The 139,673-nt window shown below is 38.7% G+C and overlaps 14 protein-coding genes across 25 annotated transcripts in view; 6 read left to right on the forward strand and 8 right to left on the reverse strand.

The window, feature by feature from the left end:
• The first annotated feature begins 1,662 nt into the window (after positions 1-1,662).
• On the forward strand, positions 1,663-12,291 carry LOC116262934 (APO protein 3, mitochondrial). 6 transcript variants are annotated; one of them, XM_031642493.2, is made up of 6 exons: positions 2,034-2,094; positions 2,182-2,257; positions 6,226-6,352; positions 6,736-6,976; positions 8,098-8,462; positions 11,296-12,291. In XM_031642493.2, exons 5-6 carry the CDS (start codon positions 8,098-8,100, stop codon positions 12,116-12,118), a joined length of 1,188 nt encoding a protein of 395 aa, XP_031498353.1. In that variant the 5' UTR covers positions 2,034-2,094; positions 2,182-2,257; positions 6,226-6,352; positions 6,736-6,976; the 3' UTR covers positions 12,119-12,291. The 6 variants fall into 6 exon arrangements, with proteins under 6 accessions (XP_031498375.1, XP_031498353.1, XP_049933306.1 ...); XM_031642515.2 differs by lacking the exons at positions 6,226-6,352; positions 6,736-6,976 and adding an exon at positions 1,663-1,889 and having other exon boundaries at positions 1,994-2,094; positions 8,092-8,462; XM_050077349.1 differs by lacking the exon at positions 6,736-6,976 and having other exon boundaries at positions 8,092-8,462.
• A 1,463-nt stretch (positions 12,292-13,754) lies between these two features.
• LOC116245986 (uncharacterized) lies at positions 13,755-20,099 on the forward strand. Of its 2 annotated transcripts, XM_031617649.2 has the most exons (8): positions 13,757-14,457; positions 16,649-16,773; positions 17,107-17,144; positions 17,257-17,367; positions 17,466-17,545; positions 19,267-19,303; positions 19,701-19,742; positions 19,838-20,099. In XM_031617649.2, the coding sequence occupies exons 1-8, from the start codon at positions 14,125-14,127 to the stop codon at positions 19,915-19,917; spliced, it is 846 nt and encodes a 281-aa protein (XP_031473509.1). In that variant the 5' UTR covers positions 13,757-14,124; the 3' UTR covers positions 19,918-20,099. The 2 variants fall into 2 exon arrangements, with proteins under 2 accessions (XP_031473510.1, XP_031473509.1); XM_031617650.2 differs by lacking the exon at positions 19,267-19,303 and having other exon boundaries at positions 13,755-14,457.
• A 5,821-nt stretch (positions 20,100-25,920) lies between these two features.
• Positions 25,921-32,793, forward strand: LOC116262290 (putative phospholipid-transporting ATPase 9). The gene is made up of 11 exons (XM_031641518.2): positions 25,921-27,488; positions 28,071-29,422; positions 29,533-29,643; positions 29,770-30,046; positions 30,132-30,220; positions 30,309-30,417; positions 30,713-30,922; positions 31,004-31,133; positions 31,324-31,418; positions 31,502-31,693; positions 31,860-32,793. Exons 1-11 carry the CDS (start codon positions 27,093-27,095, stop codon positions 32,487-32,489), a joined length of 3,591 nt encoding a protein of 1,196 aa, XP_031497378.1. The 5' UTR covers positions 25,921-27,092; the 3' UTR covers positions 32,490-32,793.
• Positions 32,794-45,055: 12,262 nt separating this feature from the next.
• LOC116246125 (serine/threonine-protein kinase STY13-like) lies at positions 45,056-50,678 on the forward strand. Its single transcript, XM_031617832.2, has 6 exons — positions 45,056-45,656; positions 46,876-46,997; positions 48,154-48,350; positions 49,259-49,433; positions 50,022-50,156; positions 50,250-50,678. The coding sequence occupies exons 1-6, from the start codon at positions 45,425-45,427 to the stop codon at positions 50,454-50,456; spliced, it is 1,068 nt and encodes a 355-aa protein (XP_031473692.1). The 5' UTR covers positions 45,056-45,424; the 3' UTR covers positions 50,457-50,678.
• A 3,217-nt stretch (positions 50,679-53,895) lies between these two features.
• Positions 53,896-58,521, reverse strand: LOC116253836 (bidirectional sugar transporter SWEET5-like). Its single transcript, XM_031628793.2, has 6 exons — positions 58,321-58,521; positions 57,889-57,925; positions 57,061-57,277; positions 55,692-55,853; positions 55,488-55,607; positions 53,896-54,408 (listed from the first exon to the last, which is right to left on the reverse strand). The coding sequence occupies exons 1-6, from the start codon at positions 58,361-58,363 to the stop codon at positions 54,271-54,273; spliced, it is 717 nt and encodes a 238-aa protein (XP_031484653.1). The 5' UTR covers positions 58,364-58,521; the 3' UTR covers positions 53,896-54,270.
• A 523-nt stretch (positions 58,522-59,044) lies between these two features.
• Positions 59,045-62,615, reverse strand: LOC116253826 (bidirectional sugar transporter SWEET6b-like). The gene is made up of 6 exons (XM_031628782.2): positions 62,330-62,615; positions 61,765-61,801; positions 60,658-60,874; positions 60,304-60,465; positions 59,815-59,934; positions 59,045-59,596 (listed from the first exon to the last, which is right to left on the reverse strand). The coding sequence occupies exons 1-6, from the start codon at positions 62,370-62,372 to the stop codon at positions 59,375-59,377; spliced, it is 801 nt and encodes a 266-aa protein (XP_031484642.1). The 5' UTR covers positions 62,373-62,615; the 3' UTR covers positions 59,045-59,374.
• Positions 62,616-64,475: 1,860 nt separating this feature from the next.
• LOC116253818 (protein NLP3-like) lies at positions 64,476-70,588 on the reverse strand. Its single transcript, XM_031628770.2, has 4 exons — positions 69,609-70,588; positions 67,969-68,016; positions 66,918-67,881; positions 64,476-65,734 (listed from the first exon to the last, which is right to left on the reverse strand). Exons 1-4 carry the CDS (start codon positions 70,332-70,334, stop codon positions 64,815-64,817), a joined length of 2,658 nt encoding a protein of 885 aa, XP_031484630.1. The 5' UTR covers positions 70,335-70,588; the 3' UTR covers positions 64,476-64,814.
• A 1,179-nt stretch (positions 70,589-71,767) lies between these two features.
• LOC116258840 (importin subunit beta-1-like) lies at positions 71,768-76,577 on the reverse strand. 2 transcript variants are annotated; one of them, XM_031636255.2, is made up of 3 exons: positions 76,375-76,577; positions 72,805-75,219; positions 71,768-72,692 (listed from the first exon to the last, which is right to left on the reverse strand). In XM_031636255.2, the coding sequence occupies exons 2-3, from the start codon at positions 75,204-75,206 to the stop codon at positions 72,494-72,496; spliced, it is 2,601 nt and encodes an 866-aa protein (XP_031492115.1). In that variant the 5' UTR covers positions 75,207-75,219; positions 76,375-76,577; the 3' UTR covers positions 71,768-72,493. The 2 variants fall into 2 exon arrangements, with proteins under 2 accessions (XP_031492115.1, XP_031492122.1); XM_031636262.2 differs by lacking the exon at positions 76,375-76,577 and adding an exon at positions 75,896-76,355.
• A 2,603-nt stretch (positions 76,578-79,180) lies between these two features.
• Positions 79,181-83,618, reverse strand: LOC116263321 (protein KINESIN LIGHT CHAIN-RELATED 1-like). The gene is made up of 2 exons (XM_031643013.2): positions 81,866-83,618; positions 79,181-79,628 (listed from the first exon to the last, which is right to left on the reverse strand). The coding sequence occupies exons 1-2, from the start codon at positions 83,476-83,478 to the stop codon at positions 79,394-79,396; spliced, it is 1,848 nt and encodes a 615-aa protein (XP_031498873.1). The 5' UTR covers positions 83,479-83,618; the 3' UTR covers positions 79,181-79,393.
• A 5,045-nt stretch (positions 83,619-88,663) lies between these two features.
• On the reverse strand, positions 88,664-96,327 carry LOC116263877 (uncharacterized). 3 transcript variants are annotated; one of them, XM_031643692.2, is made up of 10 exons: positions 96,111-96,327; positions 95,956-96,027; positions 95,757-95,872; positions 94,390-94,663; positions 93,907-94,057; positions 92,898-93,120; positions 90,870-90,961; positions 90,597-90,732; positions 89,403-89,734; positions 88,664-89,274 (listed from the first exon to the last, which is right to left on the reverse strand). In XM_031643692.2, the coding sequence occupies exons 1-10, from the start codon at positions 96,162-96,164 to the stop codon at positions 89,024-89,026; spliced, it is 1,701 nt and encodes a 566-aa protein (XP_031499552.1). In that variant the 5' UTR covers positions 96,165-96,327; the 3' UTR covers positions 88,664-89,023. The 3 variants fall into 3 exon arrangements, with proteins under 3 accessions (XP_031499552.1, XP_031499563.1, XP_031499556.1); XM_031643703.2 differs by having other exon boundaries at positions 95,956-95,992; positions 96,111-96,323; XM_031643696.2 differs by lacking the exon at positions 95,956-96,027.
• A 7,017-nt stretch (positions 96,328-103,344) lies between these two features.
• On the forward strand, positions 103,345-105,621 carry LOC116251857 (bidirectional sugar transporter SWEET4-like). Its single transcript, XM_031626083.2, has 5 exons — positions 103,345-103,491; positions 103,656-103,692; positions 103,822-104,200; positions 104,332-104,451; positions 105,231-105,621. Exons 1-5 carry the CDS (start codon positions 103,449-103,451, stop codon positions 105,432-105,434), a joined length of 783 nt encoding a protein of 260 aa, XP_031481943.1. The 5' UTR covers positions 103,345-103,448; the 3' UTR covers positions 105,435-105,621.
• A 9,217-nt stretch (positions 105,622-114,838) lies between these two features.
• On the reverse strand, positions 114,839-116,060 carry LOC116246101 (homeobox-leucine zipper protein ATHB-12-like). Its single transcript, XM_031617806.2, has one exon. It carries the CDS (start codon positions 115,762-115,764, stop codon positions 115,150-115,152), a length of 615 nt encoding a protein of 204 aa, XP_031473666.1. The 5' UTR covers positions 115,765-116,060; the 3' UTR covers positions 114,839-115,149.
• A 5,934-nt stretch (positions 116,061-121,994) lies between these two features.
• LOC116246100 (SNF2 domain-containing protein ENL1) lies at positions 121,995-135,460 on the forward strand. 3 transcript variants are annotated; one of them, XR_007575179.1, is made up of 22 exons: positions 121,995-122,235; positions 122,378-122,985; positions 123,211-123,341; positions 123,425-123,479; positions 125,058-125,180; positions 125,652-125,759; positions 125,851-125,906; positions 125,985-126,075; positions 126,535-126,669; positions 126,925-127,002; positions 127,597-127,803; positions 127,885-127,956; positions 128,734-128,814; positions 128,907-129,025; positions 130,613-130,724; positions 132,222-132,290; positions 132,432-132,526; positions 133,714-133,842; positions 134,290-134,352; positions 134,448-134,580; positions 134,660-135,012; positions 135,162-135,460. XR_007575179.1 is itself a non-coding variant. In XM_031617802.2 (21 exons), the coding sequence occupies exons 1-21, from the start codon at positions 122,100-122,102 to the stop codon at positions 134,852-134,854; spliced, it is 2,796 nt and encodes a 931-aa protein (XP_031473662.1). In that variant the 5' UTR covers positions 121,995-122,099; the 3' UTR covers positions 134,855-135,460. The 3 variants fall into 3 exon arrangements, 2 of the variants coding, with proteins under 2 accessions (XP_031473662.1, XP_031473665.1); XM_031617802.2 differs by having other exon boundaries at positions 134,660-135,460; XM_031617805.2 differs by lacking the exon at positions 135,162-135,460 and having other exon boundaries at positions 134,682-134,852.
• Positions 135,461-136,638: 1,178 nt separating this feature from the next.
• The window catches only part of LOC116246315 (triose phosphate/phosphate translocator TPT, chloroplastic), a 3,665-nt gene continuing 630 nt past the window's right edge, over positions 136,639-139,673 (reverse strand). The window contains exons 3-12 of the mRNA XM_031618141.2: positions 139,062-139,127; positions 138,895-138,973; positions 138,607-138,727; positions 138,404-138,499; positions 137,952-138,064; positions 137,775-137,852; positions 137,566-137,682; positions 137,165-137,264; positions 136,964-137,064; positions 136,639-136,868 (exon numbers count right to left, since the gene is read on the reverse strand). Of these exons, the coding sequence (XP_031474001.1) occupies positions 136,851-136,868; positions 136,964-137,064; positions 137,165-137,264; positions 137,566-137,682; positions 137,775-137,852; positions 137,952-138,064; positions 138,404-138,499; positions 138,607-138,727; positions 138,895-138,973; positions 139,062-139,127 (889 nt within the window). The 3' untranslated portion in view covers positions 136,639-136,850. The remainder of the gene's footprint in view (positions 136,869-136,963; positions 137,065-137,164; positions 137,265-137,565; positions 137,683-137,774; positions 137,853-137,951; positions 138,065-138,403; positions 138,500-138,606; positions 138,728-138,894; positions 138,974-139,061; positions 139,128-139,673) is intronic.

Genomic DNA, 139,673 nt, shown 5'->3' on the forward strand with positions numbered 1-139,673 from the left:
GAATAAGCCCCACCAGTAAGCCTTGTAAGGACAATGTCCCGAAAAAACTTAAGCAGCTGAATGGCAAGGCTGATGCTTCATAAGGGCTGAAGCTAGTGAGTGAGTTGAAAAAGAATATTTTGAAGAATAAAAAACTACTCTCTCTCTCTCTTTACACACACACACACACGTGTAACATGGAACTACTGTGAATCCCGATAAAGTTTCATCTTTGTGTCACCAAACTCCAGGATATGAGGCTGTGTATGCCTTCTTCTGAGTGTTTGTAGTATCATTCTGTCTCTGCTCGTATCTGTTGATGCACATTGGACCATTATCATGTAATTGAAACAATAAGAGACTATTTTTTAACTGGAACACTGTATCTGTGTTTCATGAATATGTTCGAAAGGTTATGGCAGATTCACATAACACTAGAATCCAATGTTTCATATACAGATTCATATAACACTAACATAACATGTCTATTATCAAATGCCCCTAAAGAAACCAAACCCCACTCGGAACATGCTAATATAAGGCCGGTATCATTGGCCTATATTCGTGCTACAGTCCCATATCGGCTGATACATTAATAATACAACAAAATAACAATGACAGTAATAATAATAGTATAATAACCAAGTTTTAGTTTGTACTTGATCTGCTAAGGCTGATACTAACGACCCAACTTGGCATTTTCTGATGAGCCTGTCGACATGTGTTCCTTTCACAGTTTGACAAGTGCAACGCCACAATCATTGGGTCTAGGGATGCAAATGAATCGAATCTGTCATTTTTCAGCCGATATTAGGTTTGCTTCTGACCTGACCTGACCTCTAATGCAGCTAAGTAAGCTGTTTTCGAGTCCAACACTCCGTATTCTTACTACTTATAAAACACACGACAAATGAAGAATTTGGTTCTCAACTAGATCCATATCATTTTCTATACGTGATTCACGTGTATAACCCCTTAATAAGATGATACAAAATATGTCATTTCAAAACAGTGGTAGAGGCTTCTTTGGTTTGGTATGACCAATTGCGGCATTGCCCACATCAATCCACATAAGAGAAACCTTATTTTATATATTGATATCTCATTAATGGGTGGAGTTCAAGTTCAACATTGAACAAATGCTAATTTCCGGCTTATAAAGTTTTTATGGCAAATTTCAATCTTCCTTCCTTCCATACAATTGCTTTTTGACATAAGAACTTAAGTCACGACAATCTTTTGTGGTTGAAACAAACGGGAACTTACGGCTTTAGGAATTTCATCTTAAAGTTTTAGATTAGTTGGATCCTGCGTGCGGCTGCTAATGCACCATTCGGTCATCCTTAACGTGGTATTTGTTTTTAATAGAAAAAAACCACATAATTCACATAGATTAAGTATATTTATCATACTTTTACAAGATTACACGAAGAAACTTGGATAAATAGTTCTTGTTAATATTAGCGGCTAATAGGGCTGCACAACGAGGCGAGCCAACTCGAGCTCAACTCGAGCTCGAGCTTGACTTATTTATAAACGAGTCGAGTTGGAGCTGAAAGTTAAACTAGAATCAATAAACGAGTCCAGTTCGAGTTGCAAGAACTGAACTCGACTCGGTATATTAAATAAATTGAATTGAATGAACCGGTTCGAGAAACCGGTTCAAAATTCTTTTCATTCCGCCATTCGTTCTCCACTCACCGTCTGCTCTCTCTCTTCCGCTGGACTGCTGCTCTCAGCCTCTCACCCCTTCCGCTGGACCGCCGTTGCTGCCCTCTCTCGCCGTTTGCTTTCTCTCTTCCGCTGGACTGCTGCTCTCGCCGCTTCTGCTGGACCGCCGTTGCTGCCCTCTCTCGCTACTGCTGCCTCAGACGCTGCGACGCACCTGCTCCCTTCACGCCAGGAACCAAGTAAGATGTTTTTATTGTAGTGTCGATCTTTTGAGATTTTTTTTGGTGGATTTGTAGATTTTCTTACGGCTGTCTGTTCTTCCTTTGGACATTATATTGTTTAGAATCGTGCTTCTTGCTACCTTTCCCCTTCTCTCGCTGCTGCTGCCTCACAGCCTCAGAGGCGTCCCTCTCGCTCTTGCTGGACTCCTGCTCCCGCCTTCACGTACCCCTTCAGCCTTTCTTTCATCTTCTCCTTGGTTGTTCTTCTTCTTCCTCCTCCTCCCAACTGATTTTGCCCAAATGCTGCCAGAAATCACTGCTGCTGCCTGCTGCCTTCTCTTGCCGCTGTTGCCTCAGACGCCATCAACGCTTGCATTTCATATCCAGTACGTTTTGATTCCTTCCTTTATATCATATATGTGGAGGCTTAAGAGGTTTACTCTTTCATATCCAGTACGTTTTTCAGATGATTACTCTTTTAAGAGGTTTACTATATATGCATATTAAGTGTTTGTTTAATTTCTTATGAAATTCATGTGGAGGTGAAGTCTACCTCACATTTTCTTCCCGTCAACAGAACTTTTCCCTTCTATATGCAAGCATAGTAAAAGTCATCTAACCTGCCTGTCTTATAGCCACTTTCATTTGTTGGTATGACTATTGTGAGTATGTGAATGCACATATGATGTTATTCTTTATTGCGCCATCACGTGAGTAAAACATCATCATAGCATGTCCAAGTTGAGGCTTCTTTATTGTGAATATGTAAAAACAAAATAATAGTTCAGAACAGTAATGTCCGACCATCTCTGCCCTATCTACAAGAGGCAGCAACGTTTTCTCTGCTTGATCAAGTGAATGCTAAACCAACGATAGGAAGGGGGAGAGAGAGAGAGAGAGAAGGCATATGGGTTTCAGCTGGCGTGTGCCACCAGTGGCTTGGCTGGTAGACAGATGTGGCATGAGAAGGGGACTGCATCTTTGTCAACCCAAAACCTTAAACCTCTAAAGACAAGATAACAGGTTGCGTTTGATGGGTGGCTGGACCATTTCTCAGAAACTAGGAACGAGAATTCCAGAATTTTGATTATTTTGTGTTGCGCAATGACATTGAAATTGGTTTTGAAAAGTACGAAGGTGGTTTAGGAAATCCGACTCATGATGCACAAATGCTAAGGCTGTTCAGCAATCTGAGGCCATTATCTCTTTGTAGTTTTCTTTATAAGATCATTTTTAAGGTGTTAATTATCGATTTAAAATTGTGTTGAGCATAATTATAATCATAGAACAGAGTGCTTTTCTCCTTGGAAGAAGTTGATTTGATAATGTTATTAGAGCTTATGAAACTGTCTAATCTCTTAGCATGGATAAAACTGGGGGAATTCGCTTGAAGCTGGACATTAATAAGGCATATGATAAAGTAAACTAGGACAATGGGCTAGGGCTTTTGGAATTTTCAAAGAAATGGTCAGATGAAGTGATGGCTTATGTCTTTTCAGCCTCAATGTCTATTACGGTGAATAGTTAAGTGGGTTCATGTTTTGACAATAGCATTAATATTAATGGAACATTTAATAAATGGGGAAGTTGGTTGGCTGCCACTATAGCTTCTCTTATCAAGGGAATCAGATAACGATGTGCAGACTTGGTTTCTTTGTGGCTAACAGCAGCATGATGATGTATGTGCAGACTTGGTTTTTGATTTGGCTACTCTCAACCTTCACTTTATAATCTTTGATCTGGCATCTCAACAATGTTTATAAAAGGAAGCCTTGTTATTACTAAAGTATCAATCCCTATCAAACCATTGAATGTGTTTTGTTTCATATCTCTCTGTGCAGATACTGTGTGTTCCTATTCTTTGAGATAAGGCATGCTTTTACCTGTTTTTGTTAGTTCCAATACCATTAATGAACAATATTTTGCATCATGCACTATTGAACTATATATATATATATATATATATATATATATATATATATATATATGTATATATATATATAGATGATCTGCTATGTAATGTATTTGCTTATTTTTTGTTTGTGCGTTGTTGTTGGTTGCATGTCTTTAATTCTTTCTTATTTTAATTTGTTTTTACGAAAGAAGCATTGTGAATTTAAGAAATGCACTATATAACTTTAGGTAATTATTGTATTACAAATTAGTCCTTTTATCTACAGAAGAAGAATGTTTTCACCGAGAGAAAATACTATTAGTAAAGACAAACAAGTATTATGCAGTTCAGGAGCAGGTTCAACAGAACCACATAATGTAGGAAGCTCTACACAACAGTCTATAACTCATGACAGTTTAAATTCTACTAATACAAGGTCTGTTGAAAATGAGGATGTAACTGTGGGTGGTATGAAAAGACAAAGAGCAAGAACTTGTTCAATTTGGGATAAAAACCTTTCTGATCAAGCTTTTGCAACTCAAGATAAGATTATAATAATATCAGAACAAGTCTATGCTTAAGCCAACGAATGAAACTTGTATACCATATATATATATGACCTCACTAAGACCAAAACTGAAAAGATATGTCCCGAAATTAGTTTGACGGATGTATCATATGCATGTTCATTTGTATTACGTGTGGCGAAATAGCAAAGGATACTGTACGAACTGGTTATATTCTATGAGACAGACTTGGTGGAAAAAGGGGTCTGGACTCCAAACACACTTTTTCTATTTTGAGCTTTAAAAGCCCCAAACGACTGACTACAACACACTCTTCAGAGCAGAATGTGAGGGAGCTCTTGTATGTTTGAGGAGAAAAACATTGATTAGGGGCCAATTTCATGTACGGAAGACTGATGTCATATTGAAACTTGAAAGTACAGGACTTTCACAAGTTTCATCATCAATGGTATAAAATTGTTAACCATTAGTGTAGATTTTGTTTTAGAAAATCTTAGTTAAATGACTGTCATATATATTTTCTTGGCAATATTATGACACACTCAACAATGGCTGAACTTTTTGGAAGATCTGATGATCTTGCACATCAATGTTCTTAGACAGGCATGACCAAAAGAATTGCAATATACATACATATATAAATGTATATAGAGTGAGTGAACGATGACTTTGGTTATCTAAAGTCACGCAACCATCTTACCAGTGCCGCCATCTAAAGCAGATGAATGGTAGAGAGAAAAATAAAGAGAAAAAGGTATAAACTAATATTAGATGATGAAAATGCCCCTCACCTCTTTATCGGTGTTTTTCTCTTAATTGTCCATCATGTTGAATTAGATGACCCATATTAGATAGCTAGGTGACTCTGAAAGCCAGAGTCATCATTCAATTTACCGATGTATTTATGGTATAAACTCTCATAGTTCATACTTTTAAGTTGCATCTGATTGGCCAACTAGATGGCAACCCATCCTGTGTGCCACCATGCATTTACATGAAAAATATTACACCAAAACTTTACGAACTATTGCAGAGGAGTTCATGCAGACGTAGCCAAGGCTTGCAATTGACAATCTAAAGCTACTTTTGCCAAATATTATAATTCCAAAAATCAAGAAGATACATTAAAAATCTGATAGTCTTTGGTTCTAAAATGGGGCTGTTGCAGCAGAAGCATCAACATCGGAAGTTATATGACTATATTAAGGAGGTTGGTTCTTGCCTTGTAGACTTGATGAGCAATGGGTACAAATTCAGGGATGAGCAACCCATTGTCAGGTGGTTCAAGGGTCCTACAGGGGTTCAACTTCCTTGCTTCTTTCTCCAATTTTGCCCTCTGTATAAGCACTTTCACGGGGGTTGGATATGACTTCCTTTTAGATTTGTCCCTAGCTGGCCTAGGAAGGTCAACATAGGCCAGATCCTTGTGGGTATCTGATGAAAAGAAAGATCGAAAATACAGGAAAAGCCTTCCTCTCGTGCTTGCAATCTTTTGAGAGGACCACATATAGTAGTATCTCATCTGTGACTTGCAAAATCAATTTCTTATCATCAGATATCCTCTTAGAACTCAAAAGCATAAACTGGAAGGTTAAACTTCTCAATTTCATTTATCATTTAATGAAATGGAAATGCCACTGCTGAGAAACACAAAAAGAATAGATTCCAAGACTCCGTTTAAGTCGTGCATGCAAAAAATCACATAAGGAACACAAAAGTATAATATGCAAGCACATACGACAGAACCAACAGAATAGTATTTAAGACACAAGAAAATTATTCTAATCTTATTTCCCCGACAGCCCGACATAGGCTCTAGAAAACGATCAATGGGCTTATAGGCTTCCAGCACAACACAAGAATATATTCATGCTTTTGCTTCTTTGAACTACTACACAAATTGCGGAAACACTCACAGGTTTTAAGCATGCAGATGCAGACGCAAGTTTGTGGTTCTCATGGACAAGCACAGAAGTAGATGCCGATGTAGCAGGAGGAGAATAAACAACAGATGGATGATCAAGTCTCTGCTATGAAATGAAAAGGAAAGGCTTAGTGAGGTAGACGAGGTTTTAGTGGATTGTCTCCCGTTTCCCTCTCTCTTCGTGATCGGCAATTCCTAGCCCCCGCAATCTCGTTCAACTGTCCTTGTTGGTTTGGAGATCTTCTATATTAATTTTGTATTGTATCTTGAGATTCTGATTCTATGCTTCTGAGTCCACCTGCGTGGTCTTCGCTCTAGTGCAGACTGTGATTTTCTTGCCGGAACTTCATCTAAGTTCATTGTTTCATGCTTTGTAGGTTGGAAATTAGTTCTAAGAAAGAGCTAAAATTCATTGCTAGGGTGGTTTAGTTTTAATTTTCTGTCACAATGCTGATGTAGAAATTACGATAATTAGCCACATGCTCTTCAGTTACTCTGAAAATTTTGTGCCATCTGCAGTGGAATTTGGCCGAACGTTGGTAGACATGCTCGCACGACAATGGCTTTTTGTTACCTCGATGAAGATTGGTGAACGATAGTTACGAGTTCTAAAGATTGATGAACGAGAAGGCTTTAGCGTTACTTTCTTCTAGTTGTAGACTAGAGGGAATCAGCCCAGCTCCATTAGATTCGCTAAGTTTACTCAATTCTTGTCCATGAGAACCACAAACTTGCGTATGCATCTGCATGCTTAAAACCTGTGAGTGTTTCCGCAATTTGTGTAGTAGTTCAAAGAAGCAAAAGCATGAATATATTCTTGTGTTGTGCTGGAGGCCTGTAAGCCCATTGATCGTTTTCTGGAGCCTATGTCGGGCTGCCGGGGAAATAAGATTCGAATAATTTTCTTGTGTCTTAAATATTATTCTTCTGATTTATAGGATTTTAGGCACTGAACGTGATCTAGTTATATGGCAATGAAGGGAAGCCTCATTTGTACGATTTGAAAAAATATGCAACGTACAAAGTTCTTGATTGAGTGGTAAATTAGTAACATATAGTTATGCCTATCAAAAGTTTGTCGAAACGCGCAACGAATCTCTGGCTTCAAGGACCAAGTGTGGTAGGCTACTAGCTTAATGCTTCTTTGCTAGGATGAATTGTGCATTTTTTTTGTAACTCTTATATATGGTTTCCAGAAACTGTACTCACATAGCAATTCAATGTTGTAAAAAGCGTATTGTAAGCCGTATCGGTCTGGCATTAAGATACGCTGTATCGTAAAATATCGTAACGTATCGTAACCGTATCGTTTTTTTTAATAAATCAGAAAAAATAGGAAAAAAATTGAAAAAAAATCAGTAAAAAACAAGAATAATATGTTCTTCATGAAAAACACATAGATTTATAAGCCATAAGGTCCATAAGTCTATGAGATACCACATCAAAAAACAAGTTTTAGATGTTATGTATTACATCAGATACCCACAAGGATCTGGCCTATGTTGACCTTCCTAGGCCAGCTATGGACAAATCTAAAAGGAAGCCATATCCAACCCCCGTGAAAGTGCTTATACAGAGGTCAAAATTGGAGAAAGAAGCAAGGAAGCTGAACCCCTGTAGGACCCTTGAACCACCTGACAATGGGTTGCTCATCCCTGTTTTGTCGTATGTGCTTGCATATTATACTTTTGTGTTCCTTTTGTGATTTTTTGCATGCACGACTTAAACGGAGTCTTGGAATCTATTCTTTTTGTGTTTCTCAGCAGTGTCGTTTCCATTTCATTAAATGATAAATGAAATTGAGAAGTTTTATCTTTCAGTTTATGCTTTTGAGTTTTAAGAGGATATCTGATGATAAGAAATTGATTTTGCAAGTCACAGATGAGATACTACTATATGTGGTCCTCTCAAAAGATTGCAAGCACGAGAGGAAGGCTTTTCCTGTATTCTCGATCTTTCTTTTCATCAGATACCCACAAGGATCTGTCCTACGTTGACCTTCCTAGGCCAGCTAGGGACAAATCTAAAAGGAAGCCATATCCAACCCCCATGAAAGTGCTTATACAGAGGGCAAAATTGGAGAAAGAAGCAAGGAAGCTGAACCCCTGTAGGACCCTTGAACCACCTGACAATGGGTTGCTCATCCCTGAATTTGTACCCATTGCTCATCAAGTCTACAAGGCAAGAACCAACCTCCTTGATGGTTTGTCAAAGCTATTGAACGTTGTTGATGTAAAAAGGTGCAGGTAATTTTTTTTTTTTTTGCATTTAAACAATTTGATGAAATTGCTTTCAAATTATTCTCAATTTTTCTTTTTCTTTTTCTGAATTTTATTTGTTAATGAATTACAAAGTGGAATGATTGCTACATTAGGTTGGACCTACTACACAAAGTACATATAGGGCTTCAAATATTTTCTTTGAAGCTTTTAAGTGAAATGTGGACTATCTTCAATTATAGTATTCTTTTTTCATTCTATTTTTTTAATATCTGTTGTTATTTTTCAAAATGCTGTCAAATCAAGATATTTCAAACAGTTTTTAAGGGAAACATTCTAAAGTTCATAACTTAGTCCCCTAACATGTATTGGTTGAATCGGAAGTTAGATACATGATGTAAGATAACATAATAGAAAAAGTTGCCACTTTTTACTACAAAATTTCATGGAAAATTTAGAAAAGATTAGGAAAAGGTAAAAAAAAAAAAAAATCCCCATGAAAGAAAATGAATTGCATAACCATAAGTCACATAAGAAATAACAATGGCAAACATGGAACACATTTCAATAGAAATATAGTAATCAAGATGCATCCATTAACTAAACTTGAAATTATAGTCCCTAACACAAAAGTCTGAGAGTAAAACCTGAAGTAGCATAATTTCAAAGTTCAAATGCCTAATAACAAGGTCCTTAGACTAGTCAAATTAAGAACATATATCTGTGATAAAAATTTGATATCTTCGTTAAGTTCTTTGCTCCATTAGGTTCTCCTCCCCACAAGTTCTCTTAATATAGTCATATAACTTCCGATGTTGATGCTTCTGCTGCAACAGCCCCATTTTAGAACCAAAGACTATCAGATTTTTAATGTATCTTCTTGATTTTTGGAATTATAATATTTGGCAAAGGTAGCTTTAAATTGTCAATTGCAAGCCTTGGCTACGTCTGCATGAACTCCTCTGCAATAGTTCGTAAAGTTTTGGTGTAATATTTTTCATGTAAATGCATGGTGGCACACAGGATGGGCTGCCATCTAGTTGGCCAATCAGATGCAACTTAAAAGTATGAACTATGAGAGTTCATACCATAAATACATCGGTAAATTGAATGATGACTCTGACTTTCAGAGTCACCTAGCTATCTAATATGGGTCATCTAATTCAACATGATGGACAATTAAGAGAAAAACACCGAGAAAGAGGTGAGGGGCATTTTCATCATCTAATATTAGTTTATACCTTTTTCTCTTTATTTTTCTCTCTACCATTCATCTGCTTTAGATGGCGGCACTGGTAAGATGGCTGCGTGACTTTAGATAACCAAAGTCGTCGTTCACTCACTCTATATACATTTATATATGTATGTATATTGCAATTCTTTTGGTCATGCCTGTCTAAGAACATTGATGTGCAAGATCATAAGATCTTCCAAAAAGTTCAGCCATTGTTGAGTGTGTCATAATATTGCCAAGAAAATATATATGACAGTCATTTAACTAAGATTTTCTAAAACAAAATCTACACTAATGGTTAACAATTTTATACCATTGATGATGAAACTTGTGAAAGACCTGTACTTTCAAGTTTCAATATGACATCAGTCTTCCGTACATGAAATTGGCTCCTAATCAATGTTTTTCTCCTCAAACACACAAGAGCTCCCTCACATTCTACTCTGAAGAGTGTGCTGTAGCCAGTCGTTTGGGGCTTTTAAAGCTCAAAATAGAAAAAGTGTGTTTTGGAGTCCAGACCCTTTTTCCACCAAGTTTGTCTCATAGAATATAACCAGTTCGTACAATATCCTTTGCTATGTCGCCACACGTAATACAAATGAACATGCATATGATACATCCGTCAAACTAATTTCGGGACATATCTTTTCAGTTTTGGTCTTAGTGAGGTCATATGTATATATGGTATACAAGTTTCATTCGTTGGCTTAAGCATAGACTTTTTCTGATATTATTATAATCTTATCTTGAGTTTGCAAAAGCTTGATCAGAAAGGTTTTTGTGGATTCATGAAACATTTAAGTGGTATCAATTTTATTACAATATAAATGTCATTTTTTTATTGTTTGGATTAAATGTCTTCTTTGAATTAATGTTTTCTACTTCTAAGTTATGCTTAGTTCTTAATTGAGATTTCATGCTAAAAAGCAATGTACATTTCCAATTAACCAGCAAGAAAATCATAAGCAGATTCATGGTGCAGCTACCACTTTCATCAAATTTTCCAGCCCAATATTGGGTCAATTGGATGGCAAGGGCCTTTCTGTTGATTTTTAAGATGGTAGAATGGGTAAATGGGTTCATGTGCTTTAATTGTGCAGAAAAGAATTCTGCCATTTTCATTTGTTATATGCCTTCAAACTTTGAAGGAAGGATCTTGAAGAAGTTTGCCATGATTTTGCTTTTCGTTACAGTAAAAGTTGATGTAGTGCTCCTGTTCTTTATGTACCATTGCATGTTAAACCTTTATGGAAAATATATGCAAGAGTCACAGGACCACCACATGTTTCTCTCCAAGGAGGGTTTCTGTGTGTCTGTTGAGTATATGTGGCTGTTCATTGTGTTTATGCATCCTTGCAGGAAATTCATATCTCTGGCTGCCTTAGCTTTACATAAGCTAATGCAAATCTTCTTGTTTCATTGTCTAGTGGCTACGTGGCATCTCATAAAGGATTTATTCTTAAGTGAACTTTTTATACCCATTAGGAGTGCCTTTCTTTCCCAAGTGTAAACTGGTTTTTGGTGTACAAGAAAATGTGTTTAGCGGTGTCTGTTTTTAAGTTGCACAATGGCATAATTCAGACTAATGCTCTACAGTGTCTTATTCCTGTCATCCTTCATGTTCAGATTTTGCTCAGAAGTTCATGTTGGCCACGTGGGTCATGAAATAAGAACATGTACAGGCCCAAGAAGTGGTCTAAGAAATGCCATGCATGTCTGGACCAATGGGAAAGTTGTTGATGTTGTTGGATTTCCCTTGTGCTTCCATCTAGATGATAGAGCTAAGAAACCAAGAGTTGTACATGATGAGAGATCTACAGTCAAAAGGCTGCCTGCCATTGTAGAGCTCTGCATTCAAGCTGGATTAGACCTTCCAAAGTATCCAACTATGAGAAGAACTAGGCCTGTCCACTCCATTGAGGGAAGAATCGTTGAATTTGATGATGATTCAGCCTCAAACAATGACATAAGGGATGAGGTCAGCATGGATCTCCCTGGTAGTGAATGTCTTGATTCTGAAGAACTTACAGGTGACATTACTGAATTGAGCATCAAGATTTTAGAGTCTTGGTTCATAATGAAGAATGGAGCAGAGGAACTTATGAAAAAGTTTTCTGTCCAGACTTGCGGGTATTGCCCTGAGGTCCAAGTTGGTCCTAAAGGGCACAAGGTGAGGATGTGTAAAGCTGCTAAACACCAGTTTCGTGATGGCCTGCATGCATGGCAGGAGGCAACCATTGAAGACATTATAGGAATGAACTACGTGTGGCATGTGCGAGATCGTGATGGTCCTGCTCTGAGGAATGAGCTCAAGAGGTACTATGGTAAAGCTCCAGCTGTTGTTGAATTATGTGTACAGGCCGGTGCTCCCATTCCTGATGAATTCAGGAGCATGATGAGGTTGGATGTAGTTTCTCCTGACCGGGATGAAGTGGATCTTGTTGCTTGATGGAGCCCATTTTGTTTTCCTGCACCAGCCTTTTATGAGTTGGATGCAGAGGCCTGTGTTGACAAGGATTGTTACCACCAACTCTCACCCATGTAAAATATGCTCTGAATTTAATTCGAAGGAATACATTATATCTAAAATTGTAAAGTATTTGAGCAGATTTTACGATTTCACTAAGTTGTGTGATTTTATTAAGGTCAAAATTATGAATCACATGCGTTGATGGATAATTGATGAAATGAAGAGCATGATGCAAGTTGGCTAAATATTTCATCAATTACGTGGGTCTGTCGTTTGATAGTTAGACCGGTTTTGCATGTAACATACTGTAAGTTAGGTTACGGAATTAACCATGAAGAAAACAGTATGATAAAAGGTTCTGTGTAACTTATGAACGCATATCATATATTATGTTAATTGTAACATAACGTATAATTGCACCTTAACATAAAGACGCATAAGAAAATTGAACCTAAAACTATAAATTTCTTAAAGCTGAATGTCTTCTTCATCATGGAGAATGTTTACTTCATCATGGAAATATTGTTATAAATTTTAATCCAGAAAAAGATTTAGACTGATTTCATGCAATAAAGTTAGATTTTTCATCCTTTTTTTTTCCTGGAAAAGCTTATGTCAGTTCTCCAAAATGAAAATTTTCAAGTTTTATGATTTTACCACCATTGAGTCGCTTGAAGACTAAAAAATCGTGTCATTCACAATGAAACCTTCTCCATTCTAATGCTCATTTAAGTATTAATAGCAATTTTAAGTGATTAATTTTGATTATTTCTAATTAAGGTGTGCATGTTGGATCTTGGAAGCAACATATAATTTTTTTTTTTGTATTTTATGCAACTCATGTTTTCACATTGGAACTTTTCTTACTTCCCATTTTTTCTTATATTTTGTATTCGTTTTCATTTTTAAATGTCTTGGTATCATTAATATTAAAAAAAAAAAATCCGTAACCTTTTGCCTGTCCAACTTTAAACCAGACAGACACGGTTTTATTGTAGTTTTACAAAGTTGGCTTGGGCATTAACTTAGACAGAAACTCACGTTCCCATTATGTCTTCTGCAGATTTCTGGCACAACAGAATTTTGAGAATCTTTTATGGAGACCAATGAGAAAGAATACATCTTACTGGTAAAGACAGCCTAAATTAAGTGAAGAACCTTACTCTATGGAGGTGAAAATATCAATAGAATCAAAAGACGTAGAGATATTGAATGGTGGGTTCTACGTGAAGAAATAACCTTGATGGTTAAAATGGATGAACCCTTGTAAGATAACAGCTGTTGTTAATTATTTCTGTCTGCAATCAGCAGTCACTTCCCAGCAAAAATTTTTCAAGATTAATTTTTTATGGTCAGCGAATCAGGTATGTTGTGAAATTCATTAGTCTTCTGACCGATTTTTTGTTATTTTGTTAAAAAGAATGTGGATAATGGCTCATAGTCTTCAGTAGCTGAAAATGACAATCTTATCCTGACGTTAAGAAATTTTTTACAGCATTTTGAATATATGACAGAGGATTCAAATTTGCCGGATAATTACTGGACAGTTAGAAATTAAAAATCTGTCACTAAAAACACCTTAAAAACATAGCCGTGGATGCGCAACGAGATTCGGAAATTCGGAGTTGCCAGTTGCCACCATCTGGTGGCTGGAGCTTGTTCCACAGGCCTCGACTTGATGTCACCTACCGAATCAGACTCCCCAAAGAAGAACCGTATGGTGGCACGACTCCGAGGACTGCATTTCAGCCCCATGTGTGATTCTCATTTTATTTTTAAGACAGCGTTTCCCATTCTTGCGCAAGAAACTACGGACTCCCCACCTCTCTCCGTTCTTAACGACATTTGAGAGAAAGCGTGGCATCATCTTCGGAGGAAGCCATTCTCAGAGGCTCTTAAGAAAACCCATCAACTCAGAGAGGTCGATCTCCCAAGGCAAGAACCTAAAGAAGCAAGATCTCCCTAGGCAAGAACCTAAAGAAGCAATGGGTCTGAATTCCGCACTCTCCTCTTCTTCTCTTTTCTACCAACCATTCCCATCTTCATCGCCATCGTCATCTTCTTCTCATTCGTTCCCTGCCCATCATTCCTTTTTGGTTACACCCAATTCGTTGAAGCTCCTCATGCACAAGGGGAGTTTGTCACCTGCACCCATATTGATCAATCTCACCAAGAAGTCTTTCTCACGGTTCTTTGCTGCTGCCAGTGGGGATTCGACATCTCACCGTGAATTCCCAACTACTGCATGCGGCAACGGAGCTCCGCTGTCATCGTCATCCTCCGCCATAGATTTCCTTACCTTGTGCCACCGGCTCAAGGTTGCGTCCCCGATAATATGATCTCTGTTCTTTCATTTGTTTCCTCTTCTTTTGGCGGTCTTTGATGCAGAAAACTTGTTATGCATGGGAAAATTGATCGTTTCATTTGTTTGCGTAACTTGTCGTTTTACTTTCTTTGATTTCCCTTTCTATCATGCTTTGGTCCAAACAATTAGCGTGAAATTCATGCGGATCAACACAAGCTTGTGGGAAGTGTTTGAGTTTCTGATGGTACGCTTAGATCAGGTTGTATGTCCAATATCTGTATCTCGCGCATGAAGGTCGTGATCGAGGGCAATCATTTACCATTGCAACTACGAAACAATCAAGTGCAACCACATTTTATTGCAGCTAGGAAATAATCTAGACAAATGATAGCAGAGGATCCAGCATCTAGCAAAAACAAAAAAAATTCGAATTCACGACTTAAGAGATGTTTTAGTCTAATCTGTTTCGTAACTTTTGCACTAGAACACCCCACTAAAGTATAATTAGTGATCGGCATTGTGATGATTGTGATTTCTTTTATTTATTGATGCAACCTACCAGCTAGTGCGGTTTTGTCTGGAGTCTTGGTTCATGGGGGTTTGTGAAATGCTGAACGAGATGTTATCTGACGTTGAACCAAATTGTATAAATATGCTATAGCACTTACGATTGTCATATGGCTGATCAAATTATCCTCTATCCTTTTGGTATCATTATCATCTCAGTTAGTTTTCCTCCATATATGCAGAAATTACCAAGACCTTTAAATTCTGTAACACTTCCTTTGATGTTATGTGATCCTTTTCTCACTCGTATTGATTTATGTTTGTGAGTGGTGATGAATTGAAAGGTTTCTAAGTATTGATGATAGTAGGAGATATCTTCATCTTCTGTTAAAACTTGAAGCGAAGGATTTTTGCAATATGAGGTGGAAAATTGAATGTTTTCAGAAATGACCAGTGAAGACAGGGCTAAAAGATGAATGAAGTTGGCTGCTGTTTTGGAAAAAAAATGGAAACAACATATGCTGCATAAAGTATCATCTTCATTAAGAAGGACTAATACTGGTCTACAGGTAATACACAACTTGGATGTGGCATAGTTTTCGAACTTCCAAGTTTTAATGCAGGGGTGCTTAAAAGGAGTCAAGTACATCTCAGATTTTTGAGCAATAAAAGTCTTTCATGATTCTTTGAGTTCACCAATGTCCACCTCTCTAGAATTCATATCTAAACTTGTTTTTTTTTCGTTCTTGACACATACTCTAAATGCGCAACTCATTTTCCTTGTGGGTCCTTGTAAGGGAAAGAAAAAATTTGGAATGTTACAATAGAGGACAGATGATTTATGTTTTAACCTTTTCAGTCAGGAAGAAATTAAACATAATATCAGTTGGACAGAAATGATACTCATGTCCAATGGGAGGTTCAATCCCATTCGGAAAAGGAGTAAGGGAAGACAATGACTGTAACCATCTGGTCATCATGACATCTTTTGGAAAAGTATACTCTATCTAATGGAGAAATTCGAGATTATCAGATATGCTGCTACATGATCATATCCCCGATCAGTCTATGATCTTATTGTAAATCAAAGTTTTATATGTTGCTGTGCAAAGGTAGCTTCCCATCCTTACAGAAACCATCACCTGAAAACTGATCTATTCACCCTCTTTGGATAAGGTGTTTGTTCATTTGAAGTTATACTGTTGAACCACTTATAGATTGGCAACCCTGAACTCCAATCAACTCTCTGATGTATTATTGTCAATCTCTAGCAGCCATGGTCTTGATCAGTCCGGAGCTTGACCATGGCCTGGTTTGCTGCATAAGATTTGTTGAAGTTTGACTAGAGAAGTTATGCAAGTTATTCCACCATCGTTTCACTTGAGCAAGCTGTAGGATTGCAACTTGCTGGAGTCTGTTCTCTCTTCGCAGCCACAACTCCGTACAAATGGCTGAACCTCCTAACCAGGGACCCGATGATGGAACACCCGCAGAAAAGCAAATGGGTTGACAAGCTACTAGAAGATAAATGTGTGAAACTATTTTATTGAAGTATAGGTTACATGTTGTCTTCTGTTTTTCTCTCTGCAGTATCCGTATTCTAACTTTAGCTTAAAGTTTCTCTTATGCTGGTATTCAGTGCTTGTGTGGCAGTTTCCTTTGGCTTCTGATACATATACTTTTCAATTCTTTGTCAGACTACCAAAAGGAAGGGATGGATTAACCATGGAATAAAGAATCCTGAATCAATTGCTGATCATATGTATCTCATGGCAGTTATGGCATTAATTGCAAATGACATTCCTGGTGTGGATAGAGAAAGGTGGTAGACCCCACTCTGAAACTGGAACTTCAATTTTATGGCCTATTAATGTGTATGTGTAAATGCACGTGAACACTTACTTCTATGATCCCCAAACTGGCATAGCATGATTATCAAATAATTTTAAAATTGGAGTTTCTTCCTTTCTTGTTGCATTTACACCTGCTGATTTGAAGATTAAGATTTATTGTCCAAAGCCTCACCCTTCTATCATGTCCTATTTTTTCTCTTTCCATGTTGTTGTTTGATGCAAAGTAATGTCTTATTTAATGATGCTCTACACATCCATCTTACTAAGCAGTTTTGTCTGTTTCATCCTTTTTCTTCAAGCAGATGCATAAAGATTGCAATTGTGCATGACATTGCTGAAGGTACTCTAAGGCTTTGATTTATTTTTTATTGGACTAGCCATGCAATTCGATGGATATTTTTCATCATATGAAGCACTTAAACCGTTTGTTATTACTGGCCTCCACTTAATAGCTATTGTTGGTGATATCACACCATCTGATGGGGTCCCCAAGGCAGAGAAGAGCAGGCGAGAACTCGAGGCTTTGACTTACATGTGTGAACTTCTTGGGGAACAAGCTAGGGGTAATTGATGTATCTGGGATTTGTAATATTTATGTACTTTCAGTTATCATTTCCTGCCATCTTTTGCATGATTTAATGGTGGCTGCTGTTTTCTGCAGCTGATGAGGTAAAAGAACTTTGGGGAGAATATGAGAACAATTCTTCTTTGGAAGCTAAACTTGTAAAAGATTTTGACAAGGTGAGTCACGTTAAAACCTGAAGTGGGCAGACCATATTTAGAAAGTTCATCTTTTGGTTTGAAGAACTTCATTGGTTTAAGCATGGAATGAAACTCTATGCATGTGAAGTTTTGTACATGTGTTCATCAGTACAATTATATGTTGCTGGGACTCACATATGTGCAATGTTCTGATTTAACTATAGTTTAATTTGAGAAGCACCACATATTTTTCACTTCTTTTTTCTTCCCCTCTGAAGACTTCATGATATGGCTTATTCATAAGGAATCTTCTTAAAATGTATTAAATACACGTTCAGTTTTCATGATTGCTGTGTTAGACTTTTACTTCTGAGAACTGCCATTTCTGTAACCCTATTATTCATGATATCATTTCCCTTTTTTTATAAAGAGTAGTCAAGCAGTAAATAGATTTTCTGCTGGGCATTTCAATTGACATCACACAAGCTCGTGCATGCTCTGTGGGAATGTTATAATTTGTCAAACATTGTATCAGTTCAACAATTTTTTGTTCTCACTAGAACCATCTGTTATTAAGTTGCTCAACCATATCAGCAGATGCAGAACCTCAATATTTTTCTATTGGGGTTATTAAAAATATATATGTTTAAAAAAATCCAAGGGTACCGTGTGCTTGGGACCAGCTCTGCCACTTCCTGCAATTCAGCTCCTGCCTATCAGTGAAAAGTTTACAAGGCAAAGCTGCAAGATGAGAAATGAATTTGTTCATTTTCTCGAATGACAGTTCAAGCAGTAGAATACTTAATCTGCTATTTACTAATAAAGAAGATTCAAGAGAAGATAATGGGATATGATAATAAAAAGAATTGTGTAGGATGACAAGGCGTATGTACAGATTCATATGCCAAGAATGCCAGTTCTGTTGTTTCCCTTCCCTTCTTTGTTCATAATTTATGACTGAAAATAGCTGTTGGGTTTCATTTTGTGGTTTTCCCTGGTGCATTTCTATTTACCATTGCATATGGTGGCTATCGAACAGTGCATGTTATGGGGAGACTTACTCTAAACTCTAAAGATAATTTTTTGTCTATGCACCACACTGTGCTTCATGAGTTCTGTGAATTTTCTAGAAGTGGGAACAAAATTCGGGATCTATTAATAGCAATAATAAGATGATAAAAAAAATATTTATGCCTGAAAAACGTCAGTTGATGGTCTGCTATAGCCTATAATCTAAATGTAAGTCATGTGCTTCATTGCTATTAGAACATTATTATAGCTGCCAGCATTACAAGGTACTGGAGTTATAGTGTGCGAATTCTTGGAAAGACATGGTCACAGCTTTACTTTGTGTTCTGAGGAGTGAGGAGCACATTGCCCATTGATTTTGTAATGTTTCTGTGAATATTTTGATCTGATCATCCATGTGTTCATAGGCCTTTAAAAAGAGAAGACACATTATATTTTCAGGTTCTGATACATGAATTCGATAATTTGAAAGCATCAAGCTTTCATTAACTAAAAAAGTTCATTTTTGTATGGAAGTAGTTAGATCCACAGCATTGTTCTGCCGATCAGAGGTACCTGATCATCTAAATAATGCATGCAGCATGATTTCCCACTGCATAGTAAAGTATATCAAAAGACAAGACCTTGTGGCGAGCATGATGCGAGCATTAATTTTTCTTTGTGTGTATAGGAGCATATGAACAATTGGGTAAATATTTGAATTTTTCACTAAGGCAGTCAACAATTTGCAGGTGGAGATGATCCTGCAAGCATTGGAATATGAAGCTGGTATCTCTCTGAATTCAATAAAACCTTCTTCAGAATTGGCTTCTCGGTCCACCTATTGTTGGGGACTTAAAGTAGAATAACATGTTCTTCTGTTTTCTAGACTAACTGAGAATGCTTAAGCTTGACCTCTTATGGTTAAGGTGATAAATAATTTCCCTGTTTCCTCTTTTTTGGCAAGACAAAAGAACTGTGGTCCTGAACCACCATAGTCTATGGTGGAAAACAGTTGATTTACGTCATCTAATCTCCAAAAGTGAATTAATTGTTGAATCATGTTCAACATCTTTTCTCTGTTAAATTGATTTATGTCTGACGTAAAATGCTTGTTGACTATCATCAATGTTAACTATGGTTAATTCGTTTATGGTTTGTTTTGCTTTGTTCTAATTTGATGCAGAGCATGGCAAGGTCTTGGACGAATTCTTCCTTTCCACGGCAGGTACTTTTCTTTCATTCTCCTGAGTTGAACGCTACATGTTTTCTCCGCAGCATTGAATGTATTTGTCTATTTATTATTATTTTTTTTTATCACAGGGAAATTTCAAACTGACATCGGAAGGAGGTGGGCTGCGGAGGTGACGTCAAGAAGGAACAGAAGACTCGATGGAAAGTGAAAGTTTTGAGATGCCACTCATCAATTTCTTCAATTTTTTTAAACGATTTTCCTTCTGTGCTTTCGTATTATGTACCATATCCTTGGATTCTGGAAAAACGGTGCTCAATCGTGAGATAACAGCATGCCCTTGTCAAAAGCGTCTGAGAAAACATCAAATTGATTAGATCTATTCTGGGTTCACCATTTGTCATCAATACATCTGTTCTACAGATGAAATTTGCGACACCAAGAGGACATCTTATTCTGAAAGTCATCACGTAGAAAGAAAGGGAGAGATGAATGTTAGTGCTGGCTCCAGCGTTAATCAATTACTCGATCAAGTGACTGTGGAGGAACAGAGCCTGCATTTCAACGTGCACCTATAATTTGTTGGTGAACCAAGTTTCAGGGTAAGGATGGGTTGGTGGATTATGGGCATCCATGAGATTAAAATTTTGAAACTATAGTTTGGCCTTTGCGACAAAAAATTCATGGCTCGGCCCGGCCCCTGTTGAGGTGGGTCTCACATTATATCAACTTCGATCCATGGTAGGGATCCATGGTAGGGTAGTTCAGATCCCCCTTAGGAAAATTTGGTACGCCAACCAAAATCTCGCAACTTAATTCAAAACATACCTGCATCGGATAGAGAACAGATAACGACGGGTATAGGTCCATGTGAGATTGGCGAGTCACTCGGACATGATATCCCTGGAAAATTGAGATCCGAGATTTTTTAAATTCTCGTTTGGGATTTGGAAGAAAAAAAAATCCCATATCCAGTCTTGACCCCACGACCTGCTTGACCAAGCCTCCCCTCACAAAACTGGAGAAGAAGGGGCAGACTTTTCCACCAACTGAAAAGGGGGCGATTGGGTGTGGGATTATGGATATGGGCCCGGACACAGTTTATGGTGGACCCGAATGAGCTTCAAGAAATTTGAATGTTCAGACTTGAGTTGATAGACAAAGATGTGCTCCTATCTTTGTCTTGAGCCCCTGTTTCTATAGATGATGTGGACTGAAAATCACAGCCACAGACATTGACAAAATAAGATTTTAGATTTTCTTAAAAAAAGTGATGTTTTGGGGTCACAATCTAGATCTTTCAAATTATAGAAAGATTCATGGGGTCCTGTAATTTCACTAGAATGAGATTGTGACTGCAATTCTTGGGCTTTCAAGTGGGCTCAAGGCGAAGACCGGAGAACGCGGCCATGGCACCATATTGGCGTCACCTCGCGCCGGACTGGCCGAGCAACCAGGTGGGTAGCCTGCCTGAACCCGGCCGGGGGGTAGCTGGTGCTGGTGCTGTTGCTGGTTGGGGAAGGTTAGATGGTTAACTGCAAGAAATGCACATGAGTTTCACAAGACGGGAAGCTAGTCCACACATCATTTAAGCCTCAACCTCTCTCTTTCCCTTATGTCGATATCCATTCAATGCACGTCAAAGGATGGATCTGGATTCTGGACCCACTTCATTGAAGTATATCCAATCCTATCTTTCAAAAGAGAAGTAAAAAGCTAAACAAATGTAAACCTGAGTGATCCAAATCCGAAAATCGGGTTGAGATCCAAAAAAAAAAAAGGGACATGATATCTACCAACCGGTCCAAACCAAACAAAAGAACAACGTGGTGGGGAGGTTGGTTGGTGTTTTAAGCAAATATGGTTCAGAACGGATCCAGATTTAAAAGCAGGGTCTCATTTGGACTTGTTCGGTCCATAACATCCAACTTTGATATTAAATCTTCTAAAATTCTTTACATTCTCATATTCTCATATATTATATGTATTTAGAAACACATGTATCTAAGATATATTTGAAGATGTAAACGGATGATATACACATATTGAAAAGATTATTAATATGAAGCAATTGGACTTATGAAATTTAGTACATGACATATGAAGCAGTTGACTGCGTGCCTTATTTTCATTTCAAAAATTATAAACTAAACATTCACATCAGCAGTTCAGGCTGACAATTTCTGTCCATGAAATACATGATCAAATGGATAATATTCTTAGGTTTTAATAATTTAATTTAAACTGAATTTGGGTGGTCAACGTCACAAGAAAAAAAAAAAAAACCTTAATTCTCTTTGGATATGGTCCCCAACTATGCATAAAGTCTCTCTCTTTCTCTATCTCTGTTTTGCGTGCACACAAACGCATGTACAGTGATCGCTCTCTCATATAATCCTTCAATAGTGACTCTGGATGTCCAATCATTTCCATTTCCATCAGGCGCCCTTAAGTTCTTTAATCTCTCTTTCTCTCTCTCTCTCTCTCTCTATATATATATATATATATATATATATATATATATATATATATATATATATATATATATATATATATATATATATAGAGAGAGAGAGAGAGAAAGAGAGAGAGAGAGAAAGAGAGAGAGAGAGAAAAAAAAAAAAAGAAAGAAAGAAAGAAAAGAGAGTGAGAACAAATAAAATGAGAATATATAACAAAATTTGAGGACAAGAGGTCCCTTAAATACAAAAACAATCCACAAAAACAAAAACAAAAAGATGAAATATACAATACAAAACACAACACAGTAAAATAAGAGAGGCGGGGAGAGAGAGAAAGAGAGAGTTGCAACAGCAAATTCATAGTATTTGATATATATATATATATATAAAGAGAGAGAGAGAGAGAATTTTTACAAACAGCAAATTTAAAGTACTTGATATAGAGACGGCATAGTTAATTTTCAATTTCTTTCATTAACCACGTTTGATCAAGTATTTTAGGTGGTTAAAATAAAAAATATATTTTAATATGTATATATATAGTCGTCAATGGGTTATTGTTTTTTAACAGTATGCCGTTTGGTACATTGGCAGGCAGATAATTAATCGCTTTAATAGCTAATTAAGAAGACTTAACTTTTTAATCAATTGCATGTTCCTTCTCTTTATATTGATTTATTTGGGGAGAGGAAGACCGGGTCAAAGGGAGAGGCGGACCCGTTTCTGGAAGTTAATTTGGACCAAATTAATGTTAATGTCGGTTGGTACCAGTTGATGCAGGCCAGGTAGAAAGATACTGCTTCAGATTGGCTGGTACATTAATGAACTAATAATAATAAAATAATTTTATATTAATAGTTTGATATAAAATATAAAAAATGATATTTACAAAAACATTGAGAAGATAAATGAGGTCGAAATGCATATTAGTTTCCAGAAAGAAAATAAAAAAGAAGGGAAAATTCGATGTTTTGGTTCCTAATTCGGGTCAAATAAAGATGGATCCAGATTTTGGCCCGGCCCAATTAATTTTCCTTTTTGGATCCATTACTTTTTTTATTGTGGTCTTGGGTTGGGTTAGAAGGAAAATTCCTCAATGAAGGTAGATTTTGGATATGGGGAAATGAATATACTTATTCGACCCGAGGGAGCAAGGGACATTCTTTTCTGAAATGGACATGGAAGAAAAGGATCAGAACTTGGAATTGTTTGATAAAGATGCAGCTGGACCGGGTCAAATCCAGAGTCAGACCCGATTAGGCTCCCATGACAATCACACTAGACCTCTTAAAAAAAATGCTTACCATCTACGCAAAAAACTAGTCACTTTTCAACTTTTAAAAGTGGACGGATCGACACCCCGTCTTTGAGAAATATATTATTTATTTACAACCATAAAACGAAGAATGGCATCATTTAATTTTCATGTAAAAGGTTAATATGTTTTGCTGGTAGACAACTCTTTAAGAATTTCTTTCAAAAGCTGAGCACCAATTTGTATTAACTTTGAAACGCGACATTACTTTGTTATTTGCTCATATGTTAGGTTTTTTCTTGTAATTTTTTTTTTTTTATATCATTTACACCTACCTTTTACTAAATAATGGGCTTGAATTAAATTTTATAAAACCGAAACCAAGCACCGTTTAATTTATATTCAACTTGCTACCTGTACTTATCCTTTACGCTATCATGATCTCGAATAGTGGTGCTTTTGAGAGTCAGTAGCTTGTCTTATTTCTTATATCATCTTTTGTCCCCATTTTTCCGATTTTTTTTTTTAAAATAAGAGGACACGTGTCTTGTTCTCATGGTGCCGATAATATATCTCTCTCTCTCTCTCTCTCTAATCAGAACAATTTTTTTTTGTTTTTTTCTTTTATTTTATTTTTTATGTTTTCATAATACATACCTATACATAGACATATATCTAATAATTCCTTCCTTCTAGAAGATACCGACAATTAAGAGTGATGGCGCCTTTTTCTCTCCTAGTAGATGGCCACCCACATATCATCCAATTATTTCAATGAAGAAATGCTAGGAGGTAGGCTTCTTACCTTTTATTCATATTATTGATTTACTCATTAGGAACCGTGTGACATTAAGAAAAAGAGAGGAATTTTTGTATATATATATATATATTCATTCAATTGTTATGAGATATTCAACTGATTAAAAACAAAAGAATTATCGAAATATAATAATAAGAAATAGAATAATATTCAGTTTGGCTGTCTTACTCGGAAGAAATTTATTAGTCGCCTCTCTTTTGTTAGCTAGCAATTGTTTTTATGCAAGACAACCTGCCCTTCTCTCTCTCTCTCTCTCTCTCTCTCTCTCTCTCTCTCTCTCTCTCTTATATATATATATATATATATAGGTAATGAGTAGTTAAACTCAATTTGCTTTGGGATATCTGGTCCAAATTTGAACCGATAGGATTTGGATCATCAAGGCCTAAACATGCGGCAGAAGCGATTCTTGCGTGCACCGAAGATGAGCTTTCACCCGGTTTTATTATAATCAGTACGTCAAATTTGAAATTGGATCTAGAAGAGCATAGATTCTGGATCCACGATCCGATAGAACATTGCTTGAAGGCGATGCATCTGGACCGTAGATCCATGGGGAAGCATACTAGAGTCAACCCTGCACCAGCTCGGACCTGCCCGCCAAACAAGATCTCCGGTGACGCCAGATCCAATCTCACCTTGAACAGCGGGTCTTGGAATGATTTGGATTCAGGTCGGATGTTTGATTACCTCAACCTGATGGGAACTTCAAATGCTTAGATTTTCAAACCCCTGAATATAAAATCAGATCATGCGCCCCCTCCTCCAATCTTATAAGGGTTTTTTTTTTTTTTTTTTTAAATGGAAAATTGTAAGATCTTTGATCAGAGTTCAAGTCTGACTTGACTTATTCGCTTTGTTAAACCGTTGACTGCGTCGGCACATCAGATCCACCACGGATTTGAGTTCGGCGATATCTGAAATTCGTGTTGGATTTGGAGACTTCCTTCCAAACCCATCAATTCTTAGGTCCTGGTTTTTGACATTACCTGGATCTAGAATTTCTTGTATTCAGATTATCTTAAAATGGTTCAAATAGATAATCAGCCTCCTCATTTGATCTGAGGTCCAAGTTCGCTAAGCCTCTAGCGTTTTCAATTTTGACTGGGTGGATCTAAAATTCTTGTGAACCTCATATCTAATCCTTCTCGTTTGAAAAAATGTGCTTAGCAACAATTGATTATTGATCAAATTTAGATTCAAGATAAGTTGCGCAATTGAGTTTGAATAAAAATTTAACGTAAACATATTAGATCGTCATGAAATTTCTAGCTAATGATTCAAAAATTTAAACCCGGAAATTTTAAAACAAGATCACACTCGCTTCTACCAAATTAGCGTCCACTCGATTAAGACGAATTTGGCAAAGAGTAGCGCCCACGGGAATCAGAACTGTTAACTTCACTTAACGAGAACAAAAGGTTGACAAATCTAAATCGGACCCATCGGCGACGCCAAATTGAGAGGTCAGCCAACGGTTAGTGTTTAAAAACAGAACGGAACAAAGTTGGTAGCTGAGAAAGAGTGGTTCCCAAGAAATGTAGTGGTAAAGGAAGGGGGGGAAGATGACGAAAGTGTGAGCACATCATGAAATCCAGAAAAATTGGAGACCCGAGTTTGTAATTTTGGGTTAGAGTTAGGTGGACCTGTGAAAATCTGGCCCCTCGCCGGCTGTTGGGAATCGGGTGATTGAGCAGGTGGAGGAAAAGGAGGCGCTGTCGCCGTGGGTCTGCAGTGTTTGACCAGCCAATCGCCGGTCAGCTGACTTTGCCACGTGGCACGGTGATCCTAGTCGTCGTTCTTCGGCTTGGCCTCCCTCTCTGCCGGCGTGTGATCGGTTTTCCGTCTGCTCTCGTTCGATGGGAACCGAAAGAGCCACTGGTTCACTGCTACCAACGGTTCGTTTTCTCTCAGAAAACGCACTTCAAATTGATCCATGGGGGAAGGAAGAAAGAGAGACAGAGAGAGATGCGCCTGTGTCTTCATGGTTTCGTGTTAATCACCCCTCCTCTTAAACAACAGTAGTTCCCTGCTCCCCACGTTATTTATGTTTGCAATAGTTTAGTCGTTTTTAAGCCAAATTCACGTGCTTACCAGGGAGAAAGAGAAAGAGAAAGAGAAAGAGAGCAGAAGTTTTTTTTTGGGATTATTTTTTGTGAGGTCCTTTGAGTTTTCTCTTTCGTTTTTGTGTGGTTTTTTGAGTTGGGGGGGAATATTAAAATCGTGATTTCTTCGAGTAAACTTCTAGAGAACTACGTCAGCTACTCTCTCTCTCTCTCTCTCTTTTTTTTTTGCTATTTCAAATAAATGGGTCTTCATTTATTGGTGTGGCTGTGAGAGATCAAGGGAAGGATGTAGGTGGGAAGAAAGGTGGTTGGATTTTTGATTTCTACTTGCGTCAAAATCCAAACCTAACCCTTAGAAATGCACCCCGTTTCGTGACTTCTTTTCGGTTCCGTCGTCACCGTTTCCTCTACTCATGCTGAGAGAAGTCACGCCTACTCGAACAATTCTCTGGTCAACGAAGCTCCCCATGAAGCAGCCTCCTTTCTTTGACAAAGAATTCCATCATACTGCAGCTTCCATTTGGAGACCTACATTGTCTGGGCGTCTTTGGTTTTTTGATGTAGGTTTATGGTTTTTGACAGAGACTGGTAGCTTTTCTTTCAATGCTTGAAGAAAAGTCCGAGGGAGGTGAAGAAATCTCCTTCCTTCTTGTTATAATTTTCTTTAGTTCGGAGGAGAATGAAGAAAGGTTTCTGCTTCAGCAAGGTATATTGAGATAGGACCAGCAGGCTTCCCTTCTGCTCCCCTTCTTTTCTGAAAGTGGGTGCTGTAAATTTGAAGAGATGGGTGGCGGGGGCGGCAGGAAAGGGGTGAATTTTAGCAAGATCTACACATTTGCTTGCGGCAAGTCTTCTCTGAAGAACGACCATTTAGAGATTGGAGGGCCGGGCTACTCGAGAGTAGTCTTCTGTAATGATCCTGACCGTGCTGAAGCTGCTCTCAGAAATTATGCCTCCAATTATGTGTCTACGACAAAGTATACATTGCCTACTTTCATACCCAAGTCATTGTTTGAGCAATTCAGGAGGGTGGCGAACATTTACTTTCTTCTTTCTGCTTGTTTGTCGTTCGCTCCATTTTCTCCTTATAGTGCTGTTAGTTCTGTCTTGCCTCTGCTCTTTGTTATTGGCGTCACCATGCTCAAGGAAGCTGTGGAAGATTGGAGGAGATTCGAACAGGTATATAATTATATCTCTGCGTCCTCCCCACCTGTAGATTCCTATTCAGAGTAAACCGACCTCCATCTTGAAGCCAAAGGATTCAAATCGATGAAACTGTTGCTTGATTTCGTCTGATTTTGCTTCCGATGAATCTCTCTGTCTCTCTGTCGCTCTTTCTGTGCTTTTATTAATTATTAATGATATAGTCTGGTGCGTGGCAGGATGCTCATGCAAAAGCTTTATTATGGCAGATGTCATTTTTTACTGGAGGTTTTAAGACTTTAAGCTATAATACTTTCGTTTCATAAAATTTTACGATACCCTCTAAGCTATTTATGTCAGTGGGTTAGGCTGATCGGTGACGAAAAAAGGCGTCCGTGTATCTGCCAACTAATTCACCGTGAAGGAATTTCATGCTGCTGGTCCCCGTTTCTTTCCTTTCGTTCTTACAGAATTGGAATGTAACAGAGGAACTTTCAGAGCTTTACAAAAAGTTAATGTCTTCTTGGTCCCATTCGTGTCCATAGCCTAATAATTTTTATGATACGAGAGTCGTCTGTGGCACCATTAGCTAATATTTGATGTCTGAAAGTGTCGCAGGATATTGAAGTTAACAATCGAAAGGTTAAAGTGCACCGCGGGGACGGAAATTTCGAGTACACTGAGTGGAAAAAATTGAAGGTTGGAGATGTTGTGAAGGTGGAGAAGGATGATTTCTTTCCGGCTGATCTCCTATTGCTTTCATCTAGTTACGAAGATGCAATATGTTACGTGGAGACGACGAATCTTGATGGTGAGACGAATTTGAAGTTGAAGCAAGCACTAGAGGTGACTTCTAGCTTGAACGGAGAATCTAGTTTCACCCAATTTAAGGCGGTGATCAAGTGTGAAGACCCAAATGCGAACCTCTATTCCTTTGTAGGCAGCATGTACTACGAAGACGAGCAGTACCCTCTGTCACCTCTGCAAATTCTTCTTAGGGATTCAAAGCTCCGTAACACTGATTACATCTATGGTGTTGTCATTTTCACCGGACATGACACAAAGGTGATTCAGAATTCTACTGACCCACCTTCCAAAAGGAGCAAAGTTGAAAGGAAAATGGATAAAATTGTTTATTTTCTGTTTGCTATGTTAGTTGTGATATCTGCTATTGGCTCCATCTTTTTTGGCGTCTGGACACATGAGGACCTCAGGAACGGGAAGATGAAGAGATGGTACCTCAGACCAGATATAACCACGATATATTATGATCCAAAAAGGGCAGCCGCAGCAGCTCTCTTCCATTTCCTCACAGCCTTGATGTTGTACAGCTACTTTATCCCCATATCCCTCTATGTGTCCATTGAAATTGTTAAAGTGCTTCAAAGCGTTTTCATCAACCGCGACCAGAAAATGTATTATGAGGAGTATGACAAGCCTGCACATGCTCGAACATCAAATTTGAATGAGGAGCTTGGTCAAGTTGACACTGTACTCTCCGACAAGACGGGTACTCTGACATGCAATTCCATGGAGTTCTTGAAGTGCTCTGTAGCTGGTGTAGCTTATGGCCGTGGCATAACAGAGGTTGAGAGAGCCATGGCCAAAAGAAAAGGATCACCCATTACACAAGAGATCTCATCATCGGAGACTGGAGATGATGACAGTATGGATACAAAATCATCGGTTAAAGGCTTCAATTTTAGTGATGAAAGGATTATGAATGGCAGCTGGATTAATCAACCACATCCGGACATCCTTCAGATGTTTTTTCGCGTACTAGCCATATGCCACACTGCCATTCCTGAATTTGATGAAGGGACTGGCAAGGTTACTTATGAAGCTGAATCACCAGACGAGGCTGCTTTTGTGATTGCAGCAAGAGAGATAGGTTTTGAGTTTTTCAAAAGGACACAAACAAGTATCTCATTGCATGAGTTGGATCCCATATCTGGAAATAAAGTTGAGAGGTCAGAACTGCATTTGATTCTTTTACTCTGAATTGTTTCCTTTTGTGCACTCTTGTTTTTATTAGTTTTAATAATGTAAGTTAAGGCTGTGATTGACTTTCTTTCTATAGGTCATATACGCTGTTGAATGTTATAGAATTCAGCAGCTCTCGGAAGCGAATGTCTGTAATAGTTAAAAATGAACAAAACCAGATACTTCTTCTCTCCAAGGGTGCTGACAGGTTAGTGAAAATGTGCCAAGAGGTCTATTCTGTCAGTACTGTTTTTCAGTGAAAACAGCTGATGTTTTTTTCTTGTCCTTACTCTCCTCTTTGTAACTACTCAGTTTTTAACATGTCCATGAGCAGTGTCATGTTTGAAAGACTTGCAAAAAAGGGACAGGATTTTGAGGAGAAAACAAGAGAGCACATCAATGAGTATGCTGATGCGGGTTTGAGGACTCTGGTGGTTGCATATCGTGAACTTGATGAAGAAGAGTACAAGAACTTCAGTGAAGAACTTCTTCAAGCTAAGAATTCGGTCAGTGCAGATCGAGATGAGAAAGTTGACGAAGTGGCTGATAAAATAGAGAGGGATTTGATTCTTCTTGGGGCAACTGCTGTGGAGGACAAATTGCAGAAAGGGGTCTGCAACTGATCTGATAAATGCATTTAAGCAGTTTTTTCTGTAATTTTTATAGTTTATTTATTTATGTTCTTTTTTATTTTAGGTTCCTGAATGCATTGACAAGCTAGCTCAAGCAGGAATCAAGATATGGGTTTTAACTGGAGACAAGATGGAAACTGCAATCAATATTGGGTATACTTACAATCATTTTGAGTGACTGTAACCATAATTTTTTGTCAAATCTTTTCTCACATTTTCACTGCTTCTGGTATGTTTCCAGCTTTGCATGTAGCCTGCTGAGGGAAGGAATGGAACAAATAATTATCACTTTGGATGCACCAGACATAATACAGTTGGAGAAACAGGGAGACAAGGATGCAATTGCTAAGGTATGTAATCGGATGCTTGCATTATCAGGAAGATGTTTGTACTTTTATGTGGCCCGTTGTAGTTTATCAACTCATTTTTGGCAGCTAAACCTGGCTCCCTAACGCAATCTGGTTTCCTACAGGGCATAGCCGTTCACTATTGAGTTGTTAGGGGTGTATGAGATCCTTTGAGGCATCTGCTATGGGATATTAGTGATAGAATCTTGTTTCTCGTTCAACTCATTTGATGAGGACATTATTTCATGTTATTGTTAACTGCACACTTCTAACTTGCCAATTTTGTGGACCCTGTCAGGCGTCAAAGGAGAGTGTAGTCCAGCAGATAAATGCAGGGAAGTCTCAATTAGTATCTTTGGCAGAAAGTACAGATGTATTTGCATTGATAATTGATGGAAAGTCCTTGGCATTTGCTCTCGAAGAAGACACCAAAGACAAATTTCTAGAAATGGCTATAGGCTGCACATCAGTTATTTGCTGTCGTTCATCCCCTAAACAGAAAGCACTTGTGAGTAAATTTATGACGCTGCTTGTCATAATGCATCTAATCACTGGCTAAATACCTATACCATGACAAAAATTTATTCAGGTCACGAGGCTGGTCAAAGAAGGAACAGGGAAGACAACTTTAGCCATTGGTGATGGAGCTAATGATGTGGGTATGCTCCAAGAAGCAGACATTGGAGTTGGAATCAGTGGTGTCGAAGGAATGCAGGCAGGTTATCCTATATTTTCAGTGTCTTCGTGTGTAGATTCAATTGCTTAGATTCTAATCTGTGAAAGTTCACTTCTGTGTGTACCTTTTACCTGCTATTTTGCTTCCCTCGCTAGAATTACCTCCCTTCTCAGCTCGTCCTTTTTTCCTTTTATGATCTTTCTTGGTGACGAGTTGTTAAAAATATCAGGCAGTAATGTCGAGTGATGTAGCTATTGCCCAGTTCCGTTTTCTAGAGCGATTACTGCTGGTCCATGGACATTGGTGCTACAGGAGAATCTCTTCAATGGTACATCCGTTTGCAAAACTGAACTAAAAATTTTCTGTACCACTGTGTTCCTTTAATGATACGTTGTTACTGATACATTGCAGATATGCTACTTCTTTTATAAGAACATCGTATTTGGTTTCACACTTTTCCTGTATGAGGCTTATGCATCATTTTCGGGACAAACTCTCTATGATGACTGGTATCTGTCATTTTACAACGTCTTCTTCACGTCGCTTCCTGTTGTTGCCTTGGGTGTTTTTGATCAAGATGTTTCAGCACGGCTTTGTCTTCAGGTAAGTTCAGAGCTCAGCATTGGACAGATCAAAATTTTGCATAAGTTCAGAGCTTAGCATTGGACAGATCAAAATTTTGCACATCTCGAAAAGGAACTGCACTTTTAACAGAATTCATTAATTTGCTGTCGTGAGATCTTGATTTTTTGTTAATTGGTGTTTGCAGTTCCCACTCTTATACCAAGAAGGGGTCCAAAATGTTCTGTTCAGTTGGCTTCGGATTCTCAGCTGGGCTCTAAACGGAACTTACAATGCCATAATTGTCTTCTTTTTGGGATCAAGCGCCTTTCGGTATCAGGCCTTCCGAGAAGGTGGTGAAGTTGCCGGAAGGTATATCTTTGGCACGGCCATGTACACATGCGTAGTGTGGATTGTAAACTGCCAAATGGCACTTGCTGTGAGCTACTTCACATGGATACAGCATTTGTTCATATGGGGAAGTATAGTAATATGGTACCTTTTCCTTTTGGCCTATGGCTCAATGACACCAACGATATCTACTGGTGCATACCAAATATTGGTGGAAGCTTGCGGCCCTGCACCTTCTTTCTGGCTCGTTACCTCCCTCATAATTGTCTCTGCTCTCATTCCATATGTTGTATATTCATCCATTCAGAGGAAATTCTTCCCCATGTACCATGAAACAATCCAAAAGATAAGATTGGAAAGGACATATGATGACCCAGAGTACTCTGAGTTGGTGAGATCGAGCTCCTCCAATCTGAACACTGTTGGTTTCACTGCAAGACGAGAGGCAAAAGCAAATGGCAAGAAGAAAGTTCAGGAGAAGAAATAATCATTGAACACCACGGCTGTTGTACGTATTTTGTAAATGACGGCAGACTCAGCGTCTGGGCTCTTCTGCTTCTGCATGATGCCACTATTGGTCCTTGAATAGATGCTTCAGAACCGTCGTAGGTGGGGACGCAGATGAAGAGAACAGGCCCATTGGGTTCGGGATGTTGTACATTAGTAGAGAATTTTTTTTGTCGCACCCTTTGAATTGGGTTGCACCTTTTTTTATGAAGTGGGCATGGAGTAAATCCCCACAAATTGTATTTTTTTTCTATTCGAAATCAAATGTCATATTTTTACTGCAAGAGGGTGGTGAATGTTCTGGTAAAGTTATCAGGAGCCTGAAGGATATCTGCATTAAGTTGAACCAGTTGCCAAGCGATCATGTTCATATTCTGCCAGTTTGAAATGAAAAAAAGTAGAAGAGAGATTTGAATTTACTCTTTGGAGAAGGGTGGTAGTAGTACAACCCATACTCGCAGTGGTACAAAGCACACTGCGACTCTAACCATTGAAGTAAAAAAGGAGATAGGGAGGCGGTTGGGGATGGTCTTGTTCATTAATGGTTTCCAAAGAGGACGGCGCCTTCCAATTAATTGTTCACCACTTCATTTGAGCTAGACGACGAGGACTACCAAATTTTACCATGACTTGATCCTGTGACGAAATCAATTCGAAGTTTGCCATAGTCCTCAGTCACGACTCTGAGAATGGTCTCCAAGATTATGGGCAGCTTAAGTTTACCTCAGTCACTACTGTGAATGTTATACTCCTATATTTCAACCAAATAATATCCTAAATTTCACAAAACGACGCTAAAAAGGCATGTTAGGGATGTTTAACTTTAACATTTTTTCGATGCAAAAAGTGTGAAATCTCCCCATCACTTTCTAAACTCGGAAGTAAAATAGACTCAGCTCCTACAGAATGGTACACCAAATTGCTTTCATAAACTCAAAAGAGTAAACTCATCTTTTTATCTTTTCTTTGAATCATTGAAAGCTTTAGCTATGACATGCATTGGCTGGCCTTTGATTGGTAAAAAGATTGAGGTCCCTTGGTTCACTAAAGGGTATAACCAATTCGAACTTCCGGCAAGAGATGCTATCCCGGAGCTTTAATTGCTCTTATTAGATGAATAAAAGGTTCAATTTTTCAAAAGGAGATATGTGGCTTCTTTTTCAGAATGATCCTTGACGATGGCAACTTTAGAATAGAAACATGTATTTGGTTTATCCTTTAACAAAGAGATCTTCCCCACCTGCGTTCCCAAGAAAGCGAAGGAGTCCTGCAACATAGATTATGTGAGGGTAACCATGGCCGAGGATTGGCTACACTGAGATGCCTCAATGGCACCACTACAGTCACAGTTTTGCAAATGGGACGGATCTGGTCGGGAAGACAACCTCAACATGCTCAAGCCCTAATGAACAAACATTATATTACCAAAAAATTGGTCGCGCAATCTCACAATCTTCCCGGATATACTGAATATTTGTGTTATACAAAGAGGATCAACGGGACATATGCCGCACTTTGAAGGTAAAACAAGCCCAAGTTTCAATAGGTCACATTTTACCACCTGAATTGTAAACAAAAGAGATATTTAAATGTGATTGATTTTGCGTATCCTTTGTCGTCGAGGATGACTTTTAGGATTTTCCTACCTTTACTCTCATCTTGGACTAGATTTTTCGCTATGAATTTGGTTAGAAAAGGTATATAAGGATAAAATTAACACTTGAAATTAATTCCCATGTCCGGTTTGTTATTCTTTCAGTGCAACCTGACCAAGTGCAGAAAAAGAATGACAAAATCTTATGCAATTACAGGCAATAGCATGAGGAAATTTTTAATAGCTACTGGAGAAGAAGGAGGTCTTCTTTCTCGGACGGGCCATCTGATAAGAAACTATATGTTTGCACACATTTAGAGGAAGTGGAAGTTTGACGAAGTGCTAATGAAAATCACCTACCAAGAAGTTCCTGTTATCTATCATTCATGGTGGTACTTGGGATAACAGACCTAATTGATTTTAACAATTCCAACGATGAGTTCACAGCCTATAAAACTGTGAAATAACTTGTTTTGTAGCTAGCATTGTTGGTTTCGAAACTCATCGCAATTCTTGAATCTGCCTTTTATGTTGGCTTTGCTTTATTTGTTGCTATTATTGTAGCTAATGTAAGTACTGCCCGCCTGCAACAGCTATTACATGAAATAATGGACAAAGTATCAATAACGAAGCCAAAAAATATGATTTCCAACTATATATGGGGCTCGCAGGCAAAATCATATCTTTTAAATGGTCTTCTGTAAAAATAAAGTTTCTATCTTATTTATTTTTAAGAAAATTCTGTTTAGGTCGGTAGGGATGTCGATGGATCTGATATGTCCAATTATCGTTCGAGATTCAAAACTATTTAGTTGGATCTGGCAAAAAGAATTAGATCCAACTACTAATCGGTTTCATATTCGGTAAGCATGCAGTTTGCAACAAGGTCCAATACCAGTTTGAGATTTAATAAAGATTTCACCTGATCATGCTAGTCAGGTCCAGATTCTACTTTTAAAGATGGTGACCTAATCTGAATTCAAATTTGAATCGAATCTAATCAATTCAATTCAGTAACGGCTGGTTTTAAATGGATGTCCAAGTCAAGAAGCATTGAAGATCAGGTCTATATGGCTAAGGGCTGTTCAATATTTCTAAAAAATTTTATCTTATGAAAAGTAAATATATTGTGAAATTTTAGCGCAATTACATTACACCGGATTTGTGGGTCCTCCCACATGATCTAAGAATTCCTATGTAGTACTAACAGTCGGTAGCAATGAGTTGGATTTAACAAATAAGTTGCGACAACAATAGACAGAAGTTCTGGCAAGATCCAATGTTTCGGTGTGAGCATATCCTTAATTTGGATCTTCCAGGTAAGGGTGGGCGTCGAGCCGGGCCGCCGCCGGCCCGGCCCGGTTGGGCCCAGGCCCGATAGGTCGGCCCGGCCCGTTTAAGTTTTAAAAATACATATATATTTCAAATTTTTTGTTTTAATAATATATATTTATTATTAATAAATATATTTTATATTTAAAAATATTATTTTATGAATAAAAATGTTTTTTTATTTTTAAACGGGCAGGGCCGAGACCCATGCTATCGGGCCGGGCTGCCCGGCCTGACGGGCTGGATCGAGCCGGCCTTTACCGGGCCGGCCCGACCCGATGCCCAGCCCTACTTCCAGGCCCACATGGTTCTGTTTTTGAACGAAATTTGTAGCTGTTTAGTTAATTTACCTTTCATTTGATCACATTGTTAGATCATCTAAATAAAATGATCATCAAGGTCGCCTCAAGAGGCACAACATATGATGCATAGACGGCACGTTCTGTAACACCCTGAAAATTTAGTCATGTATTAAAGATTATGATGGATCTTTAAGAGCTTATAAAAAAGTTATTAAATAGATGGTTGTCCTGGTTCCTAGTCTTCTTAGGGGCTGAAGCCGAAACTGATAGGAGGCGTATTGGGATCCATCGAATCAGGAGCCCGAACCTATGAGTGGGTTAAATTGTTATAGGTCCGTGCTTCAATTCCTATGGGTGAAGATTTTAGATGTTTAATTAATTTACCTTTCATTTGATCACATTGTTAGATCATCTAAATAAAATGATCATCAAGGTCGCCTCAAGAGGCACAACATATGACACATAGACGGCATGCCCTGTAACACTTTGAAAATTTAGTCCTGTATTAAAGATTATGATAGATCTTTAAGGGCTTATAAAGGGGGTTACTAAATAGATGGTTGTCATCTAATCTTTTTAAGGGTTGAAACTGAAACTGATAGGAAGCAAGTTGAGATATACCGAATCAGGAGCTCGAGCCTATGAGTGGGTTGAATTGTTATAGGTCCGTGCTTCAATCGGACTAGTCCGCCTTTTGTCAAGCTGATGGCGGCTTGCTGCCCATCCACGCCCCTGACGGCTCATCTTTATCATAACCGGGAAACCAAATACGGACGAGTTGCTAAACATAGATTCATTGAGAACGACTCTAGTCTTGTTCTAGTTCTAGTTCATCCCTTGGATCCTAATTCTTTGTGCAGTGATTCCTATAAGATAAGTCAATGGCACATTAATGGGTTGCTTCCAGCATTAGGCCACCTTCTGCTAACAAGCAATTTGAAAGGGACTATAGAATTCACAACTTGCTCCATCCTGCTGCAACAGCCCAATGACATTATCATGAGACACCCAACATCATAAATGTAGTGCGTTATTGTACCTTGTCCTAGATGAAAACATTGGCAACTTGTTTCAATTGTGCTGTTAAGACCCCACTCTTCTCCAACAAAATTATTCAAGGGTCCTCAACTTGCTCTGAGTTAGGTTATGATCAAATATTTACTGCCCATCTGATGATCACTATAACATGCTCGGCCGCCTCGGCCTACATCTAAGTTCGTTTAATAAATCTTTCTCCTAGATCATGGGAAGGGTTTTGACTTCGGCTCGGCTCTACGAAAAGAGGTCACACCCAGAGGGGGGCCTACAGGGGCCTTGCCTACCTCCCCCTCATCCTTCATTTTTTTAAAAAATTTACATGTAAATTTTAGAAAATTCCACTTGTTCTATATAAAAATTTTGAAAAATGATATTTCGACGCTTGTTAAAATTTGAAAACTTTAATTTAATCCCCCTCATGAAAAATTTCTGACTCTGCCCCTGGTCGCACCCGCTTTTGAGTTTCGAACTTGTGGAGCCCGGTCAACTTGGTGAATGGGACAAGTAGTCCCCATGCATTTATATGGGGAGTGACTTGTGTGTGGAACTCTGGTTGAGCTGGGTTCATTGGCAGGCTAATTATCACTTAGGATAATAAGTATATTCCAAGCATAGCTTTCTTAGAGGCCCAGGTTGACCTAAGGAAAGATCATAATCAATTACAAGCTCCCAACATCTAGATGGCAATTAGCTAGAAGACAATCGTTGATCAAATGAGTTAGATAGACTTCAGCTTGCCTGTTGGCAAAGAAATCTCAAACTGTAAGCGATGTCACTCAACTGGGTCTTAAAGAAATCTCAATCTGTAAGCAATATCATTCAACTGGGTCCTGGATGCTTGGTTTTGTTATTGGAACTTTTCTTTTGCAGGCTTACCTTTTTACCTATAATCTTAGAAAAGTGTCTTTTTTTTCTTGAAATTGTTTAGTAATGGCCATCCTTTTTGTAAGGATTATCAAATAATTAGAACTCGAAGGATACTTCTATTAGTTTGGAAGAGAAAAAACCAGGTAATGATAAAAGTTTAAGGAGGTGTTTGATAGCCTCAGATTTGAGATCCGGGGTAATTTCAGATTATTGAGAATACAAGACCAGTGGATTTATGGTCAGAACGCCTCCTATCCAACTTCAAATATGAGGTGTTTGGCCCTAAACTGAGGATCTCAAATCAATTTTTTCACACAATGGTAAAATAAATCCTATGATTATTTTCACGATGGGTCCCACATAAAAAGGATCTCAAATCAACCTCGGATCTGGGATTCGAGACTATCAAATATACCCAAAGTTTAATTAGTAATAAAGAGGATATGTAGTGTTGCAAAAAATTATGACTAATATTTTTCATTTCCCAGTTCAACAGAATTTGACTTTAGTTAGGACTTCATTTGATATAGTTCATTTTAATATGAAAATCACAAAAAAATGTCTTTTTTTTAAAAAAAAAAAATTATCGTCGAAAGGTTAGCGCAAAAAATATTTTTTTTTTTTTCAAAGTTGATCTTGTTGCCATATTTAAGTATTATAGACTAGTATCACTATTAATGGAAAACCATCAAATGAAAATTCATCCACTGCTCGACCCAACCCTCGATACCTTCTTGAATGAAAGAAGTCCAATGCTGCAGTCTTCTGAGTAAGAAAAGACAAGAAACTTTCTTATTGAAAAAGCAAAATCTAGAACAAAGCACTGAATGTATTTGAAGATGCGAAGCTTGGCAGGTTCACTAATATGTGAATCATGTGATAAATGTATGTGAGGAACATGGCACGACTCTCGATACGTTTGTTCATTGTCATCTAAATAGCAACTCTTTCTTCGAGGCAGCGCAAATTAAATTACTTCCACAAGTAAGATGTTTTCTTTTTCTAAGTCGAGTTTTATTGGTCTGTCGTTCAAAACGAGGCTTAGATTCTTTGGTTTGAAAGGATCCAGCATGTGAAGGTGATGCTTGATAAAAAGAATATTGTGTTCTTATTGACAATATGAAACCCTGTGTTTGTATTAAAAAATATGATGTGATTATGAATACCGTTTCTTGGTTCAACGATCAATGTTTGACATAATTACGCTTCAAACAACAACGGGGATATTATTCAAATACGTGTCGTATGAACACGATGTTCTTCTCTCACGTCGCTGTTGTTACTCCACTTCGTTTGTGTGTACCGCCTTACTATTTTAAGATTGCAACCAGAAGTCCATATTTACTTGTACCAGATGACCATTTCTGAAACATCCATCGTGTTGATATTGTTCTGCTCGTTCTTTTAATGGTGGTGCCAACTCCCAACAGTCCCATGAAAACAACAAGACTTCTTGATTCCTTGTGCAGCAAGAATGAAAACAAGCAGTCTTTTTTAAGTACAGTCGGTGCGTACTTGCACGTGAATGTCTTGGTTAAAGTTGCCAATCAATCCAGTACTCTCTGTCCCTCTCTCTCTCTCTCTCTCTCTCAAGAACAGAGGATGAATGCCAGTCGACTGCATATGCAAGTCAAGTAAATTGTTCAGATCTGGGCAAACACCAGGGATGAAGATCAAATCGTTTTAAAATATATCTGGTTTGATAGGTTGGCTTCCTTCTTTTGAATCTAGTCTGTCGATGCAATTTTTAGATCTGGTTCTTCTTTGTCTCCTGTTGTCTACCTGCAACAGTATCCAGATAAAGAAAAAGTTTGTGCACAAACGCTCGTAGAGATATTGTAAATCTGAATTTCATTCTTCAACCAAATAATCGTATAAGGTTTGCAACTACGCGTAAGCATCGAGATTCAAACATCCACCACAGAAGGGAAGTTTGAATGATCAAGAGAAGATTTTAGTTTCGGATATTTGTCACAGAAAGTTCGAGTTTTTTCATGGTCAATCGGCAGGTGCTCTGTTCATAAAGTGCGCTTTAACAAATCTAGATGTCCTTAAACCACCATTTTTCTGAAAGCTTTTTCCAGCAGATAATCACAGAGTTTGATCTTCAAAAACAGAAAAAGAAAACTTCTGAGATTTGTGGTTTTTAGTCTGCAAGGGCGTGTTTGATTGCCCAAGCAGAAGCTTTGGATTTTCAGCAGAGCTAGAATCCCCTCAGAAACTAAACACGTTTCGTGTTGAATCGCAAGAACATATCCAGCTACAATTTCAGCTTCTTGAAATTTTGCACGTACGTCACAGTGGCATGCCAAAATTTTGCTTTTTTCTGAACAGATCATATCTGCAGCGTTTGACAACTCAAAAGAACTCAAGAAAGAACAAGTTTCTGGCTTCACCACTCTGTATTCCATAAGCGCCCATCAGAATTTATCTTCTCCAAGGGTGGCAATTGAGAGCCTTAGATCTTGAATCCGAGGATCTAACCTGATACTTCTAGACCACATCTGTCAAAACTCAGGATTTCAGGTTAGAGACCAGATCTGGATTTACACGTTTTTCTGGCTTTACTTCTACAAAAACCGCTACCTCAGATCGAATCTAAGATGAGATGAGAGGGAGAGTCTGATCTGAGTTTCCAAATATCCAGAGATTGGACAAGTTTCGAGGTAATCAACCACAGTTAAATCTTAAAGAAACCGCTCGACAGAACAGGCACAAACATGTACCTGCAAGATGCATGATCAACATACACGATCTGTCCATTTTTAACTTGGAAAACACCAGTGACAATCTTGGTACATTTATTTCAGTGATGTGATCGCTCTGCCAATTGTTTTTCAGTAGAATCCAGAACATGATCTTCATTTCCGGCTGTTACAATTACTGCCCATATCCTTAAAAAGTACACCTCTATTCCAGAAAAAATGTTCTCAATGAAGCAAATTATTATTAAGACTGAAGGGGCAGGACGGCTACCGTACCGGTTGATTATTTATTGGAGCCCCCCCTTGAATCATTAATCCGAGGCATGATTGAAGGGTGCATAAATGCATATTTAAATAAGTTGGGATGTGTGCAGGGCAGATACCAAGAGTTTTTTTTTTTTTTTTTTTTTTTTTACAGTCTGGTAAAATCTTCTACCAAGGTTAAAAAAGAGGGAGAAGAAAAAATCTATCACAGATTCACAGGGGCTTTTCCACTTTCCCTTCATAAATGTGGGCAACCAAACATGTCTCGTGGGTGTTCACGTGGGTCGATTGCATGGAGGCAATGGAAGGGCCAGAAGAGCCTCCCCCACTATTTACCGGCCTGCATGAATTCGGATATTTCTCGATCTGATTTGCTTTTGATGTACATCAATCTTCTATGATCTTACAATCATATATATATATATATATATTTATATATTTCAGCCTTAATCTCATATCTGTCATGCAGAAATTAATCCAAAACTTTGTTCTTAGAAAAATTATGTATTAGTTTCCTTTTCTTTTATTAATCTTCATATCGTTTCTGTGTTGAACAATGTTTCTTGCGCTTCTCATGGCTTATTCATAGCAGTTATGCTTCAGATTAGGCATTTGCCACTCTACCATCTACCAAGAGAAAAAGAGAGAGAGAGAGAGAGAGAAAGAAAGGGAGATCCTTCTTACATCTGTTTTGCTGATATCTTTACAGTAAGATTTTACTGGGCAACCAGATTTAGAGAGAGAAAAAAAAGAGAAATTCAATTATTCGATAGTTTTTTTTTTTTCATTTGAAGCAGTTACCTGTGCCAAGAAGTCATCATGCTATATATTATTACTTTAGAATGCCTTTGCTGTGGTAGCTATCAAGCATGTGACCTTGTTCCTTTGGCCCTTGATATCAGATTTATGTGAAACAAAAGCTGGCCTATAATGGTACGCAGAAAATAAAGAGAGACTCCTGTTGGTTGGTCTCGAATTCATTTCCCGACCACTTATTGTCTCCCTTTTTCGATGGAAGAAACTCACTTGCAGGCCCATCTTTTGCCTGATATTGCCAAATCCCACCAATTCTTTTCAAGGACCCAACTTTTCATTTAAACTGCCATGGAATCAAATTTATTGTGTCCAACCTTCCATCGTGTCCTTGCTGGCTGCCAGATGTTGCCGGATAATGACAAAATATTCGAAAGATATCGCTAAAAACATCACGCAGCAGAAGAGTTAGCAATGGTTTATGGTGTTTGCAGTGATGGTTTACAGTACATTTAGCCACGGCTTTCTAAATATCCAAGAGCACGAATTATTAGTAATTTGTATGTGGGCTTTGCGTGTTCTTATAATTTTCTAAAACTTTGTTCTCTTTTGTGGTGAAAACGAAAAGTTGGAAGGTGATGGGATCGCTTTAACCAGAACAGGAACAGACATTCCTGTGGAGCTAATTATAAACGCTGAGAAAGATGGGCATTGATTTTTTTTTCATTTAAAGCGACCTTAGAGTTGTCCAAGTCAAGATACACACGAAAGATTGCAAGTTTTCCACATGCATCTCTGTTCAATCAACTTTCTTATCTGTAGATTGTGGCTGTCTTTGTGTCCCTTGCATCCATATGGTTCTTATTCTGGGATTTGCTCCAATGCTTCATGTTCCTTCATCCTTCGAATCCGAAAGCTGGATTAAGTGGGCATCAAATTATGCAAGAGAAAAAGAACACGAATCGGGTGTCGAGTTCCTTCTTTCGAACTGGTGAGATGGATTAAATGAACACTGAACCAAATTGTGCAAAAAAAAAAGTGCAACCAGATATTGATTGAACTATTTACCTTCTTCAACTTTCCCAACTGACGCCTTAGCCATCCTACCCAAGTGAAGAAGAAATGACAAAATGGCAGGCACTAGTGCCCATTCCGATTGAGCATTAATAACGTTCCGGGCCCGTTGTGTTTCCCTTGACATAGGAAAAGCCTAAGATAAAATAGACATGGATTGCGTCCGATTAGCTACCTGTTTATTTTGGTAGGACTACTTGTCGATGCCACCCAGTTGATGAGATGCCATGGATTCAAAATTCTGAAGCCCAATATTATACTTCGGTATATTCCAGAGAAGATTTCAAGGTCATTATCAACGATCTGCCAATGTAAAAAAAAAAAAGTGCAACAAGTCATATATATATATGTGTGTGTGTGTGTGAATATATTCTAGAGAAGATTTCAAGGTCATTATCAACTGAAACTAAAGAACTCCCAATGTGGAAAAAAAGCTCTCTCTCTCTATCTCTTACACACACTATATATATAAAGCTTTTTTAATAGTCATGTAATAAGTCACAATTCCTGTATTTAATGTACTGTTAGGGTGGTTTGGCAGCAACGAAACACTGTTTCTGTCCTAAGAATTTGCTCCAGAAAATATGGCAAATTCATGGAACACTCGTTAAAGTGTTACATGAATAGTACTTTTTGATGCAGATTGATGAGACAAAAACAATGTGCTATTACTGCCAAAAAGCACCTAAGTATTAGTGATGCCACATTCAATTAGAAGCTTGGCGGGCCCCATGTACCTAATCCCAATTCCTAACTCCACGATAAGTTGTTTTCATAAATCTAGATTTTGCATTCCCCGTAGTTTTGCGTAAGTGCAATAATTCAAATCAAACTTTTAGCTTCAAACTTGACATATTGATTGATCTAGATGAGCAGGAATATTCTAAAAAGTCAGTCACAGTAAACGCTGATTTCACTTATCCAGTCAAGGAGATGTCAAGGGATATTACATAAAAAATATCAGGGTGTCCTTTATTTCTTTTGTTCAACCTAAGAATGTCTGGGGTTTAAATTGAATCCAAATCCAAATATGGGTCAATTTGAGATTATTAAATTCAAATCCCATGGCTACCCATATAATATTGTAAGCCAACAAGCCATATCCTATAAGACCCTTTTTCCTTTTCTTTCTCTATCCAACCGATTAACCCGTAACGAACTAAACGGATGTAGTAATGAAGACGATAGAAGGCCCCAATTCCACCAGCTTTATCCTACCTTATCCTCTCACATATGGTCAAGAGAATGTAAAATTGATAATGTTAGGGATAATGCCGCCCTAACTGTTCTTAGTAGCCCTAGAAAGGTACATCCTTCATGTACCTGATGAAGTGATTTAATGAATCTTTGGCTTTTTATGAACAGTTGAATAACTTGACTCATATACCCAAAAGGCCTTCAACATGGGGAGAGAGAAAGCAAAATATATCCTCGTGTTCCACCTAGAATACATACATAAAAAAAGTTAGTGAATACGATTCCAATTGAAAAAGAGAACAACTGATTCATTTGCTTTTACTAAAAGAGTACGAAACATTTAAATGAAACCAAGCAACCAACAAGAACCAGGGATTTACTAAAAACAGCAAAGCACATGCATATCTTCATCCTGCAGTGTGGCCAAGAATGGCAACAACAGCCTAAAGCTGATCATGGAGGAGCAATGGTGATTTGACTGGGCTGAGGGAAACTGGCTGAAAGCAGCCACGCTGCAATTTGGTGTTATTGATCTTACAGCATCTTCTTAAAATCTTGTTCATCCGGATCTTGAACAAGCTCCAGTCTTGCTATTTTTGCTGTCTGAGCTTTTGACAGTGGAGGTAGAAGTAGAATGTTGCTATGCCATGCACTATTTCGAACTAACTTTTTCTCCGAAAGTTGAAAATAATAAAGTTATTTCCTCTTTTCAGTGGAGATACGAACGGTTATGATCTGATTTTAAGATTCACTTTTTATGGCGGCGCTGGATATGAGAAGTTGCAATTACGACGTCTTTTACATGATCAGATTCCGTTTTAACATCTTCATCTTTAGTGAAACTGTATATTCCTTTTTAATCTAAGAGAGCTAGGCTTCTATAATGAGGTTCTTTCCTGAAAGTTGATGACCTCTTGAGTCTTGGTAGCCGTCGAACAGTGGAGCGCGTAAAAATCTAGCCGTGACAGATCAATGTTCCCTGGATTCAGTCAAGCATTTGGCAAGATTGTTCCACCATGGCATGTTGGGGGACTAATATAACCGATACTGTAGGCGATGATGACGATGATCTACGATGCTGAACTTACATCAAGATTATACTCTCCCCACATCTCTCCCCAGATTACCAATGTCTCGCCAGTTTCACGCCAGAGAAGAAGATGATGATGACCTCAGGTTTACATGATGCATGGCATACATGTATAAAGAACAGGGACAGTTACCAGGAGACGTGCATCGTGCTCCGTTTCTCGCTCCGTCTTTCTCTGTTGCTTTTCTTTATCTTTCTTTCCTTCTTGAACGTCCAAATCCAACCAATAAAACTGCAACGTAACAGATACTGCCAAATCTAAGGGGTGTGAAAAAGAGTACATTGACCGTGGGCACGAGAAAGATAGAGGGCAATAATATTAAAGAAGAAAAGCAAGGGGAAAAAGAAAGGAAGAAAGAGAAGGGGGAGAGGAGGATGGGGAGTTGTGGGTCAGAGGGCACACGTTATGCTCAGGCAATCCATGTGCCCACATGGATAGATGGAGCGAGAAGAGAAGGAGAGGGGCTGACTGCTGGTGCTGCAGAGGAGCAGTGAGAGAAAGAGGGAAAGAAGGAGAAGAACAAGGAGTAGAAGTGGAAGAATAAGGAAGAAATAAGTTACCCATCACACCCAACAGCCGTTTATAGTATCATTTTTGCTTGACATCGTAACTGGGTGCACCGGTTCTTTGCTCTTTCCTTTTCTCTCCATTTGTGTTTCATTTGGGGTTTGTCTGGGCGAGGGGCTTCTGGTGCAAGGATGATGAAGGAGGGCGACGGGTTTGTGAGGGCGGATCAGATCGATCTGAAGGAACTGGACGCGCAGTTGGAGAGGCATCTCAGCAGGGCATGGACGATGGAAAAAAATGCAGAGAAGAAGCCCAAGCAAGAGTGGGAGATCGATCCTGATAAGCTGATCATCAAGACTGTTATTGCCAGGGGCACCTTCGGAACAGTTCACAGGGGAATCTATGATGGACAAGACGTTGCAGGTCTCTCTCCCTGCCTCTCTTTGTCTCTCTCTCTCTCACTCACCCACACTCACACACACACACAAACAGAACGTTTCGTGTTTCAAAATATCATGTTACAGAAGGAGAAGTTACGGTTCATGCTGCGAAGTACGGCAGGCAGACGGGACTGAACTTCTCTATTGGCCAAATATAGTTTAGACTGCCTCCACCCATGTTTTCCAACTAGGTAGTGTCGTACAATTGTCAGTATCAGCCTGCGTTGCCCGCGCAGCGGCTTGTGTTTGTATATGTTTTTTTTGTGTCTATGTGTGCGATTTCTTCCTTGTGGTTATAACGTTTTGGTTGTTCGCTTGCTTTCTGGGCTCCTCTTTGATACATCTTTACTGCAAATGTGAACAACTGTTTTTCTTCTAGTTAGCGAGTTTGGTCCTTTACGCTGCAGTTACATTAAGTATTTGCCAACCTAAGCAGTTATCAGTCAAGGTAGGGCTTCATGAGGATGGGGTTTAGTATGTAATGTTCTATCTTACAGAAGAATATTTTTAGCTTTGTAGATCTCAAAATGCCTGATTGTTTTATGGCGTTTCTTTCTTTTGTGTCCAGAGCATGTTAGGGGTTATGCTTATGCTTGATTTTGACGGTTTAGATCTTCTTTTGCAACTTCAATTCAATTACACATTTTTTAGCACAAAAAGCTGGCAATTTTTTAGCACAATAAAGCTAGCAATTAGCCTTTCACTCTCACTCACTACATTTGGCATAAAAAGCAACAAATTACAGGAACTGAATCGATAGTTTTGCTATTCTTTTCAACTCAACATCATTGCTGGGGATTTTTTAAAGACCAAAAAATCTCGCTCTCAGCCCTGTATATAAAGCTAAAATTGCAAACCTGTCCATGCTATTCTGTGTTTGAACGCTTGATTAGCATTAGTCTTGGCTTGACTGCCATATGATACAGAGGTGGCTGACTGGGTTCCTTTAAAGGAAAGAGAAAGTTACTTTTGCTGCGCCTGCAGATCATTATCATGGATTCCCTTTGTTCTCTTGCATTATTGATTCGTATACTCAAATTCCTGTTTCTACTTTCCATAAATTGCTCAAATGGTCCCTCTAAATTGCTGTTATTTACTTTCTTGTTGAATGCCATCTTATATGCCACTTTATTGTTTTGTCAAACAGAAGTTTCCCTCTGTCGATTGTGTATTCAATGACATTGAACTTCGTTGTCTTTTAGTTAAGTTGCTTGACTGGGGAGAAGAAGGAAGTAGGAGTGAGGCTGAAATAGCATCCCTTCGGGCAGCATTTACTCAAGAAGTAGCTGTCTGGCACCAGCTTGATCATCCTAACGTCACAAAGGTAAGTTTGAAATGGCTACCTTTTAACTTTATCTCTTTATTGCTTTTCTTGTAAAAGTGGGAAGGTAAATACAAGTATCTGTCTGTGGAATCAAGAAGTTTGAAGACTCCACAAAATTTCACCGACCAGTGGCCATTGGCTTTCAAAATTCTCTTCATCTCTATTCTGTAGTATCAGGAGTTCCCTGTCGTTCAATATGTTTCTATGGCCAGAATTACTTTTTGTGCAAATAAATCATGACACTATATGAAACAATAAGTTCTAGATTCTATTGTGAACCTTTTTGATAATTATTTCTCAACATTGCAACTGTAAAAACACCATCTATTTTCAGCTTGTCCCATTGAGGATTGTAATAGTAGTTTTGTAGGTATTAGCAATTTCTAAGTAAACCATACTGTTCTGTGAAATTATACTCTTTCCCTATGCCATGATCTGTGACATTATAAGGACATGTTCCTGTTGGATTAACATGTGGACATATTACAATTTATTAGTAAGGTAGTTGAAGGATTCGTGTTATCTTGTTTATGCAACAGTTAAGTGGAAATCAACCTGTTTGCAGTCACACACACAAATGCAATGTAAAAAAAAAATAGTGTTGTATTGATTATTCTAGGATGCAATACATTAGATTCTTCTGACCTAGATGAGGACTCAAGTTTTATTGCACTAATAGCCAATAGGCTTTCCTTTTGCCCACATGTGGCAGATTTCATAAAAACCTTTTTTTCTTGTGATCTTGAGATCTTGGTAAAGTTATTATATGCCAGTTCCTAGTGAAGTATGACCCTCTTGAATGTTTGTCATCTAATTAGCATTTTCTCCTTTTATCAACCTTAAATGTTGACTATGAACTCAGCTGATCCATGCACTGCTCTAACATGGACCCAAGTGTTCCACAATTTGAGGAAGAAAAAGGTCCTTTAATACTGTAGTTTTAATTGTACATTTGAAAAGGCTAGATGAGTTTCTGTTCGTCACATCGTGAACTTTTTATTATTTTCTTCATATTCCTCTCTCACTTTATAGAAATTGGTCCATTGTTGATGTAAAAAGTGTTGATATTCTGTTAAATATATATTAAGAGCATGTTTTGTGAATCTTTTACTTACTTTCATGTAGTTTTGAGCATACACAATATTGATGATTGCAGTTCATTGGAGCAACCATGGGCACTTCGGAGCTGAAAATTCAATCAGAGAATGGTCATGTTGCAATGCCAAGTAATATTTGCTGTGTTGTTGTTGAGTACCTTCCAGGGGGTGCACTCAAGACATACCTTATAAAAAACCATCGGAGGAAATTGGCTTTCAAAGTTGTTATCCAGATATCTCTAGATATTGCAAGAGGGTACGACTCATTATCTGCTATTGTTTAATTGTCTGAGATATGGATGTATGTGTCTAAATATGTTTTAGTTTGCTTGCACTGTGCACACACATGTACATGTAATGTGCATTTAGTAATCTATTTGACTTTTGCTTTATATTTAGAATAATCAGTCTGTGTTCATGCTCTAGCGAACAAGAAATAGATGGACTTAGTTTTCAAAGTTGCACTGTCATCAATACCTCCATAACTTAACACTGGAGTTACTAGAGTAATGTATCATAATATGACGTTATTTGATGGCATCACAATGATATAAGGATGTATTCAGCAAGTTTACGTTTTTATCCTTTTATATAAGTTTTGGGGTCTTTTGTTTCTTTATTTGTGTCTGATGGACATTTTCTTACTATGTCACATTTTTATATCTTACTTAAATTTGTTCTCTATATATGCTTTGATTTTTAATTGCCTAGATGTTCGTGTGATGTATCTGCAAAATTAGCTATTTGGGATCGTTGCTAATGGCTGAGATTGATATGTGTGACTGTTACAACATGGTCTTGTTCTAAATCCACTATTATGTTTGACATCGCTTGCGTACTAGGAGAAATGCAGAAGCCTGAAACACTTATCTAAATCTAAGCTGCAAAATACATAGTTTTTTAGGTTGTTAAATATGTGTAAAATCATAAAGTATCTAGTCCATGGTCTCTATGTTGCATAGAGGTCACATTTGTAGTTAGTCTGATTTGTGAGTGTCTTTAAGCTAAAAAATGTCCACATTGTAAGGGGTGTATACACACACACACACACATATATGTGTGTGTTTGTATATATATATATATATTATAATTTATCACATAAACTATCATAGAGATCATTTTACAAGACAATTGGACTGATAAACATGTTAACATTTTTTTTAGGCTGAGTTATCTTCACTCAAAGAAGGTTGTTCACCGAGATGTTAAGACAGAAAATATGCTTTTGGACAAGTTGCGCACGGTGAAAATTGCTGATTTTGGTGTTGCACGTATGGAGGCTCAAAATCCAAATGACATGACTGGGGAAACCGGAACACTCGGCTACATGGCACCGGAGGTATAAACTACGGATTTGACCGAGCTTCTTTCTACTTTATCTTTATAGCCTGATGTAGAAAATTTTTTATATAACAAATAAACAACTTCCACTCCCTTGTTTGTTCTCTCTAACTGATTGGAAATTCACCCATTTTATCAATTCTGAACATGCATGCTTGTCGCAAAGGAAATCAACTGTATTTTGAGTTTCTTGAGCATATTGATCATGTTTTATTCTGATAAATCTTCAGATAATTTTGAAAAAACTTTTACAACTATATGCATACTGCAGGACTGCTTCTATTACAGAAACGCAATATCTTGACTAGAAAAAAGCAATTTCATGTTGTGGTGCTTTTTGATACATCTGTAAGCAAATGAAAAATGCAGACACTATGATCAGACATGGTGTTCTTAGTTCCTGCATGTCATGAGTAGGTTTACCATTAAGAAAAATAATTTGCTAGAATGTTTGCCTTTGTTATGCCATGTTTTGAAATCTTGGTGAAGATTGCAATTCAGTCTCTAGGCAGTAGGCATGTTGCTATCAGCAATTTTTTTTCCATACAGGGCACTGGATGAATTGATAGTGCATGACATGTTGCAGGTCCTTAACGGAAACCCATATAATAGGAAATGCGATGTATACAGTTTTGGCATTTGTTTGTGGGAAATATATTGCTGTGACATGCCGTATCCAGATCTGAGTTTTTCTGAAGTGACATCTGCGGTTGTGCGCCAGGTATATCTCTGATCTTTTTCCCTCAGGTTGAATATGTAGTGTCAAATATGGCATCTAAACATTTTTTGAAACACTTTTGTGGCTGAATTGCAGAATCTGAGGCCAGAGATACCAAGATGCTGCCCGAGCTCTTTTGCGAATGTAATGAGGAGGTGCTGGGATGCAAATCCAGATAAACGGCCTGAGATGGATGAAGTGGTTTCCCTGTTGGAAGCTATTGATACCTCTAAGGGAGGAGGCATGATTCCTGTTGATCAGCAGAATGGCTGCTTATGTTTTCGCAAGCGCCGTGGACCATAAACATGTTCAATTGAATTTTCTATTGGTAGCCTTGATTTGTCTAAGTAGGCTCCTAGAAAATGGTCTCCATATTAGGGAATGTTTTATTTGGTCTGTTCCAAATTGGTGGCTTATACTGAGCTGACAAAAGCTGCAAAAGCCTCTCTTCCCTCTATGATATTATGATAATGTATAGTTTTTAATTTCATAATTTGCTAATGATATTGATGAGTTTGCTCTCTATTGTAAGATTTCCACAACACGGTAATATAACAGTTTTATCTTCTATTGTAAGATAGCCATTTCAAGGTAGCAGGGGGGTTGGAGCAGTGTGAGCATGGTGTGCCTGAGAGCCATTTCAAGGTCGAGCAGGGGGGTTGGAGTAGTGTGAGCATGGTGTGCCTGAGACAGTCATTTCAAGGTCAAGCAGGGGGATTGGAGCAGTGTGAGCATGGTGTGCCTGTTTGATGGCCAGACATGATTCTACTCCCACAAGCGTCTTCCTTCTACACGATGCCTATGGTTGGGGTGCTAGCCTGAGAGAGTCAGGGTTTTACGCTGCCATCGGATGAGAAAGTCTTTTGGTAGCTAGTGTATTCCTAATGAATTGATCTGCATTAGGTGTGATATCCTGATCAAATGTAGAATTACGGCCATTTGGATGACAGCCCAAAACTGGGATTCGACCCTGTTGAATAAACATATGGTTATGATTAAAACACCGTTTTCAAAGGCTGTCATCCAATAAAAGGTGGGAATGACTCAGATCTCAATTATTCAACTACATGTCACTTATTTACTTTCTTTTTCTTATCAGCCAGAATCCGTTTCACAAATTTTGTTCTGGACACTTTCTGACATCTTTTTTTTGTCCATGATCCGTTATTTGATGGAATACAATATTCTTTTTCAAAAGAAAACAACTGCAAAGTTTCCTGAAATTGGATGATGGTTGGTTAAATGGAAAGTCAAGTTCGGTTGAACAAAGTCAGATGGCTAATGAAAATAACCTATCAGAATGGAGTCCTTTAAAGTATCCTTCTCAACCCATTTCATTAGTCTGCATGGCTGAGTTGGGGCTTCAGACTGAACAATTACTTCCAGAGTTCCAATCAACCTTAGCTTGTCAAGAAGGGGAGAAGGAATAAAAGAACTGTTTATTTGCATTTCCTGCCCATTTAGTTCTCAAAGAGGGCACATACCACTTTTTGGGAAAACCTAAATTTCGAATTTTGCGTGGCACCAGTCGAGAGATTTCCATGTCAATATCTGATGCCATGCCATTTAGACAGATACATGAACCTGTTTACATGTAAAAAATTCGGCTTTCAATTTCGATTGTGTAGCTGGTATATCCGATTCTGCATCGCTTAAGCAATGTTCGATTAATCGAATTGGGTAGCAGCTGTACAGAAGCGTTCAAATTGATCCATTTGCACCCTTGAACTTATTCTCTACAATCCTTTCTTTTAATATGCTTATTTTTAGATGGGCAAGCTTGTCACAGGCACAGACTTACTGGTCCATGCCAAGAGGAGCAGTACACCCGAGAATATTAAACTCTTTGTTATATCTTCCAACTTAGTATTTAGGAGTTAGGACAATTCTCTTTTGGTTCCAGTGAATGGATGCTCGGGTGCAAGCCTTTGTTGCAAAACGAATGGAATATGTACAGGAAAGAATGAAAAACCAAAAAACAAAGAAACCAAAACAACCAATATTTAAGAACAGTAAGCTACCAGCAGAAGCAGCATTCTGTTCTCCACCATATAAACTGCTACGAGCCCTACTTTTCGACTCTAAGCAGAACAGCTCCTCCCTTGTTACCCGATCTCACATGTTCCAACAGTTTCTCTTCACGACAGATATCTAGCAGGGACTCTCCCTCCAGAAATTTCAATCCTGCTACTTGCCTCTGCAATAGACTTCCATCTGGACTGCCATTGCCTTCTTCCCTCTATCAACCCTCTCTACCCAGTCTTTACTAAAATCCAAAACTTCCATGCTTGGTTCCAAGGAAGGTCACCAAACACGATGGTACGCCTTGGACAAGTCCATCTTCAAACACGTCACCTCCTGGCTCTCTCTGCTAAACCCGTCGATCATGTCTTGCGCAATTAAAAACTGAACATGAATCACCCAGTTTTTCAGCACGGCTCCCTGGTTAGCATTAACAATGGAGGAAGAACATCCTGCAGCCTAAACACCATACTTTTTGAAATTATTTTCTAAACGCAGTTACACGGTGCATTAGAACCAAAGTCCTCCACCCTGACCGCCCCTTTGAACTTGGGAATTATCATGATTGCCTGCACCAACATTCACCCTGATCTGAACAACTAACTCTTTACTAACATCTTCCCCCCATGGCTGATCACAGCTCTTGAAAAACCATTTCGGGTAACTGTCTGGTCATGCAGAGCTTTCCTTGTCGAGATTTAAAGGCTGCACCCTCGATTTCCTCACCAGTAACTTCTCTAAGCAGAAGTTTATTTTCTGCCTGTGACCATTTCCCTAGCTGCAAAACTGTCCGACATACAATCTTCTACTTCATCTTCATTCATAAAAGACTCGAAATGTTGACTCAACGTCTCCACGATCTCCTCCTCTTCCTTATACAACACCCCTTTGACCATCAATTTTTTAATCTTATTGTTCTCCTCCTTATTCTTCAATTTTGACTTGTATAGCAGGTCGATGCCCATGAGGATCCAACTAGCAACTTGCTGCCTTACCAGCACTGGCTCAACCAGCTATGCCAAACCATTTGAGCCATCCATGGCGGGATCCATTCTAGGGAAAGTTTCCTCTAAACTTAGACGTCGATGACGCTACTGCAGCCTCCTTTATTTTTCGTAGATTATTGTCCTCTCCAATTTTTATAGCTTAAATAACTGAGATTGAAAAGATAGAAAAAGTAGAAACAAGTGACAAGATGATTGATTTGGATTAATTTGAAACATGTATGTGGACAGCAGTCATTTTTTTTTGAAATACCAAGGTTTTAAGAGGGCCCCTAAGAGGCTGAAGCTCCTTCCCCTCTCCCTTCCTCCGGAGGTCCAGAGTTGCTTTAGGACCTAAATAGGGAACGAGACACCCGTCAACTAGGTGTCGTGCACCCATCATTTGTAGTGTAGGGGAATAGCACTCACGAGAATTGAATTGACGACCGACCCTTCACCGTTCTACCAACCTAGCCAGCTACACCACGGCCCTTGGGGCTCTCATATGAAGAAAGGATGGAAAAAATCTTAGCTAATTGGGATTCCTTTATTGAACTTAACCAATTGCAATTGGTCTAGTAGGCTGTAGATTGTTAATACAATTTAACATCTCAACCGTCCATTGTGATGACCAATGGATGGTCACTAGTCGTTCAGAACATCCACACATCCCTGCGGAGAGAATTGGGCAGATAGGAAATGGGATTTTGATAATTTTGCCTTTGTAATTGGGCAGATTAACAAATAAATTTTCATGTTAACTACAACACAAAGAATCAGTTTGTTCAAGGCAACATCCTAAAGGGGTTGTTTGACAAATGGAACACTTTGTGAGTGTTTTATAAATCTGCTCTCTAAGGATTAGGGCAGATTTATCGACACCTAGTTCTACTGTTATATGAATAAGACACTCATTGGATGTTCCAACTTCCAAACAGCCCAAAACTGATGAAAACTGTCGGCTCGACAATATAGATTAAGAGCCTTTGCATAAGAATAAGCTGATGGATCCTAAAAAAGAGAAGACAATGCAGAAAGGAGAGGCAATGAAGCAAGACACTTGATGAGCTGAGACTTGTTGGCCTGATCGGAAGCCTCATCTGAGTCCGAACCTACCCAACATGCATCTCAATTTCTCTCACTTCTCCTCTTTCATTCCTTGACGCTGACCGAGTTGGCGTTGACTTGAAGTAACACGCATAGAGGATCAGCTGAGCTAGTGCAAGCAGTGTTCCAAGTCCATTTGGAATCTAAATCAGCAGAAAACCAAAGGGTTAACAGCTCAGTACTCACTTCTGTGTGTATACATATGCAAATGTATGTATGCACGTATATAGCACAAAGAATCGAAAGGACTCTTGAACATTGACAAAAAATCAGACATTAAGGTTAACTCTAGGGCTGTCAAGATTGTCAGATTTCATTTGCATAACAAATTAATTGGGTTTAGAAGCACAGATTATGTCGACTAAAAAGAGTAAACTGCTAAAGCTGATGCATATAACTTGAAAAGGGTACTTATTGTTCGTGGTAAAAATACACATGAAAAATACTTGCTTAATTTAATCAAGTAGGATATCCAAGTTAGACTAGAATTTAACTGCATCTTATTTAATTTATCCCAGTAACTGTTGTCTTTGTAAATTTCATGATCATACACAGCTGTTTTGTGGGAGATGAGGATAGGTTAGGTATCTAACAGAAGCTTGGCATACAAGTTTTTAAAATATTGTGTTTTTGGAATCCATGTTTTTAAAATGCATGATCTAAAAACCCCATGTTTTTGTTCCATAAACTATGATGTGACTATAGATAGTTTCTAGATCCAATAACCAAGCACTGGACATCATCACACTATACGCTCTGGAACAAGAACATAATGTTCTTAAAACATGCATTATAGGAATATGTGTTTCAAGAACACAATGTTGTTCTTACCAAATGTCAAGTCTTGTAATACTAAGTGACATCCATGTTTTTTGAATGAAAAGAAGGTTACCAACTTTTTCTTTTCTTCTCACCTGTGTTTTCAATGTCGAATTATGCGTTTCAAATTAGAGATCTAAACATAACGGATTAGTTCATTCTAGTTTGGCAAATGAAGCAGTTCGTGTCAATCTATCCTTAAAAATTGGGGCAGATTCATAAAACACATTTTAAGGTGTTCCATGAATCTGCTCCAATGTTTGAATCATATTCATGAAATAGTTATATACTATTCTGTTTGTCTTGTCAAATAGACCCACAGAATGAATTGGATATTGGAAGTGGCTGGACCGACATGCCTGTGCTGAGACTTTAACTATTCTTGGGATAAGAAATGACTCACAAGAATGTTGATATCCAAGGGAAGGAAGGAGTAAAGAGTCCAGCACACTCCATTGATTAAGGAGACGAAGGAGAGAGTAAAGGGCATGTACTCCACACTCTTCGTCGTAACCACCAGTTTCTGCAACATTAGAGTAAACCAAGATCATCTAAGATCCCATCTACCATGTGGATATTTCAAAATCAGGAAAGAAAAGGAAATTACCATGACACTGAGAGGTGCGGCGTACATGCAAGTGCCAAATATAATGCACAGGGTTCCGACGAGCGTCGACCTCTTCTCGTAAGTGTGGAGAACGCCAAGGGTGATGTAAAGCACGATTGCCAGGAAAACGCACTCACCCAAAAATATCAGGATTACTTTCACCTGAGATCATGAAATCATGCAAGCAATTTTAGAAATTTCTCTATCTATTTTTTCACCGAAAATGTCCAATTTGTCTAAGACAGGCATGACAAAGAAATAGGAATTAGTGCTTCGGCTTATGGTCATGTGCCTTCAGTCTTTTCTACTTAAAGGTCATCTTTTCATTACACATCCAAATATAATCAAAAGAATATGCATATGTTCTCCGGGTTGGCGCATAATTTATATGGCTTTTTTCAGGATTTTCTAGTTTAACAAATAGCATTAGAATATATATTTTTTAAAAATATTTTGCCTCTAGTAAGAAAAGTGTTATCTTCGAACCAAAATTAGGAGGTGTTTGGATGCTGAAAGCTTGATTTTGTAAAACCAACCGTTTCGTTTTGAAAATTTGGTTTATTTGTTTGGGCATCACACTCAAAACCCAGTTTTTCATGAATAACCGGAAGAGGTCAGTTTTTTTTACTCTCTTTTACAAAACCAAGTTTTGTCAAAACTGAGTTTTCCTAAAACTCGATTTTGATGGTACCCAAACACTCCAAAAACTTGGCTAACCAAGTTTGTCCTTAAAAACCTGGTTTTGGATAGGCCTGAGCATCAGCCCGGCCTGGTGCTCGAAACCCAAGCCCGGGCCCTGCCCAATGCTTGAAACCTGAATTGGGCCCCGTCAAGCTAACCCGGGCTGGGTTTTTCTGCCCAGGCTTAGTTTTGAGCTATCAGCCAAATGCATTGTTGAGATTTTTATAATCTGCATTTTCTTGTCCGTTATTCACTACCTCACTTTTTCCAATGTGAATTATAAGGACAAAAGATGGAGGCCTTCAGGGGGTGTCTCGAGCTCAAGCTCAGTCCAATGGCTGGTAGGTGGTTGGTCATTATTTGAGCAGCATAGGCATCAACCCCTTGTGCCAATAGCTTAGAACAATGATGTGCACTTGGATAAACCCTAGACTTATTCTGAATTCTCCAATTAGAAACTTATTCATAAAGTAAAACTAATCAAAAGTTGAGCTGTGATTTGTAAATTTTGTTTTCCTTTGAATAAGCAAGCTAAGGTTAAGCAAAATCTTACCACATTATGCGAAGAGAGAAACATCATGCATGGACTAATAATTATATATGTATATATATTTAGAGAGAGAGAGAGAGAGAGAGAGAGAGAGAGAGAGAGAGAGAGAGAGAGAGAGAGAGAGAGAGAGAGAGAGACCCTTTGCTGGGTTGTGGCGTAGATGAGATAGAGGGTGAGGTATATGGTCTCCACGACCAGTCCGATTCCATTGATGGTGATTACCAAGAGGCTATGAGGGTGAACCATGGGGAGGCCGTACGTGCACCAAAGCATGCAGTTGAGCATCGTCGCCAAGTAAGGCATGGCCGAGTAATCTTCGACAGCACCCTTCTTGATTATCTTATAAAAAGTTGGCCTGTTCATTTCAACAATAAAACAACCACATTGTCAGCCGTTCTTTGTCCTCAGTTTGTTTATAAAGTAGCTAAAAACCAACTAAAAATTCACTTCAATCATAATATTGAGGGCGTTTGTTTAAAGGAACATTCTGTTCTTGGAACACTAATGCACATTCAAGAACATCGTGTCATCTCTTCAATCTGAAACATGGTGCGATTGTGAAAGTTGTTCTTAGACCGAACAACAAAATTATAGACATAAGCATGCCATGTTTTGTGGAACAAGAACATCTAAACATTCCTCAAATGGTGTTTAGGAACATGATTTACCTTACTTTAGAACTCAACCTATGTAGTTGAAGAGAGAGAGAGAGAGATCCTTTTTATGCGTTCTAATTTAAGAGGTCTGTTTACCATATCTAAACTGGGGATAGGGGCCAGACTCACACATGGCACTCAGCAAAAGAGAAAGGTGACATTATCCTCACACAACTCGTTTGTCTTCATGAAATTAATTCATAAATCATACTCATGGGTTCAATTTCTCACAATGCATTTCTAAATCGTTCTTCCCATATATCTTTCTTTATCTTTGCATTTATGAAGAGAGAGAGAGAGAGAGATTTACGTTGGAGAGAGAAACAGTCCAAACGAGATCGCGTTTCCTGAAACAAGAAAAGGACGTAAACGACAGAGATTAATTCATTGTAAGTAGAGTACCTGAAAGTAATGAAAAGCTACTTGTATAGACATGGCATTCCTGTGGCGGCTAGGAAGGCCAAGTTTGTAGCATGATCAGGATTCAGGACCAAAGGAGCACTATGATTTCCTTGGTGTAGGAATTGATTTATTTGATCAGGAGATCAGAGGGCGAAGGCCAAATATATTAGTTAACAAGTCACAGGTCCGCCATGTCCTCACAGAAGCCAAAAGCCATGACTTCCTCTATCAAGAAGAAGCAGTGACATTAAGAAGGATGTTTAACGCAAACATAAAGCTGATGCTCTTTCAATTGCAAAAAACGCACAAGAATGAAGGGAAGAGAAAAAAAACTTGGTACCAAGAACCCCGACAATTGATCGAACAACACGCACGGCCACCATCTTCGCTCAAAAGAGAGAGAGATAGAGAAAGAAGAAGAAGAAGAAGAAGAAGAAGAAATAAAAGAGCAAGGGAGAGAGCGAGAGAGAGAGAAAGAGAGAAGAAGAGGAAGAGAAAGAATAAGAAGAAATACAAGGTGAGGCCGACCCCCGGGGGTCAGGGCACAGCCCTCACCACTAATAATCTTTCTTCTCGTGTCACTTATTTGCAAGGAAACCTTGCAACTACCACAGTTGAACCGATTTTGCCGAGGGAGAGAAAGAAAGAAGTTAACCAAATTGCGTGGTTTAAAGTAACCAGACTACTTTATTATCTCAATTCAAAAGTCCTTTTTTTTAATATTCAGAAGCACGACCATGCTTTTAAACTTCTCATTTCACTTCCTCAATTTACATGAATTTTTAATGCAAACTCACATTAAACAGTCCACATCCACATCCTTTTTGACATAATACAGTTGCATTATAAGAGGCCCAACTCAATCATTTCAGGGGAAATCCCGTTTGTAATTCACATGATTTCTTCCAGGTTGATCCAATCGATTACATCAAACTTACTTTCTGAGAAAAAAAAAGAGCAAATCGATCGAGTTGGCAATGTGGGGATCATTTGTTCTCATCAAATCATAACGCGCAGAAGTTCTCATATTCGGAGACAAAATCGACAGAAGAGATTCATCAAGATGAGAAAACAAAACAAGGGAGTCATCATTTACATGGCTTTGTTCATCTACAAAGAAAAGTAATTCGAGTTTAACATGAAAAGGAAAAGAAAGAAAAAGACTTCCTCAAAGTCCTCCGCTGTGGATGACTAGCTAGCTCTCATGAGCACCACCCCTCTCTCTCTCTCTCTATGCGGAACTCAAAATTTTGCCATTTCAGGAACCTAATAAAACCAACTACTTAGTTCATTAGCTGCAAACTGAGGGGATCTTCTACGAGCCATTTAGACAGACTTATGGATGTGGATGCGTACACCGCAGAAGTTGACGGGTACAGCAAGGGCCCCCCCTTCTATGGCGCCCCAACGTTGATGGAGACAGCTTCCTGCGTGGAGGCTAGTACAGGGCCCATAGACGACCGAGTAGTAGTACTGGTAGGCAATTCGACCTCATGACATGCGGTGCCGCCGTCTCCTCCGCCTGCCTTTTTCCCCTTCTTTGGTGTTGATCTGAAATAACAACCATAGAGTACCAGCTGAGCTGCTCCAAATAATGTTCCTAGCCCGTTCGGAATCTGAATCATTCATCACAACCAGAAAGGCATAGTAATTAGGCTGATCATTTGTCGTTCAAATCACCAGCACAATCTTCTAAACTAATTACAACAATGTTTTTTTCTTTTAATCTAACAAGAATGGCGAAAGTTATGTGTATGTTTTGGGTACTGGAGGACACGCAGGGGTTCAAGCCGAGTTTCTTCATTCAAATATAAAGAAAAGAAAACGGACTTACAACAATGTTGATATCAAAGGGAAGCAATGCATAGATAGTCCAGCAGACGCCATTAAGGAAGGAAGCAAGCGAGAGATAGAAAGGCATGTAGTCCACGCTTTTCGTTTTAATCACCAATCTCTGTAACATCAAACAAACTGGGTTAATTTACTGGACAATGTAACATGAAAGTTATAAAATTTCTTGTCATCATTTTCCCAAAAAAAAAAAATTACGCTTTTGCCACTAAACATTTGCGTTGTGTTTATGCATATTTTGGGCCAATGATTTTGAGATATTTGGTAAAAACTAACTATGTACTCAAATTAAATAAACCAGGTGTTGATTCATGCAAAATCCATTATGCAGATCACCTAATGCTATGAAGTTTACCGACAATAAACACAACATTGCCATAAATTTCAGCATACTTCTATACAAAATCATCATGAGCAGTACCTTATACACGTACAAAATTAAAACAAATATAAAGCAAATGAAGATACTGACCATGGCACTAAGAGGTGAGGCATACATGCAGGTGCCAAAAATGATGCAGAGGATGCCGACAAACAAGGTTCTCTTTTCATGAGTATGGAAAACCAACAAGGTTACAACAACCACAATTGCCATGAGTACCATCTCAACCAGCAAGATCAATGATGGCTTCACCTGAGAAACAGAACAGCGCGTCATATCAGGAATTGCAACAGGGAAATTCACCCAATAGAAGTATGGCAGTCGGATGAATCAATAAGAGAAGGATAAAACCAGATGGATCACATGAGTTGATGAAGACAGAGAGAAGGGAGAGAGAGAGAGAGAGAGAGAGAGAGAGAGAGAGAGAGAGAGAGAGAGAGAGACCTTCTGCCTCTTTGATGAGTAGGTGAAATACATGCAGAGGTATATTAACTCCACGACCAATCCGATGCCATTGATGGTGAGGACCAACAGGCTGTGGGGATGAACAATGGGGAAGCCATAGAACACCCAAAGCATGCAGTTCATCACCGTCGCCAGGTAAGGTATGGGTGAGAAGTCTTCAACGTCACCCTTCTTCCATATCCTATAGAAGGTTGGCCTGCGTTTCCGCATTGCAGAAAACGTATAACAAGTAAGTGTATCTCAACTGCTGTTTGTATAATTGACCAATGATAAGCATAAACAACATTAAATTGAGAAGCGGGTGCATTGCAGTTCCATAAATTTAAGTGCTACGCTTCACGAATACATGGAAATCATGTTTCCATGGGTATGCAGAAGCAGCAGGACTCCCAAGAGTGAGCGATGATAATGTCCACGGCAGATTTACATCTACCAGTGACATCCCTTCATGTTAAGATACAGAGACTAGGATATGAAAGAGAAGGAAAACCGATTTTCTAAAGAAATAGGCCAGGTCAGTCCTGTGCCCATGGGAAAATAGTTTCCCACCTATAGACCATGTTTCCAGAATTAAATAAGGGCTCCTTCAAGAGACCAAAAAAGACAACCATGTAGGAATTTGAGCCTCGAAGCTCTCTGGCTAGGTCCCACGAATTTAAAAATCATTCCAGAAGCCAGAACGCTGTCCACTCCCTCCCTCCACCTCGGAGGAGGGACCAACTTGATCGATCCACACCTTCCATGGCGGTTGGGGAGGCATTGCATCCAGTAATCTGGTCGACTACAGGTAGTCATCAAACTCATTCAAAGGGCCCATGTGTCTGTAATTATGAGACATTGTACTATATGATATGGCCTCAGTACTCGACTCAAGCCTGTGATTTCATGTTTCATTTTAGAAGCCAAATCAGATAATCCCATCGATGACCTGGTGGAACACCAGGGCCAGTTTACCGTTCTGCATTTCTCACAGGCAGCCTGAAACTGACTGCCGGCAATGAGGCTCAAGTTCTTCTTCTCTGCGTGCGTGTGTGTGTGAGAGAGAGGGAGAGAGAGAGAGAGAGAGAGAGAGAGAGAGAGAGTTACGTTGGAGAAAGGAACAGGCCGAAGGATATAACGTTCCCTGCAACAAGAAAAGGAACAGTAGTTAGGATTAGGAATATGGTCCACAACTTTTCTTCTCCGAAACCTGCTCACTTTGTAAAGACGGCAAAGCAAGAGACAAATAAGCGACTCCATTCTAGAACAATGGTCAGTAAATCCGAAGTTCTCAATGCGTTTCCCGGACGGGGAAATACTTTTTTCTCCGTCTGATTCCCTCATGAAACACTTTATCCTTCTGAGAGCATGAGAATCACACATTCGATCGAGTCCAAAAAGAAACTTGACATTCTTTACGATCGCAGCTTTCTAGTTGAAATTAATATTCTGAATCAGGAAAGAGGAAAAAAAGCCTACCACCATCACCCATTGGCCCACAAGTTTCAACAGAATCAAGAAACCGCTGCTTTTACAATAAATGTACGAGCATTACTTGGGTTTAACCCAATGGAAGCAAGAACAGATGGTGGAAAAAGAGGCTATGATGGAAAAAAGAAAAAAAAAGCGAGTAACGGAAAGAGAAGGGTAGCAGAGAATCTAAAGTTGTTACCAATAATGCCAATAACTGATCGAACAACGTCCGTGGACACCATGTCTTCTCACGCAGAGCAAACGGAAAGAACGAAGACTTAAGAGAACGATGAGAAAGCTCTAGGGGAGAGGGCGTCTTTATAATGGTCTCTGGTAGAGAGAGAAAGAGTTGGCCTTCAATTCGAAGTAATTGTGACTGGACTCCGCGCTCGGAAAGTAGGCAGAAAATTAAGAGATGGAGATGAAGAGTCCATTAATAAATGGATCTCTCTCTCTCTCTCTCTCTTCCTTGATTTATTGTTACCTTATCTATCTCCTGAGTTCATGTTCATCCTCCCTCACTCTGTCTTTCTGATCTCAACAACCCACTTATTATCTTTTTCTTCTATTTAAGAAACAAAAATAACTCTACCACAACGAGTTTCAGCCTTTCAGGTTAATTCATATGGAAACTAAAACGTAAGTCGAATCATTGGTGTTCGTTCCTGTGATTGGATTTCTTGATCATAAAATATTTTTAGCCTTCAATGAAACCGGTGGCGATAAATATGGATTAACTGGATAGTGCTGGATGAGTGGATTTAGATGAAAGCAGACTTCTAGGGACTGTGTTTTCTTGTTCATGTTGTTCCAAAGACAATGAGATAATCATGTTCAAATTTCTGGCAAAATGTGATCCCAACAGATGCGGAGACAGTTTGAATTTCCGTACATTCCTGGTCTAAAGCCGGTTTAAAGCGAACATTAATCACCTACCAACCCCAAAGGATGCCAGAAGATCGAATTTAATCTCCCCAGAAATATTAATGTAAGAGTCAAAGATAAAATGATAAGTTTGTCGGTTCTCATTTCTACTATTCTGACAGCATTGGATTATCCTCTAAAACCACTCGTAAGAAAATCATAATCAGATTAGTATTCATTGGCTAATGTTTCCTCCAAATCAGACTGCAAGTCTGTAAGTATATCCAAACGGCATTGTTTTTCTGGGTCCAACTCCTCATCCGATTGTGCTTGAGTTTAGCACCCTGACAAATGATTAGGGGGCATTTGACTACTTCATATTTGAAATTCATGGATATTTCGCTGATGCAGCGTGAGATTCACGGTAAAATTCATGATTCATTAAACTAAAGATTTTCAGTCATACATATCTAAAATCGACGCGTGAAATCTTTAATTTTTTTTTCATTGAGAAAAGTCGGATTTATGATTGGAGGGAAGAGGGTCTGATTTTAAATCTACAACGGTTCTCATATCGGAAAATCAGTTGAATGGATGCAAAACGCATAAAAAGATATTATTAAAAAAAATCACAAGAATATTATGTCCATATCACATTTTGGTTAAATTTGTGGACAGAAACATCCATAGTGATTTAAAGAGGCACATGCGACAACAGCATGAGCCATGTCATATATATATATATATATATATATATATAGAGAGAGAGAGAGAGAGAGAGAGAGAGAGATTTGATTAAATGTGTTTTCCGAGTCTGCTTACTCAAGAAAGAATATGGATCGCATCCACCTTACTCAAATAGTTATTAGATAGTCGAAGCATGCCCGCGCTTTTCCTTTAGCATATCACTTAATTTTACTTGTTCTTTTTTGTTTGGCTAAAAGAGGGAGAAAGAGAAAAAATGTCATGTACGGGTGCAGTTTGTATGTACCCCAGTAGCCATGATGAAGCCCCTCTACCTGCCACGCGCCTTGGGTGAACACACAGTCTTGGTGCATCATGGAGTCTGCGTGCACCCAAAAAACTCATCACGAGGACACGACACACGATAGAAAATTTTCGCCATTGTTTCTCTTTTTAGATGGACAGCATTTTCATGTACGTGACTCTCATACAAAAACATGAATACTTTGCAAGCAAGTACTTTCTCCCTTGGAAGAGTTAGGCTGAATTCGTGCTCGCCACCACTTCCACGCATCGTGTGAGCATTGGTGAGGGTGAATTCTTGCATGTTCAAAGAGCCCAAGTCTCTGGATCTGTTCAGTTCCTACTGCCGGCAGTAGAGAACCTCAATCTGCCACTGTTTACACCAGCACCCGACTTTCATTTTCATTATAAGGACAAAGAATTTAAGGATTGATGCTCTAGCCTCCATCGTGCGCAATATAATCTCTACATTTTACAGAAGGAAATAACCAGAGTTACAAAGCGAGGATGCATTTCCCGTAATCAGTATTCGATATTACAGAGATTGGATTATAAAATAGAAACGTAGAGCAGCACCAAAGTTAGTACAACAAATAATCTTAGAAGACTACATTTGTCGTGCAACAGAAAAATATGATACAGGAGAAGCAGTGTGAGAATGAGAAACTGCGGCACTAAGAAGACTTCCTAAGCTTTACGCAACAGCGAACAGACCCTTACTAACAGGCCTTATATCATAAGTGAATAAGTAATGCCGTGAGACAAATGGTACACGTTGCAATTTTCTAGTTTGCCCGTCTAACAGTAAAGCTAGAAAGAAACTCAAAGTCCCATCAAGTCAAACCTCCAGAGCTGTCGCAAGAGCTACCCAAGTTAGGAACCATTTCACTGATCAGCAGTCTGATCAAATGCTTGCCACATGATTTTACGATGTCGATGCATTCCTGAAAGTCGTCCTCACAAGCAAGCAATATCCACTCTTGATCGTCATCCAGGTACTTGACATCAAAGATGTCCGTTCCCAATTTCAGACGTTTTGCCACCTCTTCCTTCAGTTCTATCAAGCTTGACACTGAGGACAGACGGAATCTTACTATATCCTCCTTATACATTGCCTTCACTGCCATAGCGTCTGTACAGGTTGCATTTCTTATAGAACTGGTGGGCTCTTCGTTCGTGGCAGGACATGGTTCTCCAAGGGCTGAAGAACCAAATTCTGTAGACTCATTCAGATGGACCCTCTCATGCTCTAGGACATAATCAGCAGAAGGCCAGTCGACCAATTCAGTTGCTTCAACATCTTGTGGGGTGCCCTGACTTGACCTGCGAGAAGCAACAGTCCGTATGTTCTGTTCACCTGACTCGAGCTTACTTTTTAGTCCAGGATGGTGCTCATCCAACTTTGGCTGCAAGTGACTACAGTCATGACTTGCCATCTGCCTTTCTGGGTCCCCAGTTTCAGCAATGACTGCATCCACTGGATTGGCTTCGTGCATGGATTCTCTTGCACTTGTGCACATAAACTTTTGAGGTTCAATAGCGGTGAAATTTGGGGGCAAGGAAGAAGATGATCCCATTGCCACCGGTAATGGAGATGTAAGAGTGGTCAGATTGAAAGTGCCTTGTGCAACTGGGACAGATTCAATCACTTGTTGTAGCTTATAGATGGACCTGTTCACCTTCTTGATTTTGCGGGATGGCCACCTGGTGATACCATACTGCCTACAGATACGCTTCATGGTTGTAGGACAAACTGCAGTGAACATGAAAACAGTTAAATTTTTCTATGAATGCTACTTTTGAAGGAAAAGGTTTTTGCTGTTACACATAGATAATCACTTTTGCAAAGAAAAGTATAAGCAGAATACAACAAGAACCAAAAGGTACTGAAATAGAACTAGATCTAGAAATGCACCTAACTCTCTACATGTACGGAAGCTGTTGGAACAGGCCAGACAAATAATCAAATCAACCATTACCATAAGGTGAAGAAAATTCATCTGTAATGAAACAAACCGTAGACTAAAAAATTCAACCACTTGTACTCATAAAATTTGTATTCCATTCTTTGATTTGCAGACATGATCTCAATTGGATACAAGTCAATCTTGTTCTTCATTAAATTTTCTGTTTTTGATTTTCTCGCATCTTAAACTACAGAATGAAGACTGGAATGACAAACACAACAGCCAACTCTAGTGAACACTATGTTGGCCGACCAGTAAGCTGCTGAAATTTAACATACTCCAACCAATATAGACTAGGGATCAAACTTAGCTTGAACTTCTGAGCTAGACTTAGAGAAGAACTGCATGCTCGAGAAGGTTCCCTTCCTAAGAATTGACGAGATTTTGGAAGTGCTAGAGATGCATATTTAGAATGGTCTGTTCTGGTTCTTAGATGCATATTTACAATGGCCTGCTTTTATTGCACCAATGGTCCAAATCTAGTAGTTATTCTAAATTTCTAATGAAAGTACTCAGAGGAACTAGATTGTTATTTGCACCTTTAAGTATCATGGGTTCCAAAAGGAAGATCTTTAGGGATCCAAGCAATGCAATGTTATTATAAACAAATTTGTCCCAGCAGTTTTATCAGTCCACAGATTATAATAACATCAGTATCAACAAGTTGTAGTACAATATGCTGGCCGGTGCTAGCTCCATCCAGCATTTACGCTATCATAGATTGTGCTTAACAGTACCACGTGCTCTGGAATGCTGTACAATGCCTTCTGCACATTCTTTAGCAGAAAGGAGGACTACCTCACACCCTTGTTTGCAACCACCTACAGACCCCACTAGGAACGAACATGAATGAAGTGTTTTATAGACTGAGGAACACACACCAAACATCCTTAGCATGAGAAAAACCACACAAAGAACAGAAAAAGTTCACATGGAACAGAGCGAGAAATATCTTATGAAAAATTTTACCACCAAGGCTTTTTGCAGCATCTTTCAGGCTACCAGCAAAATATTTCTGGAGAACATCTAAGCTAATTGACTTCTCTGCTTTCCCCCGTTTGCTTCCAGATAATCCTTTGGTACATGAATTATCTGGTGCTGAAGCATGTGCAAGGTCTACATCTGTATCTGTTATGCTGTTTTCATGCAAAAGACCATCAGCAAGGACCTCAAAGCTATGCTCAACAGAGAGAGATAATCTTTTGCCCTCTGTGTACACATCTCCAGCCACAGGACATACCTCAGTTTCAGGGGATTCTAGAGGCACTTGATAATCAGCTCCAATCCCTATAGTGTTTGCACCTTCATCATGTTTATGGCTTGCAGATGGCTCAACTGAAGGGAAGATATTTTCTATTATGAGTTCATAGTCAATAACAACCCTCAAGGTATGACAACACTGCTTCAGTGTAGCTAAAAGAGATTCCAACAAAAACTGTTGTTCCCTGATGTCCTTGAGGTTAGAGGGCAAAAAGAACTCTATAACATAACCGTCTTTTCCAGTATGTTCACTTTCCAAATAAATAGCAAGAGAACCAACTAAACCAAACATCCGTGCATAATGTACAAGCGGGTATTCTGTTTTGCTGAACTGTGTAATATCACAGGAAAAGCATGGGGCATGTGTAGCAAATGCTCTACCAGGCACACCATGTCCCTTTTGTAAATGATGTTCTGCACAAGCATCTCTAAATCCCCACATGTCAGCATCAACAACATAGAATGCTATATCAGATATTGACATACAAGCCTGCCTTGTACAACTGCCATCGAAGACTGTAACATCCTCCAGCATACCAGCACTATCTACAATAGCGCTATGTTGCGTGCAAGGAACCCATGTCTGAGCTAGTGGCAACCTGTGCATCTCACAAACAACTGTTATTATCTCCAAAATTTCAGCTAAAGCAGCTTGACGACCTTCATTGCATATCTGAAACAGGAATGAAGATTGTGGAATATGATCGCAAGTAGAACTATAGAACAATTGCATGAAACGGGAATTATGCAAAAGGTTTACCTGCAATTGTGGATGATCCAAAACCTCTGAACTTTTTAGATTTACTGCCTGGAATAAGACTAACTAAATAAGATAATAATAATGCACAATCTAGTGCATATGAAACAAATGCCAGAAAAAAGAAAATCCCTCAGATGTCGGACTCGTAATAGATATGAATTATGAACTATGAAGGACTAAGCAAGAATACTATATAATCATAATTAGATTCACATTCTATTAATACGAAAACGGAACCATAACAATCTTGGTGGAGACCTAAATTGTGATTCTTTTATATGGCAGGCCATTGCCAATGTTTGTTTGTTGTCATATTTGAAAAGCTTGCACTCAACACAAGCCTACAGAAGTATACTCCTTAAGATACCCATTTATGGACAGTAGCATTGTGAGAATTTAGTTATGTATCAAAGATGAGAGAAATCTTCGAGGACATATGAAGAGGTTGGTTAAGAGATAGAATGTCTTGGTTCCTAGCCTTTTTGGAAGAGGAACCGAAGCTGCTAGGGGATGAGTTACAATTCGCCAGACCAAGTGCCCAAGTCATGACAAGCATTTCTTTTGTTGATAAATAAGCTGGGATTGGGCAGACTCCTACTAGTTTATGCGAATAGCGACACGCCTCCAGTATTCAACTCTTAATCTTCCTAAACTTGACTGTTTTAAGTCAACCACCTGGCCAGGTGGATGGAGCTTCTCTTGGCAGAAGGGAAGCTTAGATTTGTGATGAAATAAGGTAACAAAAAATGTTGAAATGTTTCTATTATTGATTATTTCCTTAGGTCACCCCCGAACTTCTACATGGTTTTAGAACCGTAGATTTACCAAAGAAAATATCATACTTACGTCCACTTTGCTCAACATGAATTCACAGAAACTACCCCAACGAAAGCCACCCAAATGTTTATTCAATGACACCAGAAAATGAAGATAGAATAAAAACCAATAGCATACAGGTTTCTTTCTGTAAAGGCTATAATTAGGTAGACTGTCTTAATTGATATTGTTATGATGTTTCAGTCTCTAACGAACCATTAACATGATGAATATCTAGCGACCCACAGCAGGATCTAATGATTGAACCCAAAAGTGCCCGAGCTTGAATCTAGCAGATTCCAACCCGTCCAAAGCCTGCTCCAATTTCATACCCAAAAGAATTGGTAACTGTAAGGTAGAAAGGGGCTTAGATATACAGTTTCTCAAAAATCTTAAATATAAGACTATCTCCAGGCATGGAACGTTACAGTTTAACCTCAAGGAATAGCTTCATCATGCATTGGACCTCCGTTTGTAACTCTATGGGCCCCGCCGAGGACAAACTTAAAATGCTCAATATGTTTAATCCCAACCCTTATTCGTACTCTACTCTACTTTGGCATCCAGAAGAGTGTGAACGATTACATATTCTAATGGCTTCAAATATATATAAATATATGTTACCATGCCTTGTCAAAATCTGTAATATGAAGTTATTTTCAAGTCGTTCTGGAAAGATGACGTTCTACAGGTTCAGACTGGGATGCGATTCATCAACATAATCAACGAACAATCAATCACAACAGTGATAAAGAGTAGACCCACCAACCACAATTAGAACACCATGAACCATTTGGATCTTTCTAAGCAAGAAGTTGACGAACCTCGAGCGCTTTACAAACTCTATCAACATCTGGAGCGTAATTGATCTTCATAGAAGTCATGATGATCTCGATGACGGCCACGCACGATCGGCCCCAGGATTCGAACACCGGCAGCGCCAGCGACCCGCGAACGTCATAGTGCAAGGCGTGGGACAATCTGGGGTACTCCTCGCTGCTGTAGTACTGAACATTGGGCGTCCATTCCGGCATCTTCCGCCGGAAAACCCGGCCGGGGAGCCCAAGAACGTAATCCTCTGTGCAGTCCTCATCGGTGGTGGAGAAGAAGTAAGAGACGGAGACAATTCGGTAACTAGAGAGGCTTGGACTGCGGGGACCGAGAACAAAGGGCTGGCCGGAGGTGGTGAGGAGATAGCGACCGCCGCTCTTGACCGGAACCCAGACCTGAACCAGCGCATGGTGTTCGGTCGACTGCTTAACGTAGTAACGCAAGGCCTGGCTGAGCCTCTGCTTGATAATCCTCGACCTCTCCTCCATGGAATTGAGGGTTCTGATAGCCAGCCAGTTGAGGGATGATGATGGTGCTGCCGCCGCCGCCGCCGCCGTCGCCGCAGCATCATTGGAATCCGGCGGATGATGGTCGGAGAAGAGCTCACATGAAGGAGGCCGCTCCTCGGCCTTGTGCTTGCCGTTGCCATCCCCACCGGTGTCTTCGCTGATCAAGTCGTTAACCCAATTGAGTTCGAAGGCCTCCAGATCGAAATCCATCAATTGCTCGTGGGGAGACTCATCCCTCGCTAGGCACCTTTTTCGAGATTCGGAAGGCCAACAGGTATCAGAAGGCAAACGGGAGGATGACTCCAGAATCTGGCTGAGCCAATGCTCCTGCTTATAATTAATATATTTTGCATACTATGGACTTTGCTGTTGGGTTCATGCGTGGAAGAGTTACAGGTGATGGAAGTCAGCAAGATTCCGAACAATCGCTCCCCAACCATTACCACATTATTTCTCTGTCTCTTTCCCTATTTAATAATATATGTGATTCAGGGAAGGGCGAATATAGCCATACTGCACGATGAAGTGGCTGAAACCATCATGTAATGATCTTTTTAATAATCAATTAACAAAAAATTTACAGAAACATGCTCAAATTTTTAACCGAACAATAAAAACATCCTTATGTTTTGAATCTTTTTCATTTAACTGCTTTAATTAGGTAAAGATAAACCTTAAACGAAAGAAATGAAGAACTGCAGCATGTTTTCATTATTTCATCAAAATTAAGGTTGTTTGAGTAAAAACTTCATTAACTAATGTCCAACGGCTGACTCTGAACTCATGACACAAGCAAGAGGGAGACAGATAAGGAAAAAGAAAACAAGATGATAATGAGAGAGTGAGAGGAGGAAGATTCCTTGTCTGCTTAATTTTCTTTCGATTTTGATTCCAGGGATCAACAAATAGGAAAAGTATGGTCAGTGGAATCCATTTCTACATTCAATCTCTTTGCAGACAGATGGAAAAAATATTGCGGTTATCCGGCCAACTTCCCCTTATTTTCAAAAATAGTTAAAGAGTATTTTCAAATATTAACGTAAAAATTTGTTTAATATTTTGGATCCATAAGTCCTAACAGACCAATTGAAGCAACCACCAGTGCTAACATCGAAAATCTCTTTCTTTGAACGCATGTTATAACATTTCTGGTTGCGATGAACTTCCCACAGGCTTAAATACATTTTACGAAAAAAATATTTTTTGAAGTTATTGATGTAATATAAGCTCTTCATTTTTTGCTTGCATATGGTACAAGCTCCATCAACACATCTAAGCATGAACTCGATTAGCTTCAACATATTAAACCAAATAGAAGGTTGTACCTGCAGAACAGAATATTTTGGAGAGACATGGAACGAAAGAAGATGAAATCCACACAGCATATACTGTCCGACTTGTGTAGACAGACAGTAGAAATATAGCTCTCTCAGCACGAATGACTTTCCCCCGTAAAAGCACTCGAGGAGGTTCCCATGCGTGTACCCACACACACATACACATATCGGTTGAAAACAACAGACAGAGAAAAAATACGTATCGTCAAGACATTGCCAAGAGCACACGCATCGCGTAAAAACAACAGAAAAAGAACACTAAGTATCATCAAGACATTGTTGAACGGTAGTTCGGACATCAAGAAATAATTACTGCAAGAAGCACGCCAAATATGCATTTAAATTAAAAAACTACAAGATAAATATGCGTCTGAAGCAGATTCGGAGACATGTGTACAACAGTATGGCTTTAAAAAAGGAAGAAGAACGCCACGGATGCAATTATGCGACGGACATAGACGGACTTTTTGAAACAAGAATTAAAGTGTTACAGGACCTTTTGGGGACAAACAAAATAACCAGTAGAAAAAGGGTTCCCATTCGCCAAGCTCCAGCAAAAAATTTCCTCGTTTCTTATCATCAGGGAGCGTTGTGCTCTGTATGTCAATTGCAAAGAGCAGAGAACCCCCCACGACTCAGTTAATCTATTCTTTGCAACTGCTGAACGTCGAAGGGCAAGAAGGCTGCATATGTTTTCGTTGTAATTGGAGCCGCCAGTCTCTGTCATTTTGCAGAGACCCGGTTTTCACCAGCTTCCAACCCATTTCTGCAAGCTCACGTGTTGCGATGACCAAATTAGCAGTGGCAGCCTGGCAGGTTATAATGATCTCTCCGTTCCCCCGACCCCCTCCAACTTCCGACTGCAACTCCGACTCTGATGATGCTGACAATGGAAGCCTTCACCTCGGACCTCCGACACTACTGTTGTCCTTGATGAGTGCAGGGCAACCGACACATGCATGGTGAAATCCCCAACCAGACAATGCAGACAAATGCATGGACCTGTTAGCAATACAAGGATACTAACGACCATCAACCTGAAACAACCCGGCTCAGTGTCATATGCACCCATTCAGCAGTCTCTTTGATCAAATGATCATCTGACGATAAGCATTCGTCCACAAAATCCCTGCAAAACAATGACTGCCGCAGCAAAGGAGCAGCATTTGCACTCAGTGTGTCTGCCAAGTCTCCAAGAACGCCCACTGCAGCCTTTGTCACCATATCATCCCTACAAGATAAAAAAAGGTACCGAGTTAGAGGATGCCTTCATATACTTTGCCACTTTGAAGAAGTGGAAGGGCAGAAAAGAAGCAACAGTTTAAACCCAAACAAATACTGACATGTCTTTCTCCTGATACATGCTGTCCAAAAATTGAAGGATGTGAGGTGCATAGGGCATCAGCAGCTGGGTCTTGGGAGAGTTCTTGAAGCCCTGAAAGATCGCCGAGTATGCTTCCAAGATCCCATTCCTCAATTGGTTATTGTATTCAATCATTTCATCATCAGAATTTGCAGGTTGCAGTGACAGTTCGGCTGCTCCCTGGAGCATCGGCATTGCATACACCAAGTACTTGTCAAAACTTTCACCTATGGCCAGGGCTATATCACCAAAACATGAGAAGATTGGAGGCTTCACAGATCGATGTAGCTGATTGCTTGACAAGTCCTTCAGAAGCTGAGTCATGATCCCATCACAATAAGGGAATATCTTCTCGTCCAAGGCTCTGCATATGTCACCAACGACACCAACCGTAACTGCACAGACTTGGTATTCTTCAAAATTCTGAAGGCCCATTTCCAGATACGGATAGAAGTCTGGCATGTACTTACTAAAGTCGGCTCCTGTCGCATATGCCAGGGCGCCAATAGCAAGCATTGCCTCCTCATGAACCGTGGCATTTCTAAATGCAAAAACCCTAAGGAAGAGAGCCATCATCTGATCTGCATACTGCAACAGACCATATTTTGTGGAGTCTGAACCACTCAGCTTCTGGATGATGACCTGTAAGCACCCACAGAGAAGTCCCTGCAATTCGATCTGCTTCTCTCTCTCTTCAGATGAGAGTTTCTGCACCTCAAGTGTTTCCATGAGCTTCATCAGGAAAACAGGAATAAGTTGCATGACAATGGACGCAGTCTCTTCCATTGAACACCTGACGACTTCATTGAGCGTTTCATAAGCAGATGTGCGTAAGCGAGACTCTCCAGCATCTTCCCTGTGAGCAGTAGTAAGAAGAGCCTCAACAACGCTTTGAAAGAAAGGAGTCAACAGAGAAGATGTGCCCACATCTTCGTAACCTTGGGCAAGAAAATACAGGGCGCCACATACTTTTTCAGCAACATTGGGGACATCCTTCATACCCTCAATCAGAACCGACAGAATGTGAGGGAAGTTAGACTGTGTAATCACTGGGGCCTCCATTGTCGGACCATGAAGGAACTCAAAAATTCTGCCCAGGGTCCAGGCAGTGGTGTCTTTTACGTGACTATTTTCATCCTTCATAGCATGAAGCATAAATTCCAAGGCAAGGTTGACAAGTGGGGTGAGCTTGTCTGGAGATGGCCCCTCGAGAATAGAACCAAATGCATAAGTAGCTGCCTCCCTTCGCCTCCATTCTGGTTTTGAGATGTTCTCTTGAACAAATGGCATCACAAGAGGAACAATATCATCACCAACTGTCCGTGCAACCAACCCCAAACATGTTCCCCCAGCCATTGAAATATTCCAAGCACCTTCATCCTGATCCTGGTCTTCTTCCTGTTTCAATAGTGTCTCCAACAACATAGGGACAAGAGCAGGAAGTGCCTGCTTAATAAAATAAAAGCAGGGAATATCAGATTCTCCACTAAAGTCACCTCCATATTCATCCAACACATCAATCTCCTCATCACATATAGAACTCCAAAATTCAATAGCTTGAAGAGCCACAGGTTCTTCATCTTCCTTCACAGATTTTGCAGTAATATTGAAGATATCTTTTATGTAAGGTGCAAGCTGATTGTAGTACATAGAAGAAATGGAGACCAGGCATTCAAATGCAACCTGTCTGATCTTCATTTCTGGAGACAAAGTTGCCTCACAGACAACCCTCATTATATAGTTCCTTTCCATGTCGTTCTCAAAATTTGTTTTGGCGAAGCTCAAAGCATTATAAAGGGCACGGGTGGCAGCAAGCCGTATATCATTACTCTCGCTAGAGCTCATACCCTGAACGACGGAAGTAAGTATTGAGTTCACTTCCTCTTGAACAAGTATTTCAGGAGATATTTCTTCACACAAGTACCCAAGGGTCTCCAGGGTCGCCTGTTTCACGTGCGCAGGCCCAGAAATGTTTGACGTCAGGGTGCTCACAAGCTCACGCCACTGACTATTCCTCAATTCAATGCCTGCAACCTTGGCAATGACTTGTGATGCAGTAGATCGAGCATCAAGTGCAGATGAACTAAGGGTGCTTAACATGCAACCCTTTATTTGGGTCTTCACGGATGGATCCAGCGACAACCATCGCTGAACCAACTCAGCTTTAAGGTTCAGCTCTTTGGCATCTAATGCGTTCTTCAAAATCAAACCAGCAAGCTTACGGCTATCCACAGGCTTCTCATCATTGGACAATTCTCCAGACATAGACAACAAAAAAGCAGGGAAGTTCTGGTTTTGAAACTGTGTAAGATTTTCTTCAGCATGTTTCCGCACATTACCATCAATAGACTGCGCGTTCAAAAGGACCTGGGTCACCTCCATTGTCTTTGTTTATCTGCACGGCAGACACATATTCATCAAAAAATAAAGAGCAACAAAAAATACAAAAGGATGAAATGGACCCTGATTAAAGCAAAGGACATAGATACTCATGCTAGTTGGCTAGTCATATGTCTCTTGCAAACAGCTATAGCACTCAAAAAAAAAAAAAAAAGATATTTGGCATAAAAATATTTGAATTAACGGCTTACTAACTGCAAAATAAATCCAGAAAAAATGAACATAGTACAGGGTTCAGATTTGGCATGAGACTGTAACAGAAACTATGATTTTGAAATTCAAAGTTCAATGCCCTTTCAGAAAAGAGTTGATTTGAAGTAATCAATAACATGCTTAAATAGAAAACAAAGACAAAAACTGAATAAAATTCCGAACTCGAACATTGCCAGTGACGACAATGTACACGATTAAACTAACCAGATAACTTAAAGAGCACCCAACCCTATGACAACCCAAAGAACAAATCGAAGCGGGTAAAGACATGATATCCACAACTGCAGCTCACAAGACGAAAGTACGAACCCGTAGCAACATGTTAAGTGGTCATCACAACCCACATCTATCCGAGTACAATCGCAAAACGCAAGGTAAAGCACAAGATGAACCTAATGGACCTTGAGAAGAAGCGTCAAATAAACGAATTGAAACCTAATTTTGATCCAAAACCTCACCCTGAATGCTTTTAGACCCCCGTAACAGTACAATTGTATATGCCTTCTCCAATCTACAATCTCAATCCAACCAACATCAACCAATAAAATGTGTGTGCGTGTGCGTGTGTATATGACGGAACGAAAAGAGAGAATTACAAGGACCCATTCACGCCGGCAATCACGAAAACCTAGATCCCGAGCGTCTGCCTACCCCTGATTGCCAGCCCTAATCCTCAACAGATCCGCTAAATTACCAATTAAACCCTAACAGTTTCAAACCTATCCAACTCCCAATCGGAGACAAATCCCGAATCGCGAAAATGGTGCTCCTGCAGTATGAAACACTAACATAACAAAGTACACATGCAATTCCAAAATAGATCAAAATTCTGCAGAAACAAAACAGCCACGAAAACAAAATCCGAGAGAGAGAGAGAGAAAGAGGGAGCGAGAGCAGTTTCTCTCGTCCGTCTCAATCATCGAGTAGACAGGCTCACGTGGAGAGAAGCAGGCGTCTTCCGCGCGGTCCCCTCGGCAGCCGGCGGGCGATCGGACGGGCAGAAACCGATCTCCGAAACAGAGAACGAGGAAAAGGAGAAGAAGAAGATCGACGCCGACGACGGTGGTTGCGAGAAGGTGGCGCCAATATCTACTAGCTCAGTACCCTCCTCCCCTTGCCCCCCACTCTCTCTCTCTCCCCTCCCCTTTCTGTTTTAACCATTCGCCATTTCTGTTGTATTTATTTTTCCTACTGAAATCCATTTCAAGGGCGCCCACGATGCCCGTTTACGGTTTTACATGTAACCGGACGGCCAACTACCGCGACGGTGAGTTAGAATAGAAGCACGTACGTCGGGAACGAGAACGGGAAGGACAAACACGGGCATCTGCGTTGTCGAGAACTCACGCTCCGCGATCCAAGGTTCCAGGAACGACGTGGAAGGAGGAGAACAAGAAGGACAAACATGGCAGCGGCTTTTGTGCACGGACCCGGACAGTTTTCCAAGTCCAGCGATGCAATAGCCTGGACACGCTGCTCCCTGACAGCGTGCCGGTCCCTCGCAATTATTGGGATTCAAATTCAAAATATCTGTAAAATTATAAAACGACAAGACGAAGGCAATTTAAATTCTTACGTAGGAAAATATAAATATCAACTAAACAAGTTTATGGTACTGTTTTATATAAAAATATCCCATTGAAGATGAAAAATATAAAATAAATGTGGACTATAGGACCGAATATTACGAGTCTAAGCTCTTTGGCTTATATATATATATATATATATATATATATATAATCTGATAAGTGTATAATAGATAAAAACATGCAAACATACCCATACACCTTAGGGAAAGAAGCTTAAAAACATGAAATTTTTTCTTTAAATAAGACAGGTTGAGATAAACTTAGATATGTTAGTGTACATGTATGTACAACACATCACACTCGGAAAAGAAGCCTAAAGACATGAAATTTTTTTCTTTACATAAGACAGGTTAAGATAAACTTAAATATATTAATGCACATGTATGTACAACCAATCACACTAGGAAAATAAGCTCAAGACATGAAATTTTTTCTTTAATTATGACAGGTTGAGATAAAGTTAAATATATTAGTGTACATATATGTAAACCAAAGGGTGCACACATTTCGTATCAAATACTGGGTTCCTTATATTGTGACATATAAAGTGCCATTTGGCTTTCGTGAGTGTCTTGAAATGAATCAACTGCATATAGGAACTTGGGTTATCCAAAACTATACAATTAAAAGTAAAATAAATAAAAATGAATTACAATTTGAATTTGTAAACCAGACGAATATGAGACGGATCTTATAGCTTGCCAATGCCTACATGGCCAAGGGTGGCGGGTTTTGCGCCATCTCTCTCTCAAAATTTAAAACAAAAGAATTTTACATGTAAATTAAAAAAAAAATTTGAAAAATTGTATTTTGGTTCTTTTGTTAAAATTTTAAAATTATAATTCGATCCTCTAATACAAAATTTCTGGCTCGGCTCCTCCAAACAAAAAGTTACGGATCGAACTTTTGCCCATAACTGGATCTGGACTTGAATTAGGTCCGTACTTAATTCAGATCTCGAAATCTGATTCCCGTGAGAAACTGCATTGCCCGCCTGCACTCCCTCAAGTGTTTTGGATTTGGATTCGGATCGGTGATGGGATGAACTAGACCGGTTCACGTTCCGTCTGCCCAAGTTTAAACCCACCGCCGGTGAGAACAACTATTTTCACATTCCACCGACAACTAGTGGGCCCCACGGTCGCACAAGCCAACGGACTTATTTTTTGAATTCTTTTTCCGAAGAATTGTTGATCCTCTGCTTGACTGGACCCGCTCATCAGTTTTGTCCTGTTCAAAATTTATACACATTTTCTAATAAAATATAGCAGCTTTATTTACCGATGGAAGAATTTCATATCTTGTCTTCATTCTATCAATCTCAATAAAACATGCAACTCAAGTTCATCAGTTCACATCAGTAGTTGCAAAGATTGGCTTGAATTGGTCGAACAATAAGAATGGGTGCTTGATTTTTTCCTCATCAATTGTTTTTATATGATTTTCCACTCATTGTTATAAACTGAAGATAATAATGTTTTTTTCAGTTGTTAACCCAAAAGATTAAACGGTCTGTGTTTGTTTACCTTGGATTTCAGATCCTCAATTATCTCCTAGGTCCAACAAATTGAGATCAGTCTCCAATCAGCCATATCCTAAGCATAGATTGGTTCTTGATGTTTAAGGAGTTCTAATGTCCAAGTTTTATCACAGAGAGAATGGCTGAAGAGCCGAGCCAAACCTCCAACTTTAGAATTATTTCTGCATTATTGCCGGTCCTGATGCTCCATAAAGCGTAGACTGCAAAACAACCGAATAATAAAGGACAAGATACGCCAGAGGTCGACGATGAATGTGTTGGCCGCGTTTTCTGTCGCCAGCAGTATTTATTACAACGTGAATGTGCAGGCAGAATCATAAATGGATCATGTGTTTTTTAACTGATTATCTGTATGGAATTCATTGTTTTCAGATGTATATCATTGAAGTAAGATTAAGAACCAAATGTATACCTTTCATCAGTCCTTGCCCTCGGGTTTCGTTCTGATTAAGTTCAGAATCACATGAAACCCAGCCGAATGCAATTGTAGCAGTTTTTTGCCACTCCCAAAAGCAATTTTAACATGCATTTCTTGCTATGTTTACAAGAACAAGATCGTGAATCAGTCCCCTGCATCGTGCAGTCCTGGAAATGGATGTGGTGACAAAGAAATGTTAGCAAGGGAAGACAAACTCTTTTTATTAACAAGAGAAAAAATTTGGACATGGGGAAAAGGAACCTCAAATATCAGACAACAAATCAAAAGTTACACCAGAAATAAAATTGGTAAACAGAAGCAAGGAATTCGTGAAGAGATAAAACAAACTGAATTTTCCATTCGACCTTTACATATTTTATGTTACACAAACACCTAGGATGCAAAATTATCAACTTCTGAAGCCAAAGCTTGGCCACCTCTTGGTTCCTTCTTTCTTCGACCTTTGTGATTTAGAATCAATGAGATTCTCAAGGGATTTTGCCTTTCTGTTCCTCGCCTTTCCTGCTTCTTTCAACAGCTCAGTTAATCTTCTCTTCTCATCATCGACATCAGGGTCAGCAGTTCCCAATTTCTCTTCCCTCACCCCAAGGACGAACTCCAGAATCTCAATGGCATCTTCAACCCTGACAATCGAACATAAAAAGATCAATTGTACTCTCAGTATCCCTCCCGAGCTTGCAGTTATCAACAGAAAATACTCAGAATAAACCACTCTTAGTTTTCGCCCATCATCACCATTTTGAAGGGAACAGGTTATACAAAGAGTCAAGACATTCACTGACAAACTCAACACAACAGTAAATAGGGCAGCGGTAGTCCACCGAAATTTCATTATCCAATATGCAAGTAACTACTACTTGGTAGGATGTGTATGCACTTGGAAACTTATTCACAAACTAATCCAAATGCACCACTCATCCATATTAGCAGAAAGTACAATTACGAGTACAGAACACTGTACCATGAACATAAATGCAGAATGCATTGTCAACAAAATATTGTGTAATTACTAATTAAATGTCAACATAAGAAAATTTCCTGCATTTTGCAGGAGATACAAAAGTCAGTGATGGTATCATCAACGCACCATGAAGAAAACCTTTCACAAGCCAGTCACTTCAAGGTTATGTGGTTAAAAACAGTGCCTAAGAATTAGGTATCATTTGACGTGAAATCATGCTGGCAGCAACAGAAGCTCAAACAAATATATAGAAAACATTCTCCATTAATGTCATCACAAATAATATCCCAAAAAGTGTCCATTCTAGTCCTAGAAAAAAACTAACCACCACTAATATCCGTTTAATGGATTGTATTGCCTTTTCCTTTTAAAACTGTTTAGAAACACTATTTTGAACATGCCAAGTACCTGAAATCCTTTTGACAGTCACCAAAGGAAATCAAAAGAAGTGAAAGTTAAGATTTCCCAAATAAAAAACTTAACTAGGTACGCAACACATATACATTGGCTTTCAATTGTCATTAGCTAGTCTTAGAAATTATTACCCAGGAAACATTTTCTATGGCAGCACATCAATTTCCTATGAGTATATACATTTCTACCAGGAAAACCTAGGAACTCACAGCAATTGCGAATGAAAGTGAAAAAATGAAGATCAATGTACAAGATAATATACTTATTAAAATATGCAAAAGGAAACCACCCAAACAATTCAAAGGACACTAAGAAGGAAACAAGAACAATTTCATCTTTCAATCAAAGATAAAGAAGAATTATAATATATTCGTATTTATGTACCATCATCCAACTACTCAATGATATTCATGGAAACATGGAGCTATCAGATAGCATTTCAGTATATACATAAGGTGTTTGAGATCAGGAAGGAATAAACTCGGGCTCAAACTAGCTCAGTACCTAAAATCTGCATCTCAATTCCCAAATTTCCTAAAATGAAACAAAACATGGAAAATACTGAAGAGGAGATTGATAACAGTGAAGCACCAAGCGCAGGTAGATGCTGGCGTATCAGCTGCAGCATAAAATAATGAACAAACCCCTCCATAATGATGGGATAATATTGTAGTAATACACGTAGAACATTCTAATTTGTTCATTTATAACTGTGACGTTATGCCCTGTTGACTTGAGACATAGTAGGAACACATTTACACGTTGCAAATAAAGGCCCATACAGACAGAAAACAGAAAGTATGATTCACCAGATTCATATGGATTCAAGTCCATGTCCCAACTGTGAACATAACTTGGACACATGTAGCCCATCATTGTTAAAATCGTCATGGAACTCATAAGGAAGTGAACTTTAGCAGATAGAATGGCGATATAAGTATCTCCGTTTCAATCCTGAGTTTATTAAGTAACAAGAACCAGCGCAAGTACTGTCAATGTGAAGCCATGTACAAGGAACGATCAATTGCGCTGATGCAGAAAAAAGAGAGAGGATGACGACTCCTCAAAAGTAAGGCGCAATCTTGTCAGAGTAGCAATATTTCTTGCAGAAGGCAAAACTTGGTTTTCATGGTTCATTATTCTGCAAATAAAACCCTTAACAAAGCAAAGAGCTTCTCAGAAAAGATTGCTAGCTAGCAGCATAATGGCATTTCAATACAAAGTACGAAACAGGAGCACGTAAACATATGCGTAGGAAGGAACGCACACACACACACACACACACACAAGCATCCAAGTTATGATCAGGGTTGAAATAGAACAGTGCGAAGGTAGCCAGGAGTTACATTCAAATCCACATGGGGTTATCCCCCAACTGAGCATATATATGGGGAAAAGGAAAAAGGAAAACGGAAAAAAGGAAACCCAGGATGGCAATCGAACGTAAACAAAATAACGCTGAAAATACTGTAACACGCTCACTACCTTCCCATTGCATCATAAGCAGCAGCAAGATTACTACACACGCCAAGTGTATCAGGATGACATGGCCCGCATTCCTTCTCCAGGATGCCCTTTGCTTCTTCAAACAACTTTGCCGCCTCCTCGATTGCGAACAGCTGTATGCAGACCAGACCCATCTGGTTCAGCACCATCCCAAACAATACAGACCTCTGCTCTCCCCCACCTTCTCTCAGCTTCTCCACGGCCCCCTTGAAGCACTCGTACGCCTCTCCGGACCTTCCAAGGATATAATTCATCACACCCATCTGAGCCTCCAACCCAGCGACGGTGCTTCGCTGCCCTGGACCTCCGTCCAGCAACTTTGCTGCCTTTTGCAACACCTTCAACGCTTCTTCATGCTCGCTCATCGCCTCGTAGACAGCGGACACCTCTGCGAGCCCGCTCGCGAGCTCCTCACAGTCCTCGAACTGCACTTGCTTCGACGTGTAGATCCTCAGAGCACTCTCACAGTAAGATTTGGACTCCCTCAGCTTGCCCGTCCGGTGATAGAGGTGGGCAAGGCGGACGTAGATTGCCGCGACCGCCGGGTGGTTGTCCCCGACTGACGACTTGAAAACCGTGAGCGCTTTCTGGTACGCGAACACCGCCTCGTCGTAGCGGCCGAGAGAGAAGTAGGTGTCGCCAATGGATCGATCGATTCCGGCGATGTCAGACTCGCGGCCGCCTTCCGAAGAAAACGCCATGCCGGCGAGCACCAGATTCTCGAGTGCGGACTCGTAGTCACCACGAGCGTCGCAGATCAGCGCCATCAGGCGGCGGTCAGCCGCCTCCTCCAAGGACCCGGCGTCCCGCTCGCGGTGGACGGCCAAGGCCTGCCGGCATAGTTCTTCAGCCTCCGGAAACCTCATAGCCTGAACGTACGCCTCGGCGATATACCGGCAGGTCTCGGCGACTCTAGGATCGGTCTCACCGAGTGCCTGCTTCTGAATGCGGAGGGCATGGACGTAGGAATCAAGCGAGCGATCAGTCCGCCCGAGCATCGCCAATGTGTCGCCTAGCTGCATATACCCGGAGAAGGCAGCAAGAGCGTTCTTCGGGCCGAGATCTGGCACCGGGATCTGAACCGAGCGCTCGAGTGCCTCGACCGCGTCATCATAGCGGCCGAGGACGGAATTTATGGCTGCGGCTACGTGCAAACACATAACGAGGTCAAGGTTTGGAACGTCCGAGCCGGAGGAGGTCAGCTCGAAGGATTTGGCCGCCCGCACGGCGTAGTCCAGCGCCTTCCGGGGGTTGTCCGCGGCTAGGTCTCTGGCGAGCTTCAGGAGGAAAGGCCCCAGATCGGGGTTGTCCAAAGCCACATCGTTCACGGCGGACGTCGGTTCCGGCGAGGGGGACGTCTTCCGGCCGCCGGAGTCACGAGGGGACGACTTCCTTCTAGGCGTAGCCGAGGAAGGAGAAAGGGATCGCCTGGGAATTGGAGACCTCTTAGGAGTAGAGGGCCTCACCTGCTGTTGCTTCCTGTCCTGCTTCGCCCCTTCTAGTTCTCCGTCGCCATCACCGTGAGTCGAGGACGGAGCGGGTGGCGGCGGCGCCGCTGCCGGTGGATCTTCAGGGAGGACAAGGCCCGGCATCGCTTCCGTTTTGCCCTTTTCCGTTTTACTTCTCCTTCCCCCACCAACGCTCCTACAGCACAGTTCAACTGTGAGATAGAGACAGAGAGAGGAACAGAGAGAGAGAGAGAGAGAGCGCTCACCAGCCCAGACTGATCCACTGGGGACAAAAATCCCCCAACCCTCAGAGCTTAGAGAGTGTTCATTGCAGGCGCACCTTCTTTACCAGATATGCAAAAAGAAGACCTTTACTTTTTGAAAAGCCTTTTAAGGCCTTACCTTTTCCTTCAGCCAAAATTGATGATCTAAATATCTTTTTACTGTCAAGTGAGCTAAATGAGTGTGGTAAACCAAAACCGAACTGCCCAACTGTGGCGAACTCGATGAACTCAACAAAGCACACCTTTTCCTAGCCTGCCTCATTCAATACCGACTGAGCTGCAGCTTGTCTCATGGGTCACATGCTCAGAATGTATGAAACATTTATTTGACTTTAAATTTGAATTATTATTTATATGAGCCTAAATCTTATCCCTGGTTCAAGTTCTCAATTGAGTCAAATCTTTTCTATATCTGATTTTTTGAAGCAATTTGGTTTATTTCATCTAAATCCGATCTATTGACATTCTTGTTGCAGTTGCTTCTACAAATTGGGGTTGCTCAAAAGTTTCCAATCAAAGCCTTTTTTCTTGGGGAGGGCATAATCAGTATCATTTGTTTCTAATACAGGTTGAAATGAGTTACCAATTTTATTTTATCTCAACTGAAATTAACTTATTGCTTAGATTGAACCAGAAGTAGAGCTATAATAGTTAACACACACAGATCCACTCAAATCATACTATCAAATTAAGGTTTTAAGTGAGCTCCATAGAACACATGCCCCATAAAGACCCCCACATGTTTCTGCCCTTGAATCGAATTGAAGAGGGCAATTTTTATTTCATAAAAATGAGCATTGGGGTTTTCAATTGGAAGAACAATATAGAAGAAGTTAAATTTCATAGGTTAGGGGCCGTGTATGCAAATAAAGTGCAAAATACGTGGTCTTTCTCGAAAATAGGAGTAAGAGGCAACTCCCCAACTGAAAATGTTCAATTTTTGGGGATCCAAAATTTATTATTGGAACAAGATGCTCCAACTAACGGCTTTCTCTATGTTGCGCTGTTGCCCACGGAGGCAGTGGTTTAAGTGAATTTGTCGATTTTAGTGTACCAGATTCAATTCCGATTAGGATTTGTCCGTTTTTAGTGTACAGATCCGGACTTAGTTCGGTTATGAATTCAGCTGCCCAAGAGCCGTTCTGTCCGTTATCCCTTGTTTGAAGCAGTTGATTCATAAGACTATAACGATAAAAATTTTAACGAAATGGTTTGAAAGATTAGGAACAGCAACAGAAAACTTATGGGAAAAGCAAAGAGACGATGCGGATCGGTTGAATTTCAGAATTTTTAAATCCGTGAAACCAAGCCCAAATACATTCTCATGAGAGAGATCTAAAAAAAGTTGGAAGTTCTTTTTACATTGTACATCTTAACTAATTGTCATACATCTACCCAGGGGCGGAGCCAGGATTTTTTTTAGGGTTGGGCCAAGACTATTTGCAGGTCGGGCCAGGGTCGGGTTAAGAGGAGCGATCGGTCGGGCCAAACTAAAAAAATTTGATTTTTTCAATATAATTTTTTTTTTTCCTGGGCTCACTCGGGCCATGGCCCGGGCAGGCCCCCCCTGCATCCACCATAATTGATGGTTAAACTTTCATGGGTCCGTCAATCCGACCAGCTACGCTACATCTTTTTACATCATATATTAGGATTTTGATGGTTTGGAACAAGAAATGTAAACAAAATTGGATGAAACATATCCAGTTTTGTGTGGAAAAGCACCTTTGTCCAAACAAAAAAAAAAAAAATCCAGTTTTCAACAGGATGAGGTAAGAAAAGCCTACCCCCATTCACGTAAGGAATCAAACAGACAGTTGCAGATGTCTAAAGGATCATTCTCTCTCTATATATGTCTCTCTTATCTTTATAACTTTAGAATGATAGTTTTCCCTTTGGGGTTGGCGTAGTTACCAGGAAATTGCTTAACTGGATTTCTTTTCCTTTTCTTTTTACAGGTAGGTGATGGTGAGTTGTGCACCTGTACCAGTCATCAAAGAAAGATAGAGAGAGAAAGATTATTATTATTGTTATTGTTATTGTTATCTAGTATGGTACTTAGTGTGATTTATTTATTTGAAGTGGAGAAGGGAAGGGAGAGCCAATGATAATCGAGCGATATCTAAGATTAAGAGAGAGAGAGAGGTGGGTAGGGGGGGAATCCAAAAAGAGGGGTCTGGTAGGAAGGAATCCAAGAGAGAGGTCTGGTTCTTATTTTAAAGACAATAGTCACCCCACATGATCCCCAAAACTAACGCCGCTATTTCAGGAGTTAGAACCCTTCTCTTTTTTCTCATTAAAAATTTAAAATCAGCCGATTGGGAATGTTGCTGAATGCTGGGTATTAGAATGAACCACCGTAAATATGATAAACTATAATGAAAAATGCATAAACCATTGCTATACTATAAACTGTTACTTGTATTTTTGGGATGACAGTTTTAGCAGAGGTTTTTAAATATTTAGTCATCTGTCAATTCTTACACATATATCTATCGATGATTTAATTCTGATGGATGCTGGATGACTAAAATTTAAAGATTGGTCGTTAAAAAATAATCACTACATTAACATCAGCAATGGTTTATGGTGTGATAGTAGCTGATCGTAGTATTACAGTGATGATTTTCTAAATTTTAACCATCCAGCAACTATTGGCAGCATCGACTTTTTCCTGCAACTATGTTCGTTCCGAAATAACTTGAGCTTCACTTTCAATGAACATGATTCTAGTTAGAGTAGCTCTAATACACGAATCAATCTTTGATAAAAATTGTTCTTCTGAAAAAGATCAAGAACAAAGCCGGGTAACATGAAGCCAATGCTTCGAATTTACTGGAGGAGTAAGAAAGCTGTCGCAGGGCATGCAGCCAAAAGTGCCCATTTTGTCCGACAGATCTTGTTTTGGTCTCTTGCTGGTTCTTTTTTACTTTTCATCTTTGCATCTCTTTGAGGCAGTCTCTGCACAGAGGGCCCTCGTAACACCACCAACACTGATTCTCTATTTGTACTTTTCTGATCAGCCCACAGACTATAGCCCCATATGTTATATTGCTACCACTACATTAATTGCATCTGTACATATTTTCATAAGGGACTCTACAAATATAATGAGAAAAAGAAGATCAAATATCCAATTATATATAAATGAAAGCATTAGTTATATATGACATGTTTTTGAGAGATAGAGAGAGAGAGAGGTTTATATATGCTGATACTGAATTTAATAAAAAAAAAGATGTTGGTAGTTGAAGTATTGGTTGTTTGACCCAAGAAGTTAAAGATTTCTTTTAAAGGATCTTCTAAGGAGAATCCAATTCCCTTTCCTTTTGTGTGGCATTTTGGATTGCAAGCGAGTCAAATGTAGAACAGTTAAGTTGGTGGGCAGTCAGATCAGGAAAAAGTAAAAGAATGGCAGAGATCTCACACCAGATCTAACTCATCCATGACTTTGGAGCATCACTCTCTGCACAAGCCAAAGCATGTAGAAGCCCTGAGGGTAAGGCTGCCGGCCGGGAAATTTTTCGCGCTTTCTCGCGTGACAAGAAAAATGAATAGAGAAAAATAAAAAGAAACCGCCAATAGGCTAAACATGTGTCCAACGAGGATAGGGCAACCGTAGCCGAACGCTTTCGTCTCGTGGAAAAAGAAAGCAACAACAGGAAAAGAAAAGAAAGGAAAAGAAGAAAGTGTCTTTTTTTTTTCTTGTTTAAGAAGCTTATCAAGCCTCACTTCCACAAACAGCTCAAAGTGCTTCCCCACCCACTCAAGTGTCTCTTTTATCTCCCTTTCCTTGGAAGCAGGCATGGCCTCACTGCTCGGCCCTCCCCAGCCTTTTTAACTAGACCTACAGTTTCAGATGGGATCCCTTCTCAGAGGCCCCTACCTGTCCCTAGATAGCCATTGGCCCAAGAACCAAAAGCCAAATCTGTAGGACTATAGGTGGTAACCAGGGAGACATTGTTGACAAGTTTTGGGGAGGTCATTTCATCATTGGAAAAGCATGGCCTCTTTTTTTTGTATATATCTTTTTGGTAGGTTACTTCATCATTGGAAAGGCTATATATATTATAAAGAAAAAATATAATTTATGAATTGAGTAATATAAGAACCATGTGTATTGATGATTAACCCTTCGATCAATTTGATTGATGATTTACAATGTGTTGCAGGTTGAGTTAAATATGGATAACTACTAGACATTAATTTAAAAGAGTAATTTTACGTTGGTACCTTGTTAATCCTTAATTAGGTTGATTACCAAGCTATACAGTGCCTATATTTTATTTACTCCAGTTATTTAATGTTCTCAGAGCCATTATCATAACTATCAAAAAACAAAAGACAAAAGAGATGCTTTATTTAGTGCTTTATGGACACGTCAAATAAACTAAACATAATAGGAGAGGAAACCAAAATTTTTAAAAAATTGTCTACAGTCCTTAGACATCATATTATCATTCCTGAACCTAAAAAAAATTCTTCTTTCTGTAATATTTTAAACTATATACACTACCGGATGAGAAAATTGTCTATTGATCTATACATTAATGTGTTGTGTACTGTAGCTGCTTACGAATATATTTCGTTTCCTCTTCAAACTTATTTCACAAAATAAATGGTTTCGAGCTTCAGAGGTTAAACATCTCCCACGGGTTTGACTTCGCAACGTCCGAGAAAACTTAAGACTAGAAATCGACGAGAGACAGATTAAGGACCTCGACGTCGTGAATTCTGACGGTTACAGAACCACGGATTTTCATGAGCAGAGAACCGATAGTGCCCAGATTCCTTAATTTGAAGAATTATTGCCACGACCTTTTTAAGGACAATCTGTTTAAGCATTTTTGCTGCCCGTTGGTCGCACAGGCATCTGAATTTTAAGATCTTTCCGATCTGTTTCTTGCTGTTCTTCTAAGTTAGACCAGAATTTGTGTCCATCCACGTAGAAGTTGCAATCAATGCTGAAGTTGGTGAAAAAGAAAAATGCATAAACAGCATAATTTTGCAGGTGTCATGAAATTACGTGAATCTGAACAAACAGGTTAACAAGTATAGTGAGTAAATACAAAATTTTCAGATGTTTCGTTACATAGTTCGTCTGTCAAAATTCCACCAGGTTGCTGGTACCATTAACAACTTCATGTTAAATTGCTTGTAGAAGATTCCAAAAAAAAAAAAAAAAATGAAAGAAAAGACACTTATCACAGAAGCGTTTTTGCTTGTTGTTAAGAATATCCAAGCAGCAAAATAAAGCTGGTTTGTCCTACACGAGCTCATCATTGTTCTGTGGCAGTCTGTTCACCTTTCTTAAATCCACAGCAATCGAAATCGTTTGCTTCCTTCAAACATCCATGGCTGGTAGACCGTTCTTGAATTTGCAATGGAATTATTCAATGAGTGCTTCAGGTAGGGATGATCAAGTCTTTGTACTTGCGTCTCAGTTTCATCAGTCTCTGCTGAAGAGGCAGTCTTTCATCCTTCTTCCCTACTTTTCCAAGATAGAAAACAAGTTTCTTTAGTGTATTCATCACCTCTTCACTCTCGGTGCCAAATTCCTTCTCTTGGATATCCAACACCCGCCACAACGTGGAACCCACCTCGTCATCTTTGCCTAATCTACTCCAGATACTGGCCAAACAATCAAGTACCTCCCCTGAACAAAGAAACAAAAGCATTTACAGACAAATAGACTATCAAGTACTATTTGGCATAAAATGGCATATAGAGAACAGCATATAAAAACAGTTAAAAAAGAAAAAAGGATAATATCAGAAGATCTACCAACTAGAAGGGATTGACGTCCATATGCCTCTTCTCGAATACTTAGAGCCTGCAAAGCAACAGTTTCTGCTTCCTCGTTCTTGTGCAAGTGGTACAATGCAACAGAGAGGTCCAACATGGGAACAGCTACTGATGGATGGGCTACACCGACAGCATCCACCAATATCCTGATGCTGCTTCTGAGTAGTCTCTCGGCCTCCACAAAATTCTTGGAGCGTGAATAAGAGGCAGCAAGATTCAGAAGGTGCATTACAGAATTGGGATGGCCATGACCTTTAATCTTCTCTGTTGCTAGCAAGCACTCCTCCAAAATTGCCCGACCCTCTTGTTCACTGAAAAATAAAAGGAAACCATATAGGAGGAATATGGTTTTCATAAATGAACACTAAACTCGCACTCCTGCTCCTGCGTCCCTCGCTCACATGTGACCACAAGTCAAAGCGCACATAAAGTGATCCATACAGATGGACTTATAAGGAAATACTAGAGTCACGGTATTTCAGGTATTATCTATTAAAAAAGAGACTTCAGAAACTTCGGTAAATAGTATAACCTTAGATTGAAAGCATTGTGCTATACTCCTTTTTCCTAAACTGCCAGCCACTCAAATTAAACCTATGTAGTTATTCCAAATAGTTGGGGCTCACAAATTTTGCTGAACTGTCCAAAGCCCAGATTGAGAGATATGTCTTAGAGGTTAACTCCACCCAAAAGAGCAAAAAATGATCTTCCATCCACAACTTTAGAAGAGCACTATCTAGAAAGTGTGTCTCCTGGAACCTATGTTCCAACAATTGTGTTACTCACGAGCAACACACATTTTTTGTGCTGAAAAAGGTAGCAACCTGTTATCCATATTTTACACTTTCGCCATTTCTCATGTGCTTTTGTAAACTAAACAATATTTCCATCTACAGTAATTAATGCTTGGGTTGGGGTAATATTTTCTGGACATAACTTTCCTGTGTTTGTTATGGGCTTCATGAGTCAGATACGCTCAGCAATTGATAACCCCCATGCAAAAAGCAGTGTTTATAGTAGTTCCATTGTGCTCTTACCAGAAAAACAAACAAGAATAAGCTAGTAAAAATGCACATTAAGATATACATTCCTCCATATATCAACATATATCAAGAGCCAGTTCTTGCAATCTCCTCACTCAGAAGGATGAATATGATAGAAACTGGCTTTTACCTTCCAGCAACATGAAGCAACTCAGCTAGGTCAATCATCATTTGCTCAAGCACACTGTCGTCTACAGACAAAAATTCAGTTTCTTTTATAATCCGAAGGCCCTTCTTGTATAGACGAATTGCTTCTTTTACATCTCCTGAAAAGGAAACATTGTGTTGAACATCACCATAAAAGGGAAGAGACAGAAAACAAATCAAACTTTTATTTTGTGTGAATGGGATAAGGGAAATAAACTAATTATATAATTGTATGCAAAAAACTCTAAAAAATAACCTTTGCCACACATTGCATGAGCTAAAGAACACAGAGCCATTCCAGTTCTTCCATCATTTTCTCCATACAACTTTCTGTAAATGCTTATTATTCTACAGAAAAGAAAAAACTTATTATCTTGAAAAAAATGAAAAGCCAAAACATAAATATGAACACAATAAGGCAGAAAGCAGAACAGCAGTAGCTAATGAAAAAGGAATGGTCTACTCTGACAGAATACAACTAAAAAACATATCCGATTTTATCTTAAACTGAAACCTATTTCAGAAGAACAAATTGATGAGGCAATTAAAAGCATTACCATGGGTTACAAAGTTACAAACCATAGGGCCCAACATCATCTCAAGATATTGTGCATTACAGGTCAAGTTGAACACAAAAATCATGCCATGTTGATGACATTTTCACTGCCACAATACGCAAGAGCTTGTAAAACTCATGTAATGGAGCTGGAAAAGTATTCAAGTGATGCTAGGAATATGCACAATTTGTTATTTCTTAAATACCCTTTATAAGTTTGAATCTTTTCAAAGCATGCCTTCCTCTTTCAACTCGACATGTGTTTCCATCAAGTTAAAAAGAAAGTAGTCCATAAATATGAAACACTGAAATACCCGATGCCCAACATTTCTGATAGAGTTGTCCCTCTAATATAGTGGTCCTTTGTTTCAACATGCTCAGCTTAAACTTATGGGCATGTGCAAGTCATTTCATGTAGGATTCTAACATTGGACAATCCACCACAATGTGCAGTTCTCCACTATATGCTTTAAGAATCGTCCAGGTTGTCATTCCAATTGCGGACTTAGATCTAATAAAAGTTCAACCAGTAACGGCGCATTTCTGCAGGAACATTGTTTCTCAAATATATGCTTTAAGAATCCCACAGGTTTTCACTCAAATTTCAGGAATTAAACCTAAATAAATTGAACCAGTATCCAACCTGTCCAGTGACAAAGAATTTTGAGGCAATCACTGGAACGACTGGCTGTACAGTGACACTTTGCATCAGAATTCTATAGAACACCAAATGCTGGTGAGAAGATGATAAACAACTTGGTTTATTGGACCAGTTCCGACACTACATATTGCATTCAGGTTGAGACACAAGACTCATGTGATGAAAAAATTAGTGCAGACAGAGCTATCATATTGCATACATGCTGTCTTAAGTCTCAATAAGTAGTGCCATCATCCAACTGGCATGCATTGCAAGTCACAAGGTTTATTGCACCTTGACTCAATAGGACAACGAGAATCAATCACAAGTGGAGAATAATCTCAGATTAAAATGAGGTTGAGATGCAGTAGTGTTTGGTCATTGCACCTGTCATAAAGTATAGTTCAATTACATCATTCAAATGATAAATGGCAGGAATAGATTCATATGGGGGAAGTTACACTAAGTCGTACATCAAATGGTACCTTCCCCTCCAGTACGAGCACAGTAATGCAGGTGGGGTCTCACCAAGTACTGTGAGGCCCACCAAGCGCTCAGCGGTTTTATGGCCGAGAAGTAGTACACACTTTTTTATCATTAGGTCCCATCACTTGTGATAATATGTATGATAAGTATAACTCCTCGATAACATTTTTCAGATGAATCCCTATACCTGGAGAGGTCTGATTGTGTTTAATGTTTACATGTTCACATCTTTTTCCCATTCTAGATGTCAGTTATTTCTCATGCTAAAATGTGCAAAGACATATTCTAAGTAATAGACTTTGCATGCTTGGTCCACATCATAGAACATATCTGCACCTGTAACTGCTAAATGAAGCAGCGGAAATAAAAGAATGCAAAGTCTTCAATACCATAAATTTGGAAACACTATGTACTATTGTTTATATGAAGAAAAAATAAAATGGACAAAAGGTTAATGTACTTGGCCATCTTGAAGATAGCCACGTGCAAGTCATGGACCAGAGAACAAATAAAGCAAATACCAAACAGACACATGCATACATACACATGCAGATGTAGATGCACATATACACATTGTAATCACATATAAAAGTGTCATTAACCTGCTAAAACAGTTCTCTGCTTCCTCAATCTTGCCTTCACTAACTAAAAGATTACCAAGACTGGACAAAGGGAAGACAAGGTCTTCATCATCACCACCTTTACTTCTTTCATATAAATGTATCACTTCATGAAAGGTTTTGATCCCTTCCTTAGCCCTTCCGCTGGAAGCAAAGGCCCTTGCAATTCCCAGAAGTGGTGAGACAAGAAATAGACTTTGTTTTCCTACAAATGAGAAAGTTGCGGTTAAAAGTGATTACAGAAGCAAAAGGAAATATAATGAGATCACTCTAGGCCAATAAGCAAGCCAAGCAGCCTGTCGCTGACCCAATTTGGTCCCTGGCAATTCATCCAGGTTTAATTACAGTTGGTGACCAAAGCAATAAGCATTCCATTAAGCACAAAGCTTCAAACTAATCAAGAATGAATGAAGCATGTTCAGCTCGGATGTCACATTTGGGCCCTATATTTTACATGAATGTCGCAAAAGGACATACCATTACAACTTGTTAGAACAAGAGGCACGCAAGGAAGAGATCTAGTTTACAGAATACAGATACCACATTCTCACTTTTAAAAGTCAGAACTTTCTGGGTGACACATGCACCACAGGAGAAATGAACAAGAGGTGGGCCAGTTGTGACAACTGAGTCCACTGAAGGTGTATTTGGTTCATTTGGCCCATTCGTCAGCCCTAGATTAAGTTAAGCAAAGTGATCTTCAGTCACCACCTCACCTTAGCTGGTTTTTTGAAGCAAGTTCATCAAAATATAAAGAGCAGTTGTATGTTCTAACTTCTAAGTAAAAACCTTCCAAAAATAATAAAAATGGTCCAACACAAAAACTAGAGATTTTGAAAGTTTCAAGCCAGAACACGAGTAGCTGAACAGTAACCTTCTCTTTGAACTCTGCTACCACCAAACAGTTCATGGGAAAATCTGATGACTTGTTTTAAGTTAAACAGCCAACAAAATGAGAGGACAGATATCAGAAAAGAGGAGATTTACATACCAAAAAGACACTCTTCTATTTTCAGGGCTCTCTGATAGAGTGGTAATGCCATTTCTGGCATACCCATCTTTGCATACATGCCACCCATGTGTATCAGTATCGAATCCAAAGGCTGTTTCTCAATTTCTAAGGAGTCCACCATTTCATGTAACTGTAAATATGAGAATGTAGAACAATCAAGAACATCTTGAGCTGAATATGCTGATTGCATTTGGGCATAAAACAATGAAACTTATTTACAAAAGACATATTGAAAACCAGAAACAGTTCCATCTAGTAGCGCTGCGAAGTGTAAATATATATAAACTGACATAATTCAAAATCTATCCAGTATGTTTGCCTCAATAATATATCATAGCAAGTAAAAGGGTTATACACATCTTGCATTTGAAGCATTTGACTTGGAACATACAACTAGAATATAAAGCAGTCAATGCATTCAAACACAATATTTAATGGACAGAAAAGTAATAAATGGACCACCTGCTCCAGTACATGCATTGAAGTACTGAAATGCCCAATACCCATGTAGGCCAAAGCTATAACATCAAGAATAGCTGCTTGTTCGATACCTCGAACCCCTGAATCTAAATCTTCTTTTACTCTTTCATGGTTTGCTTCAAGCAGCATTACTGCCACATCTTCATTACCCAATTCAAACTGCGTTTTGACTTCTTTGAAGAATGCATCCAACTGATCCTCCAACTCATGATTGTCATCTATGTGACTATGCTCATGATCAAGACGCGGTGCGTACCTGTAAAGAGCAATCACAACAGTAGTTCATCAACTTTTGGTTCTTGTTAGTTGTTACTGCAGTAGCTCCAACTAGGTGCTGGACCAGTGGCAAGAAATGTAGGCACTCACAAGTAACCAGACATGCTTTAGCTAAACCGTGTATAGTATGAAGTATGAACTGAAAGACAAGACAACCTTCTGCCAAATTATATGCTTGAAAGAAATTAAGAATAAGCTGACCCATATGACAAAAAAGAAAAAAGAAAAACTTTCACCTCCAAAAAAGTGCATTTTAAAGTATTATAGCTGGAAAAATAACAGTAAGGTTCAGTTTTGGCTGCTATTGGAACAGCAAAACTGAATTTGAAGAACGCATGTATTTCTTATATTTTAGCTATTCTTATATATGTGAATTGAATTCGAGAGCAAGTATTCTTGTAGTGAGCTATTTCATCTTACCTTCATTTCCGTATATCTGTTCATGCACTAAATGCCAGTGACGTTAAATTGTTGTCACAACTGAACATACATTAATAAAAGGTCGAATTACTTTCTTGTGATTCTCCGCTAGCTGTTCCACTAATTCTTGTACTACTTTCCGTTCTTCTAGTGAACAGTAATTTTACTTTCTTCTTGGCCATTAACGTGAACATACACGCTCATCAAGCATTCCTCTTGCAAAACCAATCAGGATGTTACGTCATTAACTTACTGCATAGCCTACAATACAATCTTGTTTCAGATAGTTAATTTTAGGGCAACAGCCTACAAAACCAATCAGGATGTTACGTCATTCCTCTTGCTCATCGTTTTTTAACCCACAGAATAATGTGTACCACACACAGGCAGCAACTTGAGTCCGAGAAGTGTCGGAGCTAGAGTTTTCCTTTTCTTATTTGATAGGGTGGCCAGGCTAATTGTCTGTTTCACTTAACCGATACGCATCGGTTTGGGTGCGAAAAATCGCCAAAACAAAAGAACCAAAGGAAAGAGGAGACAAACAACGCATCTTAAGAATTAATAGGACAAGGACTGAGGAAGAAGAACAACTGGACGATGATTTCTCTATTCGAAAGGGAAAGGAAATAGAGAGAGAGAGAAACAACGGGTACCAATTTCCTCCTTCCCCTCGGGATTCTTCTGGAGACAATTTCGATAAAGGGCGCGTTGGATGATTGGTCAGAACTCCCCTGAGCGACCCAACGATCATCTTCCTTCTCGTCGCAGACTGAATTCACCCAGACCAACGTAAAAAAAAAACGGGAAGCAAAGTCAGAAAGAAGAAATGGACGATTCCGAGCAAATGGTTACCTTGGAAGTGACAGGAAAAGCTCCAGAGCCACCGTTCCTAGGCCCTCCATGAACACCAATTTCATCACAGACCTTCCGAACGAAATTCTTAGAGAAGAATGGTAATGGCCAAAGAAGATAATTTCAAAGATAACCTTAGAAGCAAAGTGACTCACAGAAGAAACCATGGAAGGATGAACGACGCCAATCACAGAAGCGAGAGCAGCCATTGCATCCACCACATCCCCTTCGCTTGTCCTCGTTTTAGTCTGCGACCATCTTCAAAAGGGCGGGCTCCCTCCTGAATAATCAAGACTACGGTCGGAAAATCGTCGTTCTCTTTCTTCGTTTTCCAAGTATTTTCCTTTTGTTTTCTTGGAAAGATGACAAATAATTGTCCCATTTTCAAGTATGTCAATAGCAATCGAAACCTACGGAAAACTACAGATAATATTTTTATTCATAAAATAACCTAAAGACACCAGTTAAACTCGAATGTGCTCAAGGCTATCTTCGATAGCTTTAGATCGTTCGGCTCAAATCTTCATTAGCTGAAACTCGCAATTGAAGCAACTAACAAATTGTGAATTTCACAACTGCAGATTTCATATCCGCATTATACTAAAAAAGACGTGGATCTATAGTCGATGGAGGGAGGTCGGACAATGAATCAACGATTTCAAAATTCCCAAGATCTCTGGTAGCTTCGGATCTCATCTTAAACTATCAAACATAACCTTAAAAACCTTTTTATCTTATCTTATGTCTAAGTAAATATTTAAAAAGTAAACCGTGGAAAGCTTTTCATTTAAAAATTCTTTTACTAAGAATACATTTTCTCAAGCATTTTAATTGTTTCCACCGATGATTGTTGGTTTAGTAATCGAGAAAATTATGTCAAACATATAAGGCTTGGCCATAACTAAATCCCACCTGCAAACTTCATCATTGCATGAAAAATTGTCAGTAGGTGACGATGCATGCATCAACTTTTCTTACTTGAAAGTGGATTGAATGTTACTAGACTAGGATCATGAGGGCTCCCTGCGTTTGGTATATGACCAGGGACGTAAACCAAATGACAGAATCTAATTGCCAATTCTAGTTCGAAAACGTTCAGCAAAATTTAGTAAAGCAATCCAAATCTATTTACTAATCAGATTCAAGCTCCGCATGGAAAGAATGTTAAAAACAAAAAAGAAATATGGTGCAGGGAATGATACAACCTGATTTATGAAGAACTCATGAGGCAATGTGAACGCAAGAACATTTTGAAAAACTTTTATGTGTCCAACTGAAAGTACTCACGATTCGGATACAAAAGATGGAATGCATAACCTAATACGTACAATAACAACAACAACAACAAGGAGAGGATAAAGAATAAAGCAAAGCATATCATTAACTACTTGTCTACGCTAATATTTTAGGTTTATACTTTTATTTTATAGGGAGAATCCTTTGTTTTATCATTCTAACTATCTTGGTCATTTACAGTCCCTAACACGCAGACCTGTGTTAAGCCTGAATGTTAATTTAGTTAAGGTGAATTAAGCAAAGCTCAATTAGATCCAAATTTAGACCACCAACATGTAGACGGCAGAATAAAAGGAAAGCAAAGAAAAGAGAAGTTTAAAAGGAAGAGAGGTGTGTTTTTCTTATTCTTTTGGCTTCTAGCTTAGGTCAAAAGAGAAGGCACGCGGTTTTAGAGGATAAGATCTTTATATTCACGAAGATCATCCCCTCTCATTCTTTATTACATAAGAAAGAAAACATTCATATCGGCCCTACTTTCTTTGGAAAACGACCCCTCCCCCCCCCCTCTCTCTCTCTCTCTCTCTCTCTCTCTCTCTCCATATATATATATATATATAAAATATATGGAGAGAGTATATATATATATAGTGAATGCTGGCACTGTTAGGTCTGTTCAACTAGATTTCGACCCGATCTCAAGAATTTATGTGGTATGTTTAAAAAACATCAAAATTTGATTTAATATATAAAATAATACTAATCTAAACTTGTTGACGCGAGAGAGAGTAGTGAATTGTATTTTTTAGAGAAAAACAACTGAAGTCTAATATGTGATTTGGATTTTATAAAACTATTGAGTGGCTGAGCTAGAGATTACGGGATTGACAATTTAAATTAAAATGTTTAAAGAACAACCAATATGTAAATAAGTAAATAGTACGAAATATTCATATATACAAATAAACAATTTATGTGGGTCTATGTGGGCAGTTGCCCACGCAAGCCGACGTGTTCTTTGCACACCCCTGCTATATTTGAATCTATCCACAAAATTAATTACAATGTGTTATAAATTGATGCACACTGGGGTTCACCTCATTAGGCGACCAAATCTTTGGAAGAATCTTGTCATTAAAAGAAGAAAACAAGAACCCACGAAAGAACTGCGTAAATATTGTGCTACAGTGACAAACATTAATTCACTTGAACAGCTTTAACGTAATATTTCATTTATTATCTTCATATATTTTGGTCACTTCTAGCTATTCTCAAGTGTCATAACCGTACGATCATTTGATTTTTCCACTATTCAGGAAGAACTCTTGTGTGATATGTGAAGGTGGACAAATAAATACATCGAGCAAGTAAACAAATGATTCTACATCAATCCGTAGACTTAAAACCAAATAGTCATTCTAGGATGAATATTTAAACTCATCAACAGAGAATCACGATTGAAACCAATCGACGTGCAAATTTCAAACCTCACCTCACTCAAGTGCCATGTGATCTTGCATCACTCGCAGGCTGCATCTACAAATGCGAGAAAATGATCTGTTCTATATAATGGGTTTTATAGTTTTTTAACGTATGTTACATGTATAATGTATTCCAATGTATAAATTATGGAATTGCACACCAACAACAAAATTTTTATTTATTTTTACATAGATTTCTTACAATTATTTACTTATTTATATTTCTTGTAAATGAGAATTTTTATAACAGTGCCCCATAACAAAAAATTTTTGGCTCCGCCACTGCTCTTCCCCTACCAACCAAAGCCAATGCACTAGTTATGATTCATGAAGTCACATGTTACGTGCTTGTACGAATTAGCTTCACTATATATATATATATATGTGTGTGTATATGTGTGTGTGAAAATTAGGTTTTCATGTTACCTGCTTGTACGAATTAGCTTCACAATATATATATATATATATGTGTGAAAATCAGGCTTTTTATTTTTTGATAACCTGATTTTTTAATCAGTTTTTAAAATATTTACTTTTGCATTTCAGTGAGAAGACAAAAGCGACGCTTTCTATGACTAACTTCTTTTTGTATTTTCTTATTTTTTGGGAGGTAGGTGTGGCTATTTACTTTGGCTTGTGAAACCTTTTTCTATATGTGCATCTAGAAATGACTACTTTTCATCTCTCAACTCCAATACGGACAAGAAAATCAGATCCCATATATCTAGTTTTATGAGGGGAAAAAAATACTTAATTATTTATATGGAAAATCCATCGTCATTTTCAGTACGTTTTATTTTTTTTAAAGTGCAAATTAACTTCGACGATGGTGATGGAAGGATAGATGCGTGCCCGGACGTTCAAAAGAGAGAGACTAAGTAGAAAGTTGGAAAAAGAAAAGGCCGAAAGAAGAATGGCTAATAAAGTGGTGATTACTATTAACAGGTCCATTTTTTTCTTCAACACGATAAATTTCGGGTCAAAAACCAGCAACTATGGAGCCTCATTTAATGACCTTAATAATCTCTCTTTCGCTAAGAAGTTATTAACTTAAAGTTTAAACAGGCCATTAGGGGTGAACACGAGCCAAGTTGAGCCCGAGTTCAATCAGCTCGAACTCAACTCGACTAATGAAACCTCTAGCTCGAGAATAACTCGACAGAAACAACTCGAGCTCTACTAGGTAGTTACATGTTGAGCTCTAACTCGACTTGATTAAAACTCGACAAACGAGAACTGATATTCATGGTTAAGTGTTATGCATGACCCGCCCCCACTATGCTCTTTGAGGCTGACCTGATTCACTTTATTTATATTCTTTTATACATGGACGATGAATTGATCAAATTCTACTATGATGCTTTACAGGTTAGCAGTCAAGCCTTCTGGCATTGATGAATCAACCGGTTAGATGGTTGATCAATAAGACGATATTGCACAAATAAGAGCAGAAATTTGAACAAAGTAGACTCGTGAATCTGTTTAGTTGCTTCTTTCTCTGCTTTTAATTATTCTTCAGGAACTTTCAGAAACGCATCGCAAGAGTTGACAATGCTTAAGAACGCATTCAAATCTTCAATATTGTTTAAAACATAGATAAGTTTACTCAGGTTGTTAATTTGTATGTTCATTACACATCTACGTACTACAGTATGGTAGGCATTGAGGGTGCAAATGAATTCAATTCAGGTTGAATGTAAATGAATTGAGTTAGAATTCGATACATTCGTCATCATATCGGACTAATGAGATTCGCCTTAACCAGCTTCAATGTTGGAAGAGGAAGTCCATTAAAGGCAGATATTATGTAGCCTGATTAAGACATCTATAGAAACAGAAAGTCAGCTTAAATTTGATTGGTATTCTGAATCTGACCAGAAATATTTTTTTCTTTTTTAAATTTACCTTGATTAATGTCACATTTCCACAGCATCTTACAGCCTCTCTCTCTCTTTCTCTCTTTCACATGCATCCAGAGCTACCCCACTATGGACTGGTCACTGATGGCCTCGCTCATAACCTCGGGATTTAATTTTAGTCGCCCCTCTTAGCCATCTTAGAGAAAAACAAAGAGAAAAAAATGTGATAAACATTTTTGTTATTTTTTTCTCAACCATTCATCTACTTCAGATAAACGACCGACCCTGGTTAAATGGCTAAAATAAGTCAGCTGTCAGATATGACTAGATGTCTTAATAATGCATCCATCACTTACCATAAACTACTATTAAAAATACACTGTCATTATATAATAACAGTTGCTAATGCTCTTACAGCTTGGTGCTTTTGGTGACAGTTTTTAATATTTAATGATCCGTCGACATCTTTCCGCTGACTGATTTCAATTCTTATATGTATGTTTACTTTTTCTCATTGTTCACTTGCCTTAGGAAGTACTATTTTTCACAAGTTCAAGCATGCTGCTAGGTGTAAAATGTCTAAATTCATATATATAGTTCAAGACGGTCATAGAAAAACAAGTGTTAAATCAATTCTGCCAGAGATTATAAAATTAATAGTCGCAGCTTTTTCGGCTAATAAAATTCAGTCTGGGTAGATAGCGGATTTTATGATTTTTTAATTGATTTTTGTACTTTTAATAGTGTAACATCGACGTCTAGCGAAAGAAACTAAAATTACAACTTGGCCGAGAGGCATGACCTATGAACTCAGCAAGACTAATTGTTAGATAAATACCATGTCTTAATTAATCATGTCATTGAAATATATATATGTATATATATGAAATTTCAAATCTTAGCTAGATTTGGCACGTTGTAAGTTATTGAATACTTTTCTGTACGTACAGATGCCCACAGTTATACCAGAACTAGATAGTCTAAAGCTTGCTTAAATTAAATACCATATTTATAAGATTTGATGAACAAACAAGTATACAATGATTTTCATCACAGATTAAACTTTAAGTGCGAGTGGTGCAATATGACAATTGGATAGTCTAAAGCTTTTTTAACCCTAAAGAATACATATTTATAGATTTGATACACAAACAAGTATATGATCATTTAAAACTAAAATCGAAGAAGTGGGTCTAATGAAAAATAAGTAAAGGTGCCCAAATATGACTAGATTGTCAAGTCCTTTTCCCTAGATAAAATTTACCAATTTTATAAGAATGGAAAAGATGGTCATGAAAACAAAAATGAAAGAATAGTAAAGAACAAAAATCCGTTTGCTTGGCCGTCCCAGTGGTACCATTAATCCCAAGATCAACATTCATCAATACCATTAAGATAGCATCTTCCACGATTCGAACTGAGGACATAGCTACAATACGCCACCACTTGACCGGTTGTGCTAGAGAGAGAGAGTAGGTGAGAGAGAAAAAACGAGTTTGAAAGCGAGTATCAGATAACTTTGAAGCGACAAGATGTCCCTAAAGTGACAGATTAGAGAGAGAGAGGAGGGAATTGCCGTGAGTAGATCAAACAGCTAAACTGGAGTTTACCATGACATAATGGACTTTAGGTGGAAAGAGATAGGAAAGGTCGGTTGAAGGGGGAAGTTGGTGAGAGATCAGATTTAATTTGCGGAAAAAAACTAAAACGTGTGCTTGTCGTGATCAAAAGTCTGTGCATGTTTTTCCAATGAATGGTGCGCCTAGAAGAGATAGAGCTAAGTTACATTATGGGCGCTTCATTATATGACCATTCGAACATCATTATACCCAAGAAAATAGAGAGTCCAATGCTCCTTTTCTGTAAACTCCACGCTATAATTTTTAGAAAGAGAACAACTTCTTTTCAGGCTCAAAAATGGCAGAACTTGTCTCTGCGTAGCACCTGGCATCCTATCTGCTTCGAACTTAGGAAGAACCGTGAATGAACTGATCACCGAGATACATACATAGCAAAAGCAAACTTCTCTCCTCTCTGGTGTGGCCATTAGTCACGAGACTCATTGCCATTAATTGAACAACTTTCATCCACAGCAGCACACGTAACGTCTTTCTTAAGTTGCCATTCTAAACCAGTAAAGGAAACATGACCATGTCCGTCCAAGCTACACCCATCGCTCTCTCTCTCTCTCTCAAAGACAAACTTCAAAACATGTTTGTGTGTGTGGATAGAATGTCGCTGTGACATATACAATTCCAAGGAAGGATACTCCATCACATCACAGACTTCTGGTTTTAGCAAAGAAATATTGGTCATGGAAAGTAGAGATTATTTCTCCACTTTAAAAGAGAGCATCAGATATAAGAAGACAGACATGGTGACGTCCCTATATGAATGCCTTGTCATTGACGAGACAAGTTTTCAAACTGGGTGCCATGCTCTTGAGAGATGGTCAGACTCTCTCTCTCTTGTTTGCATGAATCCAGAAGGAAGCTTTAAATTGGTCATAGGAAATAACGGAAGAGTGTAGAACAGAGGCTAATTAAGGGGTAGCGTAGGATGGCGGGTGTTTGCACCCTCTTGAAAACAGTGCCACAGTCTATCCGCATCCCATTTAATTCACCTCTATCCTCACCTGATTCCTGCACCCGTTTCACACAAACACACATATCCATACGCGCAGATCGATGCCAAAAGACAAAAGAAATTTAAAAAGGGAGGAGGAGAAAGAAAGAGAAAAAGCCAAAGCCAACCAAATTTTACCTCTGTGGATATCATTCTATACCAGCCTCCGCTTCCCTCAGCCCCCGCACTATAAATAGCCATCCAGAGCAGAACCCCCAAGAGCACCACACCTCAGCCGCTGCAAGCCCTGCGCTCAGCTCCTAACTTCTTCCTTACTCGCCCTCCCGCCATCACCATGGTTTCCGCTGACACTGCCCGCACTGTTGTTGGCATCATAGGTGAGTTGTGACAGTGATCCCCAGCCCCCCCCCCCCCCACAAGACCAGGAAAAGAAAAAGCATGTCAAGCAAAACATCTGCCATTCAGTTCTTCTCTTTTCTGTTTATCTGTTTCTTTTCCCAGTTTGTATTGATCTTGGAACTGCTTTTTTTTTTTTTTGTAGGAAATGTCATTTCATTTGGGTTATTCTTGTCACCTCTGTAAGCCAAACCCTTTCTTCTTCTTCTTTTTCCTTTCTTTTGTTGTTCTTTGTCAGAAGTAGCCTCATCTGATCGTCTTCTTCCTGAAAGAGATATATGATGATTGTATATGGGATCTCTCTTTTTCAGGCCAACGTTTGTACAGATATGTAAGAAAGGCGCGGTGGAGCAGTTCTCGCCTCTGCCGTACCTGGCAACTCTCCTGAACTGCATGCTGTGGATTCTGTACGGCCTCCCTATCGTTCATCCACACAGCCTGCTGGTGATCACAATCAATGGCTGCGGCTTCGCGATCGAGCTCGTCTACCTGATGCTCTTCCTCATCTACTCGGATAGGAAGCAGAGACTCAAGATCGCCGTGTACTTGGTGCTGGAGTTTGCCTTCGTGGCGGCGGTCTCGGCAGCGGTCATCCTGCTGGCTCACACCCACGACCGCCGCTCGCTCATCGTCGGCAGCCTCTGCGTCTTCTTCTGCTGCATGATGTACGCAGCTCCCATGTCGGTGATGGTAAGAAGGAGATCTATAGAGAGATCTAGAGAGAGAGAGAGCGGCATGCATGTGTGTGAAACTTATCAAATTATCAATGGCTGATGATCAGAGATAAAATGATTGATATTGGGTTGTGGCTGGTCTTCCAGAAACTGGTGATCCGGACTAAGAGTGTGGAGTACATGCCCTTCTTCCTCTCTCTGGCTTCCTTCGCCAACGGCATCTGCTGGACGGCCTACGCGCTCATCCGCTTCGACCTCTTCATCACTGTAAGCAACAGTCTGCGCACGCAGACACCACATATACACGCGCATGCACAACTTTTTTTGAGAAATTTACGCATTTCCATGAAGATCTTAAGGAACTGAAGCACCACATGAGTCCATGTCGATCACCAGTCGATCGCCCACTGTTACTGAGAGATCCACTGCTCGAATCCTAGCTGAAGTTCTCGTCAGTCACAGAGAGCTAAGGTCATGGTTCGAGTCACGTGGAGACCATTTTCTGAAATAGTGAAAGATGATACGACCCCAGCCCTGACGAACCTGAGTCCTCAATAAGACCAACTTCGGCCGTACTCGCAGCCCCAATATATTTTTCTGATCATCATATTATATCTCGTCATACGTATATGTGCTAGTTACTTGTGGGACCCACACTTCATCTAGGTCAACCATTAAAATATGACGGTCGAGCGGTGATAAGCATCCTTCTCATGGAATGCCATTGAAAAGGAAATGGTGTTGACCAACTTTTTCTGGGCGAAGCTATCAAATTTTGTTAAAAAGATCAAATTAAAAATTTGTTATTGAAAAATTACTAAACTTATATTAGTCATCACATTTGGAGCATTGACCTAACTTATATTTTATGATTCCACTTCTACATGAACCATGAAACATGACCATTATGACTCAAGACCATTGATATACGTATAAGTCTGCAGATATTGGCACGCGTATACTTCTTGCCATTAATTCCAAGTATTCTTTTGCTGTTGTCCCAAAAGAAAAATCAAGAAATATTAATGGCGAGGGGTTGAGTGCAGATTCCAAACGGGATAGGCACCGTGCTGGGGCTCATGCAGCTGGCTCTGTACGCGACGTACTACAAGTCGACGAAGAAGATTTTGGAGGAGAGGAAGAAGGTGACGAAGGGAGGCGATCAGGTGTATCTGGCGGAGGTGGTGGTTTCCAAGGAGCCGGCGAAGAGCGGCAACGCCATCTACGATGCCAACGGCGCCATGAAATAATTTACTCGAGACACAGCACTTCAGAGTTGGGTGCAACTAAAGAATTATTAATCCTGTTTGTTGTACTCGCTCTTTCTCTCATAATGTTTTTCGTTTTTTCTTCTCTTCTCTTCTCTTCTCTGCTATGAGGTTGTTTAAACAAAAACAACCCAATTGATTTTCAGTGATGAAGTAAAGCTAAATTCACTAGCTTAGCTATACAAACTCTCTCTCTCTCTCTCTCTCTCTCTCTCTTTGTATATGTATATCGTCGAGCTTTCAAGTTATATGAACTAAGTACATGTAAGAATTATTTGCAAACCCATTTATATATAATGATAAACCATAATGTGTTGATTTTTCTAAACGCTAAATGGCAATTATATTTGACTTTGAGAAAGTAACTCTACCATCAGTCATATTGTCCAAATTAACAATGATTTCAAGTTGTTAACAACTGAAATATTTGATTTTTAACCATCAAGCCTTTGGGTGCTTCCTTAGAAAACACAGGTAATTAAGCATGAAAATGGACAGTTTTAACATATCTTTTTCTAATAAATCAAATATCGTTTACAAGACTAAAAGAAAAAAAAAATGGTGTTTTTTTAAGTTTTAAACGACACAGTTCAGCTCAATACCCAAATGAATAATCACAATACATTGTTAATTATATGTATTATAAAAATAAAATGGGAATTTAATAGCCTCTAATGTGAGATCTGAGGCTAGCATGGGCCCATGAGGATCCTGAAACTATGAATCATTAGGCTGAACCCCAAAATACTATTTAGAAAAAATAGTAATAGTAAATTAGTAGGGCTATTGACACACAAGCTAAATATAAGAATATATAAGAAAAAATTCGATCACCCCTTATATATTTAATACCTTCTCCTAGAAAGAAACTTGCAATGCCGATCCCATTAGTAACTCCATCAAATACTCGTCGAATGAGCTAGTTGAGCTAATCCTTGTCCACTCCTAATGAATACTTTTTCGTAATAAACTCTATGTAGCTATGATTGTATGACCGGTTGTATATGACATCTATTATTTGTTCCAAACGAATTCTCATTTTAGAATCTATTTTAGTCAATGAATTGATTAAGTACAAATTTTGTTGATCTGAATAGACACTAGGAAAGAAACTGAAGATTTCACTTTGTACCTTTGATCAAAAAAACAATCTTATTGATTTTGTACCCTTCATTCGATGACAAAATGGACCATATTCCACGAGATCAAACCCATAGGACTTAAGGAATGATGGAAGGGGATAAAATAAAAGAAGAAGGAAAGAAAAAGAATAAGATTTCAAATGGACAAATTCAAACTCTAAAATGTTCTTTCGAGAAAGATCTCTTATTCTTATTATATGTATAAGATTATAAGATCGTGATTTGATCCGCATATGTTTGTTTTGTAAAAGAAATATCATAATTCAAAATGAAAAGTGTTCAAATGAAACATGACAATGTGACTCAATTGGTCCTAGTTACTCTTTTCTGCATTTTAAGCTGAGGGGCGCTAGGAGTTCCTAATGTCAAACTGCCTTTTATGTGCACAAATGATATAAAGAACCAAATATTTATGAAATAATGGAAATTCATGAGCTGGGGGGCCCGCTACATATGCATGATTTTTGTCAATGTAATGTAGATATCAAATAGTTATAAAATCTACCATTTGCCTTACCGGTGGATTTTGTTTTAACATGAATATTTCAACCTATAATATGAAATTGGAGACCATCAAACATAGACTTAGCGCGTGAAAAAACAAAGGATGGGCTCCAAGTTGACCACGCCACATCTTGTCATAAAAGTTATACAAACACGGCTGGTAAAATCTGTCTCAATCGGCCAATTCAAATCGAAATTGACTCTTTTTTTATTGGATAGGTAGTCGATTAAGGAGGAATCATATTCCATTATTGTAATTTTTAGTATTATTTTTACTTTTTAAATCTTCTATTTTTTTTCATTGTCATAATTTCAATCTGCAGATTGACCATTAATCTGATTTATGAATCTTTTGACTTTTTTTTTTTCGATTCAGAGTCGATTTTAATAATGTTTTTGGAGACCAAGTGCTTTGATTGATTGATGAATTGACGGTCAAATATTTGAGATGCTAATGAATATATAATTAAGGCCATATGTTTACGATTTTTTTTTTTAAAAAAAATCTTCGTTAACCTAATAATTACAAGTTGACAATTCTATATGCGCCTCTTTGTTCTTAAGACATCCATTGCCGACATTAGCACTCCCAATCGGTGTTGTGAAAAATGTTTCGTCCTCAAGTGTATCGCCCGAGACACATTGTATCGGCATTAGCTTCACCAATATGATACACTATTTACACTTTTTTCATTTATTTTTCTATCTTTATTTTAAATCAATTTAAAGCACTTTAAGTTATTTTCGAGTTTGACGGAGATGAAAGCAAAGAACATTATGTAACGATACGTATCTGCCGATACGCTGCATCGCTAAGCAAACCAAACCGATGCGGCGGCCATGATCCGATCCGTCCATTACTTATTTCGCTGTATTTGGCAGCTTTCCTTGTTCAGTCAACCAAATTTTGTTATTTCACTAACTTAAAGAAATTTGATCGAATAGTTTACATATATAAATTTGTTCTCAATTATATATAACATGCATGAACTAAAAGTTGTTAATTAATGCTAGATGATTTAAACATATCATGTATAGAGATACATTTGTATATGGTTTCATATGGTATTCTTAAACTTTATCTTGTAATTCTAACTCCAAAAATGTAAAAATTTTAAAAACAAATAGTTTTTTGGGGTTTAGGTTTGGTTGATAAGCGAAAAAAATCTAAAATTCTTCATCTTCAAACTGTCTTTTAACATACGCAATTGGTCCACATATATGGCTGGTTTCATAAAAAACATCTCCAACTCATGAATAGAACACAAATCGCTTTTTTACGTTTAAATTGGATTCTGCAAAGAAACAAACGTAAGAAAGTTGTCTTAGAACCCTGGATATCATAAACTCGATATACAATTTATTCAAGTGCTTGAATTCATCCAAAAAAAAAAAAAAAAAAACTTGCAATAACATAGTCAACACTTTAGACGTCATATTCAATACTTTAGTCTTCATATTTGCGCATATAGATTGTGTGTGTGTGTGTGTATGTGTGAGGGCGAGACAATTGCCATTAAAGCAGGTAATTTTCGAGCAGTTCGAAATAATGGTCCCTACTAAAAGTCAAGATTGCACATTTCTCTTATGTAGGCAGACTCAGGGATAGAGGCAAAATTATAGTTTCAAAATTTTGACAGGGGCCAAAATATCATGTTTCAAAATGTTATATACATAAATGATTTTTTTTTAAATTTACATGTATTTTTTTTTTTGAAAAAAATTGAGTGGGTGCCAAGGGTGTCGCCGATCCACACTCTTTAAGGATCTATGGTATTCCATGCATGGAGAGATTCGAGCATACCGCCCTTCAAATATCGGATCTCTTTGAATCATGATAGGACAAAGTAAGGGGGCCTTGATCGTTACTTTAGGTGCAGTGCTATGAAATACTCGCAAAGCTTTGCATTAGGGCTTATTTTGTTCATCTGACCAAACCCATATGATAATGTTGACGAAGCCCAGCTATTAAACGTGCCTCTCTCAGGGGTGGAGCTAGGAATTTTTCATTGGGGGGAAAACGGTGGCGAATTATAGCTTCAAAATTTTAACAGTAGCTGAAAATATAATTTTTTTAAAAAAAATTTACATAGACTAATTGAAAAGTTTTGAAGAATACATTTGTTTCTGAAATTTTGAAGGGGGGCCAAATTTTTGAAGAATACAGTAGAGTTCTTAACCGGATCCCGGTATCGACACCCAAATCCAAGATCCATAATTTTGGGTGTTTCTTTGCTAAAACGCAACCACAAGTCCTCTCCAGCCACCACTATAAACCCTTTGAAGATCTTAACCATCCATGTACTATGAATTTTCCGCAAATATTTAGGCAGACTCTTACAAGATCTGACCAAAAGACATGCTCAGAGTGCTTATTCAATAAAATCATATAAATAATTGGCAATTGGATGCTCTAATCTTAATTAAGAGGAAGATTTGATCGACCAACTAAGTAAGCGCATGCACCGATCTTGACGTCATCAAGACCTCGCAGATTGATGGTGGGGACGTTGGATCATTTTAAGAACGTGATCTGCTTCATAATCAGATGACCATCAACTCCAGTCTCATTATCTTAGTCAATAATTGATCCTAATGACAGCTTATGTCGGACTAATCTCAAGCATGCACTGCTCGCTTTCTATCCACAAAATAAATAAATAGTAAAAGAAAAAAAACTTAATTTAAACACGAGGCAAGAGTTAACCAGGGTTTAAAACCCACAACCGGTATCTCCTGCGGCCAAAAAGTTGGCAAGTTAACCAGGGTTAACTTGTAACCCCCAAGAGGTTGAATGAAATGAATGCAGGGGTTCATGCACCGATTTGTTGCAAGAAACTTTACAAAATGTTTATGGTGGGCTCAAGGGTCATGAATTTTGTGTTTTATATATATATATATATATTAGGAGAATGAGACAAACGATATGGTTAGAAAATTAAACTAAACTATATAAAATGAAAGGAAAAGGAAAAAGGAAAGAAAACAAAGGGGGCTCTATCCGACAAACGCTTTCCCCCTTTTTCCTTTTTAGCGACGGATCGAGTTCATGTGTAATATTAAACCAAGGTAACTGAAGGCCCTTTTCCCTTGCAATCTCTTGCTATTATTTTTACAAGTTATGTATTGATACGACTTTCTGAAAAATCATGAGTCCCTATTAGGAATATCAGGAAATTGGTTTTCTGCCTTGAGCGAGCTTGACTCCTGTTGTTATAATAAAGGTCACTGCCATTTGTTGACTGCTTTAATGGCTTTTGCAAACATAGAAAGGACCATATATGGCGCGTCCGGTCAAGGACCCAAGGACCCACACCGTGAGTGAGATGGACCCAGTCAATTCAAGAAAAGGACCTTGTTCGTGGACTCATCTTCCTTGGCTGGTAACTCCCACTGGATAGTACTTGTGCCAGGAAACAGACAGCTTGCATGGGCTGACGCCCCCATTAGCTTCACTTCGGCCATCGCCATCGCCATCGCCGCGCAAAGCTGCCTATAATGGATCGAGCAATACACCGGAGCTTGGACCACCGGAGTTTCAGGCGTCGCCGGGAGTTCTATGTCATATAATCTGCCAAATCACATTTTTGAAGCGATCTGCAGCCTCTGGACTTTGTTCCCTTGATCAACAGTCACCATCATAAGCATTAATCATCTTCTTCTTTCAGGGTCCACAAGGCCCGACATGTCTCCGGGATGTCGCATCATTCAAATTAAAACGTTAACTTCTTGGTCATTTATGTGATCTTTGATGGTATGGTGAATTCTGCGGCCTGAGCATGAGATTTCTCATGGTGTTGTTCTTGTAAGTGTTGGTCGCTGATGTACGCCATCTCTCTCTCTCTCTCTCTCTCTCTTTATATATATATATATATATATATATATATATATATATATATATATATATATATATATATATATATATATATTGGAGAAGCATATCTTGAAGCAAAAGAAGGATCCTTAGTTTGCTAAAAACACGAGAGAATGTAAGAAGAAAAATTCTTCTTAGCATCAGCATGAAGATAGTTTGTTGTGGTGTCGACAAAGATTTTGAGTCTATTATAGTGCCGGCACGTCATGTTTTGGTTTTATGGATGTCTTGTTTTTATCATGCATCAATGTTGTGGTTTTGGAGCATTTTTGTTATATGTGTTATTGAAAAATATGAAGTGAAATTCGTATGAACTGAATTTACTATACAATCAAAAGTTTGCCCACTGTCTTTTTATTTGCATAGCTCATTTCAAATAGTTATATCGTTGCACATTGACGTTTTACGGGTTAACAAAAAACAAAATTATTTGAGAATAAAAAAGTTAGGTATATAATATATATACATATATATATATAAAAGCGATGACAAGTTTTCACTTCTCAAGTTTTTAAATCCCTTTTTAAGGCCATCAATGCACTAACATGGGTCTGGTTGGGCCGGAGCTGCGGCTTAATGTCCGAGGTCCGTGGCCGTTATCATAAACTGAAAGAGGTATACCCAACCCTAGGTTGCTTATCAAAAAAAAAAGTGAGAGAAAGAAAAAAAATGATGGACATTGATGTAATCATGGAACTATAATAAGTTGCTTTCGTAGTTCAATCTTACATGGTTCACTACAAGAATTTCACTGTTTACTTGAGCAAAAAAAAAAACATCAGTAAAGATTGAAAAATGAATCAGCAAGAGTTTCACCCTAAAACTTTTTAATAAAATAGTCGGAAGCCTATACTTCAAGAGCGTTTGATTCAAAAAGTTTCAACTCCAAGAAGAAAAATCTGTTCACGTTCACATTCACACGGTCAGAAATAGTCATTGATTGATGCAACCAATCAGATATCAAAGCCAGAGTTCAATCCCTCCAATAGAAATGGAGATTTCCTGGTGATCAAGGTTGTAGTTAATACGAGTCTTATAGACTTAATTATGTGAATCCTGATGGTGATTTGGCATTGTCTTCCATCAATTCATGCTCCAGTATCAGTGCATGCATTTCGAGCAAGCTGTAGACGTTAAAATTTTAAACATCATGTCTGCTTGACCCATCATTGTGAAATAAATTAGATTAAAGATATTTAATTTCTTGTCAAATAATGATTTGATTAGTGGCCACAACCTTTTTATTAATTTTCTTGGGTGATTGGTAGCTCCCTAGCTAGCCTATGCAACATATACTCTATTTTTTTTCTTTTTGTTAATTTCGTTTTAACTTTGGATCACCTGATCTTGCCCTTACATAGGGTACTCCTTAATCTCTCTCTCTCTCTCTCTCTCTGTCTCTCTCTCTCTCTCTCTCTCTCTCTATATATATATATATATATATATATATATATATATATATATATATATATATATATATATAGTATGTATATGTGGAGAACTTGGGATAGGCGAAGGTTAACTAGTTTATATAAAGAGATAGATGTCGGTGGGGCATGACCTTTTTGATCTCCTTTAGCTTAAAAGTTTGAAGTGAGGTATACCAAACTGTTACTGACATGTTTTATATTTTTCAATCAAACTTCACCAATCTATATATAAAAAGGCTCCAAATTTTATGTATCTATTAGAGCATTCCCTCTATTTTAAGTTGATTCTTGTAATTAAATCAAGAGATCAAAGCAGATTCTTATTTGAAAAGCTAAAAAAAAAAAGGATGCCTGGATTTATGATAAGTGGCATTTGAACAATCTGGTGCCAACATAAGTTCCTTGCTAAGGGAGATCGATTGTTTAAACAAACAGTGGATTTCAGATTCATGATTTTCAAATCTCTAAAAGCCAACAATCTAAAGTCTGACCCAAAAAAGTCTAGTTTGAAATCCGTAGTTTTCATATTTGTAGGAATTTCTTAGATCCAAGGCAATCAAACGGGACCTGTTAAGGTCTAAGTTGCAATTTTCCTCTGAAAATGAAGAAAACAACATGAAAATAAAATGAATGTTCATGAACAAACCGAGTGACTTCCAAGAAGGCAAGAAATAAATAAATAAATAAGATTGAGGACAATGAAAAATTAGGGAGTGGGGTCATGGTGACATACACCATGATGGGTAGTTGACGAGGAGCGCATACTGAGCGGTAGAGCAGTGGGTAGGTTGTCGCTATTCTCTCTACATTGGAGCGGGACCCGCCGGACTTGCCATCATTCACGAACCCATCCACTGCTTGAAAGGGAAGAATCCGGCGGCGGGTCCCGCCGTTGATGCCACCCCCATGTGACCATAACTGCTACCAAGAATGGGCCATCTCTCTCTCTCTCTCTCTCTCTCTCTCTCTCTATATATATATATATATATATATATAATATATATATATATATATATATATATATATATATATATATATATATATATATATATATATATTATATATATATATATATATATATATCGCACTTGTGGTTTGATTGAGGATGGAGTAGCTCATCAACCAATCTTTCAATCTTTTGATGGCAATTCACCATGAAACAGTAGATTGTGTCTTGTCGCAAAAAGAGCAATGACTTTTTAGTTTGCCAGCATTTCACTTCGATAAGAAAAGAGAGAAGCAGTAGCATGCCTGGGTTTAACCATGCGATCTACTCTAATTGCTACTGTGGTGGAACTTTAGATGCTAATTTGATGTTAAATCTAACAGTAAGCTCCATGTACTAGGCTTCATCGCCGTCAACGCAAAGAAAACTAATGCAATCGAAGAACTAGAACGGAGGTTATAAGGGTCGTCATATTGTTCGTGTTCATAGTGAAACTAAATGAAAAAACTGAAAGCAAAAGTCATGTTTGGAGTGATAAAATTAATATAATACATGGTTGAGGGCTATGTATGAGACCAGTTTATTGATATCCTGCAACATAAAGCCATTTCCATGTACTTTTTTGTCCCTTTTCTATGTTGGTGTAGGAAGAACTCTAATCTTTTCGTCAGTTGCATGCTCCAGAGCAAGAAGACTGAGGCTAGTAAATATGTTTCGAAACCTAGCCGGGCTAGCTGAGTTTTTTCAGAGGTCAGATGCTCTTTCTTTGCTGTTTTAAGAAGGTGCAAAACCTCCAAAGCAAAGCAAACCTTTTTACTTTCTCCCCCTGCAGATTGCCTCTAAGTTTTGGAGGTCTTAATGATAAGCCGTGGTACAGTACCAGGAGACGTGACAAATTACATGTACTTGGTTGGTGGCAGAGAAAATGACTGCTTGTGTATTTACGCAGTCAATTTTTGTTTGAAATGTGTCGATTTGTACCAAGAGACCGAGAATTCATGGCGTCTTGTATATATAGATGTATATCTTGGTAGATTCGTCTTGTCTATTTACACTCCTGTCATTTTGCGTATTTTGTCAGTGCATGGCCGAGTTTGTTCAGGAACAGTGAAAGTTATTATGCAGCAGGAAGGCACCAATCGACAGAGAGATGATCGGAGAACGATCGATCGTGACTGCCGGGAGCTAGCTTTGATCCGTTTCTGATCTCCTATCCTCTTCTTCCGCTTCTTCATCGATCAAGTTGCTGGAAGAATTGAACAAACACGTGCCCGCACACAAACACAGGGAGAAAGAGACGGAGAGAGCAAGAGAGACTGCCGTGAATATGTTAGGCTAGTTTCCTTCTTAGCTTAACTAGCAGAATAAGAAACTTCGAACCATTGAAACCAAAGATTCATCTAAATGTTGGGATAGATTTGCAAAGGGAGAGATTGTGCTCGTGCATGTGAGAAAGATCCAGAGAGAGAGAGGGAAGAAGCGAGAGAGAGTTTCATTTACAATCTCTTCATTTAACATCACAACTCAGATTGGACGGAAACCATTCTCCGAGCTGCTTCACTAGAGCATATAGGTAGATACCAGAAACACCAAAAATGAAAGACGGAAAGTAAGAAATGAGAAATCATACGATCGAGCAGGTATCATATTATACTACGAGTGCTTCAATGTCATGCTTCTTCGTCTCTTGTCTTTACACGTATAAGCATGAAGGCCCGCGCTATAGCTTCTCCATTCACACGAAACCCGGGAAATTAAGGAAGATGGATGGAACTATGTTACTTGGGCAGACATGAAAGCTCTAGAATAGATCATAGAACTGCAACTTCCCGTGGGGATGTCCCTCGAAACCTACCAAACAAGCGTACAAATCCTCCATGCTGACAGCACCATTCTCCATCTTCACTCCGCCGGCGCCGCTGCCGCCACCACCGCCGCTGCTGCCGGCGTCTTCTTCCTCCTTTCTACCACTCTCCTCGCTGCTCTTTCCCTCGACGGCCGACCCGCATTCCTCGTCAAAGCCCCGGAGCTCGATGCCGCAGTTCTTCTTGAGCAGCTCCCTGGCGCACTGGAGCTCGGCGCCGAGCCTGGCCACCTCCTTCTCCAGCCTCCTTTTCTCCGACACCACCGACTCCATCTGCAGCTTCATGGAGTTGTAGTCGAGCTCGAGCCTCTGCGTCTTCCACCTCGCCCTCTTGTTCTGGTACCAGATCGCGACCTGCCGCGGGTGCAGGCCCAGATCGTAGGCGAGCTGGACCTTCCTCTGCGGCTCCAGCTTCTTCTCCAAGCTGAAGCTCATCTCCAAGAACTTGACCTGCTCCTCGCTGAGCCTCTTCTTGTAAGGCCTGGGCGGCTGCTCCTTGGCGAAGCATCCCAGCAGGGCGTCCCCGCGCGCCTTCTTCTGATAGGCGTCCATCAAGCAATCAAAAACCAGGAAGAGAATATCAGATGAGAGAGTGAGAAGGGGAGGAGGTTTAAGAGTGGTGGGGAGGGAGGGGGGATAAAGGGAGAGGAGAGGTCGATGAGCGTGGGATTCACGTGAGGGTCGGACCCGCCAGGTTATATTTTGAAATGCTGCATTGGTGGTGGTGGTGGCGATGGTATTGGTGGGGGAGGAAGAGATAGAGAAAGAGAAGGAGGAGGAAGAAGACGACGACGACGACGATGATGATGATGAGAAGGGGGAGAAGTCGAGTGGGAAAGGGCTCGGGGGAGAGAGCGACAGGTTACGTGCATTTAGAAGAAAAGGTTGGGAGGAGGGAGTGGTGGGTCTGCGACTGTGGTTACGTCCGACTGATAAGTCATGTCGTTTGGAGGGGGAACCGCGTCCACACCCCCCTTGTGCCCACTTGTTTTTCGGTGGCCTCTCTCTCTCTATCTCTTCCTCTCTTTCCCTTTGTTTCTTTTTCCTCCCCTCCTTCTCTGTTGTTCTCACGCTCTCTCTTTTGTTTCTTTTCTCATTCTTATTCTTCGCCGGAGTTGTATTATTTTCCTCTTTGTTTATGCAAATTCCATATGTTATGTTTTTGTATATACAGTTAGTAGGCAAAGAAGAAAGAATTTCTCCAGTATATCTGAAAACCTAGAAGAAAATACACCAACACTTCAGTGTCCAGTCGCTACTGGTATTCTAAAACGATAGGGACAAGGGTGGGGGTTTAGTCTTCTTATTTTATTAGATAATAAGATGAAATCTTCTTCCTTCCTGCTCACCTAACATTACATGTATATGTTGATGAACCGATTTTATAAAACAAAATGTTTTACCTAAAATGAGGCACGTTAGAGGGATGAAAAGAAAATTATGTGAATAGGCAAATGGGTTGTTCCTGACTTGGTTTGGTCACTTTTCATTGTTACATTCATGTATTTTTCTGTCGTGTATGTGACCGCCGCGCTTGGCTCTATTCAGCCCATGATGATATGACAGGTACTATACAATATTTAAGCTGACAAATGGTCATTCAAGTCCATCTCCCACTCATTTAATTTAGTGAGGATCAGGTAATAAAGCCAGAAATTTTTCATGGCCGAATTAAAATTTTAAAATTTTTGACACGATATAAAATATTATTTTTAAAATTTTTTATATAAGACAAATCAAATTTTTTAAAATTTACATGTAAATTTAAAAAATATATATATTTAAAGTGGGGTCAGAGTCCATGCGGGCCTCCCTTGGCAGCGAGGCTTATAGTGAATGTACAATATTCTGTTCAATTGAGCAAGACTTCAATTTGCATCTAAGTTCATTTTAAGAAGATTTGAAAAAAAAAAATCACTCCTAAACCCTCATGTAGATAGTGATAAAAGGGAAAAAAAAAGAAAAACCTAGAGGCACCATCGGAATCAGGCGGTCGCAGAGCCAGATTACCAGACAAACAAGTAAATGAATATGAAACACTAATATGTAAATAAGTAATTGGTATGGGTTTGTATAGGCTATTATCAGTGGCAGCCCACATGTGGCTCCACCCCTATGGTAGACAGAGAGAGACTTAAAGCTAAACATATTTGATTAAAGGGTACCCACTATATATTTGAGGGGCATTTTATATGTAAATATATGCAAAGTATGAGTTATCGAATATATAAATAAATAAAGGATCTTTATTTGCCCTCACATGACCACATGTGGCTCTGCCCCTGCCTTTAAGGTAACAATGGCTAATGGCGGTGATTCCGCGATTCGGCCAATCCAGTGATCTAGCTGAATGGTTGTGAATCGGCAAAAAAATATATTACCGAAATAGCTTTTTGAAAACATAAATAAATAAACATTTTAAAAAGTAAGCAAAATAAAAAGTTTAAATTTTTTAAAAGTGGCACTCTCAAATGAGCCACCAATCCAATCTGGCACCAGAAATTGTCCACAACCTAACTCCGCTGGATCCCAGTGTCATAGAAGCGTGTTTGGAAACCCCCTATTCTTTTCCCCAGAGGAAGGTGAATTTTCTCCAACTCCTACAAGCTCTCCCACATGCATGGTGAATCAAACCAAACACGGGTGAGATATTCTCAGAAAAGTTTTTTCCTGCCAGTGTCATCCCTTCCGCAGGACTGTGCGACTAAAAGTTGCAGGATGTAGAAGGAGAGGATTGGGAATCCGTTGCTAAAAGCGATCAATTAAGGGTGCTGTTCCTGTAGGCGAGGAAATATTGTCCAGTGATTTACCAACTGGAGACTTGCCAATTGTCGGGTGCGTGACAATGACCTCCCTTGCTTAATCGAAAGGAAAAATACAAACGATCTGATTCATCAATTCAACTATGCAAGACATGTGCCTGCATCCTTTTCATTCATGAAATTTGTAATTTCTCATCAACCATCTCTCTCTCTCTCTCTCTCTCTCTCTCTATATATATATATATATATATATATATATATATATATATATATATATATATATATATATATATATATATATATATATATATATACATGTAACTGATTGCAAGGAAGATAGCTTTCACTGCCACCACATTGGTATCCAAATGATAAGGACATAGAGACACTGGATTTTGCATAATTGTACTGTATTCTAGAAAGAGAAATAATGCTATGTTGACCCCTCCAGAACCGTTCCACAAGTGTTGATCGAGTCCCATTTCTGTTAAAATGGAATAATCATTTCTTTCATTCTTTCTCTCTCTAGATCTCTCTCTCTCTCTCTCTCTTTTTTCTCTCTCTCTCTCCTCTCTGTTCATTTGCGGGTCCGGAATAGGAATACAATTATCAAGGTTGACCTGAACCAGATTTGATTTCATAATGGCATGGCTAATGTGTCAATGCAGGTTATGCATTGCATAGAATAACTGAATAAGAACAGAGTTTCTATGATTTTCTTCTGTTGCAATAACAAAGTTATGCTGAAGAAAAATTGTTGTTTCCGCTATTGATCTCTTATCTACATCAAGTTTACTTATGAATTACTTGCATTATATTTGTTAGATGTGAAATGTTTGTGTTCCCGTCCCGAGCAAAGCATCTTGCTTTTGGTGTCCCCAAAATTAGGGGAACAAATGCGGCCTCCGGAGGGGTTGTGTTTGCGTCGAAAGGGAAGAACACACAAGACGTTTACATCTTCGGTCCCGGAACATGTTCCGTTGTATAAAATGACGAAAATGACCCTACAAAATGCAAAAAGAGAGCCTAGAGGACAGAGTCATTTTCCCATTATGTATTTTGGGAGGAAAAGTAGCATGGCCTTAGGATGTCGTTTGTGTCTAACCATCCTACTAGGTTCGGAGTATCTTTCCTACTCGGTCCCTACATCCCCCTATCTCCAGGCTCCTGAGCTGTGTTGGGGCCACTCAATGCTATTATATATATTGTAACCGCTCTTAGCGGATGCACTTTTTGCATCTCAATTGAAATCCCCCTGTCCAAATATATTAAACTTATGCATTGATCCCCCTCTTTGACAAGCAAAAAAAAAAAAAAAGCTAGATTGAATCATATGTAGGTAAAAATTTTGGTTCAATTAAGTTGATCCCCTTGTCTAATAACATAACAGGCTTTTTATTAGCTCAATTTTAGATATAATATCAGGTCCCACTTAAATCCATAATTGCATCAAATTTTTAGATCGGGGAATCACACGTTTAAGATTTTTAAAATATTCGAAATCCATTATTTTCAAGATAAAGAACAAGGGGCTTTGGCTTGAGACCCATGGACTTTAAGATGTAATGGTTATAAATCATAAGGAAATCTATATATTTTACATATAAAGGATTTCAAAGATATTTGTTGTAAAACAAGGATTAAAATCTAAGATTCCAAAATCTCATATGCTCATATTTAACTAGATGCATGGTTAAAGCAGTAATAAAACTCTGATGGTAGTACTCGCTCTGTTAAGACAGCAGTCGCATGCGCGTGTATGTGTGTATGTATGTATATATGCGTGTTGAGGGTAAATAACTACACAAAAGTGGTAGACATGACATGATGGGACTGTCGATGGCTTTGTTAGGCCGGTAATTGCGCGTGCGTACATGTGCATGTGTGTGAGAGGGAAAGAGAATATTCGATCACATCGAATCTCATGGTTAAAATTTACATTTTTGTATATAAAAAACAGTTACTATTTTGGCATTATATATATATATATATAGTCCAAATTTCCCTTCAGACTTCTCTGTGAGTGATGAATTTATATCGCCGGGAGAATTCACGTTGTACATAGTCATGTGAGCGTTTTTAGTAGGAAAATACTTGAGCTTATTGGCTGTGAGTTGTTGACAAGAGTTTGAATGAAAATCGGTTCATATTTTCTGTTAACATTGTTTTGTCATTCTCTCCATGTAAAAGTACTTCGTAAAAGAAGAAGATGAATTATTACGCTCTACTTCATTGGCATAAAATGTGGACGTCGGAATCTTTTGTATTCAAACCATTACTTTTAGATAGGGCTGCACAACTGGTTGAGCCAACTAAGGCTTTACTCGAACTCGCTTGAAAAAACTTGGCTCGTGCTCCACTTGTTTATAAATGAATCGAGTTTAAGCTTACAAATATACTCGAAACGATAAATGAGTCGAGTTTGAGTTTTAGGAACTCGACTCATTTATACTCTACTCGACTCATACCAGAATTATATATAATATTGCCAAAACCGGTTCACTAAATTTTAACTTTTAGGGTAACAACAAATTTTTACAAGTTACACGAGTTAATGCTTACACGAGTTGAACGAGTTACATGAGTTAGCGCTTACACGAGTTAAAATGAGTTAATGCTTACACAAGTTAACGCTAAACCAGTTAAATGGGTCAAACAAGTCACTGGCCAAGCTCGGGCTTGACTCAGCTCGTGTGCTCAGATCCATCTGGATCCAAAGATTCACTTTTGGATCTATCCAAATACAAACGATCACTTTCGGATCCATCAAGATCCAAACCATTACTGTCAGGTCCAACAACATCCAAACTTTCACGTTTGAATCTTTTCAAATCCAAACTATAACTTTCAGATCCACCTGAATCCAAACCATTACTTTCGGATCCCTCAGGATCCAAACTTTCACTTTTCGATCTATCGAGATCCAAATGATTACTTTCAGATACATCAGGATCCAAACTTTCACTTTATATCTATTCAGATCCAAACCCCTTACTTTTGGTTCCATTCATATCCAAAATGCCACATTCATAACCATTCGGATCCAAAAAATCACTTTTGGATCTATTTCGATCCAAAATAGCATTTTCGGATCTGTTTAGATTCTCACTATCTGTTTTGGATCCGAATCTATGATTAGATCTCAATAATCACGTTCAGTTCCAAAACTCGTATCCAAATCTAAAATTTCACTTTAAATCTTATCGTGCGCAAAAACTTGGTGTATCACGAAGATTCCACGGATTGTTCTTCATTCTCTTTTAAAAACTTTTATGGTTTTCCAGAATTGCCCTTGGTTTCATTTCAAAACTTAGGGCATGGTTATATCATTTTTGCATTAGGACAAAGATGACGTCTAGGTACTTAGTCAAATACAAGGGTAAATTTTAGTCTTTGGCTTGCTCATTACCTTTGGTAAAGGTGCTATGAACTATTTGTCTTGAAAAAGTTTTTCTTGATTTGGTGATCTTGAGTAGTTTTGATGATTGTTCATATAATCATCTTATGTGGAACTATATTATCAATTATTAATTAACATTATTTTAGTTAGTCTCCATTAGACAAATAAGAATTCGGGATTTAAGACGTTTCTAATAGTAATGATGTTACTTAAAGAAAGATATATTTTCCTAATTCATTGAATACTTTCTTATCTATCATATATGTTTTTTTTTCTCAAAAGCAATATTTATTTTGTTTGCATATTGATGGTTCACTCAAAATTAGCTAAGTATGTAACATAGCAGCCAGAAGCATCGTTTGTTCTAAAATTAGAGTATTTCAAAATTAAGTGCATCATTCTAATAATTTTAATAATGTAATAATTTTCAGCCTACTCCTCTTAAAAAACCAATTATTTGTTTAATTCTAATATTTCTTCTTTCAAATTGTAGTAATGGTCTGTGTTTGGTGAGGGGGACGGGCGACTTATCGAACATTTGAAGGAAAAATTTCCCAGATATATCTCCCGCGTCCATCAAACACGAACCAAACACCGCCTGCCGCCACTGCGTCCAAGAAGCCGTCGATCCGCTTTCCTGCCTTTGGCGTCAAAAATTTGAAATCGCCGCTCCCCTCCCCTCTTCGGTCTTTCCCCCCCAGTCTCTCTCGCTCTCTGGATGAACGATGGGGGACGGAGAGCCTCGCAGCTTGAACCAGAGGAACGCTCGTCTCATTCGCCACTTGACGTCTCACGTCTCCGACCGACCACCCTCCTTCTCCTTGGTCGACGATCAAGATGAAACTTATGACCAGCAACCAGGTGATGTTTCCTCCCTTCCTCCTCTTCCATGTCTCTTTTGGTTTTCGTTAGTTTGTATTATCATGTGCCCGGGCTCTTCCGTCACTGGGGAAACGATCGACCCTTCGAATTGACTGAATCGTTCCCGTTGCTCCTGCGGCAGAGGTCGACACCCTGCGGAAGGTGAAAGTCCAAGGTCGGCGTCGCCTGTGCAAGCTTTCCTCCAAGGACGACGAATCCCAGCGATCTACCCTCGATGAAACCATCCTTGACGACGAGGATGGTCGTCATGTTCGAGGGACGAACGATTCTTCGCCGTCTGAAATCAGAGACATACTGAAAGATTTGAGTTCGAAACTCGAAAGCTTGTCAATCGAGACGAAGAAGGGCAAGGGGATCGATCGCGGCAAAGACGGTTCCCAGTTTGTCGATCTTTCTACTCCTAGCCCCATTGCAAAACGTGGTAAAGAGAATGAGAAGGTGGTTGATGCCGTCGAAGAACCAGAATACGAAAGTGCCCTTTCATCACTGTCATCTGGTTCTCGGGTCGGTGATTCATTCGAAGAGTTGGATGATGATGGTGAATCTCATTACGACGATACGGACTCCATCACGTTCGTTGGCGAACAGAAAACATATACTCTGCCAGGGAAAGTCGCGAAAATGCTGTTCCCTCATCAACGTGAAGGCCTGAAGTGGTTGTGGGACATCCATTGCAAGTTGGGCGGTGGCATTCTTGGCGACGATATGGGTCTTGGGAAGACAATGCAGGTAAATTTCCATGAGTTGCAGACTTCCCTCTGTTTGTTGTAGCATGGCATTTAGCTTCTAATGCATCTGAATGTCTATATTTACAGTCCATTTCTAATCCTGGAATTTTACATGCTCATAGGAACCAATCGGTCCATATAGTACGATGGAACTTTAATTGGTAGTCCATTTTTTTAAACGAAAATGTAGCATGTCCACCCTCATCTTTTACTTCATGTTTTGCAGATATCAGCCTTTTTGGCAGGTCTGTTTGCTTCCAACATTATAAAGCGGGCTCTTATCGTGGCTCCAAAAACTCTTCTTGGACATTGGATTAAGGAACTTTCTGTTGTGGGCCTCTCTGAAAAGATTCGCGAGTATGCATTTGTTTCTAGAATTTCTCATACGTTGGTTCAGTTTTCCTGTTATGCCGAACGATCTGATCATATTGTCTTTGCAGATACTTTGGAAATGCTGGAAGCTTAAGGGATTATGAGCTCAAATCCGTGCTTCAGGTTGGTGATATAGTTTCAGTGTTGCTGTGACACATCTTAGTTTTTACTTCTTATTTCCGTTTTTTGTTTTATGCGATATGCTTTTTAAGTGTCTTAAGTATTTAACTGTTGTTTTTTCCTTCTTTAACCTCTTAATCCAGTCATTTTGCCTGTTTTTGCTTTTTCTTTACTTGAAAAATCAAAATAACTAAATTGCTAGTGTTTGTGCACATTTTTTATTGAAGTTATAAGAGCTCTTGATGGTGTGTCCTACCGTGTCAAAAGAACTGGTTTTGCCCATTTGTGAATATTTAACCTTTCATGTTCTAACTTCTAATTTTAGAGAAAGATGCTTATGTGTTTGCATAGTGAATATGACAATAAAATGGAGTTCTCATTTTTCCAGAAGAACCATTCTCATACTAGCTCTTGTTGAGGAACAATCTGGTTACTGCTGTCCAGTCTTATGGACTTAATGCCAATGGCAGAGGCAGCAATTTTCTGGCTGAGGGGCTGTAATTCGAAACCCTTCAAATATATAGTAAAATAGCTGAGTGGCATCGATATGTAAATAAGCAACTATATAAGGGGCACCAATATGTAAATAAGCAGTTTGTGTGGGAAATTGCACACAAGCCCACGCAGGCCTCAGCCACTGCCTTATTTGAAATCTTCATCTGCTTATTAGCGTTTAAAGTTCACGGCTGTGGACTTTATATATTATGCATAGTCATTTTATTTGACTGTCATGTTTGATATGCCGTGTAGTCACTCAAAATATCTTGATTTTGTATAATACAGTTTGTCCATTTTTTCACTTAAAGTGCTTGCTATGTAGCTAAAAATTCTTGCTAGATGTAAAGTTCACATTTAGTCAAATTGATGGAGCTGCTCGCTTAGCCTAGTATAAAGGATCCACGATCCATGTGCTTTTCCGAGGTGTTTGAAAACTTATCCAAGTCAACCAAGTTGAGTTGGTGACTCAGCCGTCAATCTGGAAAAAAGAATGTTGTCTATACTCAGTTGAGTCATGGGTTGGACAGCCTTAGCCATAGGTTGTCTTAAGTTCTTAACCGAGTCGTTTACGTACAGAATATATGTACATGTGCTACACAACCGTGCAATGCAAATGATATTAACTTGTGTGCTTAAGTTTGTTAAATTTTTATGATATTACAAACAAAGATGCATATATATAATAACATTATGATACCTGTTATGTACAATATATAAATGTGATACTCAAATAGAAAATACTATTATATACATATCCAAATACAGAATATGCTTTATGCAAAAATTCTAGTTGCCAAAACGAGGTCAAGTCATTGAGTTCACCCAAGTTGAGTTCCGAGTCACTACTGTGTTTTAAAACCTGGCTTTCATGTTTTAACTTATTTCTTGTGCTACCTTTCTCGAAAACTTTGTTATGCAATTCTTCTGTTATTGTAGCTGTTGGAAAGGAAAAATACTGAAAAGAGTGATTTTCACTCTGAATTGGCAGTCTGATATTACCATCCCCATGCATATTAGCTTAAGATGGTAAATGCTTCAATTATGTGGCACCTTGTTTTTCTCATAGTTTTGCTGACTTAATAGGATGGTGGTGTTCTCCTCACTACATATGATATCGTGCGTAACAATTCAAAGGCGTTATGTGGTAATGACTTCTTGGATGATGATACAAGTGAGGAGACATGGGATTACATTATACTTGATGAGGTTAGCATGATATTGCTTAGTTATTCATAAAGTATTTCCTTGTACTTAGTATCATGTAGAATTATAATGTCTCTTTCTACTAGACTTAAAATCCTTAAGGGTTCTTTTTTTTGGGTTGGTCCATGAAGTTACTCTGGGACTATGTGAAAAGAGATGGACCAGAAACAAAGAAAACATAGGGACTTCATTTATATACATTCACATTTTCAGCTTGTTGGTAGATGAAAATGCCCTTTTTGCTTCTATGTTGTCCAAATGTTAGTGTGGTTGCACTATCACACACTTTGCCTTTTTTTGTTGCACTATATTGTTAGGTACTGCTTGAATTGGTGTAGTATTTCTGTTTCATTGTAGCATCCCATTTAATGGTCACATTGCATGTGAGTGTTTTTATGATTTACTGTATTTATGAATCATACCTGTGAATGAGTTGAAGCTCTATTTTTTCATTACCTTATTTCTTTTGATTAGGGTCATACCATAAAGAATCCTTCTACTCAAAGGGCCAAAAGTTTGATCCAAATCCCAGGTACACATCGAGTCATCATCAGTGGAACTCCTATACAGAATAATTTGAAGGTGCTATGCTATTTAATATCCTCTTTTCTTTTTGGCGGGTCGTTGTATGTAACTTTTGCTATGACTAACTTTTTTTGTGTGGCTTTTCTAGGAATTATGGGCCTTGTTTTACTTCTGCTGTCCCAAAGTTTTGGGAGATAAAAATGAGTAAGGCCTATGTTTCTGTAATTTGCTCTAATGATTGTTATTCAGTTTCATAACGTTTTTTATTCCAATTACTCACAGGTTTAAGGAAAAATATGAGAAGCCGATTCTCCGAGGAAATGATAAAAGTGCTACTGCCAGAGAAAAATGGGTGGGATCAACAGTTGCAAAAGTATGAATGCTCATGTTTGTTTTTGCTCATATAGAAGTTGATTTCTTGATGATTGGGCATGTGAATAAAATTTGGGTGGACACATGCTTTTCGTTTATCTCCTTAACATGCATTCTACCTCCAAGTGCTTGAGCCAGCATCCAGGGATTTCGTTTGGCACAGTTTTGGGCCTTTTTGCTGATGAAATGCACTTTCTGTTCTCCAGTGTGGCAGCAATGCTACCTTGCTATCATATTTAATGGATTTCTTCATAAAAATATCTGAGATTCTGTATTGTCATTTTCCTTTGATACTTTTGTACTGAACTTGAGTCCAAACAGACTATGTTTTCATGTCTCAACTATGTTGGTTCTACTTTTTAGGATGTGATGTCTGAGTTTAATTCTGCATGATTTGTATTTCATACTTCTTTGATGCATGAATAATAGATTATTATCTGAAGTTTCCCTTTGTTCACAGGAATTGAGAGAGAAGATCAAACCATATTTTCTGCGTCGACTGAAAAGTGAAGTTTTCCTTCATGAAGATACCAAATCTGCAAAGATTTCTAAAAAGGAGGAGATAATTGTCTGGCTTAGGCTTACCTCATGTCAGGTGGTAGCTTATAAATTTGTAATGATGTTTTAGACTTTTAGTTGCCGTAATTGGTTTTATCATCTCATTCACTTTATGAATCAAGAACTCTGAGCCCTTTCATCATGTTAGATTTCTTCATTACTTCCTGTATGGTAAAGTTGCTTCATAGGCATGCATAATAGGTGAAGATCATTTATTTGTCTGACTCAGCTTAGGTTAATCATTTGTACTAGCTGAACCTGTTCTAATGATCAGTTGCTCTTATTGTGGCAGAGGCAATTGTATGAAGCATTTCTACAGAGTGAGACAGTTTTTTCGTCAGTCCAAGGATCACCATTGGCTGCTTTAACTGTAACAGTTCCTCAAAATTTCTGCTTCCCTCTAGAAGTTTTTAGCAACCAATCACAATTATTCATACCTTGTTGGTATTGGAATTCTCGTTGCTTGTTATTTGAAGTTTTCATGGTCTTTTGTGCTTAGTGTGTCATTGTTGTTTGTAATTGATGCTATAGTTTGTCCATTGTTGCATGCTGTAGATAGTGGAATGATAGTGCCCGATTGTTTAAAATTTAAACTTCCTCTAAGATGTTGTGTGCATTATTCTATGATACTTAACCCAGTAAAATATCATCCTAACAAACGGTTGGATCTAGTGCAATGGTAAAAGGTAGAGCTCCAGCAACGTGGGCTTCAGAAGTGGTGTAGCTGCACTGGTTAACAACTTATTGACCAGTCCTTGAACATGCATAAGAAAACTCCTAAAACTTGTAGGGATCATATTTTGCACTTACTTTCAATTGAGCAAGCAGAGAAACATAGGATGTGTTGCTCAAGAAAGGTAGAATGGGGTTCATGCTTATGCCATTTATAACTTGTTTTAAGTTGGAAACTTTTAGTGGTGAAGATTTGATATTTTATTATTTTTCCATGCTTATGGTGCAATAGGTATTGAAAAAGATATGTGATCATCCGTCTCTGTTGACTCAAAGAGCAACAGATGACGTGTTGGAAGGGATGGACAAGATGCTTGATGGCGACGATCATGCTCTCATGGAAAAGATGGTGATGGATGTTACGAGAATCTCTTCGGATGATGCACCAAGACAGTTGGGCAATGTTTCATGCAAAATAAATTTTCTGATGTCTTTGCTGGTACGTGCTTGTGGCTATGCTTGTCTCTGCTGGTCCCTTTTCCTTGCAAATGTTGAACTTGTTCTGCTAATCACCATGCAGGAAAACTTGGTTGCAGAAGATCATAACGTCCTTGTGTTTTCTCAGACACGGAAGATGTTAGACATCATTCAGGTATGGTTTGATTGTTTAGAATTATTATTGAACATGATTTATGCCTATGCCTGGGATTGATCTATTTGCAAGTTGAACTAATCGATCTATTTAGGCTGTTGCTTGAATTCAATTAGTTGTTTTACCAACAAGCAAAAAGTTGATTGCCAGCCCGATTTATAAACCCTGGGTCCAATTCTTATCCATTTCTCCATTTAGTTCAAGTCTTCTGAAACACTGTCAGTTGCACTGTACTCCTGGCTGGGAAGCCATTTCAGCTGTCAAGCTGAAGGAGGTCAAGGATTTGATGATATGTCTCATGGCATATTAAGGTAACAAAAATGTGCTATAGGTTGTGAATAAAATGAGTAGAAGAGAAAAGTCGGGCAAAAGAAATTGCATGAAAAAGTGAAGGGGACTTATCTATGATGTTTCAGTGAAAGAATCTTGTTCATAGAATGAGGATTTCATTCTGGAGCAAATAGGACAAAATTGGACAAATTCGTGCAATTTTAATTGGAATATCGAAAAAAGCTGGAGGTTTATGGATTGGGAAGGGCCTACATGGCTATGTCATGTTCCTACGTTACCTTCTCTGCTGCTATTGGACTGATAGCTCTGCTATTTTGTGATGGTATCCATTCTTTTGTAGCCTATAAAATGCTAAAGAAGCTTCTTTTTATTGTGGCACTACCATCTTCCTGGTTGTGGTCTAGTCTTCTAAGCTGTCTGAAAATTTTCTTTCATTCCTTGCAAAATGACTATTATTTGATGAGAGTGTCTACTCCCTTGTTGCAGGATGAAATAAAATGCAAAGGTTATGGGTTTTCACGCATTGATGGAACCACCAAAGCTTCAGAAAGACAAAACATTATCAATGTATCTGCTTTCTTTTTACTCTTGACATTGCAAGTTGAGTTTAGGAATTCTTTCCCAGTTTCAGGCAATGAGGATACCACACTTAATGACAGGAATTCCAAGCGGGTAATGCGCCTCCCATTTTCCTCTTGACATCCCAAGTTGGTGGCCTTGGACTGACACTCACAAGAGCTGATCGTGTAATTGTGGTGGATCCAGCTTGGAATCCAAGGTTAATCTCTTCTCTCTTTTTTTTTTTGGTGGAATCGTGAAATATAAATTCTCCTTGTTGGTGGATGTCCTTAGAAATGAATCTGATTTCTAGCATCACTCTAAATATATTTGATATCTGAAGACCAATCTTTGTTTTCTTCACTGAATACAATGTTGACCAATCTCAGAAAACCAGTGAGGCCTTTGTCCTGCTGATTTTTTCCTTTTTCCCATTTTTTTTACTTGTGATGGATCATTTCATATACTTAGTTTCAGGAGTTGGTTCTGTTTCGGTGCATGTTATTGGAGGGTAAAAGCTGCCTAGTTATTTCCTTCCTGTTGCAAGGAATCAGAGAAATGCATTTCTCCAAGTGCTCATGAAATCTTCTAGTATTTTTTTCTTAATGGTTGCTTAATCTTGTTCTCCATGTAGTGGCACACAAAGTTGCACATTCTTTGTGATTTTTCTTTATTTAATGCATATTTCATTCTCAGAAACGTTGTCCTCCTTTGTGGTGCTTTATTAACTGTAATACACGATCGATTTGACCAAATCTGCAGTTGGATGCATATGGAAAACTTTTGTTGTTTTGTCCTTCTACTTTTGTGGCCGAGTGTCTCTTGCTATTGAGTTTGAATTTTAGCTGCTGTTTTTCTTTTCTGCAAATTATTTCTTGCGGAAATATGGATACTTTTTTGAATTGAAAATTATATGAGACTAAAAAAAATGCTAATTAGCGGAAGACCATTAAGAAGGTTTCTCAAATACAGAAGTTAAAAAATAAAAACTAGAAAATTGATGCTTAAATTGTGTTAAAGTTTTTGATGGAAACTCCAGAATATTGTGATATTGTATCTATTACCAGTTGCAATTATTATTGTGAAGCTCTGGTTGCCAATATTGCCACAGTATCTTTCCAAAGCAAGGTTGAGATTGATCATTATGGTCTGATGTGACAGAGATGCTTTATTTTGGACTCCCTCAAGTATGCCAGCACTTTAAGGGCTTGTTTGATCCAATATCTAAGGACATGACAATGGATGCACTCAAATTTCTTTTGACTTTTGATTTCCCAGTGTGAAGGTATCCCTTTGGATATCCCTTTGAAGAGGCTTCCCTTCGGGGTCAGGACTTGATGCTAGCCAGGGGAGAGGGAGTGGGGTAAACCTCAATTGAAACTGGAGCCAATGTATCATTCATCAACTCAATAGATCTATCATTTTCAATAGACAGAATACTCACGATCTACTCAGATGAAAGAAGTTTAATTAGTTAATTTTTCTGTCAAGTCGATCTAATTTTCTATTTCTCAACATCAAGAAGTTTGAAAGGGTAAGTTGATAGCAGTCAATACCAATGCTTTCTTATGTAGCAGTGGTACCGCTATACTGCTCGCGGTGCCAAAAAAGTCATGTCACAATTGTGTGTTTGTGGACTTGAATATGGACAAGTATCTCATTTTAGCATTTTCATTACTTTTTATGTATTCTCATTTAGTTGATATTTCTTCTCGCATGAAATTTTCAATTGGTATTTGAGCCTATCATGGACTCCACATCCATGCGTCGTTGTGACATAGACCTTAGCATTTGAATGTTTGAACAGTACGGACAATCAATGTGTAGACCGTGCATATAGAATTGGGCAACTCAAAGACGTGCTTGTGTATCGCTTGATGACTTGTGGCACCATTGAAGAGAAGATATACAAAATGCAGGTGACTTTTCTTGATCAATTCCTGATTTTTTCTTCTGAATTGAGTTTCTATAATTGTCTTGTTGTAAGAGTTCTTGGTCAACAATTTTTTGTTTTGTAGATAACATGTAACTTCAGCTTGCTGACGACATTCCATTTCAACTTAAATAATCATTTCAGAATTTGGACAACATCAATGACTTTGAGCATTCATAATGATTCTGTTAACAGCCACAATCCCTGTTCTTAGGAATTTCTCTGCACGATTTTCCTTTTTAGGTTTGTGCCTTTATCATTTTTCCGTAGCAGATTTTCTCAGAACTTTTCAGAAGGTCCTGCACTTTTAGATTGACAAAAGTAATAGAGGAAAGTTAAAAAAACGGACTATAATATCTAGGTTTCATCAATTGTTGTTGTGAAAAGTTTGTGCATTATGACAGATAGCAGAAAAATTTTGCAAGTATCACCATGTTGTTGCCAAAAGGATGAAAAAAACGTTTCTGAGAAAATATTTCGAAATATTGCCAAAAATATACATTATGATACTTTTTCTCCCTATGGATATTTATTTTTTTTACATGTACTTCAAATATATGTTTTTTGCTTTTTTATTTCCAAGATCTGTTTCGAATTTCTAGCAATATTTTTGTGAAAAAAAGTCAGTTTAAACTTTAAAGATTACCATTTCATAAAATTTCTATTATTCTTCATATGTTTTCACTGGCTGAATCTTCACAATTTTCCTGAGATTTTCTAGTGGGAAACAAAATCTCTAAAGAACTTTTGACTTGTGAGTTAACTTGAGAACAATATTTTTAGCAGTGGGTTTATATGATACTTAAGATTATTAAAATGATGAAGTAAATAAAAAATAAATTGTATACAGATTAAAATATGTAATTTCTTGTAGTAAATACAGTGAATCTGTGATACTATTTCCATATTATTGTAGCCCATGTTAACATTACAATATTTATGTCATAGCCACACATCACAGCATTTTTGCTTTAACGGTGAAGGATTTCTTGTTGCATACATATAGTGTCTTCTAAATTATAAGCCACTCTTTGCATACCTTTTGCATTTGGGGATCATTTTGACCTTCTACCATTTGAATTTTTTCTTTTAGTTTTTCCGTTATGTGGTATATATTGCACATTCCAACCATGGTTAGTTCATCTGAGTAGATTCTTATGTGCTGCTTGCTACTGTTACATTCTGCTGATTATGACAGTTCTAGAAATGTTGATTTTGTGGTATAATTACTTAGGGACGCTTGTTTTGGACGGCTCATTCCAATGGGCTTCCTATAGAATTAGATTGTGTATTGGGCGGTTGCATCTTATGATGGAGTCACAGAGCTTCATCAAAGCCTTTTATAAGCACTCTCTAGCTAACTGTCATTTGAAACTATCACATGCTCTCAGTAGCACCACCCATGTTTTTATTCTGCAATCTTCGTCTTGGCTAATTTAATTTTCTTCACTACCTGATCATTTTCCCATCTAAAATCTGCTAGGTATTCAAGGGAGGCTTATTTAAAACTGCTACAGAACAGAAGGAGCAGACTCGATATTTTAGCCAGAAAGTATGCTTTTGGTACCAGTCGATTTTTTGCTCTGCTCCATTTTCTTCTTTTTTCTAAGAAATTGTCCATCCTTTTGCACATTTTATATATTATTTTATTTTGTAAAATTTAATTGCCTACCAATGCTTTTATTTCTTGTAGGATATCCGAGAACTCTTCAGCCTCCCTGAGCAGGGTTTTGATGTTTCACTTACTCAGAAGCAATTGCATGAAGAGCATGACTGTGAGCATATAATGTATGATCTGATTAACTTATTTACTTTGAATTTAACATTTGCAGTCTTGGTAAATGTTATGTAGCATGGTCCTTCAAAGCTGTACAGCTGTTATGCTTTTGGCAATAATAGGTTTTCATGTTTTTTGAGCTCGAGATAATTTTTCCCCATTCTCATGATATGTATAACGGAGGATGCTTTTGTTTTATACTTGTGCTTCTAGTTTAGATTTGCTTTTATAGCCAGTGTCGAGCTGTTGACCATTGAGTTCCCTTTTTTCCTTGTGTATATTGGTTATTCTCTTTAACCTCATAGTTTTCTTTTTCAGAAAGGTTTACAATTACAAATTCCATACCCTGGTTTGCTAAATAAGATCTGAAGCTACTTTTGAGATAGTAGTAGGATATTGGATGCATCAGTTAAATGTCGACTGTGTCCTCATTTGGAATTAAAAGCATATGCATGCACACTGTTTATGTAGAGCGTATTGCATACAAAATAAAATATGCATGTTGAAATTTATGAGACATCTGAATATTTGAGTTCGAATCTGACACCATAAACACTTTTTTTGTGGTCCTTTTGCAAATAATGGACAGTTGATCAATAGTTTTATAGTGTCTATTATGCTTTTGCCACATTTGAATACGACTGCTAAATTATACAATCTGAAAGGGATCTTAGAAAAATGCCTGAAGACTAAAGAGTAAAGAGGGAGGTAGATGCAACAAAAAGAGGAATGTTTGTAAGTGCCAAGTGGAAAGAGGGGGAAAAGTGGCGAAATTTAGGGTGGTGGATTTGTATTACCATCCAAAAATGTAAGAGCATCAGGACCAAAAGAAAGGATCTGAGGTTGGAGTGGTGGGAAGATGATGAGGGTGAAGAACTGAAATTGACAGAAAGTCAGAAACCAAAAACCCCGAAATTTGTTTTTATGCAGGCATTATGGCTTCACTGTTTCAGAATCTTTAGCGCCTGTTGGATTACTAGTCCGAAAGTCATATCAAATTGGCCCAAGCAATGGCCATACTGCACTTTCAAGTGTTGTGGTCAAAATATATTATTAAGAAATTATGTATCTCTAATTTGGACACGTCAATCCCTCTTAAGAGGTTTATTTTTGGCTTTGTGTATCTACTCTTCACTGCATTGCTTGTTGGGTCGAATATTTTCTTGACTTGTGTAATTTGTTTGATTTGTCTTCATAGTGATGATTCCTTTAAGGATCATGTCAAATTCCTGCATAGCCAAGGTATTGCTGGTATCAGTCATCATAGTTTGCTTTTCTCCAAGACTGCTGCTTTATCAGTTGCAAATGAGGATTGGGTTGCACCAAGGTAAGGAACATTGTCTCCATATTGGTTCCCTTTTATGACTTGGAATATCTTTATTTTCTTGTTAGTTTTCTTAATTTTTGTCATAGCTTACAATAAAATGGCGCTGCCCTTTCATTGCATCTTTCATGTGTATTAGCTACAGATTATACCGAAATTGAAGATGCAAAACTAGATTATATGAATTCTTTCTTTTCCTACTCTTTTCAAAAATTGGTTCAGTTCTCTCTTATCAGGCAATGAAGCTAGTTATGATATGAAAATTGAATGTTGCATTTAAATTAATTGAAGTAAATGTAGCTTGTTGCATGAGTTCATATTTTGTAGAATTTGTGGCTGTTTTTAAATGCTGTATTTGCACATGAAAAATAAGCCATTTTTTGGTGCTGGTTGGTTTAGACATAATCAATTTTTTACAGGTTGCTCACTTTTTTTATGGTTTATAAGCAGAAAGAAGGTTACTTCTGTGGGGCGTGCATCTTCCACTTCTTATCTAGAGCATAATGTGGATGGGTAGGAGAGAACATTAATAATTCTATGTACTACTAAACAACAAATGTCCTCTTTGAATTGTCAGATGTAATGATTTAAATTACTTGCCCTTTCAGTGCTCATCTGGCAGTCAATCCAAGGGAATGGAAACAAAAAACCATGGATCCTTCGACTGCTGACTATGGTCGACTACATGAATCGGAAATCAGGGAGAGGATCAAGCGGCTAAGTCAAATTTTAGAAAACAAGGTATTAGGTATAATTTAGTGTTTTTCTAATATATTTCTTTTTGCTTGCTTTATATTGATTGGCTGTACTTATTTTTCAGTCTCTTGTATCAAAACTATCAGATAAGGGAGAGAACATCAAAAAGAAGATTTTGGCCTTAAATTCAGAGCTTCTTAAGTTTTCTGCACGCAATCTTCAACCCGACGATTTGTCTTCTCGGGCTGAAGACAAACAAAAATCTGTTAGTGTGGATATTTCCTTGGAATTACAGAAGTTGTCTCTCAGTAACAAGTAATTGAAACTAAGTGACAAGCTAGCATATGTATAGTTGAAGGCGCATCAGGTTGCCTGGCAGGTGATAAGCAACACCACTAGTCTAGAAGCATGTTTGCTTGTTGGTCTCGTGTATAGCCGACTCAACACTAACCAGGAAGTGCGGAGCGGTCACTGCAGGTGATAAGCAACACCACTAGTCTAGAAGCATGTTTGCTTGTTGGTCTCGTGTATAGCCGACTCAACACTAACCAGGAAGTGCGGAGCGGTCACTGTGTTTCTTCTTCATAAGGTCGCCTACTGGGTTTCCTGATATGCATTCTGTGCAGATGTTTTCAGGAAGTACGGAGCCGTTGGTGCGTTTCTTCTTTGTAAGGTCGCCTACTGGGTTACCTGATATGCATTCTGTGCAGATGTTTGCTTGGAGGAAGTCTGCTTTTGATTTTGAGATTAATTTCTTGTTTTCATGCATGCTTAGAAAAGGCTGATTGCATGCTTAGAAAAGGCGTTTTTGGTGTAAAGGAAACTGTGGCAATTAGTTCAAGCCTAATAAAAAAAAATGCAATCTGAAAAAGCACTCTACTTAATTATATATCAGTTTGCAATTAATGTACCTCTTCTGATTTAAGATTGTGCTACATGACTACAACGCAGTGTATGACTGCTTTACTCCTCTTCGATGTGTATTATAATCTGGAAGCGATGTCTGCCCACAGTGCAACATCACGTACAAGCAGAAGTTGGTCGTAGAATGTCGAAGCCTGATGGCATGCGCTGATTCACTTTTTGCATGCACCTTCCTAAGCAAATTCTAATAATCTGACTGGGAATTGATAAAAGGATCCAACCCAACAACAATATCAATCCGCTCTTATACTAGTCAGATCTAAGTTTTGTTTAAAAATGGCCAAATTTTGTACAGAATCTGAATATGCTTACATAAAATTTAATTAAGTGGAATTTGTTTACCGCTGGATATGACTTGATTGTAAATCATTAGACCCCCCCCCCGCCCCCACCCCCCCCCCTATTGCCGCAGCCCTATTCCCGATTAGCTTTTGATCGCCAATAAGTCTTGCACTTAATGGGTGTTGTTGTCTAAGGTAATGAATTGTGATTTTTGTTGATTAAATTGGGAAATTTTTTTCGCAAATCCGATCTCTGTGTTCCTTATTCAAAACATGATATCCATTATATCCATTAGAAGGTGTTTGATTACTCCAGATTTGAAATCTATAGATCTGACCCGACAATTTTTGTTGATGTGACAAAAGATCTATTCTAAAATTCATGATTTATCAAACTAAGGATCTTAGATCAGACCTAAGATGTACACTAAAATCCTTATTTTACGTCTCAGCATTGAGAAGATCGAAGGAGGGATTATCACATCTTAAATCAACGGTTCTCAGGATAAATCTTGAGGATCTCAAATTCGACACTATCAAACACCTCCTAAAGTCTGGTTTGGATTAACTGGATTCGACTTGGCTGTGTTGTGATTTCAGAACACTTTTACTACTATAGCAGGCGACATGCAAGATCCCATAGGCGCTCTTCCCTTGGACTGTCAATGGCAGAGCTCGTGGCAGAAGTTGTAGGCAATTTTGTTCCAAATTGGAAGGTTAGCCATGAGTTTCAACTAAAATGTCAATGCAAAAAAGACTTGCACAATGATTTCTCCAATTATAGTTCATAATTGGACCCATATTCTCCCTTACGACCAGGACCCCCGTAGTCATACTCCAGTGGCAGTTTTCTGGTTTCAAATCCAACCAGTAGGGAGAAAATGAGGCGGAGAGTAAATTCCTGACGAAAAGGTTGGAATTGCTATTCGGTCTGATTTATTTTTGGTGCACACTCGGGAGAAGGAACAGGAAGTTAAAATTCCACAACAATGTCTCATGGAAACCATGAGCCCTAGAAAAGGAAGTTCTCCATTACACAGAACTGAGAGTGAAGAAACCGAACATAAATCCGTTCTCCAAGAGTCTTGATTAGCTGGGAGAAGCAGCATCTCACGCAAGTTTCTGTTTCTGCGTTGAAACATTTAGTCTTAGTGAATCGTTCTAACAAGTGCCAGAAATGGACAATATGTTGAGACTGATGAATCTCAAATCTTAGGACTTACCCTCTTCTCTTCTTCCATCCTGGCTTTGATGAATGAGTACATTGCAACGCCAGCAATAGCAATGGTTGTTCCGATACCTGTTTGGGTAGAGATCTTGTTTCCTATAGTCACATCAGGGCAATGGGTCAGTCTTGTTGCTAAGCAGGATAACAGGAAGCCGAATGGAATTTGATAAATGGATGATTATGGCAAAATGAATACCAAAAACTATGATCGAGAATCCAATGACGAATACACGCTTCAATACGTTTCCAACTGCATGCGTTAAGGGGGCTACCCGTTCTAGTGTATTAGTTGCAAGCTGAAAAAAAGTGTCGGATTTCAGGCAGTGAGCAATACAATTATTTTCAAATCGAAGACGACCTATGCAAATTTTGGCATCCAATTCAACTTCTGTGGAAAAAAGAATCGACAGTAATCCTGTCGGATTCAACAGTAACTGATCTTAAGAATCTATTGCTGCGTGATAAGCAACTAATAAGTACCTCGCAGTAAGTAGCAACTTGAAAAACAGGACCTTCTTGCGAAAATGTATAAGCCAATCTATTATAAATTCATTAAACGAAGTGTAATGATTCGACTGTTGGCAGGGATGGCTTTACCTGATTGTAGAGATGGTAGAACATGCCAACCCAAAAGAGATCAGACAAGAACTTTGTGAGACCAACTTTAGCAATGGCATCCTTGAAACCATGTTGCAGCAGTTGTGGACCCTCGACCTGTAAAAAGCCATGACTTTAGACAAGAAACTCACCAGCGAAGCCTGTTATTCTCTATTACCATAAATTTATCAACTATAAGCATCACTTACAATAACAGCCGGAGGAATGCAGACCAACAGAGCAATGATCGAAATGTATGCATAGATATTTGTGCTGTCCATGTCGGTCTGCAATACCAATAAAAGTAAATGTTATTCTTGCTCATAAGCAGGCACGACCACACGAAGACAGAGAAGAGAGAGGGGGTGAACGAGAGAGAGACAGACCATGGCTTTCTTAGAGTAGATGCTTCTGTATGTAAATGAGATGTTTGAGATCATTGCACTGATAAAGCCAGTCCAATTGAAAGACAGCTCGGTCAGTGATGCCATTGACACACCTGAAGAACATTTGCTGTAGGATTAGTCCAATTCAAAAAATTTATGGAAAAGGGTATGACATGAGCATGTCCCTAGTAGTTGGCAGCCTATCAATTCATCCAAGAAGAACGACTAAAACAGCTAATGCATGTCTCTGTGCCTCAGAAGCCTACGTGCAGATACGTTTCTGATGTTACAATTTGATGGAACATGGCAGCACCTTGACCATTTCTGGTGCTCGAAGCTGGAGTTCTTAAAATGAATACAAAATCTCTAGCATCTAAGTGAAGTAACTGCCAAGGATGTATTATGCATAATTCTTTACAACTGTAGAAAAAGAAGGTTTACTAATATCTTACCAATAACAACTGGTGCCAGGGACAGCCACAAAGTCAATGGAATCTGTTGACCAAGAATGAATTGAGAAGCAGCAGCATTGAAGAAGGGCTCCAGAGCTGCATGACTGCCATTCTCTTAGTAACACAAAAAAAAATTGCATGCACTCTCATAAAACATAGACATTTCACTTAAAGGCACCCATTTGGAAATGACAAGCATTTACCTTTGATGGTATGAGTGAAAGAAACCGCTACGGCTGCAAAGGACACGTTGCTAGTAACGTGGCCAAGGGCATGGCAAACAGCAACAGGAACCAGCAATTTGAGGAGGTTGTTGTCAATAGGCTGCAACCAATGTCCATTTCATGAGTAATTAGAAAACGTGACTCTGCTATATTGAACTAGCCAGTGGTCTAGAATCAGTATAGGCTTTCTCCCTTCAAGAAAGAAGAAGCAGGTAGCAAGCTGCTGCATTTGTATGTTGAACTGTCCAAAGTTCAAGAGAAACTCACAGCACGTTTTGGGAGGCCAACGGTCCAGCTGACAAGACAGTAGACCACACCAACCAGCAAATGCACCACCGAGACAAAGCTAGAAGAAGATAATCTTTAGTAAATTCATGTGCCTCTCATCTGTATTCTCCATGACAGAAAGCAACAAGTGCAGCTGGAATACTTACTAGGGATATGGGAAATAATTGTAGATCTTCTTGTTGAGAATGTTGAATATCACATTGAGAAAGTACCTGCAGGCCACATTCTCTTTTAAAACGAACTCCTATGGCAACTGTTAAAATTTGGAACTTCCTGTGATAAAAATTCGACAAAACTCTATGCACTGGAAAGTTTTAAAATTTCGGACTAGAAGAGACGAAATCTTAAAGTCGACGCCTTTCCATAATTCCATGAAATGACCCAATTAAATACCAACATAGAGTCAGGTTCTTCCTTGCAGACACAAAATACATGGTCAGAATTTTTTTAAAAAATTTGAGTATTGAAATTTTGATTTTTGTTACTAAGTAAATACTCCCTATTTAATAAAATAACTACAAAATTTTATTAAAATAACCAGTACTTACAAAGGGAAAAGATTGTTAATAACTAATATCAGAAATGTGACTTTCTTCATTGTTTCTGGCAGAACTTTATTCTTTGATGGAACCTTCTTAATTTCTTGTCTCATTTCTGAGAAAGAGTTGCGTATTCCCATCCTTCACATTTCCATGTCCGCCGAAGACGATAGACAAGCGACAGCTAAAACTAACAATCTACTAAAAAAAGTCTGTCTG

Source organism: Nymphaea colorata, chromosome 1, assembly GCF_008831285.2.
Source record: "Nymphaea colorata isolate Beijing-Zhang1983 chromosome 1, ASM883128v2, whole genome shotgun sequence".
In the NCBI taxonomy this organism is placed as follows: domain Eukaryota; kingdom Viridiplantae; phylum Streptophyta; class Magnoliopsida; order Nymphaeales; family Nymphaeaceae; genus Nymphaea; species Nymphaea colorata.

What these genes read in the sequence shown, in the direction of transcription:
- LOC116262934 (XM_050077343.1), top strand. Translation starts at nt 2,289, where the DNA reads ATGTGGAGGCTTAAGAGGTTTACTCTTTCATATCCA. An exon ending in GGTTTACTCTTTCATATCCA is followed by an intron (nt 2,325 to 8,097) that starts GTACGTTTTTCA and finishes TGCAAGTCACAG; the next exon opens with ATGAGATACTACTATATGTG. An exon ending in GTTGATGTAAAAAGGTGCAG is followed by an intron (nt 8,463 to 11,295) that starts GTAATTTTTTTT and finishes CTTCATGTTCAG; the next exon opens with ATTTTGCTCAGAAGTTCATG.
- LOC116245986 (XM_031617649.2), top strand. Translation starts at nt 14,125, where the DNA reads ATGGGTCTGAATTCCGCACTCTCCTCTTCTTCTCTTTTCTACCAACCA. An exon ending in CCTTGTGCCACCGGCTCAAG is followed by an intron (nt 14,458 to 16,648) that starts GTTGCGTCCCCG and finishes ATTCTTTGTCAG; the next exon opens with ACTACCAAAAGGAAGGGATG. An exon ending in TTGTAAAAGATTTTGACAAG is followed by an intron (nt 17,546 to 19,266) that starts GTGAGTCACGTT and finishes AACAATTTGCAG; the next exon opens with GTGGAGATGATCCTGCAAGC.
- LOC116262290 (XM_031641518.2), top strand. Translation starts at nt 27,093, where the DNA reads ATGGGTGGCGGGGGCGGCAGGAAAGGGGTGAATTTTAGCAAGATCTAC. An exon ending in GAAACTGCAATCAATATTGG is followed by an intron (nt 30,221 to 30,308) that starts GTATACTTACAA and finishes GTATGTTTCCAG; the next exon opens with CTTTGCATGTAGCCTGCTGA. An exon ending in ACAAGGATGCAATTGCTAAG is followed by an intron (nt 30,418 to 30,712) that starts GTATGTAATCGG and finishes GGACCCTGTCAG; the next exon opens with GCGTCAAAGGAGAGTGTAGT.
- LOC116246125 (XM_031617832.2), top strand. Translation starts at nt 45,425, where the DNA reads ATGATGAAGGAGGGCGACGGGTTTGTGAGGGCGGATCAGATCGATCTG. An exon ending in ATCATCCTAACGTCACAAAG is followed by an intron (nt 46,998 to 48,153) that starts GTAAGTTTGAAA and finishes TGATGATTGCAG; the next exon opens with TTCATTGGAGCAACCATGGG. An exon ending in TCTCTAGATATTGCAAGAGG is followed by an intron (nt 48,351 to 49,258) that starts GTACGACTCATT and finishes CATTTTTTTTAG; the next exon opens with GCTGAGTTATCTTCACTCAA.
- LOC116253836 (XM_031628793.2), bottom strand. Translation starts at nt 58,363, where the DNA reads ATGGTGGCCGTGCGTGTTGTTCGATCAATTGTCGGGGTTCTTG. An exon ending in ACGCCACAACCCAGCAAAGG is followed by an intron (nt 55,854 to 57,060) that starts GTCTCTCTCTCT and finishes TCATGATCTCAG; the next exon opens with GTGAAAGTAATCCTGATATT. An exon ending in CCGCACCTCTCAGTGTCATG is followed by an intron (nt 55,608 to 55,691) that starts GTAATTTCCTTT and finishes CTAATGTTGCAG; the next exon opens with AAACTGGTGGTTACGACGAA.
- LOC116253826 (XM_031628782.2), bottom strand. Translation starts at nt 62,372, where the DNA reads ATGGTGTCCACGGACGTTGTTCGATCAGTTATTGGCATTATTG. An exon ending in ATCAGTTATTGGCATTATTG is followed by an intron (nt 61,802 to 62,329) that starts GTAACAACTTTA and finishes TTCTTGTTGCAG; the next exon opens with GGAACGTTATATCCTTCGGC. An exon ending in GGCCTGTTCCTTTCTCCAAC is followed by an intron (nt 60,875 to 61,764) that starts GTAACTCTCTCT and finishes GCGGAAACGCAG; the next exon opens with GCCAACCTTCTATAGGATAT.
- LOC116253818 (XM_031628770.2), bottom strand. Translation starts at nt 70,334, where the DNA reads ATGGATTTCGATCTGGAGGCCTTCGAACTCAATTGGGTTAACGACTTG. An exon ending in GAGTTTGTAAAGCGCTCGAG is followed by an intron (nt 68,017 to 69,608) that starts GTTCGTCAACTT and finishes GTCTTATTCCAG; the next exon opens with GCAGTAAATCTAAAAAGTTC. An exon ending in TGGATCATCCACAATTGCAG is followed by an intron (nt 67,882 to 67,968) that starts GTAAACCTTTTG and finishes TTCCTGTTTCAG; the next exon opens with ATATGCAATGAAGGTCGTCA.
- LOC116258840 (XM_031636255.2), bottom strand. Translation starts at nt 75,206, where the DNA reads ATGGAGGTGACCCAGGTCCTTTTGAACGCGCAGTCTATTGATGGTAAT. An exon ending in ATGTATCAGGAGAAAGACAT is followed by an intron (nt 72,693 to 72,804) that starts GTCAGTATTTGT and finishes TTTATCTTGTAG; the next exon opens with GGATGATATGGTGACAAAGG.
- LOC116263321 (XM_031643013.2), bottom strand. Translation starts at nt 83,478, where the DNA reads ATGCCGGGCCTTGTCCTCCCTGAAGATCCACCGGCAGCGGCGCCGCCG. An exon ending in GCTTATGATGCAATGGGAAG is followed by an intron (nt 79,629 to 81,865) that starts GTAGTGAGCGTG and finishes TTCGATTGTCAG; the next exon opens with GGTTGAAGATGCCATTGAGA.
- LOC116263877 (XM_031643692.2), bottom strand. Translation starts at nt 96,164, where the DNA reads ATGGCTGCTCTCGCTTCTGTGATTGGCGTCGTTCATCCTTCCATGGTT. An exon ending in GCAGAGAACTGTTTTAGCAG is followed by an intron (nt 90,962 to 92,897) that starts GTTAATGACACT and finishes TCTTTTCTGTAG; the next exon opens with AATAATAAGCATTTACAGAA. An exon ending in TCATGCAATGTGTGGCAAAG is followed by an intron (nt 90,733 to 90,869) that starts GTTATTTTTTAG and finishes TTTCCTTTTCAG; the next exon opens with GAGATGTAAAAGAAGCAATT.
- LOC116251857 (XM_031626083.2), top strand. Translation starts at nt 103,449, where the DNA reads ATGGTTTCCGCTGACACTGCCCGCACTGTTGTTGGCATCATAG. An exon ending in CAGCTCCCATGTCGGTGATG is followed by an intron (nt 104,201 to 104,331) that starts GTAAGAAGGAGA and finishes CTGGTCTTCCAG; the next exon opens with AAACTGGTGATCCGGACTAA. An exon ending in GCTTCGACCTCTTCATCACT is followed by an intron (nt 104,452 to 105,230) that starts GTAAGCAACAGT and finishes GGTTGAGTGCAG; the next exon opens with ATTCCAAACGGGATAGGCAC.
- LOC116246101 (XM_031617806.2), bottom strand. Translation starts at nt 115,764, where the DNA reads ATGGACGCCTATCAGAAGAAGGCGCGCGGGGACGCCCTGCTGGGATGC.
- LOC116246100 (XM_031617802.2), top strand. Translation starts at nt 122,100, where the DNA reads ATGGGGGACGGAGAGCCTCGCAGCTTGAACCAGAGGAACGCTCGTCTC. An exon ending in CATGACTGTGAGCATATAAT is followed by an intron (nt 132,527 to 133,713) that starts GTATGATCTGAT and finishes TTGTCTTCATAG; the next exon opens with TGATGATTCCTTTAAGGATC. An exon ending in GTCAAATTTTAGAAAACAAG is followed by an intron (nt 134,581 to 134,659) that starts GTATTAGGTATA and finishes CTTATTTTTCAG; the next exon opens with TCTCTTGTATCAAAACTATC.